The sequence below is a fragment of the Aulostomus chinensis genome, chromosome 14, assembly GCF_037954235.1.
Source record: "Aulostomus chinensis isolate RoL2024-O1b breed Wild chromosome 14, RoL_Achi_v1.0, whole genome shotgun sequence".
NCBI classification, from domain to species: Eukaryota; Metazoa; Chordata; class Actinopteri; order Syngnathiformes; family Aulostomidae; genus Aulostomus; species Aulostomus chinensis.
In genome coordinates, this window is record NC_141333.1 from 7,405,966 (window position 1) to 7,548,790 (window position 142,825).

Sequence of the window (142,825 nt, forward strand, 5' to 3'; positions counted from 1 at the left end):
AAACATTCACACAGAAACTCAGCTGTTACTCTGTTACTCTGACCAGCAGATATGACATCTATTCAGGGAACATGTCTACATTTCTGATAAAGATTCCAGTTCAAAAAGACAGAAGTTGCTAAAAAAAAAAGAAAAGAAAAAGTTATTAGTATGAAAGTGTCGTCATTCTTTCCTTCCTGCCATTATTTCACTTCTCCTTCCTCTTTTCTTCATTATAACGGAAGACATTTAAAAGACGCATTTGCTTCAGAATTATTTGATTCACATTTGATTTAGTTTTAGAACTAAATTAAATATTGATCTGTGAGATCTCCACCTTCCAATAATGATATCGTTTCTCATGCATCGTCCTAATATTGCAGGTTTTTTTGTTGTTGTTAATGTGTAATTTCCAGACCCAAAGGTGTTTGTGGATATAATGCATAGGATTTGAAGGTAATCCATAAGTGCTGACGGGTATCAGATCTGTTTTGAACAAGGATGTTGGTGACTAACGCAGAAGTTAACTGTATCTCTTTAGGGTTGAAACCAAAAACCTGAGCGGAAGCGCATGATAAGAGCAACTATTTTTCTGGAGAAGCACAGTGACGAAAATATTCCCGGAAATAAAACCACAGAAACCTGTCAGGTAGGATCGCGATCTTTGATGCGCTGCAGTGATCACATGAGACTTGTGTCTGAGTCAGTCGACTAATCACTGTCTTTGTGGTAGAGCTATGATTCTCTTGGGGTTTGCTTTTGTTTGAGCTGATATAAAAAGACTACTGTCATGATAACTGATTGTTCACGGAATATCTCAAGATTTCAACCTTTAATGACAATTTAACTGTTCATTTCTTCACACGTTTACCCGAATCTATTTGAGTAGATGTGTGTCGAATGCATGTCACAGTCAGAGCTGATGCAATTAATCTAGATTAATGAATTGCCAAAATGTAACAAATTCTCTCTTTTTTTATTGTTATTTACCAATTCTAATTAAAACGTCAATTCAGATGGTCTCACTGTTTGTGTATGACTGAAAGAGTTCAACTGGAAGAACTGGAAAACAATACTCAAAGTTAAATTTCCCTGGTGTGCAGTCTCCTGAGAGTAAGTATCACTGCATTTTTTGAGGCCCGACTGTCTTCTCAGATACCACCCAATGGCAGTTTAAGGGTTATAGACATGGTTATAAGTTTTAGGGCAAGTATTGGTTTCAGGTTGTTTTCTGTAACGGTTAAGATGAAGGTAAAAGGTTGTGTTCATTGGCACCGCTATGGACAATAACGCTTATTGCTGACTTAACATGTCGAGGTCTCCAATCACAGCTGAAGGTCTGAGGGGTGTAATTGATTTTGCCCTGGGCGCTGAACTCCGGCCACAGCAACTCCTTCATCATGAACTCTATCAGTATGATTCAACATGTCAGATAGCAGGACTTTGTTCCAGACAGAGAGATCCTACAGAGATGGACAGCCTTCAAGCCATATTTCTGAGGTCTCAGCTTTACTGTGCAGGACACATTTGCAGACCTGATGAGCGCTCACTCAAACTCAAGCTGTATTCAGGAGAGCTTCCATACGGAGGCCGGAAGAAACTCTTCAGAAGACTCACTGTGAGCCTCCCCAAAGACTGGAAATCCAGGCTCTGGAACTGCAGTCCATGACGCTCTGCTGTCTTTGAAGACCAGAGACGCAGCAATGTTATCCAGAGGGGCCAGAAATGAGAGAACAACTCATCCCCACCTCCCTGACTCCCCCAGTTCCACTGTGGTCACCACTGTCCTCACTTCTAAACAGCCGGACTCGGCCTCATTAATCTTCACTCTTGTCTTCACACGGAAACATCTTCATCTGCTCATTGAAAATGAGGAATTATTTCTGGTCTACTTTGCATTTATTTCACCTTCTACAGGATTGTTTGAGGGTTCGGGCTTGGTCTTTGTGATTAGGACGGAACTCCAGCTTAGTTTTGATGGTTAATATTAGGATGAGGAACATGTGTGTACTGGAGTAACAAACCCAGCTTATATCTGTGTTTGATGGTAGTTTATGTAAAGCTCCAGCCAAACAACCGGATTAGTCACCTTGACAGTTTGATCAAACACCTCGTTCCTCACCGCATCACTGTCAAGCCAACAATGAAAGTAAACCCTCCCTTGTAGCATTGCTTAACTCTAACACCTTTGCTGGTCTCTGCCTTGGGTTATATCTATGACACCTCTCCACCTTAATTCCAACTGAGCTCGCAGGAGTGCGACTTCTCCGTATTTCGACACATCGAGTTCCTCAGATGGCTTTGAGATTAGTCAGTTGAAAGAAGAGACACTTCAGTAGGAAAGATGAGCAGTTTGTCAGTGAAGGTTTTCACTATCCCTCCATTGTTGTTGTTTTTTTCTTGTATAGGCTTGTTAGGAACAGGATGTCCCTACTGTTATACCAGTCTAGAAGCAAGATGACTTATTAATGTTGAGATGCGTGTTGTGTAAAGACTGCCTTCATGCTAGATTTGCCACGGTACATTTTCAAAAAAGCTTTCGCCTCCCTATTTGTTTGTCATGCAAAATTCTCCTCAGCAGATGCTCTCCTCCTATACTACTGGAGGGCATCGTGGTGAGGGAGGTGTGGATTCATATTTGAATGTTTGCGTGTCACTTTCCTACATATCCTCTAGGACATCCACGATGCTCTTTCCTTGAAAAAAAAAAATCCTCTCCACTGGATCCAAGTACTATGATAAACACTTTCTTGCTAATTCAGAAGGTGGAACGTGTTAAAATTGATGTAACAGGCCTCCAATCCATCCTCCCAGCCTGGGGATGATTGTATTCAGGAGTTAATTCATTTTAATGGGCTTTTCGGAGGCTGTGATTTGTGGTGCTGCTCAACCTGAGCTATACTAAGAACTGTATTAACAATTCTGACTCATCTAATTGGGTATTCAGTAGGAGATATGTGAGTCGATCTGATTAGTGTGAGATGTCAGTGGTGTAGTAGCGCTGCCTAGTGGCAGACTATGGTAGTTGTTTTCCATTTAGCCATTCATCACTGAGAGCGATCAAGTCAGAGATATTTGAGCTTTATTCGCATCTTTTTCAAATGGCATCTTATCTTCCACTACGTTTCATGAACATCGACATTCTGAAGGTCTTTAATACAAATTTGAGTTTTAAAAAATAAAGATGCTTTACAGATTGAGCACAAGTGATGATTTTATTATCTTTTCAATTGTATTTACAATTTTAAAAAAATCTAAACAATTTAAGAATATTGCCAAAGCCTCGAGACACCATCAGTATATACTTTTGATACAATTGTGACTGAATCAACCACCAGCTCATTACCTACACAAGAATTTAGAAATACACACACAGTTTATTATGAATTATTATGAATAAAATGGTGTTTCTGAATTCTCGTCTATGTAAATAACTACTGGGTGTATGGGTTGTCCAAGATTTTAGCTCATTTCATACTTTTATGTGTACAGATATTAAAAAACAAAACAAAAACAAAAAACAATCTACATCTTTGGCATACACCAGCCCCAACAATATGTGGTTGGTGTAGTTAAAAGAGGGTTTTCTATGTTTCCAGTCCAGTACTCATACCTTATATTGATTTGGATTCCCTTGGTCACATGATTTGAAAGCTAATGGTGAAAAAAATGTGAGTTTAGCAATATATTTTTTTTAAAAATCGATTGAAATAATTAATTTGAAATTCGATGAGAGGTGTATCCTAGATTTCCATCCGAGAACTAATGTCTTGTATTGATTTTGGAAAGGTCACATGAAAGGGAAACTGTAAAAAAAACCAAAACGCATTTTGCCTTGAAGTACTTACATAAATCATGGGAGGCACTATAATGCAGGATTCGGAGTCCCTTCATCACATCAACATTATGGCTGTGGGGGGTGCAGTTTTCGCGCTGTGGATTCTGGGAATGTGATATTGGTGTAGGGAATAACCACGACCCCTAGATGGCAGCAGAAGTCAAAATAATGGAATAACTGCTTTTGGAGTGTCTCGTTCCTGTTGGCCTCTCAGATATATGATTGCTTCGGAACATGTCCTCCAGATTATATGTTAAAGTACTTTGTTACTGCTCTTTGAATGATTTGCACGAGTTCAGATCCCAATGAATGTTATTGTGTGAGTTTTTGTTGTTGTTGTTTTGTTTTAAATCCCAAAATAGTTTCTGCTGTAGATTTGGCCTCTGTTATTGGCAAACTGTAGAATGTGTCCAGTGCAGTGCATCTGCCTGTTTTACGCGTTAACATGGCTGAAGTACAGTAGTTCACTAAAAAAAAAAAAAAATCTGGTCCAATCACAGCGCTGCACTCCGCATGGGGTAGTCAGCGCCCTGGAGACTTTCTGCTCAGCTGAGAGGTGGTCTTTGTATGACAGAGCTGAACAAGGGCTACTGACTCCGCAGATATAACTCACACCAGAGAACAGACGCCGGACTGCCGGGACCTCTTGAAGCCAGGCTCCAAGAGAGGTGAAGGGCTGCAACCTCTGCGTAAAGACGCTGCAGGAGAAACCAAAGAGACGCACGAAAAGGCGGCAGCGCAGATGAGGAATTCATTTAATTGGCTGATGCGGTGCAATTTGTAGACATAAAAAAACAACTTTCTTGTCCATTTTGAAAGCCAAATGTCTGCATATCGAGATTCTCCCTGAGGTTCCGATTGGGCAGAACAAAGTATCCAAAAACTTTGCTTTGTTGCAAGAGACTTTTGGACCTGAAATGGGCTCCCGATTTGCGTTGCTCTTCCTAGCGCTGTCTGTGGCGAGTTCAACCGGACAAGATGCAGGCACAAAGGAGGACATCCCGGAGGGTGCATCGACCCTGGCGTTCGTGTTTGATGTGACCGGCTCCATGTACGACGACCTGGTCCAGGTTATAGAGGGCGCATCCAAGATCCTGGAGACATCCCTGAGTAGACCAAAGAGACCTCTGTATAACTTTGCCCTGGTCCCCTTCCATGACCCAGGTAATGTCATTAACATGATAAAGTCAGCAGATGTACTTTCATTGCTTCCCCCCGTGCGGATGGCACTTGAGGCTCGACTCTATTTCTGCACGCTGTTTTGATTATTTGCTGTGGAAACAAAAGCACACAGAAAAGTGAGAAATGTGTTAGTTTGCTCACAGTCCGCCCTTTGAATGCCTAATGTTCCTCACACCTCCAGAGGAGGGACTCTGGGAGATTTTGTCTCTGCACACAGATGTTCAGCCTGGCGGTCACTATCATTAGCATTCCGCCAGCTTTAGTGAGTGGCGTTAGGTTTGCAATGCAACTTGATGATTATCATCACCCATAGGTGCTCTCTCATTCTGAGACCGGACTATATAGGCTACCACTGGCTTTATTTAACAGCTGCAGTGTCGAATCAGGAGGAGACCCCAACTTGCAAACACTATCAAACACTGTCATGCCGTGTGTGTGTGTGTGGGGGGGGGGGGGGGGGGGGTTGTGCTGTGGCTCTGGAGGTGTAAAGTGGAATGTGTCCACCTGCAGAAAGGCTCCATCATGGACAACAGCACTGGGATGTACAGGACACTGCAGACATAGATCTTACCAAAAGTCAAGAAAGTCAGACATGGATGTAAAACATGCTTATGCCTAACAACAAACCAGTAATCCTAATTTACTCCTGGAGGTACTGATTTTGTTTAATAAATTGTTTTAAGGGTGCTCCATCATATCTGCCCTGTATCAACTGATATCAGCTTGACTACTATCGGCAGATAAGATTTCATTCACAGATGGTTTATAAACTGATGTGAAATCTATGACCTCAAGGATGGAGTTCTAGGACTTAAATGTAGTCACGTGAATTTTTGAAAGGTAGTTTTTGTTTGTAAGGCGTAAAAGATGGAATAAAGATCCACGAAAAACGTCATGAACAAACATTTTTAAAAAAGCACTGATTATTGATTCTGATATGGCCCCAGAATTTCCCCATCCTGCATCCCTAATTTATGTAATATTATGCTTCAATATTAATTTCTACTCTAAAGGTTCCTTCTTACTGCTAATATATCATTTTAAACTTCACTTGGTTTACCGCTGATGCTCTTAACAGCTGCAGAGATGGAGCGATCCAAGAGATCTGAGAGATTAATAGACAAAGGTGATCTGTGTAGCGCAGCTGAGACGGATTCCTATTCCAGATGTTTGTTCTCTTCTGTTAAATTTCAGCACGTCACAAATATACTTATGAAGTTCAATTCCTCGATCATTTATTTTAGCGGCCAGCTCTGTGCCTAGAATAATAATTACCTCCAAGGATAAGATATGCACAGTATACACAATTGTAACAAATTAATCCATCATTGCGTGCCTCTGGGAGGAAAAGAAAAGAAGCCTCAGATCATTCGCAGATGAAAAAATAGTTATGATGCGCTGAATCTGGGGAGACTGTAGTGAAATATTAAGCTGCAGCAGGCTTATTTCTTAGCAAATGTAGCCTCTGCAAGGAAATGATTATATCCTTTTTCTCTTACAAGTGAGACTGCAACAGCTTCATTGTTGACTTCTCTTTACAAACTCTGTGTGTTTGTCCCTCACCACCAAGTGACTTTAAAAAATGTTTACGAGGATGTCCGAATGTGTTCTCCAAAAGCCTTGGGGGAATAGAGGAATGATTAACACAGCACACTGCAAGTCTGTGTAGCAGAACATTTCCTCAGATGTTCTTCTGACCCAGACCCCCCCGCCCCCCATGACAATATCCTAAACCCTAAGGGAGAATCACTTTTGTTTGCCTAAGAACCTTTATTTAGGTTTTGTTTCAGTTCGGTTCATTTTTTTTTCTTTCCATCTGGTCCGGTCCCTCCTGTTTGATTTGGCTCCTTTTAAATCAGACACCAGAACTTCCTTTCTTTTTTTTTCTTTTTTCTTCTAACACAGCAATCTGACACGGCAAACATTCAAGTGTGTGTTTCTGTCACTGCCTGTTGTGTGCTTGTCTTGTGTGTGTGTGTGTGTGTGTGTGTGTGTGTGTGTGTGTGTGTGTGTGTGTGTGTGTGTGTGTGTGTGTGTGTGTCAAGCAAGTGTCAGGAGGATGCCTGGATATTGGGGTCAGGCTGGGAAGATCAGTCAGGAAGTTCCCCCCCCCCCCCACACACACACACACACACTCAGCACCCCACCCCCTTGCTCTCCATCCTGCAGGGAGAAAAAGAACGAAAGCAAAAGGATACTTCACAAGTCAGTTAACTGCGGCACAGGGGTTGTGTGTTTAGCTCTACAGCCTGAAAACACTCCAATGAATCTGTTGTCGGGAAGAATTTCAACTTTTGTGCTACCATCAGAGAAGGACATTCATATTCTAATTGTGAGCTACTGTACCGAGAGTGACATGACATTATGATGATGATTAGTCAAAGGTGTTTGGAAGCAGACGCTCTGGACACATGGAACAATTATTTGAGAATTTACAGCCAAATAAACTGTATTTCACAACACTCCTGCCATTCCCCAGCCAGGAAATGTGGCTTTTCTCAGGAAAATAATGTGAAAGGGTGCATTTTTTTCCAATTAGTCCACACAAAAATGCTCATCCTTGTAAAAACTGGCTTGCTGCACGAGGCTGTGTGTTTGCGTTCGTGTACTATTTAATTAGCTGAGGGTGAGATGTGTCAGAGCCCAAGGCCTTGATTCAGTGGGGGACCCACCATGCAGGTCACAGTCACACGCATTCATTGCAGTCTTAAAGGCATTTTACACGTCAAACTTAACAGGTCTTGCGGAGAACAACTGCGTGTGTGAAAAAAGTTGCCTTAAGTAACGTCAGCTGTTCCGAAGACTACAACTTTGGAGAAAAAAAAACGGAGGAGTTAGAATGATGTGAGGTTACCAGCCTGCTCCTCATCTTAGCATTAGCTGCTCTTTTGCAGCCTAAGCTCTCTTTTGCACCGTTGCGCTCATCATTAGAGATCCAACTCCGACTAGATTTCCTTGCAGATTTTCAAAGTATGCACTTTCAAATTGACCATCAAAAAATTATACTGGAGAATATGAAGCTGCAGAATATTTAGCTGAAGTGAATAATGTAAATTTTCCCAGCTTGGCAGCCTGAAGTCCGATATTAGAGGAGGTGTGAGACCACATCATGTACGGTATCAGTATTATATCAGTGGCCACACAGAGGCTGGCCTAAAGCATGCGTGCTATGTCTTGCAAAAACCTACCCTCCAGCAAAAGATTTTAGGGAGTGAATCGAGTCAAACTGCATTGTGTATTATTTATTATCATTACTCAAACATTGATGGATTGGCTGATGGAAGGATGTATATTTAGTCTAAGATTTATGCTCACATTGCAGTGGCTTAGACTCAAGATTCTGATATTTCAAAAAGAATTGATTGACATGTTGCTGATGTTATGTTGGAATGTGGCGTTTGCTTCAGCTGTGTGCTGTGGAGATTGGTTCCGCTAAGTTGATGGCTACCTTTTTCCTGCCAGTTATCTTTAGTTAGAAGGAGATGGAGCCCTGGGTGTGGAGCGATGAGGAGATGATGGCGTAGCTCCTACCTCGTCCTGATCAAAGGCCTTCATCTGTGAGCTCCCTTTGTTCGGCGTCCTTCTCCGCCATCCCCTTTTTTTCCTTTGTTTTCTTCTTTTTAGAAAACCACCCCACCCATGTGAGATTACAAGGAGCCTGCGTTTAGCTGGACAGAGTCAATAATGATGCTATTAGGCAGGAATGTCAAAGGAGAGAGGTGGAGGTTTTGGACAATTAGAGGAAGAGAGGAGTGCGGCTGACTGCAGTGTGTATCTGTTTCATGTTCTAATCGGCCTAACCTGGAATATTAAAATGGCCTTTAACTTTTAAGCGTGTACATGCACCTTGCTGTGCTCTGAAGTAAATACAGTAGTGCTCAACTCCATTGTAATTGGTGCTCTGGGTTTAGCCTCTTTCATCTAGGAAGGCAGCACATACTGGAGGGCTGCTTCAGGAATATATCATCCATCCTGCTGCTGCTTCCCAGTGTGTGTTGGAGATTCCAGGGATGTTGCTGGTGTTTACAGAATAAGTCACAGATATTGGACCTTCAGCTGCTCTGGCTGACAAAAATCCATTTGAAACATTCAAGACGCATCACTCAAACATTCTTTTAACTTTGTGTTCGCAACCAAGTCGGCTTTGTTTCCCTCTTGGCGTTGGACTTGTTTTCTAAACTCTGTTGAACCCAAATCTTCATCAAGAGATCTGAAGGTTCATGCGCCCTGTTTCTGAACATTGTTTTGTTTTTGTTTTTTTGTTTTTTTGGGGGGGGGGGGGCAGCATTTTGAAATATCACTGAAGCGCATGAAAGTTTCTAAATTGGCATTTTTGGACAGTTTTGTGCCCATTAGCTTCAGGCTATACGTGGCTGCACAAAGAGGTGATGCACTGGTGACATTATGTCTCTGTGAGCTCAAGATAACTTTTGGTTAGTACCTAAAAAGCAAAAAGCACACTTTGGGTGAAGTATCACTTAAATGCAGACTCAACATGATAAATTCTCATTACAGTAACTAACTTGATGGCCATGACTTGAAACTCTCTTGTGGTCTGAATGTGTGACTTAGCGGTAAAGGGTGAATCAAAGTTAAGTTAGTGTTGCACTTGGACTTCATGGTCCAGTGATCAAGTATTAACTATATATTATTAGCTATAATTTTTAGATCGGAGGGAGTTTAGTCTGAATATCTTGAACATCAACACAACTTACTGTGTTGATCTTAAATTCTGTGTCACAAACACATGTTTTGCTGCAGATGTCTCAGACTTGCTCTTCCTGTTTTGGGCCAGACATGTTTGCCTGACCTATCTCTAACTCTTACCATGTGTCCACACAGCAGAACCAGTCAGTCACTGCAGCCTCATTTATTTATGAGAGAGCCACCCGAGACCAGTCAGGTGATTTTGATAGCAGCGCCCGCCGTTTGCTTTGTGATGGTTGGGAGCAGCTTTTAAGTTCTCTTCTTACATTTTGTTATGCTCATTGTTGTAACACAGTAGTGACTGGAAAAATCTGGGCCACATTAAGACATTTCAAATATAATAATTTTACTTTGCCTCTACAACAAACACTTGGGTTCAAAACCAGTCTTTCTAAATCACTGCCCTGGAATCCAAATGGAGAGTTTCCAGCTGCTCGTTGCCAGCTATTCCAGCTGCTAACATTCACACACTGTGTTGTATATTAGTATTGGCAAATCAGTATCATAGTACTTTATTACCCATAGTAATATGCATCATCTCTAAACATTTACTGTTACCCCTTCAATAAGGCTCTCCTCAAATAAGACTATAGTTAACATTGGGCATTTTCACATTCGGTACTAGTGGTAGTCTTGACTCATTTGGCATCTGGGGCCCATGCCTGTATTCCAACATAGTGTGCAAGGCTCTACTTTCATTGCAGTTCAACAAAGACAAAGATGAAAACACGCAATGAAAAAATAAAATAACATGCAGTTTTTTTTTGTTTTTGTTTTGTTTTTTTGCATGGATGCATGCAGGCTGATAGTCCCTGTTGCACTTGAACTGCACACATCACTCCTAGTCTAAATCTTGCCCAGCAACCCCATGGTTGATGCTCATGACAGCAAGAGTTGATCCAGTGTCATGGTGGACCTCAGGGAACTCTCAACCTCCAGCTGTGCAGAGAAGGAGGACTCTGAGTGACATATGTGCACGTGTTTTTAATAACACCCCTGCCAAAAACACTGGTTGTGATCTACAACTTTTCTATTATGTGGATTGTAAACTAAGACTATACACTTCTTTGGTGGAGACCAAAACTAAGCAGCTATCAATGAGGAAGTTCCCAGTGAAAATATGTTTTCCTCATTTGTATTATCATAGACTACACAATAAATGAAGACAAGTCTTGACTAGACAGTTTTGTTTGGATAAAGATAATATCACAATGAAAATGACCATACACACTCAAAAACAGAAGCACCAGACAACTTCTTGTCGCTGGGTGTGGGGGGGGTTACCCCTCCGAAAAGAGTTCCCTCTAGTTCACTTTGTACCCTTTCTGTGTGCCAAAAGGTACACGTCTGGCCCCTCGAAGACCAATTGTGTGCCTTTGGGGAAGATTATTTTAGAGTGTACCTGTACAGAACTGTTCTTTTCTTGTAAATCCATTTTTTTCCTTCAGTCATTGATCTGATTAGCTCTCTCGGTGCTGAAGAAACCTTTGTACCTGTGTGCATTCTGTTGTGCATGATGTATTTTTGCTTTGGCAGGTACAATCCATCCTTTTCGATCCCTATCCCCTTGTTACTCTCGCTCTCCCTCTTTGCTTTGTCTTTCCTCCACTTGTGTGGCACTGAAGCATTTCTTGAAAGATTGTAAAACATGAGAAATAACAAAACATCTAACAATTTTGATTGACATGAAGGCCTGTGGTGTTTGAAACTGTGTGTGAACCTGACAAGTGTTGAGGGAGTTAGAGCCTGCGAGGCTGAAGGTCAGGCTGTCTTTGGCCCTTGGCCCCTGCTTCTGAGGGGCATTTGTAGGTGGAAGCCATTTATCATGACATCCCATCTCCATGGCTCAGGGGTGCAGACCACCTTGGACCAGTGTTTCTCAAGATATATTTTATCCCATAGCACACTAGAGAACAGACCTCCACCCACTCTTGAAGAGAAATCAATGTGTTGACATTTTTCTCATCCTGATATATTTCATGAGAATTGAATGAAAATGGCAAAAATAATGGATCATAATGGGTCTGTCCCCAAGCCAAGATTCATCTTCCCATAAATTTTCATTTAAATTGGTTCTGGAGTTTGTGTAATCCTGTTGAAAGACAGATGAGCAAACATCATAGCATGTGTAATAAAACACACAGTGACTCTGATAACTGGCTTCAAACCTACTTTAACGTGAAGATATAGACTATATAAACTAAGTGGAGTCAGCCGCCATTAAGTCCCCCATTAGCTTGTCGGACTAGCATTTTGAAGCTTGACTTGGTTGCGACGTCATCAATCTGAAGGTCCTTGAATGTGCTGTGGCACACTAGCTGGAAATCCCTGCCTCAGACGTCTGTGTGCGCGTCTGTGTGTGGTCGAGAGTGCTGATCTACTGCATCTGGGATTTTTTTTTTTTTGTCAGTTTTAGCATGCATAATTAGAATTTCCTCAGTAAAAGGAGAGAGGCACACCAAACAGTAAACCACTCAGTCACAGTGAAATGCTTTAGGATTACACCATTGGTCATAAAACACACAATCATGAGCTTTTCAGCTTTGTGGTTGCAATATTGAGGTTGTTGCTGTTTATTTTCAAACCCACGACTTTGCTTTTATATTTAATTAATGCAATTTTGGTGAATAAAATGCCACACTTAATTCTAAAGTACCAGAGTGAATCAGAGAACCAGGGTGAGCCAAGTCTCTGGGTCCTAGCCTTTTTGTCTTCATGGACACCACATGTCAAAACATCACACAAAGCACATTTGCTGAAAGCGCTGGATTTTTGCGCCCTTTCACTGAGAAGAATTTAGAGGCTTAATTACCTAATGACTCTCTAAACCATCACTTCATCATTTCATCCTTGTCTTCAGCTCCTCAGCGGGACATCACGGTCAAAGAATGTTCTTCTCTGACATTTCTGTTGTGTTGCTCAAGTCGTCAGGGGGGGGGGGAGTTTTGTTAGCAGCTTGGTTTTGTAAGATGTTGTTGTCATTGTTCAAATGTGTCACCAGGACTTAAGACCATGACCTAGAAACCCATTATCAATCAATAGTGATAGAAACAGAAAAAGGTTAAGTGAAAGGGTTGAGAGGAGTGGGGGTGCCCTCGCATTTAAAGTGCCGATGCGAAAACAGGGAGAGGCATGAATCAGTCACCAGAAGTTTTCCAGTGTACATGGACATCATATTGGCTCTGTCATGTTCGTTGGTGTTGGGCTAAAATGAAGTGATTGTAGCAAAAATAAACTGTTTAAGAGTGACGTAATAATGTATTTTTCTTGAATGAAAAGATGCAAGATCATTGATATTCGATGTGAAACTTCTGTTGAAGTCCATCGTCTAACGTTCTACGGTTGGAGAGAGGTGTTTTAACATTTTGCTTGATGTCGTGATTTCCAATTTTACCAAAGTTTTCTGCCCCTCTTCTTTGCACCACTTCATTTGCAGTCTTTTTCTACTGAATGTATTTGTCAGAGGTGTTGGAATTAGTTTAATGGTCATTTTGGAGGTCACTATCTGTCATGATGTTGCATTATTACCTCCATAAAGATGCTAAAGTTTCAGTGGAGGGGTGGAAATTTAGGGTCCAGATTAGTCAAAGCGCCACCAGTTGGCATCAAGTACATACATTTTTTTGGTACTTCTGATGAGTCAACCTGATTCATCTCATTTAGGCAGAAATTGGGCAATGAGTTTGTGTGAAGACTGTTTCATCAAATGGTGTTACCATGGTGATACAGCCAATCTTGAGCTTCTAATCATGATTGTGACATGACAGTTTGCCAGTTGGCCAGTTTTAATATTTCACCCTAGAACAGGAAATTGTTTTAACTGGACTTCCCATCATCAAATCCTTTCCAAACTTCACAGGTTGGTTAAGAGTTACAACCTGAGGACATCTAAGAGATAAATTCAACTCATGGTCATCAGGAAGTGACATTTGCATCTTTGCCTTAGTCTGCAAAATCCAAATATGTTCAGGTTTCACCTTCCTCTCGTGCTATGGAACAACTGGAGCACTGGGTTTGGCTTGCTTTGGCAGTGGTATGCGTTCTCAGAGTACCATCTAGCATTCAGACTGCCTTAAAAAGAAGAAGGAGTCAGTTTTTTACCTTGTGAACACAGGTTCAAGACCAGCATGGGACTACTACTCTCTCCCCACAGTTACTCTGAGTGGTGCGCACAACATTTCGTTCATCCCATTGATATGAATAAAGCTTGAATAGCTTCGTAGAAATCCACAAATCCCCACTTCACTTTCAATCACATCGAGGCTTTTGCTGAGAGTTCATATTCAGACTGCCAACATGCGACGCTGCTTCCCAGACCACATGTAAATGGAGCATCAAAAATGATCCAGTATGCATACTGTGTTATGCATACATGACTTTTAAACAATGTTTATATGCGCCGCGGGGCGATAATAGTACACAGATGGTCCATGTTGACAGATAGCCTGCATGTTTCTTCAATCTTTGGCTGACCACAACAGTTACTTGATGGTTTTAGTAAAATTAAGTTGTCAAGGATATTGTAGAGTTTTCCATGTACACAAAGTCCAAAAGTGCCAGGTCACAGTAGAATCCAAAAATCTGAAAGTGCCAGGTCACAGCGGAAGAGTCACAGACTGCATTATCAGGTCAGTATCATTTTATTTTAACTGTATATTGAATTTAGCTTTATATATATATATATATGTATATTCACACACAGCTTAAGTAATTGTAATTCCCCTTTGCTGCAAGTTTGCCCTTTTTCTGTGACTACACGACGCAACAACACATGAGTGGCTATCATAAATTAGTGCAGACACACACTTAAATGAGGCATCCCCCAAGGGTTGTATATTCATCTGTGCTCTGTCTGCAGCACCAGTTATCCTGTCAAATTGATGACTGGTGGAGGGTTCAGAGCTGTCATCTGTCTCTGGAACATGCTCCCTATCAGGCAGTGCATCTGGGAGGGATTACTTGCCTGTGTGTGGCGTGTTCATCAGTTTGGTTTCACTATAAGTTCTTGTGCGTGGAGGGCTGCTTGTGATCATATGAATTCCCCAGCGCGTTTGACAGAGATCCGTGGGATTGTGGCCCATCATCCTGAGACATTTCCAATTGTTTCGATTGAAGTGAAACAAGAGAGGCAACTCGCAGCTTAACTGCGTGGTGGTCCCGCTCCGCTCTGCGTTGGTTGTGGTGAGAAGTTTCCAACACAACTTTAGTTTGTGGTAGTTTGAAATCAATCCTGATGTCAGCTCTGTCTCTCTGAACTCATTAAGCAGCTGAACCTAAAGTTGGATCGTGCTACCTTGTCTTGCTTGTCAGTGTGTTGAGTGAACACATCTCTGATACTGCACAGTACTGCAAAAGTGGCTTTAAGGCTTTGTCACCATCATCACCCTAAACAACAAGATTTTATTGGAAATAAATGGAGGCTATTATCCTGTCAGAGGATCTAACTGCTTCCTCTCCACCATTCCTTCCCATGTTCAATTGGCAACACATATGATTTGGTAAAGCAGGAATTAATTTTTCACAAGGCTGCAATTTCCTGCTTGGGGAAATCTTTCAGGTTGATTTCACTGCTGGCGTCTGAATGAGGCAGGCCAATTGGAACAAATTTGACTAGGGATCTAGATGTGTGTCAAAAAGAAAGCATGAAAGAGAGATAGAAACGCTTGCTTTTCTTACTATTCCTTATGAAACATTCATGCTTTGTGTCATGTGAACGTCTAGTAATCGAAGGGTTGCTGGTCCCCTCGAGACTCTGTTGAAGGTGTCTTTGAACAAGATACAGAGCCCTCAATTGGTCCTGCACATACGTTGGCACCTTATAAGTTGCGCCCTCCACCGTCAGTATGTGTGTATGGGTGAATGAAAGTGTTTTAAGCACCATGAAAGAAAAGTGGGATGTAAACTGAGTCCTTTTACCATAAAAAGAAAGAATTTAAACAAATATTTATAATATTCAGCAGTGAACTCAAGTTCTCAAGAGAGATATTTGTTTATACCCCATAAGTAAAGCTTACAGAACACCATGTTGATGACATCTGTAATTGCTCTGTGTTTGTTTGTGTTCTCTGTGTTCCTGTATGTTCAGGGCTTGATGCTGTATTCACACAGTCTGGTGTTTCACATGTGTTTTCTCAGTTGGGCTGATAAAGTGAATTATGCCTCATAGCTGACGGTCGGGAGGATGACAGCCACTCTGGTCGACTTTTACCCCGAGTCAGCAGAATGACAGAGAGCTGTGTGTGTGTGTGTGTGTGTGTGTGTGTGTGTGTGTGTGTGTGTGTGTGTGTGTGTGTGTGTGTGTGTGTGTGTGTTTATGGCCTCTGTTTCTGTTAAGTGCTGTAACAGCAACATACTGCACTTCTTAATCCAAAAAGTGAGTGCATGAAAATAAAGGAAAGAAAGAAACTGAGGGATATCCCTGAGCTTTACACGATCACTCCTAAAGACATATACCTGTACTACATTTACTGTACTTTGGCTCAGCAGTCTGAAGACAATGATCACACATTTTTGTCAAATACTGAATGAACTGGCTGATAACGGAACTGAATACTGATAATAAACAGTAACATTACCCTTTTCTTACTGCAATGGGTGGAAGATTTAAGTTGTTCCCATTTTTTGATTGATTTGTGGCGACAATATAGAGGATAAAACTTTTTCAAAGGGTGGGAGCAACGGCTATTACGTGGCTGCTGATTCATCAAAACCTGGGAGCAAATTCTCCTGTTTCCTTGTGGCTTCTAGTTAATCAAAGTGTGGGAACAGCTTATATTTTGCTGCCACAAAATATATTTTGTTCTCTCTGTGGCCATTTTGCCTAATAGTATCACGACCAGTAGGGTTGTAATGAGACATTTTTATCTGTTCCTGTGTCTGTTTTTTGGAAAGAATGCTGGAAGTGGATGTGATTTACACTAAATGTGGTTTTTTTTATCTATACTTTGCAGTCATAAAGCTGCAATTTTTTTTTTTTGCTCCAACTTTAAAATGACCACGCTTGGCTGAACTTCAGTTACCAGCGGTTTCAATTTAGGAGTTGTGGTTGCTGTGGATCTGCATTTTCAGAGATTTTCGGTACCTCTGTGATGAGATTCATAGGTGTGTTATTTTTTCTCAGTGAAAAAATGTGACCTGTAAAATTGCTTGCTTGCACTGTTACATCAAAGATGATGATAACAAACTCCCTCAAATGTCATCAATCCATTGTATGAGTTTGACAATGCTTCTGTGAATTTCCTGTCATGCAGCAGCTTCTGAAACTCATGTCTCATGTGTGTTGCTGCAAAAAAATAAAAAAAAAAATCTCAAATTTACTACTCCAAATTTATTATCTGGTAAGACATTAACATCTGTGACCTCTCAATGCATGGACTCCACGGTGAATGCCTGCGTGATTCCTACCAAATTAGCTTAAGCCTAAATGTCAGAGGAGGTGAAACTGAGATTGAAATTGGATTACCGCCCCCCCCCCCATCCCATCAGATTATTTTTTGAGTGTTTAAGCTGGCCTGTGATTTGCAGATGTATGCTTTGAGAGTATTGAGGTCAAGAACTTGCACTACTAACAGCTTAAGACAACAGGAAGAGATGCAGATATTCATTTTGGTTTTTTTCCTGTGGTGGTCATTCTCTCTCCTCTGTTGTTCCTTCGTGTCAGACTTGCAAGCATTCTTTCTCTCTGAGTTCATTCACTTGGCCTTGTTCATGCCACTTATGTGTTCCTTGTCATCACAGAGACAGCATTAAAACTATTTCCTTTGTTGCAGCTAGCCAGGACTGCATTAACATTTTCCTCATACACTTTGCAGGGGTGAGTTGGGTTAAAGCATCATCTATATACAAGTTTTATACATAACACATGGGAAATTACAAGAATGTCTTTTCCCCATGAAGCACATGAGGGCATCTGAAATATATGTATCACTGGACTTCAGAGACGTTAATTTTTTTTATTTTTTTTTTTGCAAAAGGGATTGATCAAATCCATATTTTGGGAAGAGAATATTTTAAATTTAATGTCTTCAACATGCCAGCTTTTCCTTTTACATTGACAAAAAGTGGAAAATACACATTTACAATGAACAGTTCGATGATCAGTGGTGTTAGAAACCACTTGTCATGAATTGACACCACACCTGAAGTGTGTCAATGCACTCCCAAGTCCACAAAGATGAGGTGAAAGAAAATATTTCCACTTTGCACATCAGCCCATTACTGATTTGAAGTGCAACACTTTTTCACTCCTTATATTAAGAGCTTCCTTTGATTCAAGGTGGTCTTTTTGCTGACTTTTTTATTGCTTATTAAACTGGTTAACTATGCAAAATAGTCTTATTTTTTTTGTATATAGTGTAAATTTAGTTGACAAAATCTGAAAAGGGTGGCAGTGGTCAGCACTGTCGCCTCACAGCAAGAAGGTTCCAGGTTCCAGTCCCAGCTCCAGCACAGGATCTCTCTGTGTGAGTCTGCATGTTCTCCCTGTTCCTGTGTGGGTTCTCTCTGGTACTCCAGCTTCCTCCCACAGTCCAAAGACATCAAGAGGGGACGAGGCTGATTGATACTCTAAATTGACCGTTGGTGTGACTGTGAGTGTGAATGGTTGTCTGTCTCTATGTGTTGGTCCTGTGATGGACTGGTGACCTGTCCAGAGTGAACTACGCCTGACGCCTGAAAGCTGCTGGGATAGGCTCCACCCCCCATGACCCTTAACAGGATAAGTGGGAGAAAAGGGATGGATGGAAAATCTTAAAAGGGGTTGTTGACAGTTTTGTGAAAGCTGCTACTCCTCTAACACAAATTTAAATAAACACCTCAGCATGAAGTCACACTTAATCTACTCCATAGATGTGAATATTATTAGACCATACCATAACAAAACAATCACTTTATGTAGATATGAATAGCTCCTAAAGACATCTACCAAGGATGCACGGGTAGAGTTTAGAGTTAGATTCATTCATTCAATGTGTAGAGGTCATGAGCATTAGCTATGGTTTTTCCTCAGTGCCGGTGCAAAGAGGGTGGCTTTGGTTGGGGGGCACTTGATCCAAAACAGTCTAAAATTCTTATGACAGCCATGGGAACTTCTCCTGTGAGGAAAGAGATGTCAGCTTTTCCATCTCTGCAAAGTTTGGCTCAAGGTCTGTGTTCCGTTCAGAGAGGCCAGACACATTTCCATGTTAGTTTTAAAAAGCATCTCTGATCACAGAAAATGTTCCTTCTCTTTACCTTAGGAGGACGCCAAAATCTGGGTCATTTGGAAAAAGAGTTCTCTACTTTATTTCTACTCGTATCTAGAATTTGCCTCTGTGTGCTCCACTAAACATCTTAATTTCTCATTTGGGCTCTGGCCTCCAGACAGAGTTGAAGGCTGTTGTAAAATAGTTCAAACTATATAATTTTTTAAAAGTCAGAGATCTTCTGTAATTTCCCCCGGTCCAACAAGGGAACCCTTGTTTTCCAATCTGCCGCATGTGCAAAACTGTTGTGTGTTTGTGGTGTGTGTGTGTGTGTGTGTGTGTGTGTGTGTGTGTGTGTGTGTGTGTGTGTGTGTGTGTGTGTGTGTGTGTGTGTGTGTGTGAGAGAGCCCCTCATCAGGCTCATTCCACAGCACAGCTGCGGTGGCTGAAGTCACCCAGTTTAACTCAAGAAAGGGCTTAGCAGCCCATTAACGGATAGAACAAAGTCAGCTGAGAAACAGCAGTGACTACCAACACTGGCAGAGGTACTGAGCAAAGGCCATGCTGTCGCTATGTGGTGGTTGTGCAATACTTTACGCAGACAAGGACGGCTTAACTTGGGTCACATCCTGGGCAGACATGAGCCCTTAATAATAGCTGAGCTGAAAAGTCTGTGTTCTTTAACCATAGAAGAGCCAATTACACAAGAAAAAGAAGGAGTAGAGAGAAAAAAAGATGGAGGAATTATCATATTTTCTGTTTACTCTGTTTTCTCTGCTTGATTGTTTACACTGGTCATCATTTAACACTAAAGGGATCTTCCCGTCATTGGAACGGGGGCCTGACAACTTTTTGAACCTTAAACCATTGTCAGTCTAATACTGTAATCCAGCTGTAACAGCAATTTTCCAGGTGTTTAGTTGTAAAAACATGAAGGTGTTGATCATCCCAAAACTGACAGTACATAACTTGTGTTATGGGCTTTACCAATGACACTTTTAGTGTCCTCTTCCAGCGTAGTCTTTTTTTTTTAACACAGATTGAAATATATTTCTGTTTCTTTCATATGGTCAAAATCAGTTGTCACACTTAAACCATTTAACAGTAGTGCAATACTCTGCTAATTTTCAAAATAAGAGAATCTGAACATTCTAGTATCCTGAATTTCGACCATTTATATTTGCGTAAACTGCAGCTGCTCAGCTAAACAATGCTCATTCAGCTCTCTGATGCATTCATGACGTGTAACTCAGGGACACGTTTTCAGCTTTACATGTTTCTACTGCATTGATTGGGCCGATAGCATAGATCATAAAGCCTGCATGTTAGATGATTAATGTGTACCCTATTATGTTATGATAACTCAAAAAATAATTGACATTAATGTTTATGACGTAAGTAATGTAAATTCATGTACCCTTACTTTAAAATGTGACAGAAAACCTTATTCTGATCTTCCTTTTCATTCCTGATTTTCACTGGTTTAACTCTTTTTTTCGCTCTCCTTCTATGTTCACTTAATATATCCCTTTTCCTGCAGCTCTTGTTACTTCAGCTCATAACGTGACATTTTAATCTGGACATCCGCAAGCATCTGCCAAGACTAATATTTGCTTCAAGAGAAGAATTTAGTCAACAAAAAGGTTTTTTTTCTTTCATTCATCTTGATACAAACTTTGTTGTTTCTTTGCAGAGATTGGACCCATAACAATCACGACCGATCCGAAGAAGTTCCAGTATGAGCTGCGAGAGCTGTATGTTCAGGTGGGTTCAGCAGGCCGTGTCCTTCAAACCCAGGAAACAGCAGCTGAGGCTCGGATGCTCAGGTCATCTGGCCTTGATAAACGCTGCAGACTGTGGTCATGTCAGACGTCTGGCTAGGAACTTTTTTTAGCTGATTGAGACAAAGTCTCATCAGTCCGTCTACAATGGATGATGTAGCCCGGGGGTCTACAGTTTAAGACACTGGTCATATTTTTTGCCTCCATGATGCAGATGGGAAGAGTGTTTTTCATCATCTGTTTATTTTCCTTCCTGCACTATTTCAAACTAATGAATTAACAAAAACACCCAAATGGCTAGAGAGCTAAACAGCGTTGCCAAGTTCACATTTTTGTTTAATCACTTGACGAGAGAGAGGAAGTTGTGCAGGATTGTTGTTGCACACCACATCAACAAAGAAGGAATTCTGCAAAATCAGGATTCATGACTATGGTTGACAAAGAGACAGAGACAAGAGTCATTCCAATGTCTGTCCTCCCTAAAGTGTCTGTGCATCTTTGGCAAGAGCTCCTCAGTCTGGTGTGTGTGTGATCCTTTTTCTCTCTGTTTTTCACCTGCATAAAGGAAGACGTTTTGTCCAAAGTAGATTGAAAAGAGGGAAAGTTCTGACCCGAACACTATTGTTTTAAAGAAAGACGATGATGGTTAACACTCCACAGGGGAGATATTTTGCTTTGTGTTGGGGGCAATGAGGATGTGTTGGGGTACAACTGTTTTGAGGGCTTGAGTCTCTTTTTTTCAGCCCCCCTCCTTCCTAAAATCATGAGTCACTCCATTCCAGATGTTTCTCCTGATGTATGCAAGCTAATGACGGAATCCTTCAGCCAGACAGACACTCAAGAATTCCCTTTGACCCCACCAGCCAGAGACAGATAGAGCCCAAACAAAGAAAGGCCCTCACATATGCTTTCATCACGTCCTTTTTGCTTTCTCCTGTCACTATCAGAATAAACAATATTTATAGATGGACCTATTTTACTGAAAAATTCAAAACAAATTGAAATTCTTCTCATATTTTGCATGTAATAAAAATTGAGATCTCTGCTCCTTTAAGTGGCTTTGAGCAGTAGTACAGTATAGACATACTCTTGGTACTTATACTGCAAACTATAAATTCTAGGTGTTTGTGGCATGCCATGCACAGTACTTGCTGATGATACCCTTTTAACTCACAGGGTGGTGGGGACTGTCCAGAGATGAGCATCGGTGCCATTAAAATTGCTTTGGAGATTTCGTTGCCAGGATCCTTCATTTACGTCTTCACAGACGCTCGCTCCAAAGATTACAGACTGACCCATGAAGTCCTGCAGCTCATTCAGCAGAAGCAGTCACAGGTGCGGATATTAGTCTCTGTTTTACAGATATTGAATGCAGATGCAGAATCGTCCATGCTTTTATGACGTGCATGTATGCAGGTGGTGTTTGTGCTGACCGGGGACTGTGATGATAGGACGCACATTGGCTACAAGGCTTACGAGGAGATTGCTTCCACCAGTTCCGGGCAGGTCTTCCATCTAGACAAGAAGCAGGTCAATGAGGTAAGAGCGTTACTAAACAGAAATGTGCAGCTCCATATCACTTTGCCACTTTGCAAGTACATATTTTCAAGTTTCCAAGTCAGGAGAATCATTTCAAAAGGCATGCTTTGGTCACAGTGGTCAAATCATTTGGACTTGGACAGGAAGGATCCCTGTAAATAAGATTGTAGCGGACGGATTTATAGCCCTGCTTATGTCTTTGCTGTGCACATTTTCATGTCTGAACTACAGATCGAATTTGCTGGAAAGATTGAATTGATTGATGTATAGTGGAGCACTTTTGAATCCTTCCAAAATGTAAATCAGCCCTGATGCATTCATGGATCAGCAGTGAGTCAAGGCTTGTCTGTTGAATGGTAATGCTTTTTTGTATTAATGTAAGATGATTCCTCACTAGGAGATACAGGGTACTAGTATGACCAGCTCTCTGTTCAAACACACTGCATCATCCGCCTCATTTTTACCATAAATGTTGCCAAATTTACTTGCTTCAACAAACCTTTTGAGTTGTGCCAAGAGAATAAATGTCAGAGGAAGCAAGGCAACAAGTTTCCGCAAAATGTTTATTTTCTAACTTTCCCATCAATGTAGGTCCTGAAATGGGTGGAAGAGGCTGTCCAGTCCTCGAAAGTCCACCTGTTGTCAACTGATCACTACAGTGGGGTCAGCAACACTTGGCAGATGCCCTTTGACCCCAGTCTAAAGGAAGTCACTGTGGCCCTCAGTGGCCCAGCACCTGACATCCAGATAACCAACCCCCAGGGTATGATAACTGTTACCATGAATCCTAGAATACTAACGCACGCTACTGGATCTTTATTGATTGATTACGCCATATTTTTGACTATAAGTTGGTACTTTTTTCATGTGTGTAAAAGTCAACATGGTTGTAGGGCGTTTTTTTTTTTTTTTTTTTACCTATGAAATGACAGACAACAATTGTCAAGAGTAAATTTGTGTCAATTTATTCATCATTTAGTGGGTAATTCCTGGCCAATTTTGTTTTCATGCTAAAGTAAAGAAATAATTATATAGATAATATGATGAATTCTAAAGATACTCCATGTGACGCTGTTCTATATTTTGTTTACGAGAGAAGACAAAAGTTACTGACCGTTTTCCCGACAACTGTAGAATTCAGGATTTATTTGTGCTCTCACAGGGGAGCCTTTCTTAGACCATTTTGAGCAAGTTTTAGGAAGAGAAAGAAATTTTTAAGATGTCGAGTTCATGTGAGCACACCAAAAAAATAACCCATCACTGATCGCAGTGTCATCTGGGGTCCACGTAGACAGCACATGTTGTTTAATTCACTGACAATATACCCGTTAATTCTCATAACATATCCTATATGTGTATAGAATCAATTTATATCAGAGGCTGTTTGGAAAAGGTGACTAAGAGCTTAACTGTTCATGTTTTGCCTCCAGGGAGGCTGGTGGGGAAGAGTGATGGTCTGACTGAGCTCTTGCACATTCCCAACTCCGCCAAAGTTGTCAACATCAAGGACCCACAGCCTGGGATGTGGTCTATCAAGGTAAACAATCCACTCGTTACCTGGAAATGTGTGTAAAATTACAAGCTTCCCTTAACAAGTCCCAGAGCTGAGCTGTCTTACTGCAAAGACTTACTGCAAATAGTTCAGCAGTATAACCCTGGAATGAGGTCACAACTCACACCCCGGGAGGGAGCTGTGCCCTTGAGGAAGGTTATTAAGTTGAATTACAGCGGTAATATATCACTGTGTTCAGATACGGTGATATGCAATCAATTTAACATGCATGTTAGCTGGCGAAAGCATACGGAGAAAACAAAAACATGAGCAGAAAGACACGTCGAAGCACTCAAATGATGTTTCAGGAAGAGCTGAAGTATATGTCCAAGGCCAGTGCTGTCAACACAACCAGCCCATGTTTATCAGGGCACTCTCACTGGTTTGCTCCCCTTGCAGAGTGGAAAGTGCTGGCATCCTGCTCTCACAACACAAAAAAAGACACGCATTTCTCTGCCCAGTGTCTTAGCCAGATGTTGGGAAATGACAAACATTTTCACCAGAGTGATTCGCTGAGGAGGAAAAAATGGCTCCTGAAATCTCCATCCATCACTGGGACGCCTCTCCCTCGTACCTGTGTTATGGGTTCGTGCCCCATTGATATACAGGGGAAACTGTTAGATGGAAAACTGTGTCATCTTTGAATTTCCTTCCCAAGGATTTTACAGTATACCTTGTGATAAAACAAGGTCTCTCCAGATTTGTCTACAGATCAACCATCAGGTTAATGTCATTCTGGCTCTTGTCGCCAGCATTTTTTCACTTTTCACAAACGGAAGCTTGCAGACACTTTGCATTTTGAACGTTTCGCTCCTGTGAGATGTGGATTTTTACATGGAGTGCTTTTTTTTTTTTAAATGAAACTTTATTCTGGAAAAAAATAATGCTTTGAGGTGAATTGTTTGGAATCACGGTGTCTTCTTTTTAATATTAGATTATTAATCATCGTATCAGGAGGCCTCCTGTCCAGGCGCTGTCCACTCTGAGGGATTTCAAATAGAAATAAAAGTACATTCATTTTTATGTACCATTGTAGCTTTTCTCTCTTGATGTATCCGCTGTCCAATATCTGGCCACAGTGGCTCCTTCCAAACCTTGTCCCCCGCACCTCTCTGTCTGACCCACAGACTAAAAATATCTCCTCCTCATCAGTGGATGTGTTTCCCAGGACATAAAAAGAAATGTGAATCAATACTATAGGAGGATTTTGCTGTTCCGCCGTGCTGGGTTCCAGTAATGCTGATGGCCTGTGACACCAAAGTGTATGACCCGGGCCATAGTTTGTGTGAGAGAAGGAATTTGATCCTTTTTAATCTGCCTTTAATTGGATACTGTAGAGGTGGGTTCACCCTAATGTCACCCCATGCTTGCCCACCGTTCTAAAATAGTTTTTAAAATTTGTATCCACATTGAACATCTCCTGGTTCTGTTCTTTGAGGGACCACAGTGTCTTTCACCGATTCTTAACATCTGTTGTCTGTTGGCATTATCTGTTAAATGTTTTTCCCATTATGTATTCTCAAAGCACACTTAAAACTACAGTAGAAAGCACTCAGAGAGCGCATTCCTCTTCCAGGGAGGCTACACGGACACAGAATATGAACATAGTTACATTAAAATCTGCTCGTAAATTGTCTTCCCATCCACCAGGAGTTTAAGTTAATTCTTCTTCCTCATACTAACGTGACAGGCCAGATAGATCGTTGCGTAGAATAACCTGGGAAGTCCTCAGGAGAACTCATGGAAAAAGACAGAGACTTTTTAAGAAATACTTGACAGATGATTGGATTAGCCATCTGTCTAACATGGGCCAAACTAAACCAGCCTAGCTCATCAAACTCACACTGAAGCCAAGCACATCAATCACCGAAGCTCAGCAAAATGGAATTATTGTGTGATCTTGTGAATCCAGCTGCCATGCAGGGTAACCTTTACACACAACCTTGATCAATTTCATCAAAATACACTTAAATTTATCTGAGACACTGACCATTATATCGAAAATAGGTCACCTAGATCGTAGATCCAGAAAATGAGGCCAAAACATATCAACCGTATCGCAAGGACACAAGGAATTCGATGAAAACTCATCAATGACATCTCCAGAAAAAATTCCTAAAAGCTATAGCCTCCCAACGGCCGATGAGTCTTCAGGATTCAGGGTCTACAGATTGATCCAAGTTGCCTCCAACAGTTTATCACTTGTTCCATGTAACATCATCAAACTTTGATGATCATCATCACCAAATTTGATCAAAATCCGTCTTTTAGTGTTTGAAGTTTCGTGCTAACAATCAAAGAGACACCGATGATGACATTACCTCCTTGGCGGAGGTAATAAAGATATAGCGGAGCATCCTGCTCGCTGGCTCACAAGGGAACTCCCTTCTCTTGCCCTCTGTTCCCTCGTTTCCTGTCTGTCTTTGCTATCGCTCAATAAAGGCATAAAATACACCCTTGCAATGAAAAGAGAATCTGTTTATGCGATATACAGTACAAATCCACGTTGAATGTGAATGTGTTTTTGTGGTGTGTGTGTGTGTGTCTGTGAATATTTAACTATGTGCTGAACAGATGAGACATCTTTGTGCTGCACTGACCCCTGTATTCATGAGTGTTATTAAACTTCATACTGAATTTTATAGCCCATGATAACAGTTTAGGAAGCTTGTAATTTTAAAAGCATGCAAACTGCTTAAAGGAAGAGCGATGGCGGTCTCGGTCTTTGTGTCTGATTTGTTTTTCTTTCTGGGCTGCTCTCAGTGTCATTCTCTGTCTAGCCCTAAGAGAGAGAGAGAGACACACACACACGCACGCACGCACACACACAAACAAAGGAATATTTTGAGAGGCTCAGCAACTCAGATTTTATGTTGCTTTGAATGCTGAAACAGTAAAATAAGTAAAAAGAAGGGAGGAAGTTTATGACTTTTCATTACGATTTGACTTTAGGCTACTGCTTCCAAATGATTTTGTCCTGCTTTTACTCCTCTGCCATTGTTCAGCAAGTTATCTAGCTGCTCAAGACATTCTTAAAGCGATACCCCCACCCCCCAATTTTTTTTACTTTTTAAGTACTCACTCATAGGTTATAAGCTAACAAAGATGTTTAACCGTCCTGCACTACTTCTATGACTCCAGAATGTAGAGCAAGTCCGTTACTTTATTTAGCTTGAAGCTAATGGCAACGGACAACCAACAACAGCAAAACTAAACTTCCGGTTTGCTAACTTTCAAGTGTATCGTCCAGGAAAATCCACATTTCCTCAACCAGCCATATACTCATTTATCCCCCAACTGCTTTGATTAGAGCTAAAAACAAACCAACTGTTAGCTTCTTGTGACAAGCAAGAGCATCCATCGCTTGTGCTTGTCTGAGCTCACTTGCTTTAATATTAAACTGGAGGTGTGATAGTTTCCTTGTTTTCAGCTCATATCAAAGAGTTTTTGGATTATTGAGCAGACAGTTGGATAAAGAAGTAGTGAAGTGCACTTGAGAGTTTGTAAACGGCCATTTTTGGTGCAGTATTGCTGTGGTTTTGTTGCTGTTACCTGTCAGTTGCCATTAGCATCAAGCTAAATATCAGTAGTGGACTTGCTCTACATTTTGGAGTCAAAGGGAAATCACGCAGAAGGTCTTTTAAAGCTCAAGACATGAATTTGTGAGTATTTGAAAAGCATAAAACTCTTTTTGGGTGAAGTATCACTCTTAGAAGACTCTGCTCATGTCAACGATTATGTACAGTTTATTTACCTCAGCTCTCCTTACACTTATGTCAGCTGTCATTACATTTATACCACAAAAACCTGTGTGCTCTTTACATTATTACATTGTTTTTCTTTAATTGTTTCCATGTTCTGAATCTAATCAGTTAATTTTCCGTTCAAAATCCTTTTTCAAACTACTGCCACCCAAGAGCTTATTCCACTGAGGGTGTTGGCCTTTGCTAGCTGGTCAATCTGTCCTGGTGGGCGTGAAATTGGGAAATAAGTCGCTTTAATGACAGGGGCGCTTCTTTTCTTTGGTAAAGGAGTGACCTTTAAGGGACCTCTATTATTTACAACCAACTAAAGACCCCTAATTCTATGGCTGCCATTAAGGAGGGCTTGAAGGCCACAGCCTGCATTGTGTTTCATGATTAGCAGCATTAGCATTTAAGCCTGTACCCCATGTCCTTTATCCTTGAGGAACGTCACTGATTTAGCACCGACACAGCCCTGTCTGGTCGTATGACCCAGGGCTTTTTGATAGAATTTATTAATTTGAAATGAAGTGAACGCATAAGTTCTCTTAAATGTCAATTTAAGTTTGTATGCCTCACTCTGCATTGTGAGTCAATGTCTGTGACAGCAGACCTTGGAGATTCCACGTCTCACTAACCTATACTTCATTGTAATTACTCTGTCTCTATTTCTACCAGGCTTCAAAAGACCGCCATATGATGAAGCCATTAGCTACTCTCTGATTATAGTGATAGCGTTTGTTTAATTAAAGAATGAATGTCAGGCTGAATGGATCGTTTCTGAATTGTGGATGTTTTATAAGCTCAGGTGTAAAATGTTCAACAGTCAGACTTCATCTGGCTTGTCTATACTTGCACACAACTTGTTACACAACAGAGCCCCGTCTGTCATTTAGCAGGGGCCGTCTTTGATACGATTGCTGTTCCTCCTTTTGTTTGTTTGACTTAGATATAAGTCATCACCATTAAGTACCTACCAGACTTGTGGAACAAATCCCATTCTCTCTTGTCGTGTTTGAGATTAAATGTATAATTTTCTGTTTTAGAACTTCGTTTGCTCCTACTCACATTGTAAAGTGCTACTATAGCCTCTGTCTCGTTTTTTTTTTTTAAGTAATGATACAGTGGTAAAGAAAATAATCAAAGTAATGTTTTATTTAACTCGTACAGTCATCTGTTTGTTACATGGAGGTATCAAATAATCATGCACTATGAGACAAAACCATGTTGAGAAAATGTGGCTAGAAAAAATGATTTACTTGTAATTTATAGTCAAGCATTTCTATTTTATTGCAGACCTCTAGTGAAGGGAGACACTCCGTCCGTATATCAGGTCTCAGCACCATCGATTTCCGAGCCGGGTTTTCCAGGAAACCCACACTGGACTTCAAAAAGACCATCAGCCGGCCGGTTCAAGGTCAGTGAGGTCACCAGTGTGAGGGAGGGACAGAGAGGACACTGCAGCTGTTGTAGCTTTTCTATTTCACCTGTTGTCTTTAGTTTCGTGTTGTCATTTTTGCAAAGTATACAATAATTTATTACCTCATCTTTCCAGGAATTCCGACCCACATCCTACTGAACACCACGGGGCTTTCTCCTCCTGCTCGGGCTGACCGCCTGGAGCTCCTGTCAATCACAGGGAAAGTGATCAAAACCTTACCAATCCGCTACTATCCTGAGCGCCAGCCGTACGGACTTTGGAACATCACAGATTTTATTCCACCTAACGAAGCTTTCTTTTTGCGAGTGACGGGATATGACAGGGATGGTTTTGTGTTCCAGAGAGTCTCCAGTGTTTCTTTCTCCAGTATTGTACCAGGTTAGTGATGCAGGATGTCACTTATACTCAGATGAAGATGTGATGGATCTCTTACTTTTTTATTTGGACTAAGTGCCTCGTAAATGAACGGCTGTTGCTTTTGTTTCTTTTTTTAGATGCCCCCAAAGTGCTGATGCCTGCCACAACTCATGGTTACTACCTCCAGAGAGGAGCGGTTATCTGTGAGGTGGAGAGCTTGATCCCCTTCACTCTGCGCTTCAGCAGGGATGGGAGACGACTCGGAGAGGACCAACTGCTCAGGTGCGCTGGGCTGTGTAGGAACAACTTTGAACTTTGCACAATCAGAAAAAGACCAAAAATCTAATGAGGAAACAATATGCTGTAAAGTGCATTCTTCTGCCAAAATGGAGCAATTCAGCCAGTCATTGAACAAACTATAATTTCATGCATACCCCATTATCAGCCTGTCAAGAAATCCACTGACAGGGGTTTACAGTGCAGATACAAAATTCTTAGACAATTTAAACCACTTTAAAAGATTCATGCACAAATGGCAGCTCATAACTAGACATATGAGCTATATCAGTAATATAGTGGAACATGAAATGAGCTCCACAGATGGACTGTGCTGTCAGACAGAACTGAAGATGAAAGGTTTGGAACTTCCTTTCTCAACCGAAAGACACAAGTTTGACTATGCCTGAGAATTGATAGAAACGACCTCCATAGCCAATCGGATTACATCCATTCATCATTACCTTGGGACTGTCTTCTATGTGTTTTAAACTGTTTCAAGTTATCACATCTGCAAATATGAACAGAACTTTAATGAATCGCAGGCAAACGCAGCAAGAATAGTGCGATCAAAAACTTTGTCTAAGTCTGATAGATGAGTTCAAAGTGTAAAAAAAAATGCCATATCATGTTTTTAACTCTTTATTCTCCTTTAAAATACTTTCAACGTGATTTTCTCAATTCAAGGGATGTATTCGGTACGATACGACACAACACGACAATACGACACAAAACGTCATGATTCGATACGAAACATTTTGTTTGTTTTGGAGCTTTTATGTGGGCTCACTTTTGCTTTCGTCAAACTGCTTCAGTACGGTTTAAAACTGCAGAGGTAATGGCGTTGAACATTCCTTCCTCTCCTCGTCTTTTGATTCAAGGGAGTCTGACAGAGCGTCATGGGAGATAGCTCAGGTGACTCTGAAGGATGAGGGCTACTATGAGTGCGTCGCTATCAGCAGCGCTGGGACCGGACGTGCCCGTACCTTCCTGGATGTATCGGGTAAGCAGACATTTTAAGTCTTATTCATTCCGTCTCATTTACTTTTTACATGCAATTAATCCAGTAAAACCCATGGCAAAACCAGAGGTATATTTTCAACAATGTTGGGAACACTTATTGCAGAACATGTGGCGTAGTGCATGAAGAAACAGCTGTGCCGGCTTTCGTGACTGTAATACCGTTGTTTATATTAATGAACAGTGCATGTTGTGTTGCCCTCCATCTCTGAATGTAATGAGCCAGGGTTATCTGGCAAGAATGTGTAAGAGCTTTGAGGCTGGCTAACATTAGCCTGTCAACAAGTGTAATTGGATTGTGATGGATCTACTCGAAGGGTAAAGTGAGCAATTTAAAGTCTCATTGTCTTTAATGTCCTGTATCATGTATACACAACAACACTTAAAGGACACACACATATAGAGACACAAAATACCTTGAGTGAAACGGTGCAGCAAGATGAAATCACGCTCACTAGATTTACACACATTTACTTATGGATGGAGTTGGAATCCAAATACCAGTCAATGTGAGTTTAGATTTTATAGAGTTCAGGGTCTCTTGCTGTTGATCTCATGCAGAGACCCTGCATGATGGCAGAAGAGTTTTGGAAAATTTGACCTCAGCTTACAACATTTTGTAATCCACGCCTCAGTGCGGTCATGTCATGGGGTTTATGGTATGTTTTGTGTTCCTGCGTAGGGTGAGAGAGTACAAGTATAGACTGTGCTGTAGGTAAAGCAGTATAGTGAAGTCTGGCAGGCTTGCTGACATGTTCACTACAAAACCCTAAACACAAGTACTGACTGTTCAATGCAACGTTGATTTTTGAAATAAAAGTATTTCTTTGCATTTTAACCATCTGTAGGTTTTGGCCTTGTGCTCTTCACACAATCTTTTGGCAATACTGCATTTAAGAGCCCAAACTACTGCTGTTATTCTTCCCCACCGTGGTAATACTTTGACAGTAGTAATACTACCAATAATACTTATAGTTTCCACAAACAAAACATAGAGAAAATCTATCCAATACTTTTCTTGGATGACCTAACGATGATCATAATATTAAAACTATGAGCTCAAGCAAAAACAGAGGGACTATTATTTATATCTTCAGCTTTGCCACCAATCAAAACAAAAACACATTTTTTCCTATCCAGAAATCAGCTGTTGTGCATTTATTTTTCGATTTGAACCCCTTCCATTGTGGAATAGCACCACTTGAGTCCCAATGCAGTCACTAAAAGTCTCCTTGTGCGACCTTTGCTTTCTGAAATAGGGTCCTGCTTCGTGGAATTAACGTAGCTCGGTAGAAGGGAAGAAGTTGGAGTGAGAAGAAAAAAAGTGAGAGAAACACAAGAAGGGAAGAAGGATCTGTGTAGAACATGAGCATAACTCATCATTACTGTAACTCGCCCACTGTACTCAGGGTCCAAACACTCAAGCGGACTTAGTTTATCCAACTTCTTATGACATTTCTAAAATTAGGTGAAATTAATCATCCTCCACTTCAACTCCATTGTTTGTTCCTGGGCCAGTAATATTCTTAACTAGATGACAGACACTCACACTTGTACGCTCTCTTACTCACATAATACCCTCCCAGCTGCCAAATGTATGTCATCCTAATTCCGAGTAGCTCCAGCAGCATCCACATCCCTGCCAAAGCCTCCGCTACCTCTCCTCTCTCTCACCCTCCCTCGTTCCTTCCCACTCTCTTCCCCGTCCCACTGCACAGACGATACTCTGAGACTCACGGGGTTGGGATGGGAGAAAACACGGATAGAGGAATTTTAGATAATACTTCAAAATCTTTGATGCATATTCATGTTTGTTGAAATAAAATACATGAAATATCACATACCTCGGAGAAACATACATGCACATTTTATTTCTTCACTTTAATGCTGCTAATGGATCTTCTTTTACAATGATCGTGCCAAAAATGGTCTCTGTTCAGACTACTTAATTTTATCTTTTCAGACACAGGATGAGATAAAACTGTCAATTTCATGAGTGCACTTGAAGACTACATGCCTCTGCCAACTCAACTAAAGCCCACTTAAACAATGCCATTTTTTGCTTTATTAAATGGATCTGACCTAATATTGTTGGAATTCTACCTTTGACTATGCAACAACCCACTACCAAGTTTGAAAAATTTGCTCCATAGATTTTGCATGATGACAGACAAAGATTTAAAACGCAGTAAAAATATCACTCTGAATTGTTTATAATGGATAATCAAGAACAATTTGTTATATGAAGTGTGTTTTGGTTCTTTTTCCATCTCCATAACAATCTCACCAATGCTCATACTTTACTGTAGCAGTGAAAACCTTTGGAGTTTTCACAACTCAGACTCCAGTGTAAACGTTTGCATGTCTGCACACATACGAAAGTGTCAGTACTGTGAGAAAACAACCACTTGCTGTTAATTCCTATAAAGTTTAGCTTCCTTCATGATGTAAAACTCCCAAGAGCTGCCAACAACAACATTATGTTCTCCTCTTGCAGAGCCACCTCCCGCCATCACCATCAACGGCAACGTCACCGCCTCTCCTGGCTCCAACGCTGTCCTCACCTGCCATGTTGTCAGCACAGTCAGCTTTAACCTCACCTGGCTGAGAGGAGGCGTTGATGCCCGTCTGGAACCTCGTGTGCATGTCCTGACCAACCTCTCTCTGCAGGTGTCTGCTGTCACACCAGACCACTCAGGCTGGTACGAGTGTGCCGCTATAAATGAAGGAGGAGTGACAGCAGAGCGAGTCTACCTTCTTGTGCAAGGTAAGGAGTGTGTGTTTATAAATGCTTGTGCAATGTCAAGTTCTTGAAGTAGAAACATGTGTTTCCAGCAGCAGCAGCAGGAGCTATTTTGTTGCTGGTGTACGTGTGCGATTGTCTGTGGTGTGTTTGAAGGATTTTCCACTGTGATTTAGACCATGGGGGAATCGCAAATCTTGGCAAATACAACCTTCTTCCTAAACACATGATCGTCTCCCTAGTACTCCTGCCCTCCTTCCTTCTCCTGCTCTGTATAATTCATCCTAATGCTTTATTGGACATGTGAAAATTATTTATGCCTGACTCTCTGGCAGTGCTAAAGTAGAGTTTTCCATTTCTAGACAGCTCTTGTAGTCGTGTTCCTAACATTTCATTGACACTTCATCAGGAGTGTGTTATTGCACTGAAAGACAGAAACGCTGGCTATCTGGCGAGTACTACAGAGCATTGGCCAGGAAACGGTGCTATAATACAGCCACTTAAAGCTGTGATAAAAAAGAAAAAAACTGTTGTTGTTTTTTTACATAATCCAGTGTCTCGAAAACCAACACCCCTAATTCACTTTGCTATACGAGCATCAATCTTAGGAGTCAATTCAAAAGTCATATGCCGTTACAGTAAACTAAATGCATCAAGCAGGTCCTCATACTTGTGTTTCTGTCCTTTGACAGAAAAAATGTGCAAGTTAAGTTAAATTGGATTCTCTAAGTGGTGCATGTGTGAATGAGAGTGTGAATACACGTCTATCTCTTGATGTCAGTCCTGTGATTGACTCGCGACCTGTGCAGGGTGGACCCTGCCTCTCGCCCAAAGTGTATTGGTATTAGCATAGTGGTATAGCTATTGGTTGGATGTGTAAAAACGTAAGTTTTCTCTTGTGCTGATGAGGTAATGCGATCATAGTCATTGTTTTGTTTGCAAGTAAGCAGTTCACCTCAGCAATTTGGGGGTTGATTTTTAGGAAATTTGGTTGGATGATAGAGCTTGCGTTCAGAAGCCATCAGATAGATTTTGGAATTGATCTGAAACCGTACGGTAATATTTTCTTGATGGAGTTGAGTGCTCTCTGAGGGGTTGATTACTTTTGCCAAAGACGTTATCAGTTATCAGTTTTTTTATGCTGGTTTGTAAGGAAAGTATTTCAAAAACAGTTGGACAGATTTTGATTCCATTTTATTTTACTGAAAGATACAGTCATATCCTCATGGAGGTGTCCTGAATCATAAGACAAAGGAAATTAACCTATGAAGGAAATTCTGACAATTCTTGATCCTGGATCCAGGAGAGTTTTTCTAGGCCATTGATGGAACCAAGCGATTTGCAGCCATCAAGTATGCCAACAAGTTATGGATGAGGGAATGACTTCCTGATGAAATTTGACAGTCCAGTGGATATTTTTGAGAGACAGTGGCATTCAGTTCTAGGCCTGATCTGGTTTTGGATCAGCAATCCTGGAGCCCTATTTCTACTTTTTGTGCCAGTGTCTCAAAAACTAACTTGAAGATTTTCATCAATATTCCCAGGTTTATATGATATGATTAAAATTAAGAAGTGGTTAAATTTGAAATATGATTTGGACTTCATTCTGATTCCCAGATCCAAATCCGGTGTCCACATGCCCTCTTGGTAGAGCTGTGCATTCTCTGGGTGCTTTCTACTTAGCTTATGATTTAGATATTTTTGAAGAATGAGGAACATTCCTCCAGACTACTGTCCTGTCTACAGATGATTCAGAGCAGTCTTTATTCCATATTTTTGTTATCGTTGATGGAGTTTGCAGTGCACCTCATCTTTGTCTCCTTCGTCAAACAGCTGTCAGCAAGCCCTGGAGGTTTTGTAATTACCCCCTGGTCGGTCCCATCCTAGTCATTAGACACACTTTGAAGTGAGTCAGGTTGGACTTCTGACAACACTTTGACAGAATGGGTTCCAGTGTTACCTGACAAATTTAAAAATGCATCTTTTCTTTCTTGTCTGGCCTTCAATTATTTGATCATAAACTAGGGATTTTAATGAAAGTCTCGCCTGAGCAACTGCTGTTTTCCTCAGTTGTTGGAGACTTAAAGTGTATTAGCTGCAAAAATCAATCAAGAAGCCAAGCTGTCTCGTAGGGTCACTATGATCTGGTCATAATAAAAATTTGTCTACAAGCTTTGCTGTCCATGAACTCATAATTAACACTGCCTTAACTAAGACGTGACTTTAAGTTCTTTTTGAGTCATTCGTCTTTGATTTGGCTGTAATCAATCAAGCAGACTTTTTGCCATGTCTCATCTTTGGATCACCTGTCAGAAGAATTGTGTTTGTGAAGTGAAATACATTAATTTTTACATCCTAATTAAGACATCCTGAGCTCATATGCCAAGTTTCATATTAAGGTATTAGACGGTTGCTGAGATATTTCCTCATTTCCTATTTGAGGCTTTACCACTAATTTCCATTTGCTGAGTCGGTCAAAAATTTTGAATCCATCCGGTAATTTTCTGTGGTTTGAAGATGTTTTGTGTATGTATGTATGTCGAGGACGACGGGGGGAAAAAAAAAACTTGTGGCCTGTGCTTATTTAAAGAAATAAAAGTCTTCATAAAATCCAGTAAAGCAGAAATTGGCGTCATCAAATGCAGCTTCATCAGAATTGAAAATTGGACTGAAGGTTCAAAAGTTGTATCTTCAAACCCTTTGATTGTAATTCATTGAGAAACAGCCGAAGAAGAAAACCCAGGTGGAAACTGATGTGGCTTCTCTGCTCGGCCCTAAATACAAAAGAGAGCAACTAATTACCCGTTCAGCTGTTAAAACACAGCACATGCTGTTACAGAGAGCGGGTTAAGTTTTAGTGTGGACAGAAATCAGCCAATTTAGTGTAGATGCATAGATGGATAAAAGGAGAGTGGAAGGTAACAAGAGGCAAATGAAGCGGGGAACCGTCGAGAAGTAGAGGAACAGATAGAAGAGGGGGCAGTTTGAGAGTGAGTGAAGGCGGATGCGTGAAGGAGGAGGAAAGAAAGAGGGAGCAGGTGATGAAGGGTGTGTTAAAGACAGGCTTTTTCCTGACACATAACTGTTGATGCTGAGTCAGGACTGAAGAATGCATCTTCCGTCTCTTAGTTCCTGAACTCAAAGGTGTCCTGCCCCCTCCCTCAGGGCAGGCTGACCTTACAGGTTGACTAAGACAAGTGAGAGAAGAGCCTGGCTGGGCTGTAAACACTGACAGAGGGCTCTGCAGTTGTTGGACGCCCTTATTTTTGACCTTGTGGGTCAGTATACAGCCTCACGTGCCTTTAAAGTCAACACAATGGCAGGTTGGAGGTCAAGGTTGTAATCCATCAAAAGTGCTGCCTGTGAATGTAACAGCAGCATTTGAGAAACGAGCTGTATGTCTTCAGAAACATGACATCAGTGATGATTGAAGTTCTTAACCATGCATTCCTTCACATTTACTGTATGCGCGATGCCTTTTGAACTTTCCCCAGCTTTCAAAGACGCTGGCATGGAGAACATAAATGACAAATTCATTACTGACTAAAGTCCTCTCTGGCATCTTAGATGAACTGGATGTTTGTTGTTTAGGATTTGTGCCAGCCCATGTTAAGTCTCTATTGAGACTACATTTTCTCACACATTTTTTACAAGATGGAAAGTTCAGAGACTCTTGAGAAAACACACCCTGAAAGAGATGAGATACACATCATGAATCATTCGGAAAATCTCTACAGATTCCACAGCTTCTCCAGGTCTGCTTCCACTATCCCTCACTGTTTTACCATTAAGAGAGGAAATGAGAGTGAAAGATACACTGTGAAACATTATTACTTGTAGCAACAGTCATCACTCTTCCAATGACAGTAAAAATTTATGCTCTGTTACATCTTATGGCTAAACTGAAATTTTGGACGTAAGAAGAAAGAGCCACACCAGTTTCTGCAAATACGAACTTTGACTTTCCCTAAAGCTCGATTACTGACTGACTGAGTTTAGCCTTTTAGTCACTGCTTTTGTTAAATGACCATATGAATTAAATGTTAATTCGTTTATATGGTGATATTTTTCATCACACTTTTTCCTCCAGAGGTGCCCAGAGTGTCAGTGGAGCCTCGGAACCAGACCTTTGCAACAGGAGAGGAAGTCAGGATCAGATGCTCCGCCAGCGGCTACCCTCCACCTCGCCTGGTCTGGACCCACAACGACATGTTTATCATTGCATCAAACAGGTACATACAGGCATTTTCACCGTGAGAGATTTGATATTAGAAACATCTCATGGAAAAGATCTTATGTTGGGTTTTTAATCATCTGTGACTTCCATCTTTTGTCAGATGTATTTTGATGTATTTCGAGATAAATGAACCTTTTATGACAGGAGCTTTTTTTTAATCTCCTTTTTTATCTCCGGTGTTCAGACACAGAATGACACCTGATGGCTCCCTGTTTATAAGAAACGTGGAGAAAAAGGATGGAGGCGTGTATGGCTGCCTGGCCAGCAACGAGGCAGGAACTGACACAATGACCTCCACCCTTACCTATATTGGTGATTGTTACACACACACACACTCACACACACACACACACACACACACACACACACACACACACACACAGATTCTTACACATACCACTGTTCCATTCACACTCTCATTTAATGATCTCTCTCTGCTTCTGTAGAATCTCCTATGGTGACAGTGGCTTTGAGTGAGATTCTCATCGGCCTCGGAGAAACCACTGTGTTGGCCTGCTCTGCATCTGGAATCCCTCAGCCCGATATCTGGTGGTACAAAGGTAAAACCAGAAGCAGATGGAAGATGGATGCGTGCCTTTTCTGTTAAAATAGTGTGTGGGCACTACAACACATGGTTCAGTTGGAGAAAAGTAATTGAACGGAAAGATCGAGTAGTTTGTCCCGTGATATCCTGTGCAAATACAATGTTTTGCGCTGAATCCATAAATATTTATGTTGGTTCTAATTTGTAGGTGATGTCAAGCTGCATTCAACATCCTCGTTGAACATAGACCCCCTGGCAGGTACATTAACCATCAAGGATACCCAGAATGTTGATGCTGGAGACTACACCTGTGTAGCTGTCAACGCTGCTGGCACCTCATCAGGAAAGATTTCTCTTGATGTGGGAGGCAAGTTTTAAATGTTTTTCATGAGTGAACCAAATGGATGGAAGCTCTTGATTTTGAGCGTGAAGCCTTAAACCGTCAATGAAACTGCTGTTAAGGCTCACGCTACATTCTCGTGTGTGATGGCTGTAATGATACAAAGGCTGCTTTAGTCGTGTTGAAGAACAATTATTTTTGCTGGACCAAGAGCCAAACATGTCTGGTTTACATCTAATTTAGACTTGTGTTGAATATGCATGCTAGACCTGAACACTTGCATATGAACATTGTTTTACATCCAGAGTCTGTAAATCCACTGTGAAAAGGGCATTTGCATATATTTGCCGTTGTGTGAATACTCTGAATTCTTCTATACATCTGGTCCTAGAGTCAGTGGTGAAGTGGCCAAGTCTACATGATGGACAGCTTGATTGTTTATAAAATATGATACAGATGGATGCCTCCAGAATCTTTTTTTTTTCAACCCCTGCTATCATCAACCTTTACCAATGCAGCTGCACCGACGTTCACACGAGAGCCATCAGATGTAGCGGTGGACATCGGCTCCAACGTGACCCTACCGTGCCATGCCCAAGGATACCCTGAACCACAGGTCAGCTGGAGGAGACAGGATGGTTCTCTACTTTTCAACAAGCGCCAGGGACACAGCACCATCACACAGAGCAGAGGAGGTCTTCATATCACCAGTGAGTTTACTATTTCTGTACGTTTGTATATTGTACATATAACTAATGTGGTTAAGCTCTTAACGGTCTTTTTCCTTGTCAGACCTGTGGGTTGAGGATGAGGCAGTGTATGTCTGTGAAGCTCACAACCACTTTGGCAGGATCCAGACTCAGGCCAGCATCACTGTGACTGGACTGGGTGGGTACAACGCTGAACAGGTTATAAAGTGAAATGTCTTCCTCTCTTTCTGTTTGTCCCTCATACTCAAAATCTACTGGTGTAAGTTTTGAACGTTAAATAGTTTACATTGTTAATGTGTTGGACAGGGAGCCTACATGTTGTTGTTTATCTCTATATGACTGATTGATGGCGTGCAAGCAGAAAGAGAAGGACAGACATGTAGTTGAACTGCTCAAGTATTCCTCTCTCCTTTGAAATTCTTTTGCACTTCAAAGACAGACACACATGCTTGAATTCCTTTATTCTGAGTTTACAAGGATCACATCTCTTTCCCATGTCCAGTGCTTTTTTTTTTCAGTTGCAATACACATGTCAGTCTTTCTGTGTCTGTCTCAGTCTTGACATGTGAGTCTAAATTCATTAGCACATTTTAGTGGGTGTGTTTGGACACATGTGCCTTGTTAACAACTGTTTCCGTTTCACTGTTTCTCTACACTGGAAGCACTCTGAGACCTTATATATAGGCCAAAGGTTAGAAAGTGCAGACCCACCCAGATGACATATATTACTGCCCCACTGCCCCAGTCCCCTACTGACAGTGTTGTCTCATGAGACACTCACACACCCAGTGCAGAAGCACATGTACGGTAGTTTCTTTTGGAACAACACTGGAAGTAGAGAGCAGTAAAGCTGAGGTTTCCATAGCAATAATGTGTGTTTTTGTGTGTGAGTATGTATTCCCAGAGCAGTCATCACATTTTAGCAAACCACTCAGGCAAATATGATGTCTGAGTGTGTGTGTGTGTGTGTGTGTGTGTGTGTGTGTGTGTGTGTGTGTGTGTGTGTGTGTGTGTGATGTATATGTTTGCACATTTAGTGTTCACTTCTCGCAGCTGTGGAAATGTATACTGTTTAAACTGCGCTGTTTATATGTTAAATATATGGTTAAAAAAGAGTAAGGCCTCATTATGCTACTCTGTTACATTAATCATGTTTGCACAGTTATTCTGAAATGTTAGTCAGAATAATTTTGGAGCATGTTGGGAGAATTTTCTGCATTTTGTCAATCGAAATGTATCGAATTACAGAATGAAAATGCTGATTCTTCTCTGTATTATGAAAGGAAATAATCTAGAAATTGCTATTGCAGTCACAAGTACAGTATTTGTGTGAGGTAAAAAGTGGATTTCAGTAATTGTTTTTTTATCTTGACGTGTTTTTTTTGTTTTGTTTTTTTGGTCTGCGCACAGAACAGGTTGCTGCCCGCATACTGCGTTTCTCAACTGTATTAAAAAGCTCGACAGGATTTTAAAATTCCCTGCTGACATAAAAACACTTGAATATTCTCACCTGTTTTTGACACCAGCTTTGTATTATTGTTTCCATGACATCTGAAGTCTCACCTGCAATTGCGATGAGTCCGACTGTGCTCAGTGTGATAGAGGACCAGCAGGTGACTTTACCCTGTGTGCTGCTGGCTGGGAATCCACTGCCTGAGAGGCAATGGCTGCACAACTACGGCCTAGTAAGAACACAATTCTAAATCTTACATCTTTATGATGCTTTTTTTTTTTTTTTCAAATAAACATTTCAGCCTGTTACTTTACAATCTGACAGGTGACCTCAGATCAGTACGTGACCGTGAGGAAGGATGGTAGCCTGCACATTGAGAGAGTTCGTTTGGACGATGCAGGTGACTACACCTGCTTGGCTGAGAATGATGTTGGGGCCACGAACCATACAACCACTGTCAACGTCTATGGTAATGTACAAAATTGATATTAAAACAAAACATCTAAAGACATGTATGTGGATAATACACACTTAAAGATGCAAGAAAATAGTGTTTATATCAACTCAGACAGTACATGTTGTAACGGGGGAGATGCAACCCTGACAAAAACATTTTCAAAATAATTCTGCTTCTGACTGAAAAGCTCTCAACAGAGTGAGGCCTCCATGCCTAAGCATGTTCACCCATGGGGTCTTTTTTTCAACTGTATTATTCTGTTTTGTTTTCGGCGAAGTTGGTTGAAGGTTGCATCATGAGCCAAGGAAGAATCCAAAACATTTTGCTTGAAGTCAAGGATTCAAAAAATAAAAATAGTACCCTCAAACTCCATTCGTAAATGTATAATGGAAATACATCCTCTGGATCATTGATCCAAAATACAATCAAGATGATTTCTGAAAGCTGACGCATTCTTCTTTTACCCATTTCAAATGGACTCAAGCAATTTGATTGAAATTAGCCTTAGACATGTCCAGAAATACCATAATAGCTACACTACATCCTGCCAATGATTTCGAACAGTCTTCATGATCCAGGATCTACAACTTGAACCAGTTCAACTCTAAAAGTTGATCACTTGTTCCATGCAATGTTACGTATCTTTCTGCCAATTTTAATCAAAATCTGTCCATTACTTTTTACAACATCCTGCTAAGAACACAAACAAACAGACAGAAGTCGGTGATCACATTACCTCCGTATCGGAGGTAAATATCTGGTCTCCAAGAGGCCTGAGAACAATTCCTGTTAGCTCACTGGGAAGCTAATTGGTGCTGAACCCTTGTTAATGTCTCTAATTACATCTGAACTTTTACTGCTACAACAGACAAAATGTCTGCTTTTGTTTTATGGGATGTGAAATGCCTCTTTCTCTTTTAAGGCTCCTAAACTTATGAATAGGATTATATTTTAAGTTGTATTAAACCAGGAGCAGCTGAGGGTGATGGCAGAGTTTGGAGCACAGTTAGAGGAAAAAATGTGTTCTGCATTTATACCAAAGTCAGTCGTTGCCAGATTTTACCAACACAAACAGGAATTGCCCGTAGAATGTACGTAAGAGGCAGTAGCTCCCTGAAATTAGGTCAGTCCTGTTCACATGTACATTCACAGAACACTGGACATTTATGCACAATATGTAGGTCAGTTTGTAGGTGGATTAGTCGCAACCTAGAAATACTTAGCATAGAGACTACGTAGTATGAAACTACATAAAAAGACTGAACATAGGAAGAGCTTGAGTGCCAAAACTTCTGCATGTCATCATTTCTGCAAAGACAAAGGTTTTGACAAAACAAAAACAAGGCAGATAATGACAACCACTGCACAGGCTTTCTCCAGATGCTTCTGAGACACAGAAAACAAAAACAATGAATGTACGCAATACAATAATTGTCATAACTTTTCTGTTTTTGTTTCTCAGTGATTCCTTCCATTCAGCACGGCCCTCAGGTGTTCAGCACTATTGAAGGAACACCCATCTCTCTGCCCTGTCATGCTAGTGGAGTTCCCACACCTGAGATCACCTGGTCTAAGGTCTGTATTAGCATTAGCTCTCCAAGTATTGAGTGATCCAATTTAAGAGGCAGTGGTGGCCTTCAGAGGCAGTGGTTGAAGGTCTTTCAACTGCCTTGACTGAGAGAATAAATCTGGATGAAGAAAGTGATGAAGCAATACTTGCCCCTCCCACAGCTAAGGTGCCCTTGAGCAAGACTTTCAGTCCCAACTGCTCCAGTGGAGCTGCTCAGCACATCAAAATTTGGGTTGTACTGGTCAGCTTCCAGCTGTGAATGTGAAACTGTGAATGTGATCAGGGCGAACCTGCAAAAGAAAGAATTGTTATTGGTGAGTTTTGCCTGAATAAATAAAACGGCAGCCACAAAAAACAATGCTCTATGTGCAGTGGTGTTTTCCTTTTGTTTTGTTTTTAAAAAAAAGAGATTAAAGAGGAAACCGCATGAAATGAGGATGCTAGTGAAGTATACAGTAATAACCAAGGTTCTGGCCACATCTTGTCTAGTGAAAGACAAGACTCCACATTAAGCAATGTTTGGAAATCTCTTTTGGCAATATCATGCCATCCCACAACTAAACACAGATAAATCTCTTGACTCATAAATGGATCAGTGAATGCTGTTTTGCTGTTTGTGTAGTTCTGATGATCTCTGCTTGAAAGAATCCAGATGTGGGTTCGGTTTTTCTAATGGAACAGGTCCAGGTGTTGTTTTGTGTCAAAGGTCAGGTTGCTATATATATTTTTACAGCAATGCCTAATTCCTTGATAGGTTCTGGAAAGACACCATCACATGATAGGAAAAAGCTTGCGTGTCTGTTTGAGGGCGCATGTGTGTTCCTTATGTCTCGCTCCATTAAATCAACTCTACCTGTGTCCACTGGTTCATTAGGTGTGTGCGCTCCACATGCATTTTTGTGTGTCATATAAGCCAGTGAGCTTATGTGTGCTCTCTCTTTTCCATCTTTTACACTAGTTTTTCAGCGTTGTCATAGTGATGCTGTTACAGTGAACTGGCCTACAGGGACGCGTGAAACTCTACGTCCTCCACCAGCTGTTCGCATCTGATTTCGTCTCTGAGTTCTTTTTGCTTCTCTAACTTCAGTCAAATCAAATGTAAAAATCCAAAAAGACATTTCAGAGACAACTCTCATGCACACCTTAACGTGGTGTTTGGGCTCATTTCATTATTAGGGCCTGAGCCAGAAGGTACTTCTGGTATTACATTTGACGTTTGTTCAGTTGGTTTAACATTTATTTTATTGAAGGGTAGAGAATAAAACAAACATGCCCTCTGGTATTAACTCTCTCTTGGACACCATTTCATGTTTTATGAAAGGTGGGGTAATGAATTGAGCTCAGGCCTCTGCCCTTTACCCGCTGTGATCTGTTTTTTAGGGTGGAGAACTGCTGTACTTGGGTGGTCCAGCCTTCTCGTTGGATTCTGACGGCAGCCTGCTCATCACCTCACCCTCTGGAAATGAGACTGGAGAGTTCATCTGCACAGCTGCCAACGCTGCAGGCCACAGCTCGAGGATAGTTCAGCTCACGGTCTATGGTAAAGCCTATGCATAGACAGTTCCCTGGAGAAATATGAGAAAATTGAATGAAGCATCTAATATCAAACCATCATCAGTACACTAATCATGATTATTGTTTATAGCAGCAATTACCTGCTTCTGCCCCTCATTTTAGTTTACCTCGTGCAATAGGTTGTGCCTTCATATTTTTTCACAATGGCAAAACATTTAAAAATCTCAGACAATCAGATAGTTTTGATGTCTGAACTTTCTAAAACCAGCAACTCATATTCCCGTCCGCGTTCATGCCCACTTTCCATAGATATTGGTGAGGTCTGTGTAGGTGTGAAAATGGGCAGAGCCCTGAGTTCTCCGTTGTGTCACTTTCTCCACTGTTCTCACAGTTCTACATCCATTATTGTCCATGTTAACTGGGCGACGTCACTGGTTACCTCTGCAGTAACGGGGGCAGTGGGTTCTCATAAAGAGAAACGGATATGTGCCAACCTGTATTCCACTTGTTGGATTAACTGCTATGGCTAGATTTCAGCACACTTGTAAATGTGTCCATCTGAAGGCTGAATGCAGTATTTTATCGTTTGTAGCCTATTAATGCCACTGACAATTAAGCTTGCTGTATAGCTCCCATCACTCTCACCACCTTCTAACCTTCTAACCATCTCAACTTCCATTCACTGGACAGCTCCCCACAGAAATAAAACACATGTCTAACATGTCGAGCTTACTTACTGGATGGATAGATTTTCCTAGTCTTGGCTGTTTCTTCCAGTTTATTTTGGCCACATGAAAGAATGTCTCAAGCACAGTGATCAGAGGGGTGAAACCCACTGACGCGGTGACAGACTGTATGGTGTGGTGATTTCTCATTACTGCTGGACTCATATAGATCACCAAAATAACAATCCCACTCTTTAAACACAGATGTTCTTCCTCTGTGTGCATCAGATCACAACACCAAGTCACAGTTTAGTGAGCTCTGCCTTCTTTAATGATTTAAAATCCTCCGCCTGTTTCTCCCTTGTCTGTCTTCTGATTCATCTCCAGAAACTCTCTACCTCACCCACAATGAGATCAGCTTGTTTATTCCTGTAGAAATCTTTTTATAGCATTTCGTCAATGTCAACTAAATACTCCGCTCTGATGAATTTAAGCTTCTCCTTCTTCTTCTGTAAACACCCCGTAACACCCTAACAACACCAGTACAGAAGATGGAACCAAACAAACATGAATCCTTTCAATTACGCTGTCAGATACTGAAAATGACAAACTGACTGTGTCAGTGGCAAAAACACTTTCAGACATGAAATCTTGCCCCACAGGATTACATACTTATATTGCAACCACCATTTTAACAATAAATATTCAGGATAGAGCAGGGCCAAGGTGAGAAACTCATATTTTCTTTTGACTCACTGGTTAAATCTTTACAATTTACACATCATCACATCATCTGTATTTGCCTGTCCATCCATGTCTCTACGTTCAGTCCGTCCCAGGTCCAGTGGAAATGCAGGAGGCCCCTTTGTGCCATTGACCATGTCAGTGATTGAGGGTGACAATGCTATTTTGCCATGCGAGGTCCACAGTGTCCCCCCACCCACCATCAGCTGGGCCAAGGAGAGGCAGCTTATCTCTCCTTTCTCTCCGAGGTAAACACACAATCTAAACTGAATGATAATGCTGACAATCTCAAAACTACCTTATATAGTTCTGGGATATTAATTCGAGATGTTTAACCTGTAGGAGAAAATTGTTTTATTTCCCTAATAGAACACATCCTGTGCCTCTCAACTGTTGATTGCCTCGGGGGAAGTGTGAGTGGTTTTGCATTTGCAAGCTTCACTTCACAGTTGAGTTTTTTGCCGTGTGTGTGTGTGTGTGTGTGTGTGTGTGTGTGTGTGTGTGTGTGTGTGTGTGTGTGTGTGTGTGTGTGTGTGTGTGTGTCCTAGGCACACACAGCTTCCCTCGGGCTCAATGAAGATCTCACAGACCAGAGTGTCAGACAGTGGACTGTATGTGTGTGTTGCCACCAACATTGCTGGCAACCTGACACAAACCATTGAGCTTCAAGTTTTTGGTAGGTTGATTACAAACAACAACAATAGGGATTTTATACATATATATATTTGAACATAAGATAGATTTGTTGTGAGAGAAGTTTATGTGACATACGTTTTCCTCAGCTTCATAATCTTCACAAAAGAACACCACCTTTATGATTTTTTTGGTGTAAATGCAATTGCAAATAATCTCAAAGTAAAAATGGGACATGAGGTCTTTGAGTCAGTCATCTGATGTCTGGTCTGCAGTGCCCCCCAACATCCAGGCTGGCCCAAGGGTCATGAAAGTGCCCATTGGTCAACCCGTGGAGTTACCCTGTGTAGCACAGGGGTTCCCAGAACCCACCATCACTTGGACGAAGGATGGAAAGAAACACCCTGTGTCTTCTGACGGCAGTCTGGCACTGAGCTCCGTAAACCTGGGTGATGAGGGAACCTACACCTGCATAGCATCCAACACTGCAGGCAGAGACGAAGCTCAAGTTCAGCTTCTGGTGCAAGGTTGGTTTGAAAAAAGTCAGACTTCGTGGAAGGATCATTGTTTTATTGCGGGTATGTTGTCAAAGAGCTGGATTTATGTGAAACGTACACATATCATATGGGTATATTGCATTAATATGCTCTCTCTTACTGTTGTACATTATGATTTTAGAGTATGAGAAAACATTTAAGGCACCTGTAGTATATGAATTAGGCATCTATAGAATCGAACATTTTACACATGCTGAAGTAAGACACCCAGTACATTATGTGGAGCTCAGTTCTTTCGGCGAAGGACATACAGTACAACTCATGTCAAGATACATATTGAATCTGTCACGGTTGCTTTGCAGTGTGTATTATCATCAATCCTTTATATTGTATATTTCAGTGCCCCCCGTTGTCGAGGTACTAGAGCCCCCTTTCAATAGTCCCCTGCAGGAGAGAGTTGCCAACCAGCGAATTGCCTTCCCTTGCCCTGCCAAAGGTACTGCACCACCTGCTCCATTTACCCTGTTAAGGCTTCTAAGTATTGTGCTAAATAACCTCAAACCAATCTAAATCTAATTTATCAAGCACAGCACTGTTTTCTCCAAACAATCTCAATGCTGATGGTTCGCATTTCTCTACCTTCATCTCTGATCCAGGTCTTCCCAAGCCGGTGATTCGGTGGTTGCGTAATGGCCAGGAGCTGACAGGTAACGAACCAGGTGTGTCCATCCTGGAGGACGGTACACTGCTGATTCTGGCCTCTGTGTCCCCGCTGGACAACGGAGAGTATGTCTGTACTGCTGTCAATGATGCGGGATCCACTGAGAGGAAGTACCAGCTCAAAGTCAATGGTGACCAACTTGTTTAATGTGTCATTTGCTTGCGCTTCTTCCAGAATTGCAGCTGATAGCATCTTATGTAACAATCACATGTGATGTCTCCACAGTGCCCCCAGAGTTCCATGACATTGACACATCAGGCAACTTGTCCGTGGTCCTGAGTCAGCCCACCAACTTGGTGTGTGATGTCAAAGGGAGTCCTGCCCCTGTCATCACCTGGTACAAGGATGGGACCCCTGTAGGTGCAATCATTATATTGCTATAAAATGAGCAGTCTTTCTTTTTTTATTTTTAGTATTGTATTAGCATTTGGCAAATTTATAACCAGAGAGATTTAGGACCATCCTGCCCTGTAATATACATAACCTATACTTAAGCTGCGGTCTAATATGTTCGCTAAAATCCTCTTGGTGGATGATCATGTAAAAGAAAATTGTGGTGATCTTTCATTAATGGGAATGCTCATAAAGCTTGAACATTTCCCAAGAACACAAGCCTCAAACCACAATGAATCCTGTGTTTATGTGTGAGAGTAACCTAATAGCAGACCGGCCATTATGGCAGTAATGACAGAATGATTATAATAAATTGATCCAAGAGGAGAGTCAGCACACTCTTTGCTTTAACATTCCAGGTAGATGGTCGCTTTTTTCGTCATGCTATTGGCATCTGGGGATGGCAGTGTTGGTCTGCGGGTTCTTTTTTTCGCTCTACCTATTAGGCCCGGGCAAAAATAGCTTGACAGCTATTTGATGGATTGCAGTGAAATATTGTACAGCCCAGTAATGAATACTATGATTCTGGTGGTCTGCTAACATTTCCTGTAGCTCCACCAGGTGGTTGTCATTTATGATTTGCAGTGAATTCCCTAATTTCTCTGCATCCACTGGATGTGATAACAAACTATTTGTTACAGGTTGACATTTAAATCAGCTTATTGATGTACTAAATATACCCTCCTGTAGATCGACACATTGATTAATGTGATTGATTAATTGCAATAGAGTCTAGCGCCATTTTCAACTCACAAGAAGACACAGTCTAAAAGATTGAATTTGTGTCCAAGTCTCATTAAATATTGTGGTGCCGCAAAGGAGACGTCCTGCCCTCTCATCATATTCCACATACTTCAGAAAACATATTTAGTTCATACATATTCCCACAAAAATGACGCAATTAGCATTTTAACACTCCCACAATGTCAGTATAAGTAAATTTAATCCCAATTACATTTTTTTTTTACAAATAGTGCAGCCCTGCATGCCTGTTAGGGACTCAGCGCACCACGCAGCACAATCACTGCTGTGGAGCCTCGCAGAGCCGCTGCCTGTTTTTTTCATCACTTGGCTGCTGTAGCACCTTTTCCTGAGAGGCACAGATGGGAAAATCAGAGCGCTTACTTTAATCTGGTAATTATGAGCAATCTGAATCAAAATGCTCTGCACTGACTGCTCTAAATGTTTTTGGCTTCTTAAATGTTACTGTTTGTCTGAATAAGTTTTTGGCTCTCAAGCTCTACTTGAATTGTCTTTGGTCCATGATAACTGTCACACTCCATTTCCTAAATTACAACTTGTGTTGTTATTTTTGTTTTTTTGTGTGTGTTGATCAACAGGTGGTTGCTAGTAACAACCTCCAGATTCTTGATATGGGTAAAATCTTGAGATTACTGAAGGCTGCCATAGCAGACGCAGGCAGCTACACATGTAAAGCCATCAATATTGCCGGCAGCACAGAAAAAGCTTTCTTTGTGGACATTCTGGGTGAGTAAAGACAGTGAGATATCTTTGACAACATCTCTAGAATTTATATGTTTGTGGAGAGTGTAGACATAGAGAATCTTACCTTGATGTAAAAATCGTTTTCTCCCTTTGTGCCAAAGTCCCACCGACCATTTTCGGGTCAGACTCCTCCCGAGATGTCACTGCTGTCCTCAAACAGGAGGTCACCCTGGAGTGCAAGGTTGAAGGAGTGCCCTTTCCCACAATCCAGTGGTATAAGGACAGGAAGTTAGTACTCTCTAATAATGATCAATTTCAATTAAATAACAAGGTAAAAAATATCTCTCTTCAGCATTTGCCTTCCCTGTATTTATTCTGATTCTCTCTAGGTTGGTGTTTCTTGGCGATCCTAATCTGGAAGTCACTAACAGGGGTCAGATTTTGAGGATAAAAAGCGCCCGTCTGGGAGACCAGGCCAGATACCAGTGTAGTGTCACAAATACAGCTGGCAAACAGTCCAAGGACTTCAATCTCAGTGTATACGGTAAGTTTGGATTTTAAACAGATGAAGGCGCCGAAGGGTGTTCCTAATATTTTCCGTGAAATTTATTTGTATTAATAAAAATAGGAACCCTCTTCAGTGTTACCAGGCTCATTTGAACAGAACCACAAATTACCCCAGCTTCCAAAATGATCATTAAAATAGATCACACCTCTCTCAAATTATTCAATAAAAATTAGCATTTAAAACCCTCATCAAGGGAGGATTTATCGTTGAATTATACTGCTTTTTTTTATTAAGTGTACCTAATAAATTGGCACATTAGTTCACTTTTGTACTGTTGTGCCAGTCCCCCCCTCTATCAAAGGTGGAAACCTAACCACTGAGGTCACCGCCCTACTGGACACAGTGGTAACACTGGAGTGTGAGGCTCGTGGAGTGCCGCTCCCCATCATCACCTGGTACAGAAAAGGAGAAGCCATCCTGTCCAGTCGACAGGCTCAGTACATTGAGCGAGGCCATTACCTGAAGATCCCTCGGGTGCAGGCATCAGATGCTGGCCAGTACACCTGCAGGGTATCCAGTGTGGCTGGGAACGCTGAAAAGACCTATGACCTTGATGTGTACCGTAAGAATTTTACCCCTGACACCTGATATCTACACACATTTTCCCAGTTGAGGATTAAAAACTAGTGAAATATAAATGAGCATTGTAATTCAAGTTGTCAAATGAGTAACTCTTCTTTTATGCATCTTCCATCCCCAGTGCCTCCCTCCATTGCAGGGGGAGATGACGGCCCCTCCGAGAAAAAAGTGGTCCTCGGTAAGCCTCTTTTCCTGGAGTGCGAGGCTGGGGGTTACCCTCCCCCTTCTCTCACCTGGCTGAAGGATGGAGTTCCTGTGTTGGATGGTGAAAGTGTCCGTGTCCTCGAGCAAGGGAGGAAAATAGAAATCCTATCAGCCATGGTTTCAGACTCGGGACATTACGTTTGCGTGGCAACCAGCATCGCTGGGGAAAAGGAGATCAAGTACGATGTCAGAGTTTTAGGTAGGGACACACCCAGCATTATACTATACTGGCACTTAAATATATGACACACACACTTATCTCATACAGGATTCTTTTGTTGTTTTTCGCCATCAGACCAACAAAAACTAATACGATTTTATGGAGTTTTATCTGTACAATCAAACATGCATCCCCGGAATTTAGCTGGCCTGCTCGGGTGCTCGCTGATGTGGAAATACAACGATTAGTCAAGTCTTGGAATGACTGAACTGTTTTTTCCACATTGATTTTTTTTAATTTTTTTTTTTTTATTGGTTGGATTTTCCAGTTCAATGCTCTCTAAACTGTTGACTCTAAGTGCCAACCCACGGAGCCAAACTACACTGTGTTACTGGACAGGCACCTTAAATCAGACACTATCATTCAAAACACTTGGATCACTGGCTTATGTGGAACCTGGTAAGATAACTAATGTGACTGAAATATACAGTGACCTCGCATTATGAAAAAGTTAAATAGTTAAGGAAGCCGCAATGCAATTCCTGCTGTATGCAGTTTCACTCAGACATTGATTTTAAAAACTTTAAACTGTACTGTCTGGGAAAAACACAAAAAAACAAAACAAAAAAAAACAACAATGATCCCCTCAATAATATTGGAAAAGATGGAGGGAACAAATTTGAAGAATATTAACAGAAAAATAAACACAAAGAAATTTGCAGCTACCACCATCCAATAGGTTGTGCCATTTCTTTGTTTGTTTATTATTCAGCAGGATTATGCAAAAATTACTGGACTGGTATTCTGTATCAGGTATTTGGTAGAGGGGAGGAGCACTGGCTAAGAAAGAACACATTACATTTTAGTACAGATCAAAGAGAGTTTTTCCACTTTATTAAAAATTATAAGGGGCAATTATTTTTACACAGACATTTTTAAAAATATTCTGGCATATATGTTTTTTTTTTTAATTGAATTCCTTTCAGATTGTGAACTGGGCTTTCCCACTTATTAATTTCATTTCAAATCTTAGATCTATGAGAAAATGTTTGTTATGCAGGCATAACAAACAGCCTGTATGATAGTTTCAGCTGCAGGCTGAAAGCGTTTTATTGACTCTGGGAAAACATTCCCTCGTTGTCGGCAGGATTCGAACCTGCGCGGGGAGACCCCAATGGATTTCTAGTCCATCGCCTTAACCACTCGGCCACGACAACTTGTGTGCAGTGAGCTCGTACTGCTGGGACCTTGTGATGCTGTTTTTATCTCTGCTCTGTGTGCATTTCTCCTGGGAACGTGACACCTGCTGCTTGACGGTGGCTCTGCATGGCTGACTGATACTCACATGTAGAGTAAAACGTTGTCACAAATACCAGACAGTTCAGTATTATCAACAGAAATAGAAGAAAAAACTGTGACATTTAATTAAAAAAACGAATGTTGACGTAAACCCCTTGTGATAACATGCATAATTTTCCTCTAGTTCCTCCTTTTATCGATGGAGCAGATGATGTGACAGACAGTACGGTGATCATCAACAGCCCTCTGGAGCTGGAGTGTCACGCCACTGGTACACCTACACCAGTCATCACGTAAGACATTAATCTTTGAGTACATATTCATTATAATCATGGGCGGCATGGCTTGGAGGAAGAGTGGCCATCTAGTTACCGAAGGGTCGCTGGTTCGATCCTCACTTCCCCCTGATGACCAGGCTGAAGTGATCTTGAGCAAGATACTGAACCCATAATTGTTCCTGATGAGTAGGCTGGCACCTTGCATGGCAGCCTCCGCTATCAGTGTGAGTGTGTGTGTGAATGGGTGAATGACTCTGTAAAGCACTTTGAGTGCTGCTAAGGCAGAAAGGCGCTATATAAAAATGAGTCCATTAGCATTTACAAACATGCACACAAAGCCATTGTAACAATGTCCATTCCCAGGTGGTATAAGGATGGAAAACCAGTCAGACAGGGTGAGGGGTTGCGGGTTGCATCCAGTGGGCGGCGACTGATCATTCCCCGCACTCAGGTCTCCGACACAGCTCGGTTTCAGTGTGTGGCCACTAATGAAGCAGGAGACCATGAGAGAGACTTCAATGTGGTCGTTCATGGTAATGCTTTGTCATGTAATTTACAATAATTTACTGTTTTGCTATTCAAATTGTAATATATGGATTTTGCACTCTGAATGCAAGCTGCAGAAAAGCTCCCTCAGTGGGTAAATACTTTTCTTTGCCCTTTTATGAAAGTAGCTTTTTTTCCTTGTTGTTAATTATAGAAATAAGTATTTTCTGATCCTTTCCAGTTCCTCCATCCATCCGGGCCACTGGGGCTGCTGAACGTGCAGTGATACTACACAAATCCATCAGTCTGGAATGCATCTCCAGCGGCGTCCCTCCTCCCAGCATCACCTGGCTTAAAGATGGTCGACCTGTTGACACAACACAGGAGCAGCTTAAGGTTATATTGTTATATATTTATTGATTATTTTAATTTGTGATAGTTTTTTTGTTGTTGCTGTTTTTAGCTTTTCCTAAGAGATTAAATTGAAACACAGACTTTTCAGTTATGTGTTAACCAGAAAGATTGCGGTTGCCTCATTGATTCATTAACCTAACATGATAATCCCATGAGAGTAAACGCTGCTCAGTCATACTGTTGAAATGTACAAGTGAGATATATTCAAAGACATGATGAGGGTTTGTTTTACTTCAAAAAAACAGATTGGATTGCTTTGAAATGAGCTCGAATATTGTAAATCGCAGTAAAACATTACTTTTATTATACAAGTTAATGCCAGATACTGATGTAAGAGAAGTCCTCAGGACACTGTTTTTTTTACACTTTACTTAATGTCTTTTCCTTTTCCTCCCACTTTCTTTTACTGACTATTGGTTATAGATGGCCGTCTGTACTTTGAACTGAGCACCAGATCATGTTTTAAAACTCTGGAATGATTTTTGACAGATGCCCGGGGCAAAACATGTGCATATTGAGCAAGTATGGTTCAGCATCACAATAAACATTGTCAGTTTCCTGCACAGAGCTGAGCTTGATGAAACATCAGTTGTTAAATAAGTCTAATTAAAGGTAATATTAGTCATGCAAGTAGCTTGTAAGAACAAGAATGATCTGTGTTTTTTGGATAAATAGTCCCAGAATTGGCCTTTTGGATAGTGTCATCACTTCATGAGAGCACAGAAGAAAAAAGGACTCTAGTTGTGTTTTTTTCAGCACAGGGTTTTTAAAATGTTGTCTCTTTCTGTGAGAGTCTGTAACCAGGTTTGAGAAGCTTGCTAAATTCAGAAAAATACCTTCAATGTGCACAGTTTACCAGTAATTGCCAGTGTGTATATCCTGTTTCTTGTGTGTACCAGCTGGAGTCAGCAGGCAGACTGCTAAAGGTCACTGGGGCAAAACCTGAGGATTCTGGGAGATACACCTGTCTCGCTACTAATGCGGCAGGCGAAGCTCAACAGCACATACGGCTCAGTGTCCATGGTAACGTACAGACACACTTCTCCATCTGTCGTCCTCGTCTCACTTCTCTTAATTATGTTTCCCTCTTTATGTCCTTTATTCTTCCCTCTTCTTCCAAAAGCACAATGCATAAGAATATCATCGATGAATTATGATTTTCCTGTGTCATTCTGTTTGCATCCCTCAGAGCCTCCCAGCATCCCGTCCTCTGGAGACATTATTAATCAAACGGTCTTGTCAGGCTTCTCCACTGAGCTTGAGTGCAAGGCCACAGGCAGCCCATTACCTGGTAAGAGAGCTCAAAAATGTCCTCCTCTGTCCTGCTGCGCTCACTCACCAGTTCCAGGGCGTAGTTTTCCCTTGACTGCTGAGTTGGAATTAGCTTTGGCTTATCTTTACCCTTAATGTAACAGCAGAAAATTGATCTCAGATGACTCCCTGCAGGCAGTTCCACTCTCCTCACACTGCTTTTCTTTCAGTTGGATGCACTGTAGGTCAGTTCAGATAAGCAGTCACATTCCAGTGTAACTGAAGACTGCTTTTTGGGGATGGTTCCATATCAAGCTTGAGGAGTATGAAGATGATGGGAATCTGTTGTCCACTGTCTTTAGATCTCAGCCCAGCAGAACACCAAATGAGAGTCTGGGCCAATGTGCTAGACAATGCTCTTCACTACCAAATATCTGTTGGAAAAATGGTTCTAGTCTTCTAGTAAAGTTGAAGAAGCTTGTTGAATTTATGTGAAAGTTGGCCTAAAACCCCTTAATTTTTTTGAGTGAGCAAGTTTCCACAAGCTCCGAGACTTGCTCTCAACTTTTAAAATCAAGGCAAAAAACATTTTTGCTTTTTCCCAAATTTGGTGTTGTTTCTTCACTTTGAACTCTGCGCCAGCTTTTATTCCTCTGGCTTATAATTACCTTTGTGCTTCAGCTATTACTTGGTACAAAGATGGCCGATCTTTGACAAGCGCAGCTGGGGTGACTATGCTGAAGCGCGGCCAGGTGCTGGAGATTGAGCGAGCTCAACTGTCAGACGCTGGGATCTACAGATGTGTAGCAGTCAACTTGGCTGGAGTTGCAGAGATATCCCACAGCTTGCAGGTGTTTGGTGGGTCACTTTTTTTCCCTTTTTTTTTTTTTCAACAGACGTTTTCAGATCTTCTGTGGTTATCCAGTTAAATAACGATCAAGTGATGCACATGTTTATTTAAGTCAGTTCAACCAAGTACAATGTGTGACTGTTGTCTTGGATTTTCACAATAAACCTTGACCTTCTTTCCTGTGTCCTGCAGTGCCTCCGGTCATTTCCAGCCGAGGCGGCACGGTAACAGTGGTGGTGAATGAGGCTGTCAGGCTGGAATGTGAGGCCACGGGTGTTCCTTTACCCAGCCTCACGTGGCTTAAAGATGGCAGCCCTGTCGCCAGTGTTTCTCATGGCATACAGGTGCCTACATGTTTGTTAAATGGATTAATTTATTAATGTTTGAATTTGGTAACAACCTATCTTATGTGTTATTAAGATTGCATCATAGTCAGCTGTAAAGTTGAAGAAGAAAGCACTCAAAGAGTTGCGTGGATACTGAATAAACATTCCATCATATCTGTTCATAAATTTTCTTTCTAAACTCCAAGAGCAGGTTTGACTTTATTGATCCCGACCATGATCGCAACCACTCCTGATACTTAATATATACTCTCTGTTTAAAGTACATCACCTTAACCATTTTCATCAAAATATGCCCTAATTTTTCAGAGATATAGACCAAGGAATAGGTCTCATTGCCAATTTTACGTAGATTTAAGGAACCAAATTTGATGGATGAAAAATCAGAAAATATGGTTTATAGCAACTTAAATCCTACCAAAGACCTGGATCAGTCTTCAGGATCCAGATTCACAATTTGATCCAAATAACCTCCTAAAGTTAGTCACATGTTAATATTGCCCATCTTTCGCCAAATTTAATTAAAATCTGCCCATTAATTTTTGAGATATCAAACAGGCGAACACCTGGGTTTACATCACCTCCCTCCCGGGAGTAATAATCATAATAATGATGCATTAAGGGATTTTTTTTGTTTGTTTGAAGTGTGTCAGAGACTAAAACTTCTTATTCTCTAGATATTTTTGTCTGTGTTTACTTGCATGTGTGTAGTCCTTGCAGTCTGATTGGTTTCTGGTTCTCTCAGGTGTTGTCAGGTGGCAGAGTGCTGTCCCTGAGCAGTGCACAGGTGAGTGACACTGGCAGGTACACCTGTGTGGCGGTCAACGCTGGAGGAGAGCAACACAGAGAGTACGACCTGAGGGTTTACGGTGTGTATGGAACCCTTTACTACTTGGTTTACATACATGCACTGATGTTTTTTTATTCAGCTCCTCATATGGGACATGTTCAAACAAATGATAAGTTTCATTTAGATAACAGAACAAATTTGGATGCTTTGACATCAGTTGGTTTTTATAGTATTCAAATGGTTGTAAAACAAGAGTTCATTTTACAAGATGTAGTCAGACTCTGACATAAGAGCAACATTCTTCTCCTCAGGACAAAATCTTTTTTGCACATTCCTTTAATGTCTTTTCCTTCTTCCCCTCCTTTTTTATTGACTATTGGTTATTGTCTGTTGTCTGCACTTTGAAAAAGGCACCGGATCCAGATCACGTTTTAAATACTGGAATGATATTCGAAAAAAGCCTTGAGCAAAACATGTGTATATGGAGGAAGTATGGTTTGACTTGGTTTAGTATCTAAATAAACATTCTCAGTTTCCTACGTGGAGCAGAGCATGATGGCGCATCAGTTGTTATACAAGTTTAATCACAACTAATGTCACTGAGGCAAGTAGTTTACATATAGGGGATTGCAATGTTTGTCTCTTTGAACAGACACTATATGTATGCAGTATCCAAACATCCACATGGGGTAAATTTCCTCAGAAAGATCTCAAGAGGAGCTTTTGCTGAGAAAGAAAGGCCGATTTGTTGTAGTAATTACTACCATTCTCCAGCAGCTTCCTGTGTCTGGCCACTGAGTCGACGGCCTGTTTCTGTCCTTCCCCAGTGACTTGCACTCTGTCTATCCAATAAGCATAATGCAGAGGAAATTGGCCCACAGTAATTTACTAAATCAGGACAGTTTGTCGAAAAAAGGGGAGAATATCTCATGGTGAAAATGATGAATGCAAGAGAGGCTTGACTAGACCTTCAGTTAAAGTTGAAAACATTTTCTGCATGGAATAGATGGTAAGTGTAAGGGGACGCGTGTTATCATGAAGGGGAAGATGCTGGTAATGTTTTCTCACAGATTTTGTTAGGCTCATTATTTTCCGGTTGTATATCATTCACAGCGCCTTTTCAGATCTTCTTCGCTTGATTTGCTAAGCCACGGTTTGATGACACTGGAAGCGACTGAGGCAACAATACGATAATTTCCTAGCTCTGCTTTATGCAATTTCCATACATATAAGGTTTCATGAACTTCTTGGGAAAGAAGCTCTTTTTATTTTTTAATACCACAAAACAAATGTTGAACGCGTTCAATGGTGCTGTCATGGCCTAAGATAGAATTAGTCCTTAAAGAGCACCAGATGCCCAAGTTAAAAGAGCTTGTGTATCTCAGGAAGCAATTATTCTCTTCACTTATGAGGTAATATGGTGAGTTTACAGCTTTTGGAATGGCTTAACAGACCAACGTTCAAGATCAATCAGCGTAAAAAAGCATCTTACTATATTTAGTGTCTCATCTTGTATGAATAATCTCCTTTCAGAGGAAATGTTTGATGATATAATATGTCACACATTTGTGGTTACTTGTGTTCTTGTTCACCACAGTGCCTCCTAACATCAAGGGTGTGGAGGTGAACAACACAGTAATGCTCGGTCGCCCCGTGGAGCTGCACTGCCAGAGTGACGCAATTCCGCCACCTACCCTGAAATGGCGCAAAGATGGTCGGCCGCTCTTCAGGAAGCCTGGTCTGACTGTCTCAGCGGATGGGAGTTTGCTGAAGGTACGGTGTTAACAGTACACAGCAGCTCGAGGAACCAAATTTACTTATGTTATAATCATTCATTCCTCCTCACTTTTTTATTACAATTTCACATGATTTGTCTGTCACTCTATGAATCTTACCGCTAGGTTGACAGTGCCCAGGTGCAGGATTCAGGCAGATACACCTGTGAAGCCACCAACATTGCTGGCAAAACAGAAAAGAACTATAACCTGAATGTTTGGGGTAGGTTTTTTTTCTCAACCTTTGCAAAAATTCATTGAATTAAAGAATCAAAAACTTTAAAGTGACCATTGACAGGAATTTTATAGAATTTTAGTTGTCCCCTAGCATTGTCTTATCCAAACATTAGTTATATCCAATGATTTTTTTCACATCAACCATAATAGGTCATATATTTGTATTTATCCATTGTTTTTTTCTTATATTAATGTGTTCTTCTTTGAAGAATTGGGGTTTAAGTCAGACTTTGAACCGAATAACAGCTCTTATGTCAAAAACACTTGATGTGACTGCATTTTCAATCCCATTGAAATTCACCAGCAAAGCCTGAATGAGATGTGAGCGCCTCCTGTTGGTTTTCTGTCATTATTACAGTTTCTCCCAGTATCCGTGGCTCTGAGGAGGTTTCTCCTCTCACAGTGACTGAAGGAAGTCTCATCACCCTGGTGTGTGAATCCAGTGGTATACCACCTCCAAGTCTTACATGGACAAAGGATGGTGAGCATTTTTGGTTGTTAGAAGAAAAATATAGACGTTTAAAGCACAGACTGTGTGTAGCTGATCTGTTTGAATGCTACATCTGTTTGTGTTCCAGGTGTTGAGCTCAAGTCCGACCAGCGACTGAGGGTTTTGTCAGGAGGTCGACAGCTCCAGATCTCCAGTGCAGACAGAACAGATGCGGCCTCCTACACCTGCACAGCCTCCAGCCCAGCCGGCAGCACCTCCAAGGACTACAGCTTGCAGGTTTACGGTTCGTACGCATACAAGATATAAAGTCTTGTCAGTTTTTACAATATTCTATATTTTATGTCAGGTTGATTTAGACTTTCATATTGGCACCAACTCACTTGCTTCTCTCACCTCAGTTCGCCCTTCCATTAGACGCAGCGAAGGGGACACAGATGACGTTACTGTGACAAAAGGAGGTGACGTGACGCTGCAGTGTGCTGCAGACGGTGTACCTCGGCCTGCTATCACTTGGCTTAAAGATGGACGGCCCATCACCGGACAGCACGGTGCAAAGGTTCTGAGTGAGGGGAGACTGCTGCAGATTAAAGATGCTAAGGTGTCCGACACAGGACGCTACACCTGTATTGCTGTTAACGTGGCCGGGCAGGCAGACAGCAAGCACGACATCAGTGTGCATGGTATGAATTACACCACAATCACCTGCTTTTTTTTAGATTCTCTCATTCCTCTCTGCTTTTCAAAAAGCATCACTGTCTTGTCTTTCTGCTCATTTCCCTGATGTCCTCTCCATCTTCCAGTTCCACCTAGCATCATCGGTCAGGTACAGTTTCCAGAAAATGTCACTGCTGTAGTGAAGAACCCAGTTGCTCTGAGTTGTGAGGCTTCTGGTATCCCTCTGCCTGCTATCACCTGGCTGAAGGATGGTCAGCCAATCAAGGGGACCAGCTCAGTGAGAGTACTCTCAGGTGAGTTATGGAAATACTGAAACTGTCTCCTTTACCAGGGATCAAGGAATCAAGCAATTAATCCACAGTAAGACAAGAGTGCAGTTGGAGTAACTTGAATTGTTTGGTCTTCCAGTTCAGCCTCCAAGTCCAAACCTTAGCAGTACATCACAAGTAATAACATGTAATAGAAGCACTGCAATTGCTGCCAAACTCAACAGCTGAACTGACTGAAATCTGTAAAAGAAGACGAACCTCTTGAGGGAAAAAGGAGATGGATGGTGTCAAACATTTAACAAGATGTAATGGGTGTTTTTAATGTAAACAATGCCCTGATTACTTAAATGAATGCAAGTTCGGCCCTTTAACACAATAAAAAAACAATTACAAATATGAAAACTAATCAAATGTTATTTTATAGGACTGATCTTCTTATTCAAAATGGGCATGAGATGGAGAGTTATATTGAGATATAGACATATTTAGTTGGTGTGTGTGGATTGAAGAGAAGAATGTTATAATATTTAAATAAAGTTCACAATTCTCTTTTTGACAGTTGTTTGGAAGGAATGTGAGCTGACACAATGAGCCTCGGGTCTCATTTTGGACATTTGTGTTTTAACAGCTGTCCGCTGATCCCCGTTTGCTTGAAGTGGTGAATTGCGTTCAATAGGATGGAATTTTGAAATGTTTCTCCATTTGACAGAAGTTTTTTTCTGTGACAAATGTGGAAAAATTCCAAAATGACAACTGACAAATGATAATCATTAAGTTTAATACATCTGACTTCTAGGGGGCCGCAGCCTGCGTCTAATGCACGCGGCAGTAGACGATGCTGGAAGGTACACCTGTATTGTGTCCAACAGCGCTGGAGAAGAGAGGAAGAACTTTGACCTCGACATCCTCGGTATAGTTGCAGTAAATGACTGGTGTCTTAACATTTGTTTTGGTTAATGAGGTGCTAATGCTTACAACAGGTCACACAGCACGGGTGTATCTATTTTACAAGTATCCTACTGTGGAATATGGTTGACTGGTGAGACAATTGAATTGATTTTCAGTTTAATTCAACAGTTCCACCAAGCATCGTGGACGGGGGAACAGTTGTGGACACCAAAGTCAAGGAGAGACACAATATCACTCTCACCTGTGAGGCCTCAGGTAACTGAACCTCATTTTATGTATCCTGAATCTAGATGACGTTGAAGATCATGGTCCTTATTGCCGCTGTCAACCTCCCTCTGGGATTTCCCAGGTAACCCAGTGCCAGAGATTAAATGGTTGAAGGATGGACAGAAACTAGTGCCAGACAGGCGCCACCAAGTGCTGTCTCATGGCCGTTTCCTCCAAATCTCTGGTGCACAAGTTGCAGACACCGGCAGGTACAGCTGCCTGGCATCCAACAGCGCAGGAGACCGCAGCCGCCATTTCAACCTCAATGTTCTAGGTATACTCTTAACTGTCAAATCCAATGAACATTATTTAATACATGGTTCAAACTGTTTCTGGTAGAGTACAGTCATGTTTTGGATTTGATTGACTCTTCCTTTCTTGCCAGTTTCTCCCACCATCGCTGGCTCGGGTCCTGATGGCTCGGCAGAGGAGGTGACAGTAACTTTGAGCAGCCCCACATCGCTGGTGTGTGAGGTCCAGTCTTACCCACCTGCCCTAATCACTTGGCTGAAAGACGGCACACCTTTTGAGTCAAGCCGCAATGTCCGAGTCCTTCCAGGTGTGACATTTACATTTATTGCAATTCTAACTGGATACCCATGAACATTCACGGACAGTGAACACACTTGTAGCAGTGGGCAGCTACTGTGTGGGCAAGTTAGCCCACTGATGTTACTTATAACATCTTCCGTCATTCACCACTCATACTTTCACAGGTGGGCGAACACTTCAGATTCTCAACGCTAAAGTAGAGGATGCTGGGAGATACACATGCATTGCCACGAATGAGGCTGGAGAGACACTGAAGCACTATGAAGTCAAAGTTTATGGTGAGAGAATTGATCTTGTTTCCCGTTTATGTTTGTGGGGTATCTACGTCAGTCACTTATGACACTCATATTGTTGTTGACTCCAGTTCCCCCACAGATCAATAAGAATGATATCCCAGGAGAAGGTCTGGCTCCCAAAGAGGTCAAGATAAAGGTCAACAGCACACTTACACTGGAGTGCGCAGCTCAGGCCTTTCCAACACCAGCACTGCAGTGGTACAAGGACGGACAGGTAGAAATGCTTCACTTGTGTAGTAAAGATACTATGTCGTGAAAGCTCTCATATGCCCTCCTCTGGTGCATCTGATTCGCAACAGATTCTGCAGGCAGACGACCACGTCTCCATCACAGCCAACGGTCGTATCGTTCAGATCAAACACGCTCAGGTGTCAGACACTGGCCGCTACACCTGCATCGCCACGAATGTAGCTGGAGAGGATGAGAAGGACTTTGATGTAAATATACAAGGTGAACTGGGTCGACTGTTGATAATGTACCTGAGATTAATTTTATGTGCTTCGTGGGCTGAGAAATCCTATTTTAGTTATTACACTAAAAATATTCATTGTAACTACATAAAATAAAATGAAGTTGAATTTATATCAAAGTTTCAAAATGCTCAAAGAATGGCACGTTATTTCTGTTTTCTTTTCTTTTTCAGTTCCACCTAATTTCAACAGACCTGGTGGAGTTGGTGATACCTCCTCTCGGCCAGGCTTTGGAGGGGACGTTCGTGATGTGATCCTCAATAATCCCATCTCCCTGTATTGTGAGACCAATGCTGTCCCACCTCCAACACTCTCCTGGTACAAAGATGGGCAGCCACTCACCTCCAATGACAAAGTTCTGATCCTGCCAGGTGAGACAGATGATAGAAATTAAGGAAAAAAGAGAGGACGTGAGAATGAGCAAGTTAACATTTTAGCGTTTTGCTGTCAGGGGGGAGAGTGTTACAGATTCCCAGGGCTCAGGCGGAAGATTCGGGCAAATACACTTGTGTGGCTGTCAATGAAGCAGGAGAAGACTCCATTCAGTATGATGTCAGAGTGTTACGTAAGTCCTCTACCTCTGCAGGATACTTATTTTAACAGAGTTGTGGGAATAGTTTCTAATTTCCCTTTCTGTTTTCTGTCTGGCACCAGTGCCCCCAACTATAAGAGGACCACCGAGCGACTTATATGATGAGGTGACAGTACTGGCCAATAAAACTACTCAACTGGAATGCCATGTGGATGGGAACCCCACCCCCAAGATCTCCTGGTTTAAAGACAGCCAGCCAATCAGCTCTGATGGTGCACATAGAATCCTGTCAAATGGGAGAATTCTTCAGGTAACAATAGACAATTGAATATTTGTATATTAAAACAAAATTCTAGATTTAACTTATCATAATTTGCCTTTTTTAGTTTTTCAGTCATAATGTAGATACTGCAAACTCTTGCAGATTTAAGAAAATAACTAGATTTAGTTGGTTGTTTGATTAGCTAAATATTTTGTAGGTTCTATGTCTCTGTTTTCAACTAAATTTTGAACTTTCCATCCCATTTCATACTAAAGAAGGTTCCATATACATTTCTCCATTAGGTGTTGAATGCCCAAGTATCTGATACAGGACGTTATGTGTGTGTGGCTGACAATGTTGCTGGAAGTGCAGAAAAATCCTTTAATCTCAATGTTCATGGTGAGGTGCAGAACTAATTCGGCATTGGTTTAGGTTGCTTTGGGATTCTTAAGATCATTGTTCTCTTTTCCTTTCAGTGCCTCCTGCTATTTTCGGCTTGAGCCCTGAGAATGTGACAGTGGTGGTTAACAACTTTGTGTCTCTGACCTGTGAAGCCACTGGTTTCCCACCTCCCACCCTGACCTGGTTAAATGATAGAGGTCCCATTCAGGCCAATGCTAATGCACTCATCATGCCAGGTACTGCAACCAGAGGAGCCATGGGGGATTAAAGGCATGATTTCACAATGACAGCAGGCCTTGGGGTTTAAACACCTCTGAATGATATTCATAAAAATATATATTTATCATATGAATACACATATACATTCTTTAACACCCTTTCTCAACTTTGTACCTACAGGTGGACGAACTTTACAGATCCTGAAGGCAAAAGTATCAGATGGAGGAAAGTACAGCTGTGTGGCCATGAACGCAGCTGGAGAAGCCTACAAACACATCTATCTCACAGTTTTTGGTCTGTTCACATTAACACTTTTGTACATTGAGTGCCAGACTTGGCTTCTAGTATAACATTATGAACATTCCCCTCTTGTCTCCTCTTCCCAGTTCCTCCCAGTATCCGGGACAATAGCGGGGACTCTCCTGTGGTCGTGAACGTGCTTGTTGGGAGATCAGTCACTCTGGAGTGCGAATCCAATGCCGTACCTCCACCCATCATCACCTGGTACAAGAACGGAAGGATGGTGACAGAATCGGACAACCTGCGCATACTTGCAGAAGGGCAGATGCTGGAGATCAGAGGCTCTGAGGTGATGGAGATGGATTTGTGTTGTACTTTTTATTTCTCAATATCTATGAGTGATGATTGATCATATGTGACCAGTAGTGTGAGGTCAGGATAGCCTCTTTGATATCTAAATAACTGAATCACAATGTTTCTGGGTGCTAAAGTTTGTCTTCTGTTTTGCAGGTGTCTGATACTGGACAATATGTGTGCAAAGCCAGCAACGTTGCTGGTCAGGTGGACAAGATCTTCCACTTGAACGTTTATGGTATTACTAGATAATCAATTATTCACGACATACATTATTTTCTAGCAAAGTTCATGAAAAAATATGTCTCACTGGCTTTCAGTGCCTCCCAGTATCGACGGCCCAGCAGAGGAGAAAGTTGTGGAAACCATCAGTAACCCAGTCACATTTGCCTGTGATGCTACTGGAATTCCTCCTCCCAGCCTCACATGGTTGAAGAATGGAAAACCCATAGGTGAGCCTCTATTATTAAGGAGTACAATGTCGTCATTAGTTGAGTGATTTTTTCCATCTATTTAAGATATCCTTAGAATACAGTATGTCATAAGCTGACTGAATGAGCTCTACATCTTGGTTTGTGGAACTAGCTTGTGTTTTTATTTAGTGTCAAATCTGTGAATTTCATTTCTTTAGAGAGTTCCGGCTCTTTGGAGATGCACATCTTCTCAGGGGGCAGCAAGCTTCAAATAGCACGGTCGCAGCTGTCTGACAGTGGCACCTATACTTGTTTGGCATCTAACGTGGAAGGAAAGGCACGCAAGAGCTACCACCTCACTATACAAGGTACTTGATGATTAGATTAGCAAATTATTGCATTCAACTGTTAATCCAGCTAACACCAACATTTCTCTTTTAAGTCCCTCCCAGTATCTCTGGGTCAGAGATGCCCAGTGAGATAGGAGTGCTGCTAAATGAAAGTATACAGCTGGTCTGTAAAGTCCAAGGGACCCCAACTCCTACCATCCAATGGTTGAAGGACGGGGAAGTCATCAGCAACCAAGGGAACAAAGGGTTCAGGTACAGCAGTGTTATACCAGAATAATGTATATAATTGATTTTAATGTGTATACAGTAATATTGCTTAAGAGTTTTGATCATGATAATGATGAGGATATGATGGTTCTGTTTCAGGATCAGTCCAGATGACAGCACACTCACTGTGAATGGAGCTCACACCACTGATAGCGGCAAATACACCTGCGTAGCCACCAACAGTGCAGGAGAGGAGGACAGGATATTCAACCTGAACGTCTACGGTTGGTTTACGTCATTGTTCCTAAATGTACCACAAGACCATCCCAGGTATGTCTCTGCTTGATAGCTGTGGGAATTTATTCTCACGTCACTCCCCTCTTTCTCTGTTCACCCCCCTACACAGTGCCTCCAGTGATAGAGGGCGATAGTGAAACGGTGGAGGAGTTGACCACCGTCCTGGACAGCTCTGTCAACATTGAGTGTGTTGCCACAGGGTCTCCTCCACCCCAGCTGAACTGGCTGAGAAATGGCCTGCCTCTGCCAGTATCCTCTCATGTACGGCTCCTCTCTGCTGGCCAGGTGCTCCGGTAGGTCAGTGGACAGGGCTGTAATACCAACGTCTACAGTCTTCTATCGTCCTCATAGAAAAAGCCCAAAATTTGATGAATTTTTTTTTAAATGGTATTGTTTGGAAAAAATGTATACTTTTTTGTGAAACTTAAAAGATGACACAGCAGTGGTATTTTTTACTTTATGTGCCAGCATTACACGCACCCAAGTGTCTGATGGGGGCACGTATACCTGCGTTGCATCAAACAGAGCTGGAGTGGATAACAGACACTATAACCTGCAGGTGCATGGTGAGTCTGAAAGCCGGCATTGCCGAGTTGTCAAAAGAAAAACAACAACTGCAAACATTTGTGTTGTGTAGTTACTATTAATGAGTTGTTATTCCATTCCTCTTCTCAGTCCCTCCAGGTCTGGATGGAGCCGGGAGCACAGAGGATGTGACTGTGGTCAGGGGAAACTTGGCTTCTCTGCTGTGTGTTGCTGATGGGACACCGACTCCCACTGTGTCCTGGCTCAAAGGGGGGGTGTCTCTATCTCCTGATGCCCACCTGAGTTTTCTCAACTTGAATACCACTGTTCAGATCATCCAGGCCCGGGTCAATGATACGGGACGTTACACCTGCGTGGCCAATAACACTGCTGGTCAAGCAAGCCGCCATTTCAACCTGAAAGTTCTCGGTGAGAGAAAGAGCAGATCAGATTCTAAAACTTTCCCTTCAGCCTTAATTTTTCTCTTTTAATTTTTTTCTTCTTTTCTTTGTCAGACCCTCCGCAAATCAAGGACTCTGGTGTACCAGTGGAAGTACCTGTGGTAGTTAATAATGTACTGGAGCTTCAGTGTGAGGTCTCAGGTATCCCCACACCATCCTTGACATGGTTGAAGGATGGGCGGCCCCTCCCTCAGACAGACAGCCTGCGACTTCTCAGGGGTGGAGAGTTGCTCCGTGTGGCATCGGCACAGGTTAGATCCAACATTACTCAGTTACTTTTTTTAGACCATGACATATTTATTACGTATTCCTTATAGCAACATAAAATAGGGCTGTTTTAATTAATCCCTTTTCCACTGTTCTCCCACTTTTTACATGTGTACTCAGTTGGAGGACACTGGCAGATACAGCTGCTTGGCCAACAGTCCAGCAGGAGATGATGATAAGGAGTTTCTGGTTCGAGTCCATGGTGGGTAACAAGGATGTATCAACACAACTTATGCCAAGAAGACACCTACAGCCACTTGATTGAACACACTTACCTGGCTTCACAAAATGCATTGTTTTCTTGTTTAATTCAGTTGATTTTGTTGTGTATGTAAACAGCTGGATGATGCACCATGTACTCCCACTCATGTTGTGGAGCAGAGACAGTGTAGACATCCACCAGGCTTGAGTTACTGTCGCTGAAAGCAGCAACATAAAGTTGAAAACTAGTTTTTCAGTATTGTTTTCTATCTGGTTCTCCTGGATCAGTTCCTCCCAACATAGCGGGCGAGAGCACACCTCAGGATGTGTCTGTGCTGCAGAACCGACAGGTGACTCTGGAGTGCAAGTCTGATGCTGTTCCTCCTCCGACGCTCACCTGGCTCAAAGATGGTCGACCACTGCAGGTCAGAAATCAAACAAACATTTATCTACATGTTACGCCTTCTGAAATACATTCATGAACAACTTTTAATTTTTGTGTAGGCCTCTGCACGGGTGCGGATTCTGTCTGGTGGACGCTACTTGCAGATCAACATGGCTGAGCTCAGTGACAGAGCTCACTATACCTGTGAGGCCAGTAACATTGCTGGCAAGACCACGCGCCAGTTTAACCTGACAGTCAATGGTAGAGTACTGTACAGTCTTGTGTTTACAAGTGTTTGAATATCCCTCCATATGTAAAATAATTTATTTTTTTTATCAATATCTCCTCTCAGTGGCCCCAACTATTAAAGAAGGCTCCCAGAGTGTGTCAGTCCACATCAACAAGCCAGCAGTGCTTGAGTGTGTCGTCAGTGGAGTGCCGCCTCCTCGTGTAACATGGAGAAAACATGGTGCCATATTGGCAGGAAACAACCCCAGGTAAAGCCAAACATCATACAGTATTGTTGTTCCTGTCTATTTTTATCATTACTAGAGCAAAGTGCACTTTGGGCTGTGCTCTCCTTTGTTTCTGGACCCTCACCTGACACCCATGTACCCTAGCATTCTCCATCCCTGCATCAAATAATAGTAATTATAAAAAAAACAGTATTCTATGTGATATCTTCAAGTACCACAACTTTATTGTCAATTACTGAATACCATTTTATGTGTGTACAGGTACACATTTGCAGCAGATGGGTCTTTACACATCAACTCTGCTCAGGTGACCGACACAGGCCGTTATTTGTGTATGGCAACGAATCCAGCTGGGACACAACGCAAGAGAGTAGATCTCCAAGTATATGGTAGGAGATACATGTGAACATACTGCCTCCATCATCCACAAAAAACAGTCATTTTGTAATCTGTTATTCCACCCTTTCAGTGCCCCCCTCTATCGCTGCTGGTCGTACCAATGTGACAGTCACAGTGAATGTCCAGACCACCCTGTCCTGCGAGGCCACTGGCATACCCAAGCCCACCGTCAGCTGGACAAAAAACGGTCGAGCCATCAATGCTGACCAGAACCAGAATATGTACAGGTTGAATCAGTTTATCTTCTTCAATTATTTAGGAGGAGGAGCTAAGTTTGTCACTTGCATATACTGACCTTGATTTTTGTATTACTTGCAGATTACTCTCATCAGGCTCCCTGGTAGTGATAGCACCCACCGTGGAGGACACGGCTGTGTATGAGTGTGTTGTTTCTAATGAGGCAGGGGAAGACTCCAGAGCCATTAACCTCACTGTCCACGGTGAGTGCCATCATGAAAATGAAATATCATTGCCATTACTGGGCATGAGGGAAATAATGAATTTGAGCGTGGAATGCAATTCTTGAATTACTGATTCATGCATTGATACAGACGAAGTAATTATTGATTAGTTAAAACATACTCAAACATAATAAAATGCATTTAACATTTATTGTGAACATTATTTTTTTGCCAAGCTTGAATCTAACTTGTCTGTATTTTAATGACTTGAGACAAAAGTGGCTGAGCAAGCAAGGAGAGTCCCATATGGTAGAGAGTAATAAAGTTGTAATCAAATTATGAAATAGTCTAATAATCTTAGACTTAGTTAGTTATTGCAGTATTTTAATCAGTGTAGTACAATGTTGTTAGTTATGCTTTCCCCTCTTTGTACCATCTGTCCACTGTCCACTTTTACTTTAACATCATACATCAAGTACCTGCTGTTTTCTGTTTTCATAGTTCCTCCATCAATAGCTGATGAACCCACAGAGCTGGTCGTAACCAGATTGTCCCCGGTGGTCATTGCCTGTACTGCATCTGGCGTTCCTGAACCCACAATCCGCTGGAGCAAAGACGGCATCAAGCTGCTTGAACAGGGACAAGGATACAGCATCCTGCACACAGGTAGAATCATGAACATATCATACGAAGATATTACTTCATGAGTCACGTCATAAATGTGTTACATAAGTGAGTCGGTCACGAATCATGTTGAGGTGGTGTGTCGCTCTATGCTCAGGTCCAGTAGAGATCACATCAGCTGAGCTCAGTCATGCAGGACGTTACACGTGTACAGCCAAGAATGCTGCAGGCTCCACTCAGCGTCACGTGCAGCTCACGGTGCAAGGTAAGAATAAGAATTCTCAGATGTATTCTGCTGTGCGGAGGATTTCCAGAGGAGGTTTGGTGAAATTTTTTAAAAGTTTGAGTTTTAAAGTCAAAGTTGCCCAAATGCAATAGTTTATACATTGTGGTCTACTTTTCAAATCCATCTTTCCTAGAGCTTCCAGTGATCCAGTCCCATCCATCCACACTTGATGTGATCCTCAACAATCCCATCACACTGCCCTGCAGAGCCTCAGGCTCACCTAGACCCACCATCACCTGGCAGAAAGAGGGCATCAATATACCCACCACAGGTAACCAGCCTTTACTTGTTTGTGTGTGCCTGTCCTTTGGAATAATCAACAATCATCAATTGTAGCAACACGTCAATTCTTCCTGATAGGTGGAAGTTTCACAGTGCTGCCTAATGGAAGTCTGCAGATCACCAAGGCGTCATTGCCTGACTCTGGAACATACATGTGTGTGGCTCAAAACCCTGCCGGCACAGCACTGGGCAAGACAAAACTCAGAGTACAAGGTAGGTCACACGCACTCTCAAGTAATGGTAACTTCATTAATGTCTTATATGATAACAAGTAGGATCCTCCAGGTGAGGGACAGGGTCACAGCCTGATTTGATTTGATTTGATGAAACACAATTTATTGTATTGTAAAACAATAATTGTGTTGATAGCATGTACAATATATTCTTTCCTTGTGAGGAGTATACGGTGTGTGTGTGTGTGTGTGTGTGTGTGTGTGTGTGTGTGTGTGTGTGTGTGTGTGTGTGACAGCTTTATAACTGTTATCTAACAGTACAAATTGCAGTAGCATCAAACTAAAGTGGCCATGATTCTAAAACGTCAAACCTGCATCAAAATGTGTCTCTTCCTCACTGTGTTCAATAATAAACAGTCTGTATCTGATACATGGGGTACTGGTGTGTTTTGTCCTGCAGTCCCTCCCGTGATCAGCTCAGACACTCAGAAGTACGTGACACCTGTGGACTCCTCCGTGACGTTGCTGTGCCAAACTGATGGTACCCCTCCTCCATCTGTCACATGGCATAAAGATGGGCAGCCGCTGAAGGAATCTGTACGGCAGCGGGTGCTCAGTTCAGGCTCACTACAGATCTCCTTCATCCAGCCAAGTGATACCGGACGATACACGTGCACTGCTGCCAACGCAGCGGGAACTGTCAGCTTGGAGATGAGCCTTACAGTACAGAGTAAGAAATGGAACTGCGACAGTATTATGATATATTCCAATGTTAAACTGATGTTGTAATAGAATGCATATCACAATACGCACCAACATAAAATCATAGCGGTACTTTATACTATTTATGATGTAAAAATTTGATCTTACCTTTGCAGTCCCTCCCTCTATCCGTGATGTGGAGCAGGATGTGACCGTGGTAGAAAACAGTCAAGCCCAGATGACGTGTGTGGCAGAGGGCGTCCCTCAACCAACGCTGTCCTGGGAGAAGGATGGTATTTCTCTCAGTGATCGCACAGGGGAGTATACCATCTTGCCCTCTGGGGAGCTGGTTATTGACATCGCTCAGGTGAGGATGATGGAGACACTCGTCATAGCCTGGTTTCTTGGTTGTACGTTAGTGATTTACAACACCGCGTGCACATGCATGCGTCACAGTGTTTACAGCTCTGTATGCATGTATGAAATATGCTGTACTCTCTCATGAACATGGATTTGAAAAACCTTTCTTGTGACTCCACCCTCCTCCTCCAGCCGGATGATGCAGGCAGTTACACTTGTGTAGCCACCAATGAAGTTGGGCAGGAAAGCCGGTCAGTGACCCTGACTGTTAATACACACCCTGTCTTTACCAAGCTGCTTGGGGATGTGGCCCTCAACAAGGGAGAGCGCCTCCTTCTGGCCTGTGGGGTCAGTGGCATCCCTCCACCAAGGATCACATGGGCCTTCAACAACAATATCATTCCACGTATGGAGACATCATCACTAAACATGAAAATTATTCTTATCAGGGAGTATCTATTTAGAAATGAAACTGTGCAATCAACGTTTCTGTCCTTTAAACTGACTTCTATATCTTTACAATATAAAACCGTCTCACCTCTCATTGTTATTGATGTCTTCTTACACTGTAGTTCATCATGACCATATGAATGGCCACAGTGAGCTGGTGATTGAGAGAGTGAGTAAAGATGATTCTGGCACATACACCTGTGTGGCAGAAAACAGTGTGGGAGCCATCAAGTCACTGGGTTTTGTCTACGTCAAAGGTACAAAGACTCATGGAGCTATTTAACTCCTGTTTGCAGATCAAAACTGGATCAAGAACCAAGAAATGTGTCTTACCTTGTTTCCTCTCTATCATCAGAACCACCGATCATTGATGGGGACCTTCACTCCAACCGTATTGAACCTCTGGGTGGCAATGCCATCCTGAACTGTGAGGTTCGTGGAGACCCACTACCCATCATCCAGTGGAGCAAAAATGGAATAAACATCCAGATCAGCAACCGGATACGTCAGCTGGACAATGGCTCTCTGGCCATCTATGGCACAGTGGTAGGAAAACACATGAAAATGTGTAGATCTAATGAAGTCTGTACATTTTCAAGAGGCAAACCTTTTCACAGTCTTTTTGCAGCCTAAGTGTTTCATTGATTTCTGTAGAGTGAAGATGCAGGCAACTACATGTGTGTGGCAACAAACGATGCTGGAGTCGTGGAGAGAAGTGTCACGCTAACCTTGCAGAGTAGGTGTCAACTTCCTAGAATTTCCTATGTGAATGCATTCAGAGAATTATCCAAGTTTTAGATTTCACACATCCACCTTCCCTTCCAGGTGCACCCACCATTATAGTAGAACCTGTAAAGACAGTGGTGGATGCTGGCACCACGGTGGTGCTCAACTGCCAGGCGGAGGGTGAGCCAACCCCTGACATAGAATGGTCCCGCCAGGGGCGCCCTCTGCTGGGTAACATCCACTTCTCCACCCTGTCTAATGGTTCCCTCCGGGTCAGCAGTGCCCAGAAGGAGGACACATCTGAATATGAATGTGTGGCCCGAAACTTGCTGGGATCAGTTCTGGTCAGAGTCACTCTCACTGTTCGAGGTGAGCCAGCTGTGACATATTTTTCATTTTCTCATTTTTCTTTATTCCTCTCAGTAAAGGGAAAAAGACAAACTACATGTTATATTCATGTGCATTTCATTGATTTCCAGTCCATGGTGGCTACTCAGAATGGGCAGAGTGGGCTCCTTGCAGTATGAGCTGTGGTGTTGGGTCTCAGAAGAGGCTGAGGCAGTGTAACAATCCTCTACCTGCCAATGGAGGTCGCAACTGTGTAGGATCAGCTACTGAGACGCGCAGTTGTCAAGGGAAGCCTTGTCCAGGTGAGAGCTCTGTTAAGAGTCACAAGCAAAGGAGTAATTTTCTCCCAGCATTTGTGAAAGATTGTGTACAAGCAGTACTAAAATAAAAAAATTATCTACAGTGGATGGTAACTGGTCAGAGTGGTCTGTCTGGGAGGAGTGCTCACGTACCTGTGGTCAGGGCAACAGAACCAGGGTCCGGACCTGCAGTAAACCCCCAGCTCAGCATGGTGGGAGGCCGTGCGAGGGAAAGGCAGTCGAAGTTATTATGTGCAGTGTTCGACCTTGTCCAGGTAAGCAGATACAGGACTAGACCATCCTCTGGTTGATTAGGAGGTATGAGGATGAGATGAGGAATCTTACTTCTAACTGGTGTTTATTTATTGACTCTGTTTATGGTCTTACAGTGTCAGGCAACTGGGGGACTTGGCTACCATGGAGCCCATGCAGTGAGACCTGTGGTAAGGGCATGCAGTCTAGAATCCGGCTGTGCAACAACCCTCCTCCGGCATTTGATGGGCCGCAGTGTGAGGGCACCGACACCCAAACACAAGTGTGCAAGGAGAGATCATGTCCTGGTGAGCATCAGGGATGGAAAGCTTAGGGGTCAAATTTAGGAAGATCAAGGGTGTTTTAACTAAATGACGACACCTTCTGTTTCTTGTGTACATCAGTGGATGGGAAGTGGTCGTCTTGGGTGAGCTGGGGAGCTTGCAGTGTTTCCTGTGGGGGTGGGACCAGACAGAGAACACGCCTCTGTGCCAGCCCCGCCCCTCAACATGGTGGCAGGCAATGTGAAGGCAACGACGTGCACATTGACTTCTGTAACAGCGATCCCTGCCCAAGTGAGTTTACCATCTCTTTATCTGGCCATAAACACATGGATATTTTTTTCTTTAATGCATTGGACATCTTGATGGTGTCTGTCAGTCAGTGGTAACTGGGGTCCGTGGAGTACCTGGGGCAGCTGCAGCAAGACATGTAACGGAGGTCAGATGAGGCGCTACAGGACATGTGACAACCCCAGACCAGCCAATGGAGGGAGAGCTTGTGCAGGAGCAGACTCTCAGATACAGAGGTGCAACAACGCCAACTGTCCTGGTGAGTCAGTAGGTTCAGAACTTTGCTCCTTCAAGTGCATGAAATTAGTTTTTCAGTCTCTTAGTTCTTCTAATGCCAAGTTTATACGAATGTGTGTTTTTTATGTTTTTGTGTGTCATTGCAGTTGATGGTAACTGGGGACCATGGCAACCTTGGGGAGAATGCTCGACTTCCTGTGGAGGAGGAGAGAGGACTCGTGTCCGACTGTGTAATAACCCGTCTTCTAGCAACGGTGGCCGCCCTTGTCCAGGAGACTCCTCCCAGCTGTCCAGGTGTAACTCTCAGGCCTGCCCAGGTAAGGTGTGAAGGGCTACTGTGTGGGATTTGTGTATTCACTTCAAGAGTACAGCAGTCTTACGTACTTTTTCTTTGTCAGGTGGGCCTCAGACAGCACGAGGAAGCATCATTGGGAATATCAACGACATTGAGTTTGGTATTGCCATCCTGAACGCCACCATCACAGACGGCAAATCCGGCAACAAAGTCATCAAAGCCTCTATTTCTAATGTACCAAGGACATTAGGTTTGTTCCCAAAACAAATATTCCCATATCTTCAAAGCTACCGAAGACATAATAAATGAAATGCCTCCATCCTTTCCTCTTTCTCTCAAGGGCCTGCAATGAGGAAGCTCATCTCCATCCTGAACCCCATCTACTGGACCACCGCCCAGGAAGTAGGGGAGGCTGTAAACGGATACACCTTAACAGGAGGCATCTTCAGGCGAGAAACACAGGTGGAATTTGCCACAGGTACAGTAAACACATACAAGGGCTTCATGATGTTTCTTGGGGATGTTTTAAATTTCTACACAAATGTTGAGTGAAAATACAAAGGCTTGAATCAGACAAAAGTGTTGGAATTGAATGGTAGGCGAGATCCTGAGGATGACCCACATCGCTAGGGGCCTGGACTCAGACGGAGCCTTGTTACTGGACATCGTAGTGAACGGACACATCTTACAACTCCCCTCACATGCTGACATCAGCATAAAGGTACAGAGATAAACAGAAATAATGTGTAGGATTTGACTTTGTTGCCTTGTTTGTATCATTGTGCTGAGACATGCCATGTTTAATGCAGGACTACACCGAGGACTACATCCAGACAGGCCCGGGTCAGCTGTACGCTTTGTCTACTCGCATGTTCAGTATCGACAGGGAGAGTGTTCCATACTCCTGGAATCACACCATCTCCTACGATGTTTCCAAGGGTAAGATGCCCTACCTGGTTGAGATGCTTCAGGCAACAGCCATCAGCGCTCACTACCACCCCCTGGAGGAGGTGATTGAGTATAGCATCCAAGCTAGTATCAGCAAAGGTAAGAATACCATGAACCAGGTTTCCTTTCCTACTTTTTAGCTATGTGTAAATCTCTCTGATATAATAATCTGTTATAGAGGTATTTCAAATTAATTATTTTACTTGATTGCAGGTGATCGTAGTAACCAGTGTCCTCAAGGCTTCACTTTGGTGTCTGCTGGGCCCTACTGTGCTGGTAATATCAACTGTTCTGATGTTCCAAAAAATAATGTATAACTTCACTGCACCTAAAAGTACCTGTTAAAAATGCAGTATCTTGCAAAATGTTAAGGCTTTCAAGCTCTTGCGTGTTCTCAGTGTTGATGTGTTGTTTGTGTGCTGTAGATGAGAACGAGTGTCAGGTTGGGAACCCTTGTTCTCACTCATGTCACAATGCCATGGGAACCTACTACTGCTCGTGTCCTCGAGGTCTCACCATCTCAGCCGACGGCCGCACCTGTCAGGGTACACAACACCCATACTGAACGCATACCTTGATGAGATGTAAAGAGGTGCGATAACATCTCCATTTTCACATTTTCTAATTCACTCTCATCCTTTTCTTAGACATTGATGAGTGTTCGCTGGGCGGGGATGTGTGCCATGATGGACAGGACTGCGAGAATACTATTGGCTCATACCGTTGTGTTATGCGCTGTGGCCGTGGCTTCAGGAGAACAGCTGATGGTCTCAGTTGCGCAGGTACATCATCAAGCGTTCGTTATTGTTTGTGGTGTGTTGCTGATGTGTAAGTGTGTACAACGCTCTTCTTTTCTTGTTAAGATATCAACGAATGTCAGGAGTCCAATCCGTGCAACCAACACTGTCTAAACACTATCGGGAGTTATCGCTGTGCCTGCGAGCCAGGCTTCCAACTCAGGAACCGACGCTGTATAGGTGAGACAGAAAAGTTAGACTGGTTTCAGGGTTCCCTCAAAGTTCATTGATTTAACCTCTTCCTCTCTCCCTGATGCCATCCTAGATATAAATGAGTGCAGACAGAGGGTCTGTCGATCAGATCAGCAGTGTAAAAACACCCGCGGGGGTTACAACTGTATCGACCTGTGCCCCAGTGGTATGACCAAAGGTGCTAATGGGACGTGCGTCGGTCAGTAATGTTGATATTTTTGCATCTCTGTGATGTTCTGGTTGTGTTCTTTGACTGACCGCTACACTCTGTTTTAGATATTGATGAGTGCAGAGACGGCACCCATCAGTGCAGATACAACCAGATCTGTGAGAACACCAGAGGAAGTTACCACTGTACCTGTCCCCGTGGCTACAGATCTCAGGGAGTGGGCCGGCCTTGTGTGGGTACGTACACACTTTAATGTCTCTTAGAGCACTTTACATTCTCGTTAGGCAGCTGAATTGAGAATTTATGACATTTTAGAGCTGGGATCAAGCAGGTGATCATACTAATGTGTATATTTCTCAACATAAGAATTCAAATAATAGATTACAAGCTCTGCTCTGCGCTTGAACTTCTCTTTAGCTTTCTTACGTCCGCCAGCTCACTCCTGCTCTCATCTGCTGCATAGTTCGGGTCATATTCCATCCCTGCTGCTTGCTCAACGTTACTAAAATGCTGCAAAGGAATCACTGCTGACTAACTTGCCCATTCCTTTTTAAAAAGATGCACTGCATGATCTTGTACTGTCAACTCTGTCCGATAAGAATAAGTAGAAGGGTATGAGGACGCAGTCTGAAACATAATTTTACCTACTTTGACACTTCAACCACAGAAAGACCAGCACCATTTCACCTCTCTCTCTCTCCCTCTGTGTGTGTGTGTGTGTGTGTGTGTGTGTGTGTGTGTGTGTGTGTGTGTGCGCTCACTCTCTCCCACCTCAATGTTTGGACCTCCTGGTGCTGCTTGTAACGGCACGGTTCTGCCTGTGACGTCATTAACATTGGACGCTGTTGTCTGTCTGAAAGAATTTGGTACCTCACATCAGGCATGAATAGTATTTGATATCTTTGTGTAAGGTGACAAGGTTTGAAGCAGGGCTGAACGCTATGCAAAAAAAAAAAAAAAAAAAAGACTTTATTTTAGTTAGAATGGTAACTTCTGCATTTTTTTTCCAGAAAGAAATGTAAAAATGATGTCATTTTTGCTGCAGTTTGCTGTTGATTTGCAGTCTGAGTCATTTATGTCAAACTAATGGTTTATTCAGAAGGATGCATTAATCGAAAACATAAATTGTTCGGCCCTAATTTGAAGTCTTCAAACTGGAATTATTATTTGAGATGAGAATAAATCATCTCAAATTGACAAATGTGTCAATACATTTCTGTCTTAGGGACAAGAAAATGTATTGTTGTGCAGTGGGGTAATTGTCATATCCCCTTTCCCCCTTCATCTCTCTCCTCTGTTTTCATTTATATCTCTCTCATCATCTGTCAAATCCATTCATTCACCTATTTTCTTTACTATATTATTTCTGTCCTCCTCTTCTATCACTGCTTCTTGTCTTTCCTGGTGCTGGTCTTCCTTTGTGATGAGGGCAGATATAAATGAGTGTGAGAGGCTGCCGCAGCCCTGTGCCCACCGCTGCATCAACACTCCAGGCAGCTTCCAGTGCACCTGCCCGCCGGGGCGCCACCTGCTGGGTGATGGCAAATCCTGCGCTGGGCTAGAGCGTCTGCCAAATTCAGAGAGTTACTCATACGGCTACCGAACATCACAGGCCTCTTCTGAGCACAGCTCCTTCCAGCGCCTCTACCACAACTTGGCCTCTCAGAGTTTTCACTCCTACGCCGCCGCCACAAGGGGGCGCAACAGGAGTCGTAGCCGCAGAGGAGCCCGCATGCTTTCCTCACGTCAGGGCTTCCCAACTTGTCAGGAGGGGTTTGTGTCCAAGGATGGCCGCTGCCTAGGTAACTATGGAGGACAGGCAGGGTTTAGGAGGGAGAGGATGGAAACTGTCTCTGCTGGGGAGAGAGAGAGAGAGAGAGAGACCTCTGATACGTGAACATGGAAACTGCAACTTATTAATACTGCATCATTGTTTGTATTCTCTGTATCATTCGGTAGCTGTTTGTGTTTGTGTGTGTGACACCAACAGATATCAACGAGTGCGAGGTGAGGGATGCCTGTCAGCACGAGTGTATGAACACACCAGGGAGCCACAGGTGTCTCTGTCCAGCTGGTTACCACCTCATGACCAACGGCAAGACCTGTCAGGGTGAGAACCTCCTTCCCTCATCCACCCATCAATTGTCATTCTTTGCCATTCTTTCTCCCGCCTCTATGCTAAGCTGTGTGCTCTATCCACAGATATGGATGAGTGTCTTGAACAGAACATTCAGTGTGGAGCCAACAGGATGTGCTTCAACATGAGAGGGAGTTACCAGTGTATTGACACACCTTGTCCGCCAAACTACCAGAGAGACCCCACCACAGGGTAAACACTCACATAGCCTCTGTCCTCAGCTACCACTTCTATAGTGCCGCTCAAGTTCTGCCTACTCATGCAGAAGTACGGGGCCAAATGATGTAACGTCCTTGTCATTCACGGAAACACGGAAGCGTCCGTCACCCTGGTGTCTAAAACCATGACCCTACATGCGTGCGGGCATTTATGATTTGATCGTGACTTTCCCAAGACGGAGCATTGAAGTCGTTCCTACAGTATATAGTGACTGGATACAGCGTCCTGCCCATCCTTATGTGTTAAGATTTGATGTTCTCCTCTAAATTCTGTTGTCTCTGTTTCAGGTTCTGTCTGAAAAACTGCCCACCAAACGACTTGGAGTGTGCGCTGAGCCCTTACGCCCTGGAGTACAAGCTTCTGTCTCTGCCCTTCGGTATCGCAGCCAACCAGGACCTCATCAGACTGGTGGCCTACACGCAGGACGGAGTAATGCACCCAAGAACCACTTTCCTTGTGGTGGATGAAGATGTTACGTTACCTTTTGCCCTGAGAGATGAGAACCTGAAGGGAGTTCTGTTCACAACACGAGCTCTCCGGGAGCCCCACACGTATCGCATGAAGGTCCGAGCCCTCTCCTACAGCGAAGACGGCGGCATCGAGTACCAGACTACCTTCATCGTCTACATCGCCGTCTCTGCCTACCCCTACTGAGAGCACTTTAACTGACATGAGACCGAAGGTGCAGGGATATGCTGCCCTCCACATGCAGCACCACTGAAATATTGTGGTTCAGAAAAGTGGCCGCATCAGTAAACAGACTGAAAAAAGACTGCGGCTGTGTGAGAGGCCGGTGAGCGGATCCAGAACAGGCCGCTGACAAGAAAAACTGACTATTTATTGGCTCTGATTCCTGGAATTATTAGGACTTTATTATTCACACACCTAAAATATTGTTTCCCAGTCATGCCTGATTTATTTATACATCAGCAAGATTTGACTCCTCAAGCCAAAATATGCACCAGTGGCTCAGAACGCAGGTTTTAACCTTACTTAACCGAATCTTTGCTGTTTATTTACATCAATTAACTTATTGGGAAGTGCTTGAACATGAAAAACAGGCAGTTCCTACCTTTGTTTAGCGCTTGTGAATTCAGTCACCGAAGAAGAGATGAAGTTGTTCTCATGTGGTGCTCACTTTTAAGAGAAACTTGACTGTCACATGTGCATCCTCAGGTAGTGGCCCATCATAACCATATTGTTACACTGATTACCAATGTGATGTAATGGTCCATCCAGTAGTTCTTACCAAGATGTATTTTATTTTCATGACTTGTACATAAGTGTTGTTTTTCTCACAATGTATTGCTATACTGAACTACTTTATCCTTTTTTTGTAATAAAAATGTAATAACACTCAACGAAATTCCAATTGTCACTCAAATCAAGAAAAGAAAAGCAGTAAAGCAATTAAATTGCGACAAGGTGATTAGTAGCATTCATACCTTTTATTTATTTTGTCAAAAAAGCACAAACATAAAAAAGGAATATTCAGTAAGGCAGTTTTTGTACATCAGTTTGGTTTGTTCCCTCGTCTCCTCGCCCTCAGCTAGAAGAGCATCTCTGACTAGAAATACATGACGAAGAGTTCTCCTCTTCCTCATGTCAAACCAGCCGTTACTGCATTAGAGAAGGTGATTAACGTGTGGATGCATCGTCCCCGGTGACAATATTCAAACATGAAAAATCCATGTCCAAATACCAACCGGGAGTTGAAGTGTACTTATGCTTTTGTGTGTTTTATAAAAAGCCTTTGAGAAACTGCATAAGCAACCGTCGCTCTCAGTGAGTGGAAATGTGCAGGAGTAAAACACTAAACTGGAAGTGAATTGGCCCTCGTCATTCCATCTGTGTGCGAAGCAGAGCCGCTTATTGCAAAACAGGAACTGTTACAAACTTTGCTTTTATGTTCATATTTACCGTAAATAGCTCAAATGAAACTTTCCGACTGATCACTAATAAACGAGATCCACTAAATCAAATAGAAACTGACAAGAGAGCAAAATATCATTTGGCAACAGTGACGTCATCTGCCCGATAAGGCAGACAAATGCTAACACGTCCATTTTCTCTCCTTTTACAAATGTATGAGGAAGTCACAGTGGGACAGCAGGACAATGCAGTGTTTGAATTCGTTTAAACTCAGATTCAGCATCAGACGAGACATAGACCATGTACAAAAGACACGTATGAAATCTTTGTGAAAATGTTCAAAAGTACCATCATGCGCACATTATATATTTTCATTGAGTGATAACCCCTTTACATGTAGAGATGGCCCAAATATTTACTATCCACTTGGTTGCTCCTGCAAGGCCAGACTGCTGATTTTGTCAAACCGGTTTTAAAGTTTGAATCAAGAGGAGATTTAGCCGGGGGGTGGGGTGGGGTGATTACGATAAAATAATAAGAGGAAAATGGATATTAATCCCCTAACATAATCCTAGATTAGTTTTCTGTTAAATGCCACATGAAAACAACAATCTGAGGAAATGTTCTCAGTGTCATTTTCCAAAAAAGCTCCTATAAACAGCACCAGCAGAGTCCCGTGACACCCTGCAGAGGAATAATGAGGGTGCATGAAAAAGTCCGACAGACATTAACATGTTGTGAGGAAGCAAAGTGCAAAGTGGGATTAATAAGAGGAGGGGTGGTGGGGCTGCTGCATTATGGGTAATAATACTAAACTGGGTCAGCAGGCAGCGTGAAAGGATGGATAGAAGATACCCACTCCCCTCCTCCACCTCCCCTGGGGTGAGCAGCTATGCCTGTGCACAAACACACCATCCTCCATCTGTGTTGTTGTGCTTTTCAGGAGAACCCCGCTGCTCAAGACTGGTAATAATGAGATTTAGTGAGACAGAATCTGGCTTTTTATATACCAGGAGACGTCGACAGAGCACATCTGCAGAGGCAGCGGCTGCGTTTACATGCACCACAATTATTACAATAGTCCGTGCTGGATGAGGGTTGCGTATTCCCATTTGATTTTCTTGTCTCAAAATTTTGCCTTTTCTAACGACGACGTGGGATTTGGCGATATTCGGGGTTCGGGCACATTCTGAGGAAGTCAGGGTTTCTACGGCAGCTGACCAACTCGCAGCACACTGCTCACAGCAAAATGCACTGATAGCTTCATGCTAACTTGTAGACAACCAGCGAGCAGTCAAACTCATCTAAATTCTCGGAGTAAATTCTCCTATGACATCACTGAACGTGTTATTGGAGATATTCTGACCATGAAGCTTTACAGTAACTTGTTTGATACTTTAACCCATGGGTGGGGAATCAGGTGCCATGGAGGGCCGTGTGTACGCAGGTTTTCCTTCCAACCAAACACTTCAACAGGTGATTCCACTGATTAACACACCTTTGGCCACGGAGGAGTGTTAATCAGTGCAATCACCTGTTGAAGTGTTTGGTTGGAAGGAAAACCTGCGTACACACGGCCCTCCACGACCCATGGTTCCCCACTCCTGCTTCAACCGAACGGGGAGGAAACAACCGCAGCAACTTTAGTTTGAACTTTAGGTTTTTCTGACAAATCTTGGCAGTCTGAATTTGTGAGGCTGCATGTCAACAGCTTATTCGGACTATTGCCATTCGGGGGGGGGGGGGGGGGGCAGAATATGAGTGGAATACTGAGTGCATGTAAACAGAATCAACAATGGCAAATAAATACAAAGAGTTTCCTGAGAGAAACAAAGCCCGACTGTGAACAAAAGGGGGATTGATTTTAAAACAGTGTTTCGAGGGAGCTGCAGGTGCTGTGTATAGAAGAGTCTAGCGTACAGGAACGGCGGATGAGTGGATCGGGGAGGCAGAAGATGCACGTGTTGAGATGTGAGCTGTAGCACCCAGTGAGGACTGAGATCAGGCTGAGATCGTGAGGGGGGGTCAACACAGGAAACTCGTTTTTTAACCTAATGTGACCCAAATCAGATTTATTTAGCCTCCAACAGGATGACGTTGGGTTAAAAAAAAAGTCTGTGTTTCCTTTCAGTCCTTATGTAATCTGTTCGATCAAGAGAACTTAACGATGCACCGCCTGCTCCTCGTTCCTCTTTTAGACCGTCTTCCTGGCTGTTAGGACCCTGACGATGCTGCCCACTCCGCCGGCTGACAGCGCCTAGAAACACACAGGACGGAAAATGACTCACAGCTCTTCCAGCTCATCCTGGAATACGACTCACATGTGTCGCCACGTCCTTTCAAGAAAGATCGTATGATCGTTTCACCTCTGATGGGAACTTTTTTTCATTAACTGAGTTAATTTAGCAGGAACCAACATCTCATTCTACTACGTGGATCTGAACCAAGTCCTGAGATTCTTAAAGAAAGAACAAAAAACTATCACCATCCATCTCATGAGGTCCTAACATCTACCTTTTCATGCCACTGCAGGAGGACGGCGCTACTGTTTTCTGACGGCCTCTCGAAACCTTTGTAGATGTATTTCATCAGCAGGTCCACGCCGTTCTTGTCCAGCGACTGCACGCCTTTCTCAATGTCGCTGCTCTTAAAGGCGCTGAGCACCTTCAGCACCAGGCCCTCCGCGCGGTCCTGGTGAGGCGAAATGAGCAGATGTACGAGAAGCAAAATGAAATCAATACATGAAGCAGAAGCTGAGAACCTCCTCTGACTTGCCAGAAGGTAAGGAACGTGGCCGAAGCATCAACGTCCTCCCTCAACAATAATCCCTGCGTGGAAAAAGTAACTCATTAGCAGAGACGAGCAGCCTCACCTTGACGTTCTGGTTCTTCGTGTTGATTGGTGGGTTCTTTAGAACTGCATGTAAAGCCTCCATGAGGTTTCCTGTGCAGCGACGGTTAAGGAAGCAACGCAGGACAGCACAGCAGGGCAGGACCTGATCACCATCATTGAACATCCAGCACATGTGACTAGAGACACACACCATCACCGACACGTGTCTGATAGCACAAACCCACAGCTCACTATTACCGGCCTCATTTGTGACACGTTCGTCCACAAAAAGCTTTTCTTTCACACGAGATGATTTGTTTTGGTTTTGAGCCTCACTTTAGTGTTATGGAATTTAAAAACGTACAATTTACACCCGTCAAAGAAAATGTGAATATGTGCATATACACAAAGATAAAAGTTAATTTCCCCTGTAAATACTGATTGTGAGGAGAATCCCGATGTAACAGATGTGGACAAAACATCTGCAGTACAAGTACTGCACTAAAAAGACGAGCACGATGTGAGGTTAAGGTGCATTCCGTCTTTGTCTTGGTCAGTCTCTTCCTGGTCATGTTATCTGTTGAATATTGCTGCTGGATCGCGTTTCTCCCCACTTTTGTCTTAACGACGGGTATTTTTGACTCACTTCTGCGCTGCAGCATGAGGTGGGAGGTCACTGACTCATTCAATGAGGAAGTGCTGCACTTTCATGCCATATAAGGCCTATAAGACTTACACCCGACGCTCAACGCGCTATTAAAAGTACTGCAACTCCTCTCGTGCAACAATAGCGTCTCACCAGACGTTTATATCCACATTTGCATGATCGTAGCTCAGTGAAAACGGCAAAGCTGCAGCTCTCATTCAATCACACCCACAGAGCTGGAAAGCTGAAGACTAGTTAAACCAACATCATGAAGTCTGTCGTGTCCATATGAGGTTAAACCTGCAGTTATGCTCGTGTAAAGCTTGCAACTGTATTCCCAGTCTAGTCTGTCCTGGTCTGTATGGAACAAAAATCCCTGGAATGTGACTGTCAGGCAAGTCTGGGCAGTGACTGGCCTATTTGCAACGATACAAACTGTAGCAGCACATGCAAACACCTCTGACGAGCATTTGCTAAGTTAAATGTGGCCCGAAAATACACATTCTGATCAACTGTGGCTGTTTATTCCCAGAACCGTTTGCTAGCAGCCAGGCTAGCTAATCATGTAAAGGATATTGTCTAATGAGGGAGTCCACCTCTGCCTCGTCGGGACCCAACTGGTTCTCTGCTCCGTCCTCCTCGTCTACAAATTTGTTCTCGTCGTATTCATCCACGTCCACTCGCCTGAAGCGGGCGGACACAGCGTTCTTCGACATTTCGGTGACGGTTCGGGCGTCTTAAAGGACAAAAGTTAAAGCTCAATTCTGGCCTTTTTCCTCTCCACAGTCACTGACAGGCAGGCAGCTTCCTGACGTCCCTCTCTTTCCTCTTGAGGATGTTTCCTCTCCGTGTGGTTTCTGCTTCCGCGTACACTTTATCGCCACCTAACGACCGAACACGACACTGCAGACAGGGGGGATCTGTGCGTTTCTATTTAGACCACTAGAGGGCAATCAAACATAAGAAATATGTATCATTTTAACCAGCCACGAGAGTAACTAAATAAATACATAAGTAGACAAATGATTAATTAAAATCACATTTTTTAATTTGATTATCTAACAATATTTTCAGTAAATAATCCTAAGAGTAACTATTGTTCCAGAGCGTTATTATCCAATTTATAATATTTAAGTGAATATTTTCTGTTAAAAAAAACCAACCCTGTTGCATCATTACATTAACCTAAACAAAGTTTACCTTCAAAGAACAAAAATGCTTGTGAAAGACTTAATTTGTGCACGATTAACTTTTCGTAGTCTTGTCCATTGTTGTGTATATTTTCATGTCAGCTTGGGGTTGATAAAAAATGGTCAACATAAATCCTAAAAACATATTTCAAGGAAAGTATTTCTTTCAACTTTCAAAGTAATGCCTTTGACCTCTTATGAATCGATGAAACTGTCACAGCAGCTAATCAGCAAGGAGATATCGTCTCCAGTCACGTTAAAGCTTTAGTTTAGCGTTCAGAACAAACTAGACCCTGTTTTCAAACGGAGAAAGTGTTTATTGTAACGGGCCGATACAGGATTCTGTTGCAGACTGCAGTAAATACTGCACACACCACAGGTTACACAGACATTTATGCATCTTCTGCAGTTAAAAAACAACAACAAAAAAACAGTTAGAATCAGAGAAGATGATTTAAACAACCTGAGTGTTTGTGAGTGCCAGGTATTCCTCATGTTGTGGGGAAATACATTCCCCATGTTATAACCTCTGCCATGATGTCTTCTTTTATGAGGCTTATAATTTGTCATGTTTTGTTTACAGGTAAAGTTTCCACTATTATTGCAGCAATAACGGGTCAAGGTGCTAATTGTCTGCCCCTCTGAGGGTGGTCAAAGCATAAGAACTAGCTGGGCTACCAGAACCTCCACAGTAAAGTTGAATTACTGACGGTCAGTCAAAGCAGAACATTTTTGTCTTTGTAAAGTCAGAATTTATGGAAGAACTGTTGCGTTAGATCAAATTACACTGCCCATTTGGAGCTAATGAAGTGGAACGCACCGGTTACACACAGTTGAATTTACAAAGTAAATATTTAGATTTTAAAGCAAAGTTTTGTTTTAAGATAAGCCAGGGTTGGAAAAGTAATGGTTATGGAAGGAGTTAGGGCTGTGTGTGTGTGTGTGTGTGTGTGTGTGTGTGTGTGTGTGTGTGTGTGTGTGCGCTGAGTCACGCAGTCCTCCTGTGTCTTTGTAGTGACGAAAGTATTTATTTGACTGGTTCAGGGATGGGTGGTCTCTGGTGAGTCCAGACAACTGCTGTGTCAGCTCCGTTATGTCAGGATTTTCCTGCGTCACAAAAAATCTGCACATTTTTCTCCTTGCAGGGAGCTGGATGGCTTTTCCATGTTAGACATTTGCTCTATGAATTAGGTCTGAATCACAAACTCGTACTCATCAAACAAGAGCAAGAATCAATTGGGAACTTTAAATCACCTCAAACTCAGCGCTGCTCATGTGCTGGGAAGCCTGCGTTGTTGTTGGCAGGAGGCCGCGGTCCTCAACTCCAGAAACAATCCCCGTTAGTTGATGAAATAACTCACAACATTCTTCTGGGAAACTGAGAAAGTGAGACACACCTTTGCGTCCTCTCTTTTTTAGAGATGGAATTTTTAATTTCCTTATGGTCTAGACTGCTGGCTCTTTGCCCCAGGAGGAAGGATAACACATCGGTTGAGATCCTCCCTTTTCTCACAACACACAGTCTTACTGTAATTCCCGAGCTCCTTTTCTCTTATTCTTAACCGTCACAACTTTCCCAAAATAATATGTGAATATAAATTCTTTTATATTGATTTCTTGGAGACATCAGCCACACTGTGTTCAAAACCCAAATTCAAATAGAGCGGCGCATCTATGATTCCTCGTCTGTTGATGATGGGGTTTATGAATGGGTTCTGTGAATGGGCTCAAATGAGGTTTGTAGTTAATACAAACTTAAGACGCTTTAACATTTTCTTCTGTGGCTTTCAAAATACATGTAAATACCTCACTTGTGATTTTTGAAGCTTTTCTCAGCTGTATTGATGTTGAGTGCCATGGGGTGGAGTTGGTTCATTGCGTGAGATTAGATTTGTATTCGGGACTAAAGTAGTTCAGTTATTCAAGTAATTCATAAAAGATTATTTTAATTTGTGAGGGTTATCCTGCTGAACAGGATGTGAAAGTCTCACGTTGAATCATTGCCACTATGGGGACCATGCTTTCTGTCCCAAATTGGGAGGTGTGGGGACTCACCTCTGTCTTAATAAAGGGACATTTCATTAACGTCCATCTGTACGGACGTTAATCCAGGCACTGACACTCACGCTGACCCCGCCCACTTCATGCCTCATCATTCATAGCCCTTAACTTCAGCCAGGAGTTGTGCTGCATCTGGACCTGAACTTTGGTCCCCATGAGGATTAGGGGTGAGGTGTGCTGTTAGTGTTGACACCAGAAAAAGCATCTCTCTCTCTCTCTCTCTCTCTCTCACACACACACACACACACACACACACACTCACTGCATGCATATTTTACTTTCTTTTTGGTCCTCTTTTCACTCCCTTTCTCTTTCTCTCCTCTCTCTCTCTCTCTAAACACACACACACACACACACACACACACACACACACACACACACACACACACACACTGCTGCGTGCATTGGTCATGAGTGTCCTCATTGTGGGCTTTTATGCAGTGCCCAAACCCTTCTGTGCTATGCGAGTGACTCACCACATCAAAAGGCAAGGATGCAGGCACATACATGACCTTCACGTGAATGTGCAAATTAAGAAGCCCTGCAGAGGTTCAATATGGAGACCGTCTCCCCTCTTTTCTGAACACACCAGACAGACAGACTCTACAAAATGGATAAGAAAGCTCTTTAAGATGTCTGCGAGGCAGCGTCGCTCTCCATGTTCAGTGCCAGGGCTTCGGGCCATGTGCTTCCGTGACAAAGGACTACGTTAAAGTTACCCTAAGAACATAATTAATGCTCTCATATGATAAGAACATTGTTATTGTTTTGTTTTCTGTAAACCGGGGAATGTAATTTAGTGGGTGTTGCGTTGGAGCAGGTCTTCGGGCTGGGAGTCACTGCGGGGGTTTCCTCAATATCTGGAGGTGAACGTGATGCAAATGGTTTTTAATTTGTTAAAGATCGGACATTGATTGTAGCTAAAAGCTTCTCCATGCGCTAAGCTGTTACCACAGCAACGGGGCTGCAGCTGGCCTACGTACGTGCTTGTGAACGTCATGGTAACTCTGTCCAAGTAGACTAAATCCCAGGATGCGGATAAGGCGATAGCTTCGTCCTTTCCCTCAGACTAAAACAATCACTGATATCACTGCATGTTCAGGTGTGTAAAGGAAAATAAGCTCTACAGCTCTGTGACCTTCTCTTGCCCCAGGCGCTACATTAGGCTGTTATTTCAAGAAGCGGCCCCTCGATACCACGAGAGTCTCAAAAATAGTTCAGCGAAACCATTACACACAAAATATATCTCTCCTTTTTTGTAGTCACTTCATTTTATTATGTAGCTACGTGACACACATATATTTTTACAGTGTATGCTACTTTATTCTGTAAAAATGACCAATTAACAAATTACATGTACACTTACAACTGACAAAATACTGCTAAAGTCCATGCACGCTTTTATTAAGAAAACCATTACAAAAAAAATGGGACTTAAGAACAGATCCATATTTTTTTTTGTATGCAACTTTGAGTATTAACTGTAATACAAACTAAAACAAGGATCTTTGCTCCCTAATCAACATTTAATTAATTCAATTAATCTAGAGATCACTAAGCCATAAAGACAACAAATAAGCCAGCATGTAGAAAATTAAAATTCCTCGACCAGGAGTGCCACTAATTAACACTTTTATTTGTTGATATAGATGTTCTAACTTCAGAAATATTTATTATTTATCGATATAAGACAAGTACTACCACAGAAAACAACTAAAAGGCACAAATCATCTATTTAATACATGAAAACTGCAAAGGTCTGGCGACAGTCAGCCCCTGCAGCAAGACTGCAAAACCATTTTATCAGTTTTCCGAGTTTCTTCTAAACTGCTGGGACTGAAACATGAGTGCGTATAGGGGTCGGAAGCGCTCCAGTGTAAAATTCCACTGCTTTCTGTGCAGCTTTTGAGCCCCTGCAGGTATAGGTGTAATGTGTCAGATTCCAGGCCTCCACTGCTGGAGGTGTAGGTGTAGTGTGTAAAATTCCACTGAGCGCCGCCATGGTGTGGGCAGGTCTACTGCTACCACACTATCAGCATTTTATTGATCAAAGATGGGCAGCATTTCAATTACATTTTTTTTTCATATGTCCCTTGAACAGGAAAACAGTACAGCTTGTACTTGTTTTTTTTTGTTTTTTAACAAACTTAAAATACATGATGCAATATGTGGTTTTACTCTAAAAGAAGATACATGTTTATCCACAGGTTTGAACCATAGAAAAACTGCAAAACAATTAGCATAATCAAATCCTGAGTGTATCACGTGACACGTCCTCCTTCTGATTGGCTCTGACCCTGATATTCTTATTCTGCACCCAAGGAGCATTCTGGAGGGGAAGAGGTCTATCATGCGCTGCAGCCGTTAGTGTGCTAATGTTTCTCTGTCTTTTGTACTTGCTCACTTAGTTGCTTGTAAAGGTCGAGATCATAGAATGTTAATTTCATTTTCTCATGCTACTGTCATGCATTTTATTGAGGCCAATTTAACGAGCAAGTATCTCCAACCCGATGCATTTTTCTGTTTGTGTCCACCTACGCTCCCGAGGATTCGGGTGGTAAGAGGAGGAAGTGGCCTGAGAAAGACCAGCTATACCTTTTATCTAAAAGTCAGCCTGAAATAATATGGTCAGGAAGATAAACACACCTTTACCCTAACAAAGGGTGAGAAGTAGCAGGGCTGTTTCTATGGTATCAAGTTTTGTTTTTCCACAATGGTCGTTTTAATATGAGACACTCCCTACAGGCGGGGAGGGAGTGCTACTTCCCTGTAGGTGAGTAAACAACATCGAGATGTTTGAGGTATTGAGAAGGGGTTGCACTCGGCATGTGTAGGAGTTACCATCAAACAAAACCAATGGTTACAAGCTTCTCTTCCATGGCTTTTTTTTAAACAGGATTACATGTTTAGACGAGTCATCGTGAAGGGAAAAAAACAACAACAACAATGAAAAAACCAATGGTTACTTGCACGTTCTTGTACGTGCGTGATAAAGATGGAGAGATGGAGAGAGTTCAGCTTGGACACGCACAGCACAGGGGAGGCTTCTGGGTTGTGTTGGAAAAGCTCTAAGTGAAATTTGGAAGCAGAATGAAGCATTTTGCAAGTATAAGGATGCAGCTTCGCTCAAGCCAGCATGAAGTGTCCACTTGAATCGAGAATGTTGCAGCTCCAGTTCATACGTTGCATGAAAGAGAAATGAATAAACACCCAAAAATCAAGCAGCCATTTCTCCAGAAGAAAACTGAGAACATAAGTACCCACACACACACACACACATACACACACACACACATTAACTCCTTAAACCAGGCCCACAAACAGTTTCTTGCTGTCTGTGATGGAGTCAGCTGCTAGTTGTGTTGATCCAGTCACATTTCAGTGTTTAGAAAGTGTTGACTTTCAAAATCCAGTCTCTCACGGCCACAGGGGAAACCAACCATCAGCTGTTTGTCAACCACAAACACCAATTAGCACATAAAAACAATGTTTTCCGAGCAGTCAGATTTGTGCAAATAAAACCAGATGGAATTCCTCGCTGTGTTTTTTATGAACGTAATAATGAGTCTTTTACCAGTAAACCTTATGGTTCTTTACAGAAGCCCTTTTATCCAAAAATAAAAAATAAAATCCTTATGATTGAAAACACATAGACAATCGACATGTCGACATGATTACATTTTCCAAAAAGAAAATGTTTTTTGTTTTTTTTCCTCTTAAACAGAATACAAAATCCATCATGTCCTCTTATCCAAAGTCCAGGATCGGGCTACTGGTTGTCGGTTCCAAGGTGACTCCAGGGTTTTGCTCGAGCATCCCGTTTGAGAAACCTCTTTTTCGGGATTTCGAGGGAGAAGGGGCGGGAAATGGATGAGGGGTTCTCCTTCCGAGATACGATGCAGTCTTTGATGGCCTCTTTAATCACCTACACGAGACAAATACAGGGATCAAAGGCAAAGGCAAAGTCAAATACGTTGTTGCATCACGTATGAATTGTTACTCAGCATGGAAGTGACTAAGTCAGAGAAAGTCTAATCACAGTCTGACCGCTCACAGTGACACACCCTCACTAGATAAGACATGCACCATGCTGGAGTTTTTTTGTTTTTTTTTTAATGTTGCACAATGAACTAATTTTTGTGGGACAACACAAAAAAATGTAAAAGTGCTCATGTGAAGACGGGTTCATAGGTTAATAGGTTAACAATGTTGAAATCAGAGGACCTCAAGGACACAACAAGTGAAGAGGAAGCCCACATTCCTTCAAGTCTGATAGCGTTACATACACTGCACATCATCTGCAACCACTCTGACTGCTTTGTTGACAAGTAAACATCCAGCAACAATATTATTGACCTCCAGGTTGTTGAGAGTGTTGAACTCCATGAGGTCGTGGAGTCGGGTGAAGGCCTCGTTGGAGTACTGGAAGTTAAAAGTTGAGAACGGCGTCTCCGGGTCGTCAAAGATGTCAAAATCAGCCAATTCCTTCTCCTTCTCCGTCTCTCTTGGAACACCTGGTGTTACATATAAATGAGCAGGAGGTGAAAATGAAGTCAATCCATAAAAATTAACTCACTGGAATTCAAATATAATTGCCATGCATAACTACACGCATGTATGATGTATTCTTGATAGCAACAGGTAAAGCAAGCGCTTGTCCAGACTCACTGATGAACTTTTCCTGATGTCATGATCTTCTGAGCAGGTACACCCAGTTGTCAATACGGATGGAAATCGTTTAAATAAATTCATTAACCCTGTTGTGAAACTGTTTTTTTATACAATATAGTCATCAATAATAACTAAATCAAACTGCAAGTGATGGTTTGGAATGTAGAGCCCCGTCAGGCATGAAATACTGCAATACAATCAGTTCTATGTTTGAGGCAAAACTGCACATTTAACCTGGTGTACTATTAAAGACAAAATTCATTCGTACAAACTTTCATGCTTGAATAAAAGCTTGCGAAAGTAATTGAAGAAAGAGATGTTTCCTGTCTGCCTCATGTCCGGATGCGGGGCAGCTACCTCCATTCACACCTGATTAATCAACTATATCTTTTTTAAAAGAGAGCATATAACATTTTCCATTAAACTTTTGCTGGAAAATACAAACATGCAACAGGGAACTGATTCCACGGTGGCCTATTTAACTTCCTCTTCTACAGACTGGAAGTCCATTTATGGTATAATTCCTTTGGACATCTTTTGGTCTGAGTGCTAAAAGCTTATGTAACATCCATACGCCGCCTACGGAAGTATGTAGGCAGATAACCCCATGAATGTAAAGAGGCTCTGGAGAGGAGATGAGGTCTTTGTAAGGCTAATGATGTGTGGCCTGTTTACACACAGCTCTTTCCCACTGGACTGAGAGATTCTCCACCCGCACCTGGCTCCTCAAGGAACCATAATTCACCCAGCAGCTCATGAAACGCAGAACACATCGTGGTTCACATTTGCACACCCACTGACACAAGTGCATGTATGTGGGCTGGAATTCAGGCACAGTATTTCCATCACTTAACCACATTGACCCCAACAGAGACAATCATTACTCAGATGAGGGGCCCAGCTTGTGGCTAGACCAGTCCGCAGTTTACTGAAAATGGCTTAATTCCTGCGCAGCTTCGAGGAAGAGATGCATCATGTGCCATGACCGTAACATGGCATTGTTAGAAAGACACTGGAATATTTTACACCCCTCCCACGTCCAGGGGAAACCTCACCACACACAGACACAAAGACACACACTTACCAGGTGATTTGAATTTCCTGAAATTGATATTGACCAGGACAAAGTGGATGACTGTAGGGCAGTTCTTTTCGCCTTTTTTTGGTTTGAAGACGTAGCATTCCTTCAGACCCTCCCGGTCGAAGACTTTAGGGTCGATCTTGGGGAATGGCAGCTTGTTCATTCGTGCCCATTTCTCTGCCAAAAGGAGCTCCTACAGGTACAAATTTACAAATAATAAAATATCGATCTCACGTTTGCGTGAGTCATCCTTAGGGAAGAGAAGAGTCAGACTCTGACCTTAAACGGGGGGCTGGAGTCGCTGGGTCGTGCAGAGAAGTCAAAGGAAATAATGAGGTCAACGCCACGTTGCGGTCGCAGGATGAGGGGGTAGGGAAGGTTGTAGGTCAGGCCGCTGTCTACCACATGGATCTTTTTACTCTTCACATCCAGAGGCTCGTAGATGCGGTCAAACTCATCTGGGTCTGAAAAACAACAACAACAACAAAAAGTCCACAAAATAAAATCATGATTTGAAAAACAACTTTGTCTAGAGCGACATCCACCCCAGCTCATCTGACAGATAAATGACTCACATTCATCCTGGTGATTGGAGTAAGGGTTGGGTACATTTTTTAGATGTGTGCTAATACCACACCTGTATTTCAGAACTACCAGCAAAACTTCTGTTAATGATTGGATTTAAAGCCGCAATAATCAATATTTCTCACATCAACAATTTCCTAGGATGAATTTATGAGGGGAAAAGAGTTCCGTGCAATGACCCGAAGAAAAGGATCCCCCAAGGTCTCTGCTTCCTGTCTGTCTCACGACTTTCTGCGTCTCATTTTAGTCATGGCTTTAATTTGAGCCGCAGCAAGCGAACACAAGACTGGCTAGTGAACTGTGAAGAAATCACCAGCCGGACATTAAACTCATGAGTTGTTCGAGACAACAGCGCAGTGAATAATAGGACGTCATTGATCAGAGGAAACATTAACCCAAATAAATGCAAATGTCGCCTCAGTAATGTGTTACGGACACACTCGAGATAACAACTTAATGAGGCGTCGGTTTTGTTTTTAGCTTCCTTCTAATATCCTTGATCAACCCCAAAATAAATTCAGATAATATTTCAACACACGCATCATCATAAGGACTGCATCAATAGTAAATATAAATCCTACAAAATTATGATTTGAGATTCTGGTGCAGTCCTGGAAATATACTGCCACTGGGTTTGACACAGAACCCTTACATGAATTCCCCTAAGTATTATTTCAACATTATTATCATGGGCTTTTTTATTATCATTATGGAGGATGTACAATAATATTGGCACATCATCAAAATCAGCAGATATTGGTAACTCTCTAAATATTAATATCGGTTTAGCAAATCAAGGTTAGTTTCTTCATCTTTGCTCATTGATGTTGTTTATGATGAGGTAACGACATCTTTTTCCAAATGTTTTGGTGATAAATGAAAACTTTCCACTTCGAAATGTAACTTCTTCTTACGTGTTTGTCAGTGTTAACAAAATGACATGTTTCCTACCAGTGACGGCGTCCACCTCCTCCTCCGGTGTAGAGGCGTGGTACATGACCCCGCTGATCGGAGAGAAAGGGATGTTGGTGTTCAGGTTCAGCCCCAGCATGAAGTTATGCACCTGGTCGGATGAAGAGGGGATAGAAAAGACTGATTTTGAATTTTAAAAAAAAGGTGAAGTACAAGGCAAGAGTAGAGGAGTGTTTCTGTTACTGAATGGTTTCCAGTGAACATTTTCAGACACCTTGCCCGCCCGGCCCTCTCTCGTGTTGAACAATGCAGAGTCGCTGAAGAGGGACGTGAACATCCGTTGAACCCAGCTGGCCTGAGCAGTGCGATGATACTCGTCCTCTGCTTCGGGGTTCTCTGTTCCACCTAAACACCAAACTTTTTTTTTTTAATTTATCAAGCTTTATGCAGAGGAACAATCTGTTAAAATCCTTTCCAGTCATCGAGAGCTGAGAATTTTGTCTTTTTCTGTGAGAATTGGCGACTGGAGCAACTTCAAACCACATGAGGTAACTTAAATCAGCTCGGCCTACTTTTTAAATGAAATTCAGTTCAGCTGTGAGAGCACGACCATAATGACGTGCAGTATATCTCAACTGAAAATGTGTTCCAAATAAAAAAGTATGAGGTCAAAAAACTACAGTCATCGCAGTCAAGAGGGTTAATAAGTTCTTCTTTCTCCTTAAAAAAGAAAACGTGTTCCACGCTTTGCTTAGTCATGGATTTTTTATAAATGAACCTGACGAAGCCGCGTGTGAAGCACGTTGTTCACGTGGTTTGCTTGTGAGCTCTTCTGTTCTAAGACAAAATAAAATGGAAGTTAGGCAGCCGTTTTGAGTGCGATGACTATATATTTTTTTTGGAACTGGTCAAAGCCTTCCAGCGATTCTGCACCAAGGGTCACAGCTCATGCAGGTGTTAATGAGGCACTTTTTCACTTTAATTGGCCAAGATTTAGAAAAAAAATCCATTTTCAGGGGTTTTACCATGAGGTTCAACAAAAAAAGCTTCAAGTTGTTGATTGTAGATATACAGCTAGTTCCAGCGTACTCAGATTTCTTTTTACTTCGTAGTAATTTTTAGATTCTTTCACCGTTCTTTCTCCATCCTTTAATTCTCTTTCAGTTTGTCTGTAACTACACCCAAATTCATCTACACACTAATTAATGCTTTGCAAACCACAAAAATGTAAAATATGTGGGAAGTAATAGACTTTCATTTGAACCCCATCGTGTTTTGAAATGTTTGCCATTCAGATTCTCGTCTCTTTTCAACCATCATGAATTTAATTGCACAGGCATCTGTTTCTACGCCTCTGCTATGAATCATCGTGCATATATTCGCTCACCTTTGCGAGGTTCGTCATCATTGTCCAGACTGTCTTCTCCGACGATGTGCTGTGGTTTGATCTGCTCTGTAAGACACGAGAGCGTCATTCCTCACGTTATACCTTCAACGACCCGTGTTAATCTCCTTTGTGTCGTACAGCAACGCCGTCCCCGACAGACTGCTTATTCACATGTGACATTATCAAATTCACCTTCTACTGTACTTCTATTTTTTTAAGCCTGGTTAGAAAGGCAAGATCATTCATTGAGTGTGTCTGAATGGTAAAAGGTCATCCCAAACAAATGGAGATGAACTATAAGAGTAGTCACTGGAAGCTGAAACTCTCCCGCTGTTGTAGTAATAACACACACATGGGACTCATGCACATAATACACCTTTACACTGTGTAATTTGACAGCCGGCTAACATTTATTTTGAGTGAACCTACTGTTGTCTGACTGGCTTAAAATCACTCTGGCATAACACAAGAGCAGACAGGACCAACAGGGCAGAAAGCTATGTTTCAGCAGGAGGTTTTACCATGGTTCTGCTGGCTCATTCACGAGAAGTGATGGCCTTAACTAGAAATCCCCACAACCATGCAAACAATGTAACAATGTGCTCATAGCTGAAACCACATGATTTTAATATTTCATAAAACATTTCAAAAGGATAACTGATAGAGCATGAAGACGTCATCATCGGTAATTCATGCAACTGTACGCAACCGTTTTTCTACTGTACGGACTTCTTTGTGAAGTTCTTCAATTTTATGAAAAACTAAGAGGCACTCAAGAGAGCGCATATGTTCGTCAAGGTGAGCTCAGCCAACGTTAAGTACCATTTTTAGCTTTGTTACACCCCAAAAATTGTTGTTGATCCTCTGCCTGTACGACGTCCCACCATCAAGTTTGGTGAAAATTGACCTTACGGACACAAAAAGCACCGAACAATAGTAACTAGAGTACCATATATGTATATCTTATAAACTATGTGTCTATTTTTTTCTTCAGTATCTTCAGAAAAAAAATCCAAACACAGGATGCTTGAATTTGATATAGCTTTAGAACGCATAATAATTATAATATCAGAGTGATACGTGCACTTTGCTGTTTGAATCCTAGAGATCATATACAGTATGTTACATTTGTACCAAAGATCTGAACTATTCAGATTTCAGTCTGGTTGGAATTCTGTTTAAGGCACGAAGAAGGAGTAACAGTTTACCTAATTCTTCCTCCATGGTGCTGCCCCCAGCTGTGTCTTTGATCCCCAACACCCGGTTGAACAGAATAGAGAAGGCGCTGCCCCACACACCTGGCACAGCACAAACACGGTTAGTTCATGTAACGAAAACAGAACCAACAAATCTGGTGTGTTCGAATTTTTCTCACCCATTAGAAAATGAAGAGGGTTCTCTTCATATTTCCTGACAGCAGTTCCCATGAAGAACTTGCTCCCGAACAAGTCAGGGGTCATGAAGGTGCCGTACTTTGCCATACCAATTTCATAAGGGCTGAACTCCACCCAGTCTGCCGGTAAAAAGCTCAGGGTTAATAAAACAGGAATGTAAAAACATTTTCATCATACGTAAGAAAGCTGTCACCCGGGAAACAAGTTTTTCTTTTTCACTACACATGCAAATTGTACACAAAACAAGCATTTGCACTTTGCATTTTTTTGCATTAAAGTATTGAACAGTGATAATAAAACACCTCAAGTTTCTATTTATCCTCAAATACTATGCATAAACTTACATCTCCTGCTGGCAGCATTGTTTCATAGAGATTATACTTATTTAAAAAAAATACATCAAAATAAATGGCGGTCAGCATCCGTCCAAACAAAGGTAAAATAGGCCTAAAACGTAGGGTGAACTGTATTTCAAGTCACTGCATTTGAAAATATGACTCACAAGTTAAATTTGAGTATGTCTTGTGCCGAATTTTCAAATCAGACTGCAAGAGCGTGACATATTGCTAAATACGTATCAATATATATACAATCAAGAAAATATGATTGAAAATATGGGCAAAACATACACATAGAAAAAGGCGCACAGACAGAATCCTGTGTCATCTTTTCGTCAATTATTGCCCTTCAGAAGAGTGGGTACTTGAGCTCACTTTTAAAAGAGAGGTGAAGAGGAAGTAAGGCTTTTAAGGAAGTAGAGAAACCAGACGAAACAAGTTTTATCTGTTTTGGATACCCTTTTAATGTGCCTAACGTTCGAAGGTGACAAGGAAAAGAACACAGTGAGAAAGAACTGTACACATGAGCGGGTTATGGCCTTGTGCACACGCCTCAGTTCCTTGATAGCACACAGTAGTTATCTACCACCACAGAGCCGTTATTCAAAGCCAGCCCACCATGTCACGGCACATCCTCTCTGTGGTGGCAGAGTATGCAGGATATCAAGAGCTCTGTGAGGCTCATGCGACACTAAGTCGAACAAAAGCGTAGGAAGTTTCTACAAAAATGGCATTTTTACCTGCAAACATGAGCTCAGAAACATCTGGCTTGACATGCAGACAGGTGAAGAGAGGAAGGGGACTCTGGGCCTGGTTTATTTTCTCCTGAATGTCACTGAGCTTGATGTCCATCCTCTGAGGGGAGACAACACAGTCCATCAATCATTCCCACTCACATTAAATATGCAATGTATGAACACATATATAGGAGTCCAAGAGTGCAGGCGACAAATTACAACTGGTTGCTTCTGATTATGTGAACGTAGATTAAACAGTAGAGGCCAGAAACATTAAAAAAAAAAAAAAAAAAACAGTTCAAAAGAAAAGAGGAATAAAGAGGAGAAGTGAAATTTGAGTGGAATTTGAATGACGCAATAGCGAACAATGAGAAGACGTCAACATCGTAACACAGCTCTTACCGCGGGTATGAGCGTTTCTCCTATGAGCATCCCGAAGATATCGGTGAATGTAACAGGCTGCCCAGAGGCCTTCTTGGTCCACAGAGCCTGGATGTAGTTGGTGATGTGTTGAGGCAGCAAAAGCCTCAGCGGGTTACTGCTAACTCTGTTCATCAGCTCCTTGTTGATCTCCTTCGGGCCCTTATTTGGAAACTCCGAGTGAGAGTAGAGAGAGGACATGTACCTACAGGGAGAGACACACAGACCATGGGGAAGAAAGACACATTGCATCCATTTAAAAACAATTACTATACTCAGAAAACATCCCTGTTTACTGTAAATGTTGGGATTTTTTTTGCATAAGGTACTGTACTTGTAAGGAATATCTTTGTAATACATCACCCTGCAACCATAAAGATGGAGACTGAAATAAGCCAGAAGCACTTGCTTGATGACAGCTTCACACCAGCAGAGGAAAGTAGAGAGTTTGCCAGAAGGAGGAGGAGGCCCCACCGGAGCAGAAATGAGGTGATGTGTCCATACACAAAAATTCGTTCTTACATATTATAGGCTTGGAAAAAACATGATCATTACAAGATGCACCGGAACGATGTCAGGGAAAGCAATTCCAAACAGCCATGAGGCTTTACTTCCTGTCTGTAAGACTAAATTGAGGGCTAGAAAGGTTATATTGTGTGTACGTAGAAATTTGTGTGTAACAGCATTTCATTAATGAAGCCCAGCGTGGCTTCAGAAAAAGAATGTAAAGAATGTAAATGCATAAGACTGACCAGGTGGATCCAGAGAGACCAGCAATATAAGTGGCACAATCCAGGACCCCAGACTCAAACAGGGCTTTCATCACACCAGAGAAGCCAACCATGGCGCGGAAACCTCCCCCTGAACCCGCTATGGCTATAACTGGCACCTGTAACACAGTGACACACACACGAAGAAAGTCACGGTGGGATGAGGACAGAGGCATGCTTGATCACATGACGACTCACTACGAAGTCTCCCACTTTTGATTTCTCTCACATTGAGTAACTTCCCTCCTGTGCCCTCTACACAGTGAGAATGCTATGATAATTGAGGCACACCTTTACAACATTTTTCCACCCAGTGCACTCAGATTTTCAACCATTTCATAATTGCCATTGTGTAACATAACTTCCTGTCTACAGTCAGTGTTTACATTTCTGTCAGTTCTGAAAAATCGGACATTCAGTATTCAATGTAAGCCATCCTGGATTACTGTGTTAGAAGTTACTGAAGCAGAGTTGAAGACAGCGGCTGGTTATCTAATTCCTCAAGCGCTTCCGGTACATGCTGAAAACATGAACAGGCCTGATTGGAGATTACAGCCAACCTCAAGGGCATCTATCCAAAACCATGTCAGTGAGCAACAGGAGAACTCAACAGCTCGCTGTAGGGTTGAAGTGTTATTGTAGGCTGAGTTTTGAATTTGGCTACGTTAAAAAAGCAACGGATCTCCGGCTTATACTGCACATTCAGTCACTGTCACGAACGAATGCCATGATTCATGATTCATGAAAGGACGGGGGGGGGGGTGTATGTTCATGAGTGTGGTAGCGGGAAAGACCCCTCTGGTCACAAGTTTAGGGTACTAGTGACCGAAAGAATTCAAACGCTAATAAAAGTGAATGAGATGAGTTACTGGTGGAGTGGCCTCCTCGCACTGCGACAGTCCAAATACCTATTTTTGAAAGGTAGTTATCTCAAGAGAAAGGTAGCTATGTGACATAACTCCAGGTTTGATGAAATAACTGATGCCACTGACTCACTATTTTAGGGGAAACAGTGGAATCACTGGGGGGTTGGGGTTAGAGGTAAAAGCTAGCCAGGCCACAATTTGAATCACAGCAAAATAATCCAGCGCTTTGAAAGCTGACTGTCCTTCAAGGTTGCATGTACTTGTTTTCAGCCTTTGCCTGACCTAAAGTAGGCTAAGCATCGAACAGACGTCATTAAAGTAATATTGAATTCAATCACCACAAGTACGGCCAAGAAGAAAATTTGATATATATTCTAGTATCTAACTCTCCGTTGAACGCAAATTTCCAGCTTTGCTCATCTGCACATTAAATTAACCATTTGGTGACACATTTCTACCAGCTGACACCAACCATTGATTATTTTCGTTAAAACCATATCTCACTTCAACAAAGTATTGGACATATTGTAGTTTGAGATTCTGGGCACTTCCATGTAACTTGTGCATTCTGTGACCATGTGCCCACCTCCTCCGGTGAGCTGGGAAGGAAGCGAGGCTTCTCCATGTCCAGCAGCTTCTTGATCCCCAGCATCACTCGTTCTCTTCTGGTCTGTCTGAACTGCTTCTCTTTGTCACACAGGGCTTGGCTGAACCGCAGGTCCAGTTTGGTGCTACAACCACAAAGTAGAGAAATTTAGCCTCACTAATCTCTGCTAGAGGAGAGGAGAGGAAGTCACGCTCAGCCTTTTTCTGCTGAGCGACGGATAGAAGATATCATCTAGCTGTCAGTGACAACCTACTGATGCTGTAGAAACTCATCTCTGGGTAAGATCATATCAGCCGGAGGTCGGTCTGATGACAAACACACCAGACAGACACTCAAGACCTCTCTCCTGTCTCACTACTAAACTTTGCCCGGTTACTAAACCTTCGAACATGTAAGGTATTTCCCAGCCCTCACACTCACCCCATGCAGCGATGCCATGGGAATTATGATATATTAGCATTCACAAGTATCCTGTTGTTACTGAGTCATGTTGCTCTAATTTTAGTCGTCTGAGTGCTGTGGTCAAATGCCTGTGTACTCTTGAACCAGTGACGCATGTGGACATAAGACACAAGGCAGGTATTACCTGTATTGCATTTCACGAGGGCCTTGAGGTTGACCCCAGAGTAAATAGTGAGACTTAATACTCTGTAACCACAAGTGCACACCTTTTCCAAGGCCAATGTGAAAAACTGCTATTTTTGAGATATGTTGAATGAATTTTTCACAAACGGGTTCTTCCTTCACCGGTGCTCTACATTCCAGCCATGAAAGCAGCCACATTTGAGCCTGATCTGGGACATTTAGAGCTCAGTTCAGGCTCCAAATGTGAAGACTTGACTCTGGTCAGGGTATGCACTCTGCTGTAGGCTGCTACGCTCTCCCTGACTCGAGGCCAAATCTCGCCCCTATGAGAACTGAGAACAGACACATTTGGGCTGAAGATTTATTACAAGTTATTGTGAAAATAGTTGGAGAGGTTTTTATGCAATCTTGCTGAGACAGAAAGGCAAAGTGGAGCAGGCAGATCTCCATCACCCATGAGGTAAAAATAAAAAAGTAGTTTATTTTTCTCCAAGATAAACAGATCTTTAAAGAGTTCTTTTTCGGCCCCTGCTCCACCCTTCCAACAAGTTTGTTGAAAAATTGGTTCTGAAGCTTGGACAACCGACAACCGAAGTGGACAAACGGACACGGTTGAATCATGAGCATCTTGGCAGAGGTAACATAAGACTGAGACAATAAATTTGGAAGGGAAAACATACCAGATCTCCAGGGTCATCTCTAAGTAGACTTTGGTTGCCTGTCAAAACGATGAAATTTTTGGTTACCAGGCAAGAAATGTGTGTTTAACAACAAAAGCAAGAGAAGCAAAAGAAACTAAGGAGGAAAATGAGACACTTTTTTACTGGTTAATGAATATAGCCACTCTAAAAAGTTTGCAAAATCCCTGCTTAACTAAATCGCTCCCCATGTTGCTTATCTGCACAACTTACAATAATAATGAATAAGTATATGAAATAAAAATGTCAATATGTCTTACTTTGCCAATGAGGAACGTCTCCATCTTTGTCTGGCCAATCCTGAGCTTGGTGATGTCATAGGACACAGTGCCGAGGGTCTCGTCCATGACATAATTGGCATCCATCAATGTTAACTAATTGATATAAAAAATTAGCAGCACTTTGGTCATTCCTCCAGCCACCGGTTAAAAAAAAACATAATTTTACAATGTTTCCTTAGTGATTCTGATCTTTATTAATCAGACATTTTAGACATTTGTGTTCATGTAAATCTAGTCAACCCTCCCTACTTTGTTAGACTCTACTGGGCGAGAGCGGTTAAAAAAAGTCCAGACACTACCTCCAGGACGTTCTGCTGGTTGGGGTCTAGTATGAAGTAAAAGGTCTCGTTCCATTTTGGATTGATGTCGTTGTCTATGTGCTTGGTTTTCTTTCTGCTCTCTGGGGCCGTCGGGATGAACAGCTCCACGTACGGGTCTGGTGTGTCCACTGCACAAACAGACACACAAGCGGAACTTATTGAGTTTCTTTTTCACACGACGTCACTCAGCAGAACAAAACCTCAAACGCTTTTGAATAATCTGCAGAGTCGTTGCACGTGAATGCAAGAATCAGAGGATCGAGGAGTAAAATTCAGACTCACGCAGGTCACCCAGCGCTCCCTTAGTGACGCTCTCAGCTCGAACTACAGTCACTGTGAGTTTGTGAGAGAACTGTTGTTCCACCTGCAACACATCAGTTAGGTCACTCGTTGCCTCACGTGGGACAATCGGTCCAAAAGACATTTCAAAACCAACACACACAGCAGCATTGGGGTTTAACCTGTGTTGCATGAGATGCACGGTTACAACACATTATGTAAGCAGTTCCTCGAGACTGGCAGTCACCCTTCAGTCAGTGGGAGAACAAAAGTTTGTGTAGAACTGAGACTAAAGCTGCTGACACTTGAAGGCAGAAATGTGCATAGGCGCAGTTTTCATCAGCTTGATAAAGCCGAGTTTAAACATGGTCTCATCTTTTTTTGAATAAATCCCTGCCATCGTGTAATTGTACACCACGCAAGAGGCTTCACTTTGCTTTCCTCAAGTAACGGTTTGCATTTAAAAAGAAAAGCCGTTTCTATCAGAAGTTATCAAACAACTGAAAGATGCTAGTGCAATTTCAAGGTATGACAAATTCAGAATCAGACTAGAATTACAAGCTGAACAAAATCAAAGGACCGGACATACGTGGCAGAGGCTATCAGCTCTGAGTTCAGTTCTTGGAAGCCTAAAGTGGCTCCTCACCCCACAACCAACTCTTGTTATTTCCCCAGTGAAATTCACCTCCCAGCTGTGTTTACACCGATCGAGATTTACCTTCTCTCTGTCTAAATAACATAAAAATGATAACAAATTTCCAAATGTTTTTGCATGTTTTCATTCACAGGGCACTACTCAAGTCCGTGGAATCTAGTTAACACTTCCTCACACACCAAATTCCCAATAAGCTCCATTGCAGGAGAGACAGCGTGCGTTTCAGCCAGAGCACGAGGAGTCTTTTCAGGAAAGTGTTGAAAGACACGAAACAGAATTTCTCCGATCATCTCATTCATCATTTGTGTTTGAAAAATAAAACTCTCCATCAATCCTGCACTGACAAAGAACATGACCTTGATGTTTCTGCAAAACTGCTTTAGATTTCAATCAGCGATGGGAAAAAGATGCGTTTAAGTTTTATTTTTAATTGAAAACTAAATACCGCTTTTGAGCTTTTTATACTCGTTTAACTTCACGCACTTCAGGTTTCGCACCAATTGTCCTTGTCCATAAAGTAGCTGGTCACAACCTTTCAAAGACTGTCTTTGTTCCCTTCATCGGCCAGCACAGTGACGTTTATTAATCTTTTGTATAGCCTTTTGTTTTCGAGTTCATTTTCCCAGCTATAGAATAATAATTGGTGCATTAACTTAAAGTACAAGAGTCTCTCCACTTCTGCTTCAACTCGGTTTGTGGTTGCTGTACTTTTGCCAGTACTCACAATTATATTGGAAGCCATTGCGTGCTGTCAGCAGAGGAAGCCTTGGTCAAGATGGGAACTTTATCTCAGGAGAGCATCTCAGTCATGAACTGAAACATTTAGAGCCTGAAACGAGAGACGCAACTGTTGACCGTTAAAACGCAAATAAAAAGTTCAATTTCAACAGACATACAAGCATGGAAATTGCATTTCTAAGAAGAAAATGTCACTATTAATCAGATGGAATAAAAGACAGTGTGTGCAATGTTATACTTTTCCACTGCCTGTGAGGTAATTGTCATAAGAACCTGAGACTTTTATGAACTTTCTGCCTGCTGCCCAGGCCTAAATTTATAACCATATCATTTTAATAAGTTGACTTACTTGCTGAACCTATGAAAACCAACAGAGCACGTTTGCGTGTGAAAGTGCAAATGCTCCTAAAGTGTCAGTTGAGCGAGTGAGAGAGAACGAGAGAGAAAGATGCCACTAAAAGGAAATATCAGATGGAGTGATGGACTGGTGTGAGGTAAAGCAGTCAGCATGTGCAGAAGGGAGGGAGAGAAGATTATTCTTAGTAAGAAGAAGCCGCCGTTTCTCTTTAGAACTGCACAATATACTGATGAGAACTTTGAATATGGTGTGTGTGTGTGCGTGCGTGCGTGCGTGTATGTGTGTGTGTGTGTGTTCGTGTGACAATAGTACATCAAGGTCATTTAGCCTTTTCTCAGCTGTTCACCAAAGCGTATCATTACTGGGAGGACTGAGAGCACGTAGGGAGTCTGTGCGATCATAGAACTGGTCACGTAGTTCGCCTCAGTTGTCCAAGTCCTGTGAGAGCCAGTTCACTCTGCCCTTGTTCCGGAGCGTATAATAAGGTGCATGCGTGCCAACATAACCCCAATAAATTTTAATACCAGGACAAAAAAATGTGAGAGAGACACAAGAGAGACAAGACGCAAAGCAGCTGGAGTAATAACGCCGTGTGTCTTCTGCTGTGGCTGAAGTTATGAGTATGAGAGTATCGCGTCGCAGGTTCTGATCTTACGCTGCTTAACCAAAAAAACAACACACACACACACACACACACACAAAACCCAGAATCAGGCCGAACCTGTTTGCTGTGACCTAGTAACCATTCAAATGTGAAACGCTGTCTGACTTTCCACCACCTGCGATATTGGCAAAAGCAGTTTCTGATCTTAAAAGATTTCATTTTATTTATTTATTTGTTTTTATTTCTTTGCAGCACCCGAGAGGTCATTAATGGAAGCTGTGGGGGGGGGGGGAGACCACAAATCTCACGAGATCAATGGCTGTGGGTTTCTCAGTACAAAAATACTGCAATGAAAAGTCACCCGAGTACTTTTAGCTGAATTACCGGCTTCATCAGAAGAGCTCTCAAGGCTGCTTCTTCTCGGCGTAAGATGCTGAACTACATGGCCAGATGTTTCACAGTGATTTAGCCATTACAGTGATGGGGTTTTGTTCTTCTTTTGTGCAACTTTTGAACGAGAAATTGGAGACGGACTGAAGGTTGCGCATTACGTGAAAGCACCTCACGTTTATCTGTCGTCACGCTGTTGCAAAAGCGGATGATAAAGCCCTTTCATATGTTAATGTCAGCCAGTTTTTAAATTTCCTTGTTTTCTTAGGTTGCGCAAAGTCAACTGTAAAAGAAGACGCTGGTTGAACCCTCACACCCCCCCCCCATTGTTCCTACCACTGACATTCCTCTCACTATATAAATCTTTCCGCCGCCCCCCTCACCCCCCAACCTTAAAAATAAAACACAACACTGCGTTTTTACTTAAAAAAAAAAAAGAAAAGAAAGGAAATGGCGACATACCTTCACAGGAGCGAGCATTCAACTCACAAAATCCTGAAAAATGAGACATGGTGATCGACAATCTACTACCGCGGCAGATGGAGGAGGTGCTTCTCAGCAACGCACCCGGCAGTTCGTAGGATCGCTGCTCGGAATTGTAGGAAAGTATACTCAAAAGTTTAACTGTTCAAAATAACTACCTGGTAATATCACACAAAACAAACCGGTAGGTAGGAAGGGGAGACCAAAAAAATAGAAAAAAAAGAAAAAGCAACGAATTCCACACAAGAGTCAGAATGTGATTTGACAGAGGAAACTGGAGCCGCCAACTAACCACCTCTCCCGTCCAAGTGCGCACCTGAACGCACCAGCACCGTCCACTAGAGGGCGCGTAAACGGCGTTGCTCTGAGAAATGACTTTTTTGTGTGTGATCCATTTATTTAAAAACACACTCAAGTTTGACGTTAAAGTTTAATGCATCCGTCATCATTCCCCTTTTACTGAGTTTGCTGTTTTTTTCCATGTCGCGATGACGTGGATATCCCTCCTTTGCTGGGTTACAAATTTTAGGATTTTATACAAATAACTTCGAAAAAATTTCCACGAAGATTATGTGAAACGACAAAAAGAGGTAATAGATACATGCGTGGAGTCAAGGAGCTACAATATTTCACGTGGAGTGGAATTCCTCCATCTCAAATATAAACACACTGACACGAACTCTCTCATAAACCAGTTTAAATATATGTATCATATGTATCAGTGTGTATACAACGCATATTCTACTTGTTTTATTTCTATAGTTGAATAAGAAAATACTAATTTAACGATGAAAATAGATAATATTACCTTACTACTACCTAAGATGTGATCTTTTAGGGAAACGGACTTTTGAAATGAAAGACATTCTGGAAATAAATCCCACACACGCCGTTTGCAGGCCAAAATAATACACATTTATGTTGGTAATTATAGGCTCTTGTTATAATTTTGTTCTTTTTAGTAATTTCCATTCATAAAACTCATTCGCAAAAAAGAAGGAAAGGACAAGGGGATCAGAAATGAAAGTTTCTCATCAGAAATTATTCAGAAACAGATTCAGACTGATAGGATTGTGTAAGAGGGAATATTCCTCCTGATAGTTGATTAGTAATTGTAATCTCAGGCACGTCTGAGTTGGTCATTCATTAAAATCCTGTTCCACCGCACGCATTATTCAATGACGTCATCTCGCATCGAGTATTTAGTATAGCCTCTCTGAGCAGGTCGGAACATTCAGACTTCCAGACCTCAGAGCGACGCGGAGGAGAGGAGAGAAAGTCTTTGGAGTATGAACAGATTCACTTTTACGGTTTTCCTTTTGGCTCTGGGGGTTCTTATCTGCGAAGGGGGTGAGTCCACCATAATAATAAGAACAAAAAAATAGAAATAGGGAGTTTGTTTCTTAACTTACTTTGTTTGAAAGTGAGAATTTTGAATCTGCTTGAGGTGATCTGTGAGTAATCGCTCGTCTGTTTCAGGCAACCCATGTTGCTCGGAGCCATGCCAGAACAAGGGCGTCTGCACAGCACTCGGAACTGAAAGTTATGAGTGTGACTGCACACGTACTGGATATTATGGGCACAACTGTACAACACGTAAGTATAGCATGTGTGTTCGTGTCAAATCAGACTGTATTTATTTCAGTTATTTTGGATTATTCACCACTCCATTGCTGGACCTCCACAGCGGAATTCCTCACCTGGGTCAAAATGTCACTGAAGCCCACCCCCAACACGGTGCACCATCTCCTCACCCACTTCAAGGGCTTCTGGAACATCATCAACAACATCTCATTTCTCAGGGATGGCATCATGAAATATGTGCTGACATGTAAGTATCTCCAGCTGAAAGAAAGATGAAGATCCATTTAAGACTAACTGTTATACTGACGAAGCATTAATCTCCTCCCCTCCAGCGCGATCCCACATGATTGATAGTCCTCCAACTTATAATGCTGATTATGGTTACAAAAGTTGGGAGGCCTATTCAAATCTTTCCTACTATACAAGAATCCTCCCCCCGGTGCCACGGGATTGCCCAACCCCAATGGGAGTAGTAGGTGAGTGTGCTCGTAGCTTTTGGGAAACCAGTTTTTTCAGATTCTTGAATACTGAGCAAGAATGGCTCAGTCTCATTCAATCACAGGAAGTGACAAATTGTGTTTCTGTTGGACTGGTACGAGACCAGAGTAATAAAACAGGATAAAAAACTGTATTTTTTTTTCTAACAATGCAAAATTCCTAGCACATCATTCGATGCTTAATTTGCATTCTGAATTGTCTCTCCAGGTAAAAAGGAGCTACCTGATGTTAAAATTCTGGCTGAGAAGCTCCTGATGAGGCGAAAGTTCATCCCCGACCCTCAGGGCACCAGCCTGATGTTTGCATTCTTTGCGCAGCATTTCACCCACCAGTTCTTCAAATCTGACATGAAGAAAGGACCTGCCTTCACTTTAGCTCAAGGTCACGGGGTAAGGATGGCAGGCAGGCAACAAAGTCAAAAAGTCAACTGTGCGAGATAATTTAACATGTATTAATGGCGCTCTTTATGCCTCCAGGTGGACCTCAATCACATTTACGGAGGCAGTTTGGAGAGGCAGCACAAGCTGAGACTCTTCAAGGATGGAAAACTGAAATATCAGGTATGAGAAGAGACGCATGCTGAGTGGACACTGTCTCGCTTCAGGTTACACAGTCTAACATGCACTTCCCTTAATCATTTCAGATCTTGGATGGAGAAATGTACCCCCCAACTGTAAAGGAAGTGGGTGTTGACATGCACTACCCTCCTCATGTCCCTGAATCTCACCGCTTCGCCGTGGGCCACGAGGCATTCGGCCTGGTCCCTGGTCTCATGATGTATGCTACCATTTGGCACCGCGAACACAATCGAGTGTGTGACATCCTGAAGGAGATCCATCCCGACTGGGATGATGAGCGACTCTTTCAGACCACCAGACTCATTCTGATCGGTGAGTTTATTTTGAGTCTGATATTTGGGGAAGAAATTCTCCTGTGAAAGGCATGCAAGACTTATAAAGAGAGGAAGTTGTACATTCTAAGTCTGGCAATCACCTACCAACAACCACGGGAGAGGATGTGAGGACAACGTTGAGAAACAGGATTTATTGCAAGACGCAGGGAATTTCTTTTTAAGAATAAAGGGAGAGCATTTATATTTTGTTCCTATATCAGGACTTTATTATCACTGATTCCAATAAGACCATCACCAACGTAAATCACAGTAAAAATCCTACAAGTTTAATTTCTCAAACAAATGCTTGAACACGTAAATCTTTAATTCAGATTAAAGCTGAGCAACCGAGCTATTCACAGTCAAATTAACCGTCTAATAAAAGTCACCTTACACAAAAGGTACATTTAAGTCGAATGTAACTTTAAAAATCAATGTCTCACAGGAGAAACCATCAAGATCGTGATCGAGGACTACGTGCAGCACCTGAGTGGCTATCACTTCAAGCTCAAATTTGATCCCGAGCTGCTCTTCAGTCAGCGCTTCCAGTACCAGAACCGCATTTCTTCTGAGTTCAACACCCTGTACCACTGGCACCCGCTGATGCCCGACTCCTTCCAGGTAGAGGAGAAAGACTACAGCTATAAAGAGTTTGTCTTCAACACCTCTGTGGTGACGGAGCATGGCATAGGCAACCTGGTGGAGTCCTTCACCAAGCAGATTGCTGGACGGGTGAGTTCATGGTCTAGTTTGTGCATTTAGATTGAGTGTGTTGTTTCTTTTTGGCTGCATTCTTAAATTTCTATGACTTTTTTTTTCTTTCTCAGGTTGCTGGAGGCCGAAACGTCCCGGGACCTATTATGTACGTGGCCATTAAATCCATAGAGAACAGCAGACAGATGCGCTACCAGTCCCTGAACGCCTACAGGAAACGGTTCTCGATGTTGCCCTACACCTCATTTGAAGACTTAACAGGTGAGACACAGTGACCATCGCTTTAAACACCACAGCCAAGTGCAGGGAAATGCTGTCTCAGGCCAAATTATTGCTGCATCAGTTACATTCGAATACTATCGATCGTGGACACTTTGCAAAGGGAAGGGTCTGACATCACTACATCTCTGAAGGATGGGAAAGTGTTTCCATGACTCTACCAGATGTTCATTTCACCCTGAGATAGTGTAAGCAGATTGTCATCACAGAGAGCAAGACATAAACAGACAGGAGAGGCTCCTTCCTTGAGAGAGCGAGGTTTAAACTATGCAGATAGGGGAATAAATGTTGATTGAATGTGATCAAAATAACATGCTGGTGAAATAGACAAAACAAGGACGAAATAGTGCTTGACGCTTCTTTTGTTCCTCTGTCACTGAATCTGTAAAAACAGAGTTTGCAGCTCCTGAGCCAGAGAGACAAACCAGATTAACTCAAACTATTTAATTCTCAGGCGAGAAAGAAATGGCAGCAGTGCTGGAGGAGCTGTACGGAGACGTGGACGCAGTGGAGCTCTACCCGGGCCTGCTGGTGGAGAAACCCAGACATAACGCCATCTTTGGAGAGACCATGGTAGAGATGGGGGCCCCTTTCTCCCTCAAGGGTTTAATGGGAAACGCCATCTGCTCCCCAGAGTACTGGAAGCCCAGCACCTTTGGAGGCAGCGTGGGCTTTGAGATCGTCAACACAGCTTCTCTGCAGAAGCTTGTCTGCAATAATGTGAGGGGCCCCTGTCCTGTGGCGTCCTTCCATGTGCCGGACGTCAAAGAGACAGGGTCCGTGGTCATCAACTCCAGCACGTCGCACTCACGCGGCGGTGACATCAACCCCACTGTCATTCTGAAAGAAAGGACTACTGAGCTCTGATTATTTTATTTTACAATTTTATTTTATTCAATATATATGTATTTATTTATTAATTTATTTTTCTATTTATTTTTCTATTTATAACTTAAAATTACAGATAGCGGATTCATTTTTTTTATATGGAATTTTTGGATAATGTTTGGCTATCAAGGACAAATGTCTACAGATGTGCTTATTTATTGAAAGAATCAGTGTATTATAAGTTATTGTGACAGTAATGACCTCAGTCAGTGTAACTCGATACTTGAAGGTTAGTTTACAGCTTCAACTATGTGGTAATTTATGTTATGTTCATCACTTTTATCTAGATTATGTGCTGCTGGGTTTGCATTTATGTTCATGTGTTAGCCTCTGTTTGATCCACACTGCAGTGGGCAGTGATACAGTAGTAGTGATATTCACAATGAATTACATGACAGATTTCAACTCTGTGTCTGTTCTAATCTATTCCTTTTACAGTATTGTTTTACTGATATTTCTACTTCAGTCTGGGTTTATGTAGTCATTTGAAATGACGCTTGAGCTGCACAGGTTGTTTAAATTTGCAGCTTTGTTTGTAGAAAAATTTGTATAGTGAGACTGTGAGATAGAGATGGCCACAGTTCCTTTCTGTTGTCAGTGCCAATCAGAGCACATGATAATACTAATAAATGCTACCAGGAAATGGTGCACATTTCTCAGAAATCATCTGTCTGTCATTTTCATTTTGTCCTCCCTTGTTTCCTTTTTCTGTCAGCAGAAACACTAGAATCCATATTTGGCATGAAGACGTTCATTTGTCATTCATAGCCATGAGCTCCATAACTCTCAGTGATAAAATTCCCTGCCTGCTATTTGATAGGTTGCTAACAATAATAATACTCGAATCAATAATGTGATGGATGACACATCCATTATATATCTTTATCAATTTTCAAAAATACAACGCTGCACGCGGCTGCCTGTGGCGCCGTAGGAGACAAAGCTCAATGTAATCTGTCCTTTTTTTGTTCCCCTAATTATTTTGTAGAAAATGAATCATATATATGTGAAGAATATTAAAAGATCATAACACTTTTCCAATTATCGGCGTGCGAACACAATAGTGAATTTAACCTGAACTGTCAGATTGGATGTGATGGTGCTGCAAAGATACATCACTGCAAATGAAATATAAAGTCACTCCAAATTTCTTTAAAAAATGACTTTGTCATTTTTAAGAGAGTATAAGGATATTTCATGGCAGGGTTAAATGATCTACCATTGCAAGTGCATTCGCAGTGTTTATTGCTTCATTGGAGAGCAAGCTTAATACTATTCCTGCAAAATATATGACTTTTGATTACTTTACATTTCATCAATCATCAATCATCATTTATTTATTCATCAATCATCTACAGCTGAAAAACAATCAGGCTAGACTGGTTATCCAAATCCTGAATCTGCCCAAATGTCTGATTCAAAACAAAGAGAGGACAGGCCAAAAAAAATAAAGGGGGGGGGGGGGTAGTAACCAATGACAGTACCACTGAGACGTGCACCAAAAAGTAACACTGGAACACAGTCTCATCTACAAGGTTATTAAGTGCAGACAATGTTTAAGTAAATAAACTTATTTTACTAGTTATAAGATGAATGGCGTTCAAGTGGGAGGCTGCACAAAGACTTCAAAATAAGAGATCTGTAATTCAAATCTACATCCCTGTGGTGATAAATTTGTTTTTCGTGTGTAAAAGCACTTAAATTAGGATGTTTTCTGCAGCTCATGAGCCTTCACTTTTTATCACATCAGATAAGACATGCAGGAACTCGCCAGGCTGCGGGTTATCTTCACGGTCGGAAGAGACTCAACGTGATCCCATGGTTCCCAATGAATCTGTGGTGTGATAAATCAGTTCAGGGAGAAAAGAAGAGGAATTTCTGTCTGAAAATTTTTGCTTTGATGGTACGCCGGATCATTCTAAGAAAAAAAATTTTTTAATCAGTCCATACCCCTTGAGCAAAGGAAGTGTCCTGAACTTCTGCTTTGAGTTATTTGTGTTGTTTTTAGATTACTACATCACCTCACGCTACATGTCGTATTTCAAAGAGGAAATGAGGGAATTGCTGTGGGCAGACTGGGTGCACATCCCTAAAACTTTCCATTTGTTCATGTACACTTTACCGGGAATAATTGCAGCGCGCGAGAAAAAAAAAACCCCTTTACTGTATATGAGGTGTGAAGCATAGTGGCTGGTCCAAAAGCACTCAGCAGTGACAGGAAACCTTGTAACAGCAGTAAAGGCCGGCAGGGAAACAAAAATGAATGGGATGAAATATTTTTTCTACTGAGCCCACTCCAAATCAAACATAGTAGAAGGAATGTTGACGTGACTGGCAGCACATAGTGTTGAGTCAGGCCGCAGGACATCATCCCCTCTACACAATGACAAGTTACATTTTCCCATCCATCCACATATTTCTCACCAGCGATACAGAGAGGACATTTACTCTCTCCCCTCGCACTGGAGGATTAGAGTTTGAACACAGAAGCGCACACACAGAAGCAACAAAATTACATTAATTAAGTCATGTGTATCATCTCATCTGAATCTGATGGACAGTTTCTTCTCCATCTCATAATCTTTGTCTTCCACTTCAAAGGACCAGGCGTAGGATTCCCCCGTCACGGGGATTTGGTCCATCACGGCATGAAAATGACCTAATTGTGCGTGCACATTATTTGTTTTCCACACTGTCGGTTGTCTGATGGCGAGTATTATTATTCCATTGTGCAGCAATGTGTGGCATGCTCAGGATCTAGTCTATGAGATTGAGCAGGAGAACACATCTTGCTTTGTGTGGGTGTAATGAAGCTGTGCAGGCTGCTGGCCTGGTGTGGGGGGAGATCAGGAGACATCAGTCTGAGTTTTCCTTCTGACCGCTTCAGGACCTCTTTGGAACCAGACCCAGTGGATAGGCAGAGATCTGAGACCTGAGTTACGTGACACTTTGCAGATGGCAGGAACTGAGGTCAACTGGAAGCTGTCATCCACACGTGAAGCCCTGGCAATGACCCAGTGACCACTAATTTACTCCAGTGCATATGTTTAAATGTTTTGTCAACTGACTGAGCAAATTTTCTGAAGCTTTTTTTGCGTGATTTCCTTCACATGCAGGTTTTCATATGATTGCTAGACTACCAATCTGCTTGTGAAACAAGACCATGCTCTTACATGTCGCTTCTAATCTCAGGAATGGCAAACCGGAAATAATGGTCTCCTATTTGGTGAATGTGTAAGCTGCCATTTGCAACCTAATTCTGCACAGCATTTTTTGCAGGAGGATGACTTTTAATAACGTGCAGAAGGTCGAAGGACTTTTATCAATATTGGATCAAGGGAAAACCAATGCTTCGTTTTTATGGGATTTAAATATCCTTCAATTTAATGTTGCACTTCTGCAGTTATGTTCACCTTTTTCCATCCCCTACTAACAATGATACAACGCTCCCCTACATGCCTCTGCATGACATTCCCATATCCAGATCTCCCTCGGCACAAACACTTACCCAAGTCAATTCAAGTCAGTTTTATTCGCCAAATGTGCCAAATCACAACAAGTGTTTTTTCAGGACACTTAACAAGTAGAGCAGGTCCAGAACCTCACTCCTTCAATTCATTTACAGCCAACATTTTTCAATGAGCAAGAATATCTTGTGACAGTGGCGACAAAAAAAAAAAACAACCCTTCCTTGTAACAGACAGGAACATCGAGCACCTTCAACCTCAATGGGAACAGGCATCTGTTTTGACCGTCTCGAGGGACAGAGAGCAGGAAAATGGGTCAGACAAAGACAGCTCAAGGAAAGGGACAAGAAGATCCGTTTCCTGCATTTTACATACTAGTGCATGCATCACACACTGAGCTGCAAATGTCAGCTCACCTGTAAAATAAATCTGGCATGCATTTAATTGGCTTCAACACCGGTCTTGAAAATATGACATGTTTATGACTGATTTCTGGCTCGGATGTGTTGCATACGAGGATTCACACTGAGAAAATGCAGAGGAGTGAACTTGCAAGACATCCAAAAAGCATGAAAAGACAACAGCAAATACAAAGAAGAAGAAGAAACATGATTTGAGCTTGGTGAAATCGGCAATGAACCAAAACAAACAAAACGTAAAGGGTACAACCACTCATGCAGGTTATTACAGACGTTTGGCCTGATTGATACTGGATATGTTTTTTGTTTTTTTCCAGCATGTAAGTCTTACTCTTTAAGGTGCCGAACTCTGATGAGTCCGGCCAGTCACTGCCCCGAGATCCAGCACTGGATTGGAGTCTCCAACAGTTCATCAAACTGTGAACTTTAAGGAGCTGGGGAGTCTGGTTTGGGCACTGCAGAATCAGAACCGTGATCTGCAGAATCAGAATCAGAACCACGGTTATTACAGAATTTCGCCCCCGGGATTAATAAAGTATTCTGATTCTGATTCTGATCCTCAAGTCTGTGTTTTGCTGCTGTTAGGTGGTTACTCAGACTGCCTCAGGGAAACTCTTCAGTTGTCATCACCTATGATGTCAGTCTTTCAAAGTCACAGCAGTTTCACTTCACACAGCAAAAGCATTTTTGTCATAGTTCCATGAACCCATGACAGTTTTTTTAGGTCAAGTTGTTTGTTGTGGGAAGTTTGTGGAACTGAGATGTCAGTCAGGTAGGATTCCAATTAAGGAAAAGGTTGAATTTTTATTTCGTCTGAATTTGATGGTGTTCGTGGACCTTGTAGCCAGCCAACGCCTCTATTGTAAACGCGTGCCTAAAAGAGTCCTGTAAAGGTTAGAAAAATAAAACAAGATGAGTCTGTGGTGACGTGGCACATTGACAGGTGAGGTGATCTCATCTAGAGGGAGGCCAACAGATTAAAATGAAATCCACAAAGGTACATTGTTCTAGGAAGAGGAAGATCAAGACTTTGGGATTTCTCATCGTGAATCTGTTTGTTTGCATCCACACCCCCCTCACCTCTTACTGGATAGCCATGAGAACATCCTTCCTGGTTTTATGAGGAAATTATTCAAACAGAAGTAAATGATCCATGAGTCATCAACATACATCTGGAAAAACACACTGAAGAGTAGTTGTTTAGGGAAGTAAAAATAAATGAGAGAATCCATAAAATCAAATAAAATGTCTCCATCAAGTCACGTTTTAACAAATAAGGAACATAAATGCGAAAAAATATCAAAATATATTGGATTGGTGTATACTGGACAGCAAATATTTATATTTTTATTCAGCGCTGATTCCTCTGTTGACTTTTTAACGGGTTTTTTAATTAGGGTCTTTTAATTAGGGTCTTAGTAGTAGTACCTTCAGGCGAAGACCCTCATGTTTGCTCGTTGTACCTGTGTTTCAAGAGGCACTGAGTGATGAAATAGAGATTTTTTGTTGGCATGACAGAGATCTTGACAAAGCACTGACCGTCACACTCTGTAAATCTTTAACTTGACACCTGACTGTCTACATTTGAATACAAGTTCCTATCCACCTGACCTGATCAAAGCCTTTTACGGCTACACAGGTGAATGAGCAGACTTCTCTTTCAACTTCACCTTGTCACAGGATGACAAGGCAACATAATAAAAACACAAAACAGCTGTGAAGGTGTCACTCCACACACAACGTAAAGCGGTCACGATACATCATTCACACACACTAACAACACACACTTACTCATCCATCAGACATACACGCACATCCCTGTTACAAACTACGATACAAGACCATTTGAGGGCCTGAAGAGGTGGATGACACCACATACCAGAGATATGAGAAGATGTTTCACAGACAACCTTTGTTTATCCGACTTGTCTGATAAAGATTGTTCTATGAAACTCCAGCGCTAGCCTGTTACTCCCCTCCATTGATTTAGGATTTGAGAAAACAGTGATGTCAAAATTTACCATTAATAAAACGGCTGTATTTCAAAGCATGAACCCCAGACAGAAACTGCACTTGGCGACCCACCCACTTACATATGCGCGAACACACACACACACACACGCAAACACAATCAGTCACTTAAAGAGCATTTGGTATTCTTAGTCTCTTGTTTCACACATATGCGCAGTGACTAACAGCCCGTTACAATCGTCTTGTGAATGTCAGTTATTTGATCTGCTGTCTCTGACTTGTTCCCATGTTAGTAATAGTGTGTCTCAGGGCTGCCACCTTGACACACCTTGCATATTTGCCACATCTATTTGCTAACTACTCTCGGTAACTATTCTCTGCATTCCATATACACTGTGTTTCCTTGGAAATCTCTTACTGTAATCATCAAACAACTGTCACAGCAATAAGTGATGGTTTGTTTGATTATATTTCTATAAATAGACATGTTTGTGACATGTGCATGCAGAACCTGTAGTGCAGAGGCAGCACTGACGAGATGAAATTACCAAGAAAAACGGTTAGAATTCTACGGTAGCAGCACCATGGAAACAAGAACAATAGAACATCACTTCGGTTCCTTTCTTGTGATGAATAAATAAAATGTTCAGTTGTTTAATTGTTTAGAAAACTATTTTATTGTTATTCCCTTACAACAGCTTGCTTGAATTAGATTCACTGTTGTAAAATGATGTTTTATTAAGTGAAAATACAGCCTGTTGGCACCAACCATCACCTAAACCTGCCTACCTGATGCCCTGTGTGTGATTTTGTTAACCCCCCAGACTGGAACCTTTCTGGTCTGTTTGTAGTCTGAGGACTGGTCCATGTGGAGAGCAAAAAAAGCCTACAAACGCAAGTTTACAGCCCATCTGCTGCTGTCTTATTCATTTTTTAGCAATCTGTATTTAAATGTTTGTGGTGAAACAAGTGAGTTGTAGATGTTTTCTCCAAACCTGATGGCCTCAGACGGGCTATAACCAGCTGACAGAAGAGGGACTCTTCTACTCCAAATATGGGCTTCAGTTGATGGGACCGGTGTTTTAAAGACTATATTGGGAAGTATCTGCTACTTCTTTAGCCAATACAGATGGAAGCATAGGATACAGGTGCGAGTGGAGCAGCTGTGAATCATTGAAACACATGAATTGTTGCAAATCATTATATCAGACTGAGTAAAGATGACCAGGACACCAGCCATGTGATTCACATTTGTCGCAAAGCAGTAGTCGTATTTGTTAGACAGACAATCAGTCTGTACTTTTCCCTTTCACAAAAAGGAAAAATACAGGGAAACACATGTTTCTCATTCAGACTTTCGCCAGCCAGTCTAAATGAAAGCAAATGGTTGCATTTTTTGGGAAAGGTCCGTGAATCACGATCCACAGGGATTCAGGTCTTGGCAGTGTGGCTGCAGGACACCCAGAAACCGATTGCAAGTGTGACCAGCAGAGCAATGCTGAATTGGCATCCAGAATCAGCATGTAACCTTGATGTGGATACATTTGCTAGCGGGTTAAATTTTTAGACATTCGGATGGAAGTGACAGGATCTTCAACCTCTTTAAGTTTCCTTATTAACGTGAAGCAACCTCTGCAAAGAAAGGCGTGCCAAAGAATGACATTTATTGCCTCCCACTTTTTATTTACAAATGCTGAAATACGATATGAATATTTTTGACATTACTTACAAAAATTAGACTAGCTAATGAATCAAAATCCTTTCTAAATATCTGTTGTCGGCCGTTTTTGAGTTTGCATGCTTACAAAATTTGAAAACAATTGTATCAGTGAGTTATGTTGATGGACAGGAGGTGAGAAGGGAACCGCGTTTTTGACTCAAAAGTTCAGTATTTTCTTCCAGGACTCAGGTAGTTGACCATCATGGGGGCTCTATGTGTGACCTTTCACAAACAATAGCAGTGACAAAAGTTTCCATGACATGTGAAATATTTGTGCTGTGTTGTCACAACATGTCAGGTGACAGGTAGCAGCGTAGACAACGTAAGAGCTAAGATACTCCAAAGATACTCCTACTCCTGCGGATGTGTTGTCATCATTCTAGTGTATGAAGGACAACAGTGGAGTTAGTGAACACGCATCCATTCACACTAAAAGATTTCCTAAAACAGCCAGGCGGTAACAAACAGGGATAACTTACTCATTTGGTGGAAACTATTTTCAGCATGATGTAATGAGAATTTCCTGCTGCAGAATGTTACTTGTTGTTTTTGACTGAGCGTAAACTAGTGCAGGTGCTCATGGCAACAGTGACGGTTTTAAGCAGTTTGAGCATCGGGTGTGAAAGCTATACCTGTCAATGGATTCAAATCAGCTGATTGGGCCGCAGCGCTGATGTCTTGACTGACATTTCTGTCAATGGAGCCTCTATTTCATCTTCTATTTTGAGCAATGTGCTGTAAACAGAGACGTGTCAATCAAACCATTGGTCAGGATATGTTAGCATAAAAATAAAACTGCCGATGGACAATTTTATTAGTTTCATCTTCTGATAGGTATGTTTCTCCATCCGAGCCTTTCTACCTGTTTGTGGTTGTTTCATTTGTTTGTTGATGTTTAGGTAAGAAAAATTAAGTATGTAGATAATTTTGGTAAATATTAGATGCATTACAACCCCCTCTATACTACGGTGCCGTGCAGCTATTCCATTGTTAAATGTTGTTTGTTTACAGGGGTTGTAAATTGTAAAAAGTCTCGGAAACTGTCCATGTCTCCCTCTGAAGTATTTCATCAACCTGCGTCTGCTGTAAATCCCAGCTTTGGCTCAAACTTGGTCACGTTTATGGTTCATATTACTCTACATGCTCTGTATCAATAACAGAAAGGATGATTCATTAAGAATTTCTTCACCACAGAGTTGCTGACATACAAATGCTTAAGAAAACATATAGGAAACCCACAGTGGTTGCAGGATGAGTCATAAAAAAACAAAGGCGTAGGATAGAGAGCGCGCGTAAACACATTAGCGTGACAAGGAATTCTCCCGTCTAAAAGGGTGAAGGTGGAGGATGAGTGGAACATGAGGATGAAGTACCTCTGGGAGAGGACGGCAGGGGTCTGTCCACAATATTACCTGAATAAATGAAAATATATGTTGAATAGTAGAATAGACACAAATTTATGAACATGTGCATAGCACCAGCGCTGAGAAAAATCATTTGGGATAATATACCAGGTATCAGGCATAACATTTGCCTTTTATCTGAGAATAATCATTCGGTCAAACACCTCATCAGGGAATGCGACGCTTACATCTCTGCTGGTCCCACAGGAAAGCACACAGTAGGTTTGGGATAGTGAAGACCAGTTCAGGATTTAAAGCCTATTTTAGATTCAGATTCCATGGAATCAGTTCACATCTGTAGTTTCATCCCATTAGTTGCTTTAACTGGATCATTTTTATTTATCAGATGGTACAAATGATCATTTTTAATGTCATATAGGATTTTTATTCTTATATTAGTCCTAGCACAGTCTAATTACTGTATCCACATTGTTAAGAGTTATTTATATATATATATATATATATGAAATCACTGTGCAGCATCCCTTTATTTCCCTGGCATCCCTTTATTTGCACATCCCTGCAAAACATGTGACAATAAAAATGAATTATGTTTCCTCAGGGAGGCCATGAATTCTCATGCAGTGCAGAGATGAGAATGACCAGAGTCTTCCCTTCATTCCCTTCTCAGAGACTTGCAGCATTCAGCACGTGGAGTGACTGCAGCTTTTCCTCTGCTCTGTGTTCCTGCAGCTCCTCCCAGTGGATTCATTCGATACAATTTTAAAAGGCAACATTGTCAAAGTGTGCGTCACTTTTTCCCTTGAAACTTGAAACAAGAGCAAGAGGGCCCCTCAGTTGAAAACAGAAACATCAACATTGCATTTGGATGACTAATAATTGTTGTGAATGGGTGGCAATAGTAGAAACCATGGATAGGGGAGGAGCCCCCCACCCCCACTCACACCCCCACCCTGCCTTATACGCTCTACGAGCAAGACATTTTCAGTGTTGCACAACCCACACAACACAGGGTGAAATGGGGATCTTTGTTGAGATTTTAAACCCTTTTTTTTCTTGGCAACGAAATTAAGATCTTCCTGTTAATCATGACATCCTCTTATTTCACAATGACATTATTTGTCATTCGCAGTGATGACGGTGCTGAAAATGGTGATGATGATAAAGGAAAGTCACTGAGTTGGGTTATTCCGTTATATACATGGAGTGATGGAGCCTGTAATAGTACATGCGCTACCTTAGTTAATTTTATTTATATTTAAATTCAGAATATATTCACATGCTCCCATGGGAAATAGCGCGAGCAGAAATATGCCAAGACAACACACATAGAAGGGTTTTCTAGGCGTAAGCGGATCATGACGTTCTCTTACGGAAGTTCCGAGCAAAGGTGATGAAATCAGTCATAGTAAATTTCAACCACCATGATCTTTCAAGCATCAACAGGCCTGTGCGCAGATTCTAAAATAAGATTAATACATTACTTCAAAAAAAGATTCACACGCAGCACAGCTCGCCATATGAATGAAGGCCTACACAGCCAGGCGCCCTGTTTTGGGCAGATTAAAAACCAGCATTCATGTTATACAGCCCAAATGTCTAAATATGGATCCTTTGTTGTTTCTAAATAAAGTATCAGGGGATATGTGACCATTTATAAAGCCTGCAACTTAAAAAAACAAAACAAAACAAAACTATTTCTAATTTTATGTACATGTCACGAGAATTTGTTTGGTTCTTAAAGAATAGTTTGTGTTGTTCTTATAATTGCAAATAAATCTATTTCAGTTTTGCCTTCACCTCGTGTCCGTCAGTTTCTGATGAGTCTCCCGAGAGAAAAATATAAACTGGCACAAATGAAAAACCAAAATTAAAAAGGGTTATTATCTCAGAAGCTGCCCCAATCCCCTCTAATCATCTGCTCTGTTGTCTGCTTCTTAAACCGCACATTCGCCAAAAACTGGCAATTCTGAGAATAATATTAATCCATTGCCCAGAGATTTAATCAACTTTTAGATTGCTGTAAATCACAATGTTATTGAATCAAAGATAAATATTAACTGCTTTAATAAAGTAGAGAGTACATTTTCAATGAAAGGACATTTCTGGTATATTTTTTAGCAACTTTCCTCAACTTTCAATGCAGGATCTTTGTGCCGTTGAGCAAGGAGAATATTTAGCAAAGAAAACCCAACCGCAATGAATCACTCACGAAACAAAAGTTTCTTTCCAGTTTGGTCTGTCACATCACACTCGTGTCTGTGCATTTTCAGTCCTCACGTGCAGGGGCGCTTGCACACACGCGCGCACGCACACACACACACACACACACACACACACACACACACACACACGCATGACATTCAGAAAAAAAAAACAGCTTTCCAGTGTGTGAAAGCAAATGGGTCTATCCCGGTGTTGATTCACGCTCATCTCCCTTTCCTGTTTCGGTTTATTATTCGTTTCAGACGTGTCTTCCATCTATCTAAGCTTCGTTTTTATTTCCAACTGCGTCAAAGAGTTAAGCTACCATCAATGCTTCCATGCAGTTTTCCTGTAAGTGACGGTTAAAGGATCAGTTCAAACAAGTCATGTGATACTGTGATACTTATTTCTGTTGGTTGGCTTATGCTTTCAGGGTTTTTTAAGTTCCTGCGTCTGCTACAGACCAACTTTAATGAAAGGATCTTCCCAGGATGAATTATTCTCCAACAAGTGGCACTGAGAAACACAATGTTTCTTTGAACACTGAGATGATTCTCTCACTGTTCCATTTTTGAATGGGTCTTTGTTGGTGCTGAGTAAACATCTACATAAATTGTGCTATAGAACAATAACTATTAAGAAAAATGTAGGTTTTTATGTTCTCTGGAACACGGTTGTCTTGAGTAATCCATTCTGACCGGTCACTCACCAATATTTGGCAGCATTTTTTTCTTGACAGACCAATGCTAAGGTCTGTTTCAGAAGAGAAGTTCAACAAACTCTGAGTTTAACCCTGAACTGTGTGGAACACCGAGACTTTAAAAAGCCAACACCAATGGATTTAGAAATCATCGCCTGAAAATATTTTGAACATGAACATTTATATGTATAGACCTGTTGGGCATGCCACCTGACCATCTCCTCGACGCTGGCCTACACACCTCATCGTACTTCAATAAGAGCAAACACTGGAGTGATTCAAAATGGGACTTTAAGGTATTTAGAACTTTTGAAAACCAATTTGCATGTTTATTTAACACAGCTGTGAAAAAAAATATATAATGGCCCTCATTTATGACCTACCAAGCCTACGACCGGAAAAAAAAAGCGTAAAATGTGCTTATGTTCATTTCCACGCGAGCTGTGGCATTTATCAATTTGAACGTGAGCGTATTCTGCAATGATATCTTACAGCAGGTCTGAGTTTGCGTTACGCAAGTTTAGATTTGACGTGAGGTGACTTGTGGTTCCTGGACAGGTGTCGGAGAGTTGGTTTAACCGCAGATTTGTGAATCACGCGTGATTCCTGTCGTATGCTGAGTTCTCCGCTCTTATTTTCTCTGGTTTGTGTGCTTGTTTGATAATAGAGGACCAGTGTGAGTAAATGGGACCTGTGCCCAGAGGGTTTAACTTGTTCTGCTTCCTCTAGATGTGCTCATTTGGACAACATTTAGGAGAAAATATCTCATATCTGTATATATATCTTGTGTTGCTATAGACTAGGTGGGAGTACGAGAATGACACTGATGAAGAGACAAACGCATGGGAGGGCTGTATCCACTCCCTGGAGGACCTGATATCCGTAAGTGATCAATTTTATAATATGATTTAATACCAGTTGGTGCTGCTGCCGAGAGAAAGATGCATAATAACTTAACTATTTCTTCTTTGGTCCAAATTCAGTTCCCAAAGGAAACACTAAACCCCTCCAAATTGCAGGATCGGAGAGCGTTTGTGCATCTCCTGAAGAAAATCTTCCAGATTGACCAAGAGAAAAGAATCACTCCAGCAGAGGCTCAAAAGCACTCCTTTGTCACAATGGCCCACTTGCATGACCAGAAGCCCATCGATTCGTAGTGAGTGTCTGTGCTTTAGTACCAGTAGGTTTAGGTGAAAAGCTAAAATAGAAGAAAAGACAGGCTTATTCACTGACTGACTGATTCATTCATTCTCTTGTTTTTTTGTTTTCAGTGGGGAAACCTTGTTTTTTTTATAGGCAGATCTGTCCTGAGTCTGAAACAGATGACCAGGATTCGGATGATAAAGATGAGAATGAGAGTTTGGATGATGCAGGTGAGGCTGCAGGTTCGGATGATGAGGATGAAACGGAAAGTTTGGAGTACGAAGATGAGACTAAAGGTTCGGATGAAGAAGATGAGGCTGAGGCCGCAGATGACGAGGATGAGGCTGAAGATTTGGACCAGCGACTCTTTGGTTGCCAGATGGCCGCTCTACCTCTGAGCCATGACGCCCGCTGACTTTATTTGACCAAATAAAAAAAGATTTGTTCTGTTTGGCAAAACTGACCCTCCTATATATTATACTCATAATCGAGTAAATCGTTGTTCCGGACTGATCTGTTGGCCCTGATCTAAGTAAACCATCTTTGCTCACATGCCAGAATCTGCAGAGAGGTCAGAGAGAAGTGATGAAAAAAACTTCTGTGATACATAAATGGAGAAAATCATTTGTGGAGGAATAAACCTGGACCTGAGCTCAAAAGAGGCTTTGGAGAACATTTGGCATAGATATGGATCCCTCCTCTGAAAAAGCTATCCAGGCTCGTACATCGACGATGCTCTGTGCATTCATAAGGAAGAGTAAGTTCTCAGTGACTGCACATGCCTTTTTTTTTCACATATCCAAATTCTACTATGACTCAGAAAATTGTTGACTTAGAGAAGTGACACAACAGGAAATCTTCGCTGCAAACTTATGTCTCACTGAAGTGGAAGTTATAATTCCTGAGTCAGAGCTGCAGCAGAATTTTGCTGGCAGTTGGCCTGAAGTAAAGCAAGGCTGGACTTTCTGACAGACTCTGTAATAGCCTCCAGCTGTCATAATATTGGAAAGATCTCAAGGGTGATTAGAATGTCAGACAATAAACTACATCTGTTGAGGTTAAAATCCTAGTCGGGAGAAAATTACACAAATGATTTCCCTTTCACAGACCATCTCACCAATTATAAGATGATCAGGCACTTTGTCATGCATTATGGGAATGTGTGGAGTTCGGGGACTTTGAGTGTGCAGCTATTGAGAGACAGCTGCTCTTAGAACTGCCAAAGATCCATTTCCATTCATTTTCTTCCACTTATTCCTGTTAAGGGTGGTGGGGCGGGGGGGGGGAGGGGGGGGCGCTGGAGCCTAAATGCCAAAGCTATTAAAGCATAATATAATAAATTGGTTTAATAGTATCAATGGTATACACTATACTAAATCGTATTCGTTTACTATGAAGAATGACAAATATTTCCTCTCTCATTATCAACATGTTTGCCATCAATCCGTGCCAGGTGTAGAAGACTTCATGACAATTATAGCTTTTAATTTGGATAATTTTCCAGATGTTTGCCAACCGATAATGTAATCAAACAACCCGGTCAGTGATAACTAACTTATCTGTGACTTTTGACTGCTACCATTACTATTTAAATGATTAATAGGCTCAGGGAAATCCATTGCCTAATTTAGCCGCTCCCAAAGGCATCGGCTTATCTGTGGTATGCACACGCAGCTGACACACCTGAAAAGTGCGAGCCGGAAAGGACTCGCCTTTGTACCTATAGTGTGTGGTATGTGGTTGACACGCTGCTGATCTATTAACGGCTCTTCATCTCGCACAGGCATCATAGCTGGAGATTTACATTCCACATCTAAATGTTGATCCTAGTCTCTGTGACTCAAAGATTACTAAAGCAAACCGTTACATTCACCAACCTCACCGCCGATGTATAGGAAAAAGTGGCTGCTTGTAATTCTCAGCCCAATCAAGTCAATTGCGGTAACATCATAATGACGTCATGGGGGTTAGGGTTAGGGTTAGGGGGGGGGGGGTATCAGACTTTGCATAAGCTCCAAAAAATATCATTCACCCTTGTTGGTTTTTATCAACTACCCACTTCCAAAATTTACCTTTTTGTTTAACCAATTATGCAGTAAAAGGATGTAATTTTACCAAAGAGGTCATCTCAATGGATGATTTTGATTTAAATTGGGAAGATAAATTCAAGAGAATGGCTCTTGAATTACCAATACCTTTGATCTGATTCAGTGAATTAAATGAGAAATGTCGTAGAGATTTAATTTTCATTAATAAGGCACAAAATTTCCAAAACATTTCATATGATTACTGGGTGATTATAATTGAACCCCTCTCGTTCAAAAATTGTCCAAAAATCTCCTTGGTCCTTGACGGCTCAGAAAACCTAAGGGAGACCAAAATAATACCATGAAAATGCAAATAAAGGGATAAAGCAGAATATTTGTGATGATGATGCTGACTCTGACAGTCAGGCCCTCTTGTCCGTTTGTTAATTGAGGGATTGTGGCGCTCAAAGGCTCTGCTTGTAAAGCGTCATGAGATAACTGTTGTTTGGATTTGGGGCTACACAGATAAAATCGACTTGAATTATGCTGACAACCCAGCAGTAAATACAAAATTACATGACGAACATTAAACTTGACCACATGGTTCAAAATGTTAAAATAGCACTCCCCGAAGAACGTGAAGCAGCACTGAAAGCTGCTCTGATATCAACTGGTAACGAACAGATTAAAATTTGTGGGAGTACAAACTGAACTAATAAGAGAAATAAAGAAGCAAAACTTTTTTTTAATTAAACAAAGGGAAATTTCTTACGCATTTGGCAGAACTTTGTAAAGAACTTTGAATGAGGTGTTTATCTAGAATGGTTACCATGCAGTTTTTTTCCATGCTTTCCAATTCTTTCTTTCTTTTTTTTTTTTAGTTTTTTTCCCAGTTTTTTAGTTTGTAAGCCAAACAGAGACATACTGGACTTGGTGAGTCATAAAGAAACGGGGAAGGCTGTTATTTTTGATTATTTTCTTTTACTTCATCGTTTGAACTCATGGCTCAGGCTAAAGATCCTGCAGCATCATGTTCCTTGAGGGTTTACCGTAAATGAAAGACTGGTGCTAGCATGTTGTGGTCAATCTGGTGTATTTATATATTGCTTTTACGGTAAAATACATTTTCTTGTCAATTTGTCTGGCCCCTCAGAAATGAACAAAGAGCCTTATATAGAGAACTAATGACAGGCAAGAACGGCGGATGGATAAGAAGGCTGGAAAATTTAACTTGCAGACAAGTGGCACAAATAAAACACACAAGTCCAAAATTCCATGATGATTTCCAGCTGTAATATCATGAATTTCAAATGGTTATTTTACATTGGCGTTCACATATGCTTGCTTGTACAGTATACAGTAAAATCCCATTGGCTTTCACAGGGAAATTTACATGCGCTTCGCCTATTGTTTCTCAAAAATATCTATAACCACCTGAAATTTCAAATAGAGGGTTCAAAGTTCTGCATTTAGTCACAAGCCCCTATAAAAGCCCCTATTCAATATTTAGTGATTTCTATTTCACGTCTATGAAGTCAAACACGGAGCACATTTTCAAAATGTCTTCCTATCAGCCGGTACAATGCATGATGGGACATACAGCTTGGTTAGTGATAATCACCAGCTCATCATATAGCGGAGTGTTTTTGGACACAGCTGATGACTCTTTAAGAATACCTGTATGTAATCAGTGTGCTTGTGACATGAAACAATGGAGCGTTGGAGTAATTTCAGCCAATGGTAGCAAGGAAACATTTTATAACAGAGATCTGACAATTGACCCTCGGGAAACTCCGCATATCATTGGGAGATGCATGAAATTATTAGTATCTATTCCTAACCCCATCGGTGTCTTGGACCAATCTAGGGACCATGTTAAAGAGTCAACAAAAATCTGTCAATTCATACATTTTGATCGACCATATCAAATGTGGCAGTTAGGTCAAAGAACCTTGTTGGTCTTCACAAAAGTTGAAGGTAAAGTGCTGACCTCTAGTGTTTAAGAGGAGGTTAATAAAACTGACCTGGTCTCACCCTGTTATCCAGCCAAGGACGGTGATCCAATGATCCTTGATCATGTGAGAGACAGACAGTCGCTCATTCTGAATGGGGCTCAGAAACTCAATCGACTGCATCCTGACACGCTGGAGTTCCTTTCACAAGAAAGTTTTCATTGAAAAATCTAGGTGTTGGTGCTTTGTTGACATGAACCTTCTTGTGAGTTTTGGCTTTACAGGTAAATTTACTAATAATGCTTTTCGGTAAATTGCAGTATTATGTTATTAGAATGGGAATCCAAATCAGGGATTTAATCTTAAACTGTCACCTCGTCAAACTCCAGTGTTCACCTCTGGTGATCTCTTCCACCCATCTCTTCAAAAACGTTAAATAGAGGGGATTAGGTCCCTCAGTTTCAGTGTTGGTGTGCCTGCATGCACGTTCATGCAACAGCCCTTTTTTCATAATGACCGTATTTAAATCACTTACAACGTTGTGATGTCCTGGTATTTGAGTTTAGTCTGCTATTTTTCCCAAGGATATTGAGAGAGAAATTAAAGAGCGATAGCAGGGCTAATAAATGGCTGACATGCAATTTTTTTTTTTTTTTTTAGAACAGAATTCCATTTTAAGCAACTGCCGCTTTGATTAAAACCCCACCTGACATGCTGAATAAAAAGGTCAACTAATCCTTTAAGCCAATAAATACAGGACCAAACCGAATGGCGAAGGGCAGAAGTCCGCGGTTAGATGAGCTGTCCCAGATAATATCCTGTGGGTGTGGAGAACATTCACTCTTTCTATTTGTACTGCAGTGATTCAGCATCTTAGTGTAAAAAGGTTAGATTAAGGTATGTATGCAAAGACAAAGACAAAGGCACTGACTAAGATATTTCCTTTCATGTTGTGAGTCATATTAATTGACAGGTGTATGTTGTAATAAGGTGAAACCACTGGATATAGATACTACAAAGAAACAGGAATGGGGCGTTTCTCTATGCACGTTCTATAAGGCAAGAAACTGAAAAGCGTGCACAGGCAAAGATTTTAAAATGTCACCATCCAGACACATTTTTTTTTACAATGAAAGGATCTTTGTGGTGTGATGATGCAAAAACACAAAGCCAAACTCCCTGAAGAATGGAGCATCCTGTTAAAGAATTACAAGAGATACAACCTTTTGTATGAGCTTATCTTCAATATTTTCTGTGCCTAACCGTACAAGAACCTTCATATATATTTGCCCCACATATTCTAAAGGCAAGGTTGTTTTTCTCCGTGTTGAAAATCGTGAATTTTGTAGTTGTAAAGCATTTTTACTTTTTCTGAAGAAGAAATTTTGATTCTAAAATAGAATTTTCACAAGCTTAAAAGCTTCTCAAAGATAACTATAAAGGTTTAGGGTAAGCTAGACATGACAACAGTATGATTTTTGTGTTGAAAACCATGGAGAAGCACATGATAAAGCATCAGTAGACACTCCGCTCCTTTAGCTAGCGGTGTTTTCTGTTTTGAAAGATTTCTATCATGTGGCGATTTCGTGTGAAGATCGATGCCTGGGAGAACTTTGAATTCCAGACAACATTTATTTAAGAGTTCATCTCGAGGATATAGTCCCATTGCTTGAGTTAACTCTTCATGTGCTGGTTAAAAGACAACACTGTATCTATTATGTACTGGTGTCATTGACTGCCCAGTCAAGTGATGCATTGGATTACTGGTTAAAAAAAAAAGAAGAAGAAGAAGAAGAAGAAGCTGGAAGTTCTGTTGCTCTCTCTCTCTCTCTCTCTCTCTCTCTCTCTCTCTCTCTCTCTCTCTCTCTCTCTCTCTCTCTCAGCATTGTGTTTAGTTTGGCCTTTATCAAGAAGAAGCTTCTAATTCCTGAAGTGAAATCCTCTTAGGATCTATTTCTGTTTGGTCTATAGGGTCTTTTTTGAAATCTCCATTAGACCAAGCTCATTGGCTAGAAAAGACACACGCATGCACGCAAAAAACACACACCATCCAGCAACAGACAGCTCAGAGAAGTGATCGGAGAGCAAGTTTCGCCACTGAGGCCACTTCTGGACGACTTTGCTGTCACTGTGAAGGGTGAGAAAATTCATTTTATTTTTTAGTGATCATGGAGTAAAACCTGCTACTCCTTCGGTATGACATGTGCAGAAACTGGAGGAAATAGGGTTTGATTGTTCATAGACCTTGATGATGATTTGGGTCACCACGGTAATTTTTTTTTTCATATGAATTGAAATGATGTAAATTACATGGATTCTTTCAATGGAACGTTCCACGCTTAACACATAGCTTCTCATGCAAATACTTATTTGTATTTCTGGTTTTATTTCTATTCTAGCATAACAGTTGCACTGCAAGGAATAAGAACAAAGAACATGTTATTTTGCCGCTGTGTTTAGTCATGGGTCTGTGTCAAATTGAATCCTCAGTTGATTATATCAGCTGTCTACAAGAGTTCACTGTGCTCTATGTTTCCCACACACGTTGTAGGGAAATCAAACAATGAAACATTTATACACAAATTCATGTGCTCATGCTAGAACTAATCAAGGCAAATCTCCATTTGTGGATTTGGGGGTTAAAAGGTGGCCACAAAGATCATCAGTGCAGATCATGATTGCACACAGGAAGGAGGACTGTACTAATTGAAATACTGGGGATAGACCACATAATCCAATGGGATATTGGCTTTGGATATATCAGACTACTACCTACTGGTCTGAATGTGGACCTCACATTCACAAACATGAATAACCTACATTGTAATGCCAGTAGCAACATCACTTGTGACACCTCAAGTAGAAATTTACAATGCAGATTCATTTTACAGCTGCGCTTTTACAGCTTTTCTGCATATGGCCCATCATTTCGTAGCATCGGACGTTTTGTTCTCATTTTGATGCCGTTATAAATCCATCAAATGTATCATACATATTTACATAAATGGTGATGTTGTTCTTGGATCATTGTAAGTGTCTTCTGTCTCTAAGCAGTACCTAAGAGCAAACAAGAGGGAGATCTGTTGTGGTGCAGTAATCCGCTTAGATGACATTAATTTAATTAAATATCGTGGGATTCACTCGGTCAGCAAATCTGAAGCTGAACAATTATCTAATTAGAAGCAACAAGTGTTACAGGTCATTAATGCTGACAAAATATGTGTAAAAATATCAGTTGCCCCCATCATGCACATCATATGATTGGATGATTTCCTGTAATTCAGGCCAAATCTCTATTTTTTTCCACAGGTAGCTAGCCAGAACCATGTCTGACAGGTTGATTGATTTGGAGGAGACCGCAACCCACACGGGTGAGTAGTGTTTTCAGGTGTTACGCTGCAATTCTATAACTCGATGAGCCTGTTTGTGCAGCGGGTCAGGTTTAACTCATCTGTGTGAAAAATAAATGTCCATTTATGTCGCAAAAAAAGCAATTCATATGAAAGAAATAACTGAAAAAGACATTATTTACAGAGAAATTGGCTGTAAATAGATAACAGGAGGACCAAAGCAAAGTAAAGCTACTGCTAAGCTTCTTTTTCTTACGCAACTGTAGCGCAATTAGTACACTTCCTTAAGAGTTGACATGAGGCCTTAATCCTCAAATTTAAACAGGACACACTGCACACCAATGATTCATATGTTCACATGATAGTTTTAGACGGGAGTAAGTTAAAGTCCCCCTCCAGCCAAGGTTATTTTTTTTCCTTCTTGTTCCCACAGCGCAATGTTTGATCTTCATTGTGTAGAATATTGTATGGGCAGAAGTGGATGGACAAAGATTGTTTTCACATTGGTAGTGAAAGAGCATATTTCCTTTGTGCTTAGAGGAAATGTGATGTTGGCATGTGGTTCTACAAGCATTATTATCATAATATGTGATATCACAAGTATTTTGGAAGCTGTTACTGGTCTAATATTCAGCAGACACAAGTATAATGTGGAACTTTTGAGCATCTGAGTCACAAACACAGAAGATGGACGAAGTAGAGACATCTTGTGTCCTGCAGTTAAACATGTGAAAAGAGAGGAATTTATAGAACCTGGAATTATTAATCGGGGAGAGGAATTGATGGCTTTTAATGTGGAAATTGTTTTCTGAACAAGCAATGTCACGAAGATGACAATATTTGTGCCACCGTATTTTTGTATGATGAATGCATGAGAAGAAGGGAACTTTAAACGGTCTGCCTGGCATCTTGAATATCAGTGAGGTTCCTTGCGAGCACTTTTTTAAGAATCTTGTTCTGTAAAATCCCAATGCAATCATGCAGGGATTGAATTGTGATTGTCTGCCTTCAGAGGAGAGCAATATATCTGGTCTTCTCCCCGTTAAAAACTAACAAAAAAAATGCAATTTGTCATCTCAAAAGGTCCTAAAGGAGTTATCAATGACTGGAGGAGGTTTAAGTTGGAAAGCATGGACCAGGAAAACTTGCCACCTGCAAAAAAGGAACTGCTGAGACAGATGTCCTCCCCCAACAGATCAAAAGATGATTCCAGGGCGAATCTTAATCGCAAGGTATGACTATTAGTGCTTTTATTCCCAATTATGTATCTTTATTCAGCATGCACAAAAAGATTGTAACCCACTCTAGCTAGCTAGCATAGATTCATGCAAAACCTGCAAACAAAGAAAGCCTCTCTGAATTATTTCCAAATTTTAGAAAATTGTTGATTCAGTGGGTGAATAATGTAGTTCATTTAAGGAATGCCATGTAGCAGCCATTTTAACACTACAGGAATTAAATGTTGTCATATTTTGCTCTAATATCTTTTTTTCAGATGAGCGTGCAAGAGTACGAACTGCTTAAGGAGGAAGATGAGAAATGTCTCAAGAAATACAGAAAGCGATGCATGCAGGAGATGCACGATAAGCTCAGCTTTGGGCCCAAGTTCGAAGGCGTGCACGACCTGGACAGTGGGGAAGCATTCCTCGAGGTCATCGAGAAGGAGCACCATAGCACAGTGGTGGTGGTCCACATTTACAAGATTGGAGTCAAAGGTTGTGAGGAGCTCAACAACTGCCTTGACTGCCTGGCCACTGAGTACCCCACAGTAAAGTTCTGCAGAATTGATGCTGTTGCATCTGGTGCATCCGAGAGGTTTTCAGATGAGGTTTTGCCTACACTACTGGTCTACAAGGCTGGAGAATTACTAGGGAACTTCCTGGCCTGCACACAGCACCTAAATGAGGAATTCTTCGCTACTGATGTGGAGGCCTTCCTTAACAGCTATGGGCTGCTGCCAGAAAAAGAGATGCCGGTGTTGGAAGATGAAGATGACAACGATGTTGAGTAAAAAGCTGGCTGAGGAGGAATGGAAGCAGTTTGGAGGCTTGGATTTAGAGTTACCAAAGACAACTTATAAATAATACATTTTTGTTGGGCACAGGCAAATAGAAAACCCTTAAAATATCCACTAGATCACTAGTGCTTGAGGGGAAATTGTCTAAAAAGAAGAATTGTTTTACATCAAGTTGGAGACGAGAGCTCAGGTGTCCCAGATACAGGCACTCTCTGATATGGGCTTGGTTACAGTAAAGTGAGGAGGTACGGGGCTAAAATCCCTTCACCACCACCAAAATAAATGCAAGACCCAGCCAACTGTAATTAATGAATATTTGCAATGTTTTATTTTGTAATTTTAGAATATGTTACATACTGACGTACTTAATTCACACTATTTTCATTATTCCTTCACTGACTTTTTGTAGAATATACCTGAATTGATTCTGAATTTATCTATAATTCTAAGATTCATCCCTAAAACTGGTTAAATATATCTACTTGCATTTTTTTGACAAACTAACAAAAAACAAAAAAAACAAAACCTTAACTGACCTGAACAGACCAGACCAACCTTACTTAAGAGGCCAAAACAGCTCCGATGTGGAAACATATTTGTGTAAATACTTTTCCCTGCTGTCAGGTCTACCATCATCTACTCCTAAGCCAACTGGTGGGATGCAAATATCATGTCTGGAAAAAAACCAACAACAACAACAAAAAAACACCCATGAGCTTCTGGGATAACAGCTTCATCCATGAAATGTCATCTGTTTGGAGTTTATCTAGAATCTTTGTACCTGATATTGCATAATGGGGAGAACATCCTGGAAACAGTGGCAGTATCTTGGAGGGTTTTTTTGTTTTTGGTGTCATACAACTCAGCAGACTTTGGTGTCAACTGTGTCCTGGAGTATGATATCCCATTGTCCAGTATTTAAAAAAAAAATAAAATAATAGTACAGTTTGAATTGTATTTTATTGACTCACTAGACCCCACACCTAAAGTTGAGACTTTTAGGGAAGTTCCAGTGATTACAAATTATAAATTTGTTTTTTCCCAGTGGATGAATCCCACTTTTATTATCTTCTAACAAGTGCTCTGATGTCACTATGAGGAGGTAATTTGAGATATGATTCATTTGCTCCAGGGTTGATTTCAGTGACATTTGGTTCACAATTTCCTGTCTCCCACTAAATTCTCTTTTAGGCTTTCACAATTATAAGGTTGAACGTCTAACACTTCAGTCACACGTGCTCACTTGCAAGATGGTGAGCAAAACAATTTTTAAGCAGAGAAATTGTGAGCTTGATTGAAGACTGATGTTAGCATTTAGGTCAAAGCTCTGCTGGGTTTGAATACGCCCTTGGAGCTCCAACTAGAGCGCTGATCAATCGTGAGTTTCTTCTTTGTTGCTCTGTTTTTCCTGCACCATATCACCGTGTGTCATTAGCGGCAGCTCTGCTTCCATCACTGCCATTACCCCCGAGATCAGTTGAGGAGATTGAGCTAATTAGGTTAGAACTAATTCTTGAATAACAGATGTCGCTTCACCTCCACCAGTAGAGGTTTGTTAATCCCTCTACCTTCACAGACCTGCGTTTTATCACCACAGTGCTATATACGATACAACAAATATAATATTTCATTGACTCAAGGGCGATTCTATTTTTTTAAGTCCTAAATTGTACCTGATTCTTTTTTGTATTTTCTTTTCTGAAAGAGTGATTTTACAGTAGTGGGAATCTTCTTAATCTCGTGTATCAAAATCTTCAAAGCATTTAGTTTGTAAAATGGATGCATGCAAGGATGCTTGCTCCTGCAGAAACAGGTTGTCACAAGCTACGAGATGTTATGTTGCAGTGACTCCTCTGTGACCCATGTAAGCTTACGGCTGCTTGAGATTTAAAGGAAAGATTTGCAGGCAAATCTCTCGTGAAAGAGCCACAGACATAACATACAGATTTTTTTAACAGTGCAACAGAAGTTTACACCACAGGCAGACTCTTGTCTGACAAAAAGAACCAAACACAAGCGCATGCGCACACACACACACACACACACACACACACACACACACACACGCAGGCGTGTGTTTGGTTCTCTCTGAATTCTGGAGTTACAAATAATTGATGCGGGGGGGAATATCTGTGAGCTAAAGACAACTATTTGTGTGTGAGTACTTCTTAAGCAAAATATACTGATATATTTTGGGTCAAGTATCGCTTTAAAGTCAACTGAAAGCACCACATTTTTTCTTGCATCCCCTTATGGAGAAATGTATACACAGAACTAAAGTGGCCTCATCTTCAATTTAATATCAATAACATTTCCTCAAAGTGCCAGTAGATGGTTAGTAGCCCACAAATCTACGCTTAAGTAACCAAGCGGGTCATCTTACAGGTGAACAGTACCTTTAGATTCTTGTTTAGGTCTTCAGACAAAATAGGGTAATTTCATTTCTATGATAAATATGATACCATGTGATCATATAGAAATGCCAGCTTCGCTGTTCAAATTACACCTAAAAACATTCCAGTGTGTCTGTGTTAATGTGGTTCCAGTGAATTCCAATTGTCTCTGAAATATTGCCTGCCAGGAGGCTCCTGAGCCCTAATTACTCGAAATGCAATCGCTTGTGACACGCTAACACATACTTCTCTGATAATATACATGTGTATGTGCTTTCACAGCCCCACATCTGGCATGCCTTCCATAGCCTCTGGCTGGTGACACCTCATTCACACAGTAGCGTGTCTAAGATGTACCAAACCCTTTTGATACCTCCCAGAAGCTCTTTTATTTTTCTAACAGGATGGGGTTTTCCTGAGATGCCTGAACATGTCATCCAAGCTACTTGCTGCTGACCTGAACTGTATAAAAGATGTGGACGGTGGCTTTTGATTTACAAAATGAACGCTCAACAGGTAAAAGTGACAAGCCAAACCTTAAACTGGCATACTTTCTACATGGCCAGCAGGGGGTGATTCCATTGATGACATTTTCCCATCGAGTTTATAGTCACAATTTCTACTTGCCGCATTGTGTTTGCTTTGCAAAATATGATTGAATTTAGCGTAAAATCTCTCCACAGTCTCAGACAGATCGACCCTTTCATCCATCCGTAGCTCCAAAAATGGTAACCACCGTACTGAGGGCCTCAAAACAGTAGTTCCCACACAAACCAGCGGATGATGCCACGTTGGCTAAAGTGGTTGCTTACCTAAAACCACATTACTGGATGCAAGCACGGCAGCCAAAGCTATCCAGTTTTGACTCACACAAAGGTCACACCAACTAAAACAGCATGAACTGGCGTCGGCTCATCAACTGCACGTCATCGCCAAGGATAATACTTTTTTGGAATTCTTCTGTGGGTTCAGTGAGTGCAAGAGAAGTCACTAGAACACTAAAGCTTGATGTTAGAAGATTCTCAACACAAGATGACTCATGTAAACTCAAACAGTGATAGGAAAAAACCCATATGTAACAAAAGTAGAGACGTTGAGGAAAACCTGAACAACTATGATCAAAGTTCCGTCTGAGAGGGTTCAACGTTTGTCAGATAATCTTATTTTTAGAACCAACCCCACAAACATCATGGATTGACTCATTAATCCTAATGTTTACCCCCACACTGACCACCCCATTCCACCCCCACAACTGACGTTTTGATTTCCTACTTGTTTACGTTGATTCGCTAATTGGAGGACTCCTGTGGGTTTTTTTGTGTTTAGAAAGGCCAGCTGTCACGCTCTAGTTCATCCACATAAAAAATTTCACTGAGGTGATGTCATGATCAGATCAGCGCTGGGGTGCTCCTGGTCCCTCTCACCAAATATGGGCAGCGGATGTGGAGGGAGCTGACGCAACGACAATGCGTGCTAACTGGCTGTCACCATTGAAGAAATTCTAAATTATGAATTATGTCACTTTGTTTGGATATTTGTAAACTCCTTATGACTCGTAATTTTCAATTATAAAATGGATTCATCCCGACAAGATTAAACCTGTCTGCATATCTGGGGGGGGGGGAGACTTGTCTAGTCTTCATGTCAATGGAATGTGCAGCCAGTGCTACAATAATGAACTCAAGAATGTTATTTCTGAAATAAAAGGAGAAGCTGAAGACAAACAGGTGGATTAAAGAGATAAGAATAATATATCAGAACGAGGTACAGAGCAGTAATTGCTGCAAATCATGGCGTTCATAACACCCCAACATCCCAGTTTGGGCTGCCCTCACAGATGTTTCCCACGTTCCTCATGTTTCTAAATTCCACAAAAGTCTTCAACACATACAATTCTTGAGTCTGGACAAACAGGAATGTAAACTACAACTGGATTGGGCGGTGGAGGAGACAAGGTGGTAATTCTGGTTCACTACCTCCTCATTTTCTACTGCCTTCAACTCTCAATCAACTTTTTTTAAACAGTATTTACAGTACTTTCCATTGTTACAGCTACATGTACACACACTATCATACTGACATGCATTCTCAACTTCCCCACACACAACTGAATACAAAAGCAACACCAACTTAGAACCTGTCAATTATATGTGAAAACTACATCGTTATTTCCTGTTCTTGAACAAGTGGATACAACAACTCATTACAAAACCCATCCACACGAAAGACACTCTACACACGCTATACATGTGTAAGCAAATACAAGTTTGACCTTCTTTTTAAACACGTTATACCACTTTCTGAAATCAGATGATTCATTTCAGTTCATTGTTCAATAATGTACCGTGCTACGATGAAACATGTCTAACTAATTGCTTGATTAAATAGCTAAATTAAAATGATCTACAGTGTCTTCCAGCAGCCATGTTCAGGCACATTTTTTAATCACCATTTGATCTGTGACTAAAATGAATATAAGACATTTTCCTTAATAACTTGTTAATTGTTAGATATCAGCCTCTCGTATGTGTACAGTTGATGCAAATAGTTCTTTACAGCCCAGGCAGTGCAGTTTCTTAAATAACTTAAAATGACATCACACTATGGATCACAGCTCGTCTCCGTGTCTCTGTGTTTCATTCTGAACAAGTGCAGACAACGCCCAACGTGGTGTATTCAAATTATGAGGTTTTCATAGCAATGTTGCTGTAGGTTACTGTACATTTGGTAACCAGGTGTGACAACCAAGTGTCAGTAAATAGTTTTGCTGCCTGGAGCAAAAGCCTTTAACTCCTTTAATGTTCCGTCTTTTATCTCAGAGACGTTTTGCCTTGCCAGGAGCAATAAACCGCTGAGGTATTTGTCAAAACCGATCCCGAGCTCCCTGTAGGTCTGAGGATCTACTAGGTGTATGTCACCGATCATGCAGTTAAGAGAAACTGAAACTATGAATGCATTTATATACCAAATATGAAGAGAAATGGTAAATGAGAACATGTTGTTTAAGAATATCTTATATACATTGAGCATTATTTAAGTTGCAGTTTACAGCTTTAGTATCTAAATTAAGCTTTTTTTATCTTGTAAAAATAAACTTTATTCAAAATCAGTTGCACATTTGACAGCATATTCTATAAAATCCCAAAGTGTATTTGTAGTCCTGTCGTGTAGTACTTACTAGATGATGACGAGATGAAATCATTGTGTTTTCTGGGACTTTGGTGGAGTGGTGTGATATTGACAAGGGAGCAGATCTGTTTGTTTCTTTTACAATCCAGATTTGATGTAAATATTTTGTCTGAACTCTACTTTTAGGAAAAATTTAGGAAAAATCAAATCCAGCTTGAAAAAAATACACACGTGTTAGTGACTATAAACTTCTCTTCATGAATAACAACAACAACAACAATAATGATATTAATAATAATAATAATAATAATAATAATAATAATAATAATAATAATAATAATAATGCCTGCACAATTTGCCTTTCTTCTTCAATGCTGGATTACTTCCCCTTTCTCAGTACAGTATATTCATAGACATTCAGATGCCATTGAACTGTCTTTGCTGTGTTTTGCTGCCATCTGCTGACAATCTTTGACTAAGAAATATTTAGTATTCAGTCATAATAGATCAACACATAAAGAGAAAGAATGTATTTTTACATTGCCCAAAGTGTCAAAAAGAGAGAGGGAGAAATTTAAGGTTACGCTCCAGAGGATCAAGGTGACTGTAGGTATAAGAGGACTGGTGCAAAGGAGCTCAGGAGCCGTCGGGAAACTTTTGTGTTCTCCATTCCAGTCCGGTAGACGGCGGCAATGTACCTTAATGTTGTTTTCCGACCGACATTGAATACAAAAGAAGAAGAAGAACCCCTGCTCTGTCGTGTTCTCGGAAAAATGGCGGCATTGCTGCTGCAGGAGTTTGAGGGGTCTGAGTTATCGTTAGCGAGGTTACCAAAAGCGGTTCAGAACAAACTTGAGAAGATACTCTCGGATCAACAGTATGAAATCGACACTTTGAAAGCTCAACAGGAGCAACTCAGGGTCGACAGTGGTAAGTTTTGGCATGTTTTCTAGCTAACAGGGCTAAGTGTTGTGCTGCGTTCACCATGAGCTCATGTGAAAGACAAGAGCAGCTTTAAAGTGAATATTTGGGTTTTTCCTGTTGTTGCAAACCGACTGGTAAGATAATATATGTCTAAGTTGTTGGTGATTACTTGTCGTACGTTAGATATGAAAGTTTCTGATTTGAAGGGACTGGACTGGAGTGTTGCTAACTTTGATGTTAGCCAACTTAGCTAGCTAACGCAGAGGTAAACAGCATTACATTTTCTGCCTTTTTCCTGTGTTTATGTCTCGTTTTCCTCGTATAGAGCAACACTTCTTTGAGAAAGTGAAACAGCTGGCTGAGTGTCAGGAAAATTTTTTGTCCCAGACTCAAGAACATCGTAAACTAAAAGAGGAGTTCTCCAAGCTCGGTAATAGCAAACGTCATATTATAATTTTATTCGTACAGATCTACAGCGACTTTGCTTCTCAAGGTGGTTAACATTGTGCTTGTGTTTTTAGAGGATGAGCTCAAAAGTGTGCTTGAGAAGAACAAGGAATATGAACATGCCCTTGACAGGTTGTCATCAGAACAGGTAACAAAACATTTACGTCAGTTCATGATTCCATTGATTTTACACACTGAGAAGAAAAAGCAATTGAAACTGTTTCAGCTTCTTTAATGTTGGTGTTTTGCAGCTGTTGTTTTGCATATAAATAGCATATGAGGAGAGTAGACTAAGGTTGTTAACAAGTGGTCAGATCAAACAAAACAGAAACTGAAGACATTTCTAGGGCTTTAAACAGCAAATATTGGCTTCTCAGAAGAATAATGTGGCATGTCCTCAAAGACTTTACTTATTAATAATTTTAACCGCTAAAATGACAGACGTTACCAATCCAAGTATAACTTTATTTAAACTAGTTTGTCCTGAAACATCTTTGTTAAATAGTACTGTGTATGCCTGTAGACTGTGCTCTCCAAAGCCAAAGAGGAAATGGAGGCAGAAAAACGAGACCTTGTCCGAACTCTGGAGAGGAGATCCTTAGAGGTGGAACATTTAAATGGTATGGACAGATAAATTTCCCTTTATCGTTTTTTTAAAACTCTATCAATATCTAAGTTGGACTGTTTGTTTGTTTGTTTTTTCCTGTTGTCCCACTAGATGACATGAGGCAACTTAATGATAAGCTGGTGGAAGTCAGCACCTCTAAAATGGCTCTCCAGATGAAGTTGGATGAACTTGAAGCAGCTGAAGTCAACATTAAAGTGAGCTACACTTGATTGAATGAATGTTTAAACATTGGGTTTGTTTGCTGATCATAGTTAGAAGTGATTGTTTGCAATTCCAGTACAAGGAGAAGCGTATGGAACAAGAAAAGGAGCTACTTCATAGCCAAACGTCTTGGCTAAATGAGGAGTTAAAGGCCAAGAGTGACGAACTTTTGTCGCTGTCCAGACAGAAGGGTAACGAAATCCTGGAACTCAAATGCAGTCTGGAGAACAAAAAAGATGAGGCATGTTTCTTTATTTTATTTGATACTTTCATGTTTCAGTGATAATAGAATGGTTGTCTTCTTATGTTATTGTCATTTTCTGCGGTTCGCAGCTGAATAGAGTCCAAGACCAAGTGACCAGTTTGAAGGCTTCAAATGAGAATCTACAAAAACAGAATGAGGACATGATCAGCAAGTTGAAAGAAGTACGAGTGCGGTGTTGAATTGTTTCCAGAATTTTTCTGTTTTAGTCAGTTTTTCTCCATGTACATTCTGCAGTATTGATTATTGTAACACCTGTAGAGAAGTTGAATCACTGAATGGATGACCCCCTGTTTACTCATTTAAGGTCAAGGACCAACAAGCCACAATGGAGGAAAAGTTCCGGAACGAGCTGAATGCCAATATTAAGCTTTCCAATCTATACAAGGTGTGTTGATTTATTAAAGTAAACCTGAGATGTCAATACTATATAGCAACAGAACATTTACACTGTTTCATAATTTGGAATATTTACAGTGCACTTTCCATCTTTTGGTCTAACGTGGTTGAGAAAGACAGGATACCAGCACTAACCCACTGTTTGTGATAACAGGGAGCAGCAGCTGATTCTGAGACGAAAAGTGAAGAGCTGATTCAGGCTGTGGAGGAGCTGCATAAGCTGCTGAAGGATGCAGGAGAAGGTGCGAGGCTACCACGTAGCAACCCAAATGATATTTCTTTTTTTTTCTCTCTCTCTCTCTCTCTCTCATTTCAAGAAGAGGAGAGTCTGACCGCAAGAAGAAGAGAGTCTGACCTTGCTCCGCTTTATTGGTTTATCTTCATGTGTGACTAAATATATTTCCAGTTGTTGACACCTATGTTTGTACTCCATTGGCTACAGCTAACAAGGTCCTTGAAGAGAACTTGCAGGCAATGAATGGTGCCACAGAGAAAACAGTTGCTGAGCTAAGGGAGAAGATCCAAGGCCTTGAAAAAGAGCTGGACAATGCAAATGAACTGCTATCCAATTCTAAACTAAGAGGTAGTTTAGGTTAACTTTCTACTCCAGTTTGTCTATGAATGATGTTTTGAAATGAATTGCA

At 41.6% G+C, this 142,825-nt stretch overlaps 6 protein-coding genes and 1 non-coding gene across 10 annotated transcripts in view; 4 read left to right on the top strand and 3 right to left on the bottom strand.

The window, feature by feature from the left end:
• The first annotated feature begins 4,424 nt into the window (after positions 1–4,424).
• On the top strand, positions 4,425–80,211 carry hmcn1 (hemicentin 1). Of its 2 annotated transcripts, XM_086223240.1 has the most exons (107): positions 4,425–4,981; positions 20,582–20,652; positions 21,846–22,004; positions 22,086–22,208; positions 22,800–22,971; positions 23,639–23,745; positions 28,800–28,920; positions 29,059–29,322; positions 29,439–29,583; positions 30,459–30,580; positions 33,095–33,364; positions 37,431–37,572; positions 37,762–37,889; positions 38,024–38,137; positions 38,330–38,488; positions 38,980–39,171; positions 39,254–39,349; positions 40,729–40,856; positions 40,949–41,093; positions 42,544–42,656; positions 44,032–44,191; positions 45,661–45,823; positions 46,124–46,251; positions 46,484–46,735; positions 47,106–47,201; positions 47,362–47,556; positions 47,652–47,782; positions 49,160–49,307; positions 49,427–49,553; positions 49,655–49,809; positions 50,117–50,395; positions 50,534–50,815; positions 52,260–52,368; positions 52,717–52,886; positions 53,081–53,235; positions 54,153–54,276; positions 54,443–54,544; positions 55,186–55,362; positions 55,547–55,698; positions 56,444–56,567; positions 58,086–58,261; positions 58,390–58,486; positions 58,859–58,981; positions 59,079–59,234; positions 59,350–59,631; positions 59,752–59,919; positions 60,692–60,805; positions 60,973–61,059; positions 61,154–61,345; positions 61,457–61,630; positions 61,788–61,901; positions 61,988–62,133; positions 62,219–62,369; positions 62,563–62,760; positions 62,841–62,954; positions 63,044–63,231; positions 63,486–63,582; positions 63,660–63,821; positions 63,985–64,098; positions 64,191–64,393; positions 64,555–64,636; positions 64,719–64,850; positions 65,030–65,179; positions 65,254–65,413; positions 65,528–65,652; positions 65,775–65,958; positions 66,134–66,231; positions 66,341–66,619; positions 66,706–66,902; positions 67,039–67,120; positions 67,408–67,544; positions 67,624–67,765; positions 67,857–68,001; positions 68,242–68,369; positions 68,450–68,606; positions 68,698–68,819; positions 69,282–69,446; positions 69,562–69,669; positions 69,824–69,961; positions 70,051–70,185; positions 70,606–70,875; positions 71,024–71,214; positions 71,400–71,613; positions 71,780–71,914; positions 72,013–72,203; positions 72,312–72,393; positions 72,483–72,752; positions 72,863–73,033; positions 73,135–73,305; positions 73,420–73,590; positions 73,687–73,857; positions 73,943–74,113; positions 74,238–74,408; positions 74,490–74,636; positions 74,727–74,864; positions 74,986–75,107; positions 75,196–75,433; positions 75,548–75,610; positions 75,760–75,879; positions 75,982–76,116; positions 76,198–76,311; positions 76,397–76,522; positions 76,600–76,728; positions 77,926–78,294; positions 78,483–78,602; positions 78,695–78,821; positions 79,136–80,211. In XM_086223240.1, exons 1-107 carry the CDS (start codon positions 4,735–4,737, stop codon positions 79,500–79,502), a joined length of 16,863 nt encoding a protein of 5,620 aa, XP_086079366.1. In that variant the 5' UTR covers positions 4,425–4,734; the 3' UTR covers positions 79,503–80,211. The 2 variants fall into 2 exon arrangements, with proteins under 2 accessions (XP_086079366.1, XP_086079368.1); XM_086223242.1 differs by lacking the exon at positions 77,926–78,294.
• On the bottom strand, positions 51,912–51,993 carry trnas-aga (transfer RNA serine (anticodon AGA)). The gene has a single exon. It is a non-coding gene; the product is annotated as a tRNA-Ser (tRNA).
• Positions 80,212–80,263: 52 nt separating the features above from the next.
• Positions 80,264–85,059, bottom strand: arpc5b (actin related protein 2/3 complex, subunit 5B). Its single transcript, XM_086223239.1, has 4 exons — positions 84,774–85,059; positions 83,593–83,664; positions 83,235–83,411; positions 80,264–82,977 (listed from the first exon to the last, which is right to left on the bottom strand). The coding sequence occupies exons 1-4, from the start codon at positions 84,912–84,914 to the stop codon at positions 82,915–82,917; spliced, it is 453 nt and encodes a 150-aa protein (XP_086079365.1). The 5' UTR covers positions 84,915–85,059; the 3' UTR covers positions 80,264–82,914.
• A 3,561-nt stretch (positions 85,060–88,620) lies between these two features.
• Positions 88,621–119,628, bottom strand: pla2g4ab (phospholipase A2, group IVAb (cytosolic, calcium-dependent)). Of its 2 annotated transcripts, none has more exons than XM_086225470.1 (19): positions 119,520–119,628; positions 104,760–104,864; positions 103,384–103,465; positions 103,081–103,229; positions 102,761–102,874; positions 102,483–102,520; positions 101,197–101,341; positions 99,727–99,863; positions 98,957–99,179; positions 98,558–98,672; positions 97,461–97,598; positions 97,294–97,383; positions 96,086–96,151; positions 94,973–95,103; positions 94,738–94,849; positions 93,481–93,665; positions 93,205–93,394; positions 91,806–91,963; positions 88,621–91,374 (listed from the first exon to the last, which is right to left on the bottom strand). In XM_086225470.1, the coding sequence occupies exons 2-19, from the start codon at positions 104,775–104,777 to the stop codon at positions 91,219–91,221; spliced, it is 2,247 nt and encodes a 748-aa protein (XP_086081596.1). In that variant the 5' UTR covers positions 104,778–104,864; positions 119,520–119,628; the 3' UTR covers positions 88,621–91,218. The 2 variants fall into 2 exon arrangements, with proteins under 2 accessions (XP_086081596.1, XP_086081595.1); XM_086225469.1 differs by lacking the exon at positions 119,520–119,628 and adding an exon at positions 106,588–106,930.
• ptgs2b (prostaglandin-endoperoxide synthase 2b) lies at positions 107,839–112,154 on the top strand. Its single transcript, XM_086225471.1, has 10 exons — positions 107,839–107,958; positions 108,088–108,204; positions 108,296–108,439; positions 108,525–108,668; positions 108,898–109,079; positions 109,167–109,250; positions 109,334–109,580; positions 110,028–110,314; positions 110,410–110,557; positions 111,030–112,154. The coding sequence occupies exons 1-10, from the start codon at positions 107,898–107,900 to the stop codon at positions 111,440–111,442; spliced, it is 1,827 nt and encodes a 608-aa protein (XP_086081597.1). The 5' UTR covers positions 107,839–107,897; the 3' UTR covers positions 111,443–112,154.
• A 10,784-nt stretch (positions 119,629–130,412) lies between the features above and the next one.
• Positions 130,413–134,746, top strand: pdcb (phosducin b). Its single transcript, XM_086225472.1, has 4 exons — positions 130,413–130,568; positions 131,741–131,802; positions 132,865–133,013; positions 133,277–134,746. Exons 2-4 carry the CDS (start codon positions 131,757–131,759, stop codon positions 133,790–133,792), a joined length of 711 nt encoding a protein of 236 aa, XP_086081598.1. The 5' UTR covers positions 130,413–130,568; positions 131,741–131,756; the 3' UTR covers positions 133,793–134,746.
• A 5,305-nt stretch (positions 134,747–140,051) lies between these two features.
• The window catches only part of tprb (translocated promoter region b, nuclear basket protein), a 20,372-nt gene continuing 17,598 nt past the window's right edge, over positions 140,052–142,825 (top strand). The window contains exons 1-10 of one of the 2 annotated variants that reach the window (XM_086223627.1): positions 140,052–140,250; positions 140,570–140,674; positions 140,766–140,839; positions 141,215–141,311; positions 141,410–141,513; positions 141,597–141,761; positions 141,854–141,946; positions 142,090–142,170; positions 142,336–142,423; positions 142,624–142,764. In XM_086223627.1, coding sequence (XP_086079753.1) covers positions 140,094–140,250; positions 140,570–140,674; positions 140,766–140,839; positions 141,215–141,311; positions 141,410–141,513; positions 141,597–141,761; positions 141,854–141,946; positions 142,090–142,170; positions 142,336–142,423; positions 142,624–142,764 — 1,105 coding nt within the window. In that variant the 5' untranslated portion in view covers positions 140,052–140,093. The remainder of the gene's footprint in view (positions 140,251–140,569; positions 140,675–140,765; positions 140,840–141,214; positions 141,312–141,409; positions 141,514–141,596; positions 141,762–141,853; positions 141,947–142,089; positions 142,171–142,335; positions 142,424–142,623; positions 142,765–142,825) is intronic. The other variant, XM_086223626.1, reaches the window with a different exon arrangement.

Excerpts from the sequence above, each read along its gene's own strand:
- hmcn1 (XM_086223240.1), top strand. The coding sequence starts at position 4,735 with ATGGGCTCCCGATTTGCGTTGCTCTTCCTAGCGCTGTCTGTGGCGAGT. Across the intron at positions 30,581-33,094 it reads TACCTTCCTGGATGTATCGG|AGCCACCTCCCGCCATCACC; the intron begins GTAAGCAGACAT and ends CTCCTCTTGCAG. Across the intron at positions 53,236-54,152 it reads CAACACAGGAGCAGCTTAAG|CTGGAGTCAGCAGGCAGACT; the intron begins GTTATATTGTTA and ends TGTGTGTACCAG.
- arpc5b (XM_086223239.1), bottom strand. The coding sequence starts at position 84,914 with ATGTCGAAGAACGCTGTGTCCGCCCGCTTCAGGCGAGTGGACGTGGAT. Across the intron at positions 83,412-83,592 it reads CGAAGAACCAGAACGTCAAG|GACCGCGCGGAGGGCCTGGT; the intron begins GTGAGGCTGCTC and ends TCGCCTCACCAG. Across the intron at positions 82,978-83,234 it reads TCCTGCAGTGGCATGAAAAG|GCGCTGTCAGCCGGCGGAGT; the intron begins GTAGATGTTAGG and ends GTGTGTTTCTAG.
- pla2g4ab (XM_086225470.1), bottom strand. Across the intron at positions 103,230-103,383 it reads GGGAGCGCTGGGTGACCTGC|TGGACACACCAGACCCGTAC; the intron begins GTGAGTCTGAAT and ends CTGTTTGTGCAG. Across the intron at positions 102,521-102,760 it reads AGACGTTCCTCATTGGCAAA|GCAACCAAAGTCTACTTAGA; the intron begins GTAAGACATATT and ends TCGTTTTGACAG.
- ptgs2b (XM_086225471.1), top strand. The coding sequence starts at position 107,898 with ATGAACAGATTCACTTTTACGGTTTTCCTTTTGGCTCTGGGGGTTCTT. Across the intron at positions 109,080-109,166 it reads CTTTAGCTCAAGGTCACGGG|GTGGACCTCAATCACATTTA; the intron begins GTAAGGATGGCA and ends TTATGCCTCCAG. Across the intron at positions 110,315-110,409 it reads CCAAGCAGATTGCTGGACGG|GTTGCTGGAGGCCGAAACGT; the intron begins GTGAGTTCATGG and ends TTTCTTTCTCAG.
- pdcb (XM_086225472.1), top strand. The coding sequence starts at position 131,757 with ATGTCTGACAGGTTGATTGATTTGGAGGAGACCGCAACCCACACGG. Across the intron at positions 131,803-132,864 it reads GGAGACCGCAACCCACACGG|GTCCTAAAGGAGTTATCAAT; the intron begins GTGAGTAGTGTT and ends TCATCTCAAAAG. Across the intron at positions 133,014-133,276 it reads GGGCGAATCTTAATCGCAAG|ATGAGCGTGCAAGAGTACGA; the intron begins GTATGACTATTA and ends TCTTTTTTTCAG.